This window comes from Haemaphysalis longicornis, unplaced genomic scaffold, assembly GCF_048455015.1.
Source record: "Haemaphysalis longicornis isolate Haplotype H1 unplaced genomic scaffold, Haemaphysalis longicornis Haplotype H1 scaffold_2, whole genome shotgun sequence".
In the NCBI taxonomy this organism is placed as follows: Eukaryota; Metazoa; Arthropoda; class Arachnida; order Ixodida; family Ixodidae; genus Haemaphysalis; species Haemaphysalis longicornis.
Genome location: NW_027526295.1, coordinates 252,561,930 through 252,704,726, shown reverse-complemented (window position 1 = coordinate 252,704,726; position 142,797 = coordinate 252,561,930). Strand labels below are relative to the sequence as shown.

At 45.5% G+C, this 142,797-nt stretch overlaps 6 protein-coding genes across 11 annotated transcripts; 4 read left to right on the top strand and 2 right to left on the bottom strand.

Moving 5' to 3' along the window:
• Positions 1-15,298: 15,298 nt before the first annotated feature.
• Positions 15,299-22,520, top strand: LOC144167740 (domesticated amidase effector 2-like). 2 transcript variants are annotated; one of them, XM_077696918.1, is made up of 4 exons: positions 15,299-15,573; positions 18,719-18,803; positions 20,621-20,883; positions 21,481-22,520. In XM_077696918.1, exons 1-4 carry the CDS (start codon positions 15,505-15,507, stop codon positions 21,595-21,597), a joined length of 534 nt encoding a protein of 177 aa, XP_077553044.1. In that variant the 5' UTR covers positions 15,299-15,504; the 3' UTR covers positions 21,598-22,520. The 2 variants fall into 2 exon arrangements, with proteins under 2 accessions (XP_077553044.1, XP_077553045.1); XM_077696919.1 differs by lacking the exons at positions 15,299-15,573; positions 18,719-18,803 and adding an exon at positions 18,837-19,163.
• Positions 22,521-28,191: 5,671 nt separating this feature from the next.
• On the top strand, positions 28,192-31,880 carry Nd-b8 (NADH dehydrogenase (ubiquinone) B8 subunit). Its single transcript, XM_077700184.1, has 3 exons — positions 28,192-28,366; positions 28,730-28,836; positions 31,652-31,880. Exons 1-3 carry the CDS (start codon positions 28,272-28,274, stop codon positions 31,741-31,743), a joined length of 294 nt encoding a protein of 97 aa, XP_077556310.1. The 5' UTR covers positions 28,192-28,271; the 3' UTR covers positions 31,744-31,880.
• Positions 31,881-39,731: 7,851 nt separating this feature from the next.
• Positions 39,732-60,302, bottom strand: LOC144170399 (protein PRRC1-like). 5 transcript variants are annotated; one of them, XM_077700179.1, is made up of 8 exons: positions 60,143-60,302; positions 59,669-59,776; positions 56,120-56,522; positions 53,780-53,815; positions 50,274-50,424; positions 49,270-49,324; positions 47,897-48,170; positions 39,732-42,632 (listed from the first exon to the last, which is right to left on the bottom strand). In XM_077700179.1, exons 2-8 carry the CDS (start codon positions 59,769-59,771, stop codon positions 42,332-42,334), a joined length of 1,323 nt encoding a protein of 440 aa, XP_077556305.1. In that variant the 5' UTR covers positions 59,772-59,776; positions 60,143-60,302; the 3' UTR covers positions 39,732-42,331. The 5 variants fall into 5 exon arrangements, with proteins under 5 accessions (XP_077556305.1, XP_077556306.1, XP_077556308.1 ...); XM_077700180.1 differs by having other exon boundaries at positions 59,669-59,826; positions 60,143-60,297; XM_077700182.1 differs by lacking the exon at positions 60,143-60,302 and adding an exon at positions 59,933-60,068.
• A 187-nt stretch (positions 60,303-60,489) lies between these two features.
• On the top strand, positions 60,490-61,277 carry Mrps7 (mitochondrial ribosomal protein S7). The gene has a single exon (XM_077700178.1). The coding sequence runs from the start codon at positions 60,499-60,501 to the stop codon at positions 61,195-61,197; it is 699 nt and encodes a 232-aa protein (XP_077556304.1). The 5' UTR covers positions 60,490-60,498; the 3' UTR covers positions 61,198-61,277.
• A 690-nt stretch (positions 61,278-61,967) lies between these two features.
• LOC144170397 (long-chain-fatty-acid--CoA ligase 5-like) lies at positions 61,968-119,484 on the top strand. The gene is made up of 21 exons (XM_077700177.1): positions 61,968-62,507; positions 71,469-71,565; positions 80,189-80,256; positions 81,911-82,009; positions 84,272-84,371; positions 87,565-87,737; positions 89,776-89,808; positions 91,035-91,086; positions 92,615-92,688; positions 93,357-93,431; positions 97,323-97,457; positions 97,846-97,928; positions 99,823-99,973; positions 100,606-100,675; positions 101,118-101,206; positions 107,805-107,921; positions 110,414-110,467; positions 111,227-111,316; positions 111,661-111,768; positions 113,912-113,983; positions 118,074-119,484. Exons 1-21 carry the CDS (start codon positions 62,346-62,348, stop codon positions 118,221-118,223), a joined length of 2,052 nt encoding a protein of 683 aa, XP_077556303.1. The 5' UTR covers positions 61,968-62,345; the 3' UTR covers positions 118,224-119,484.
• Positions 119,485-122,401: 2,917 nt separating this feature from the next.
• Positions 122,402-124,639, bottom strand: Rps15 (ribosomal protein S15). The gene is made up of 4 exons (XM_077700176.1): positions 124,499-124,639; positions 124,142-124,233; positions 123,625-123,859; positions 122,402-122,537 (listed from the first exon to the last, which is right to left on the bottom strand). Exons 1-4 carry the CDS (start codon positions 124,505-124,507, stop codon positions 122,424-122,426), a joined length of 450 nt encoding a protein of 149 aa, XP_077556302.1. The 5' UTR covers positions 124,508-124,639; the 3' UTR covers positions 122,402-122,423.
• Positions 124,640-142,797: the final 18,158 nt, after the last annotated feature.

Sequence of the window (142,797 nt, the reverse complement as noted above, 5' to 3'; positions counted from 1 at the left end):
TAATGTCACACCTATCATCTTCCGTTCCTTTGCTCGCTGAGTCGTCCTCAATTTAAGTTAAACCCTTTTAGTGAGCCTCCAAGTTTCTGCCCCGTAGGTGAGTACTGGTAGGATGCAAAATTATATAAGTTAACAAAAGAAAAATGTGGAGCCTGTCAACAAACTGATTCTAGTGATGACTTTACGGCATTATTGTGCACGCGCCGCTTTCGACGTTATCTGCACAATGTCCGAAATAAAGACATCCTCCCTACTTTCTACAAAATGTCGATCCGATTTCGAGCGACGTCATCAAAGGGGGGCACTCGAGCGATAGTGCGGCGTAAAAACCACGACTTTTCATTCTTATCAGAGGGCGTTCGAGAGTGTTTTAACTCTCCAGAAAACCCGCACGTGGCCCACTCGGTCACGGACATTCTGGTATCGGTAAAGAAGAGTACGAAGAATCTGAGAAAGGAATGCCTCTGAGATAGACGTGCGTGCAGCGGTAACTGATATCCAAGAGATTTCCGTGAACCGAAAGGCGTTGACCCCATCCCCGGGGAAAGGGACATTTCGGCAGCCATCAATGACGCAGCCATGTCAAAAGCAGAAGCAGTGAGTCGAAGTTGCCAAATAGCCCCAAGAATAGGTACGCGTTTTTTTCTGCGCAACAACAATCAGCGATAGAAAGACTGCCCAACAAAAAGAAAATGATCTGACCCGAAGTTTGTTCTTACTGCCGGAAGATATAGGCCGCCCGCCCCATTGGTTGCTAATGAGATGCGGCAAAAGAAAAATAATTGGTACGTGCTTGCAGTGGTAAAGACGGACACTGTTGCAGTGTAGGACTTCGACTATCATTGTGCCGTGTCAGGAGCGGCGGGAACATGATGCTCCCTTTTACTGCGAAGGACACGGATCTGAAGGGGGTCATGATCTTCCTCTTGGGGGACAATTAGCGCGTCTGGAAACTAATTAAAGAGTCGTGTGCTCGTGTGTGTATTAATGCTCTCACCACCTGTCGCATTCTTTCTTCGTTGTATTAGGAAGAGGAGCTCGCCTTTGCCTATTCCGTACAGTGGCGCACCTAAGTCCGTCGACCCAACCCCGCTCCCCCTCTTCCGCCGAACAGACAATCGAAATTGACCTAGCGAAGTTTGTAGTCTCGGAAGCTTCTATAGTTTGACATCCTTAGTTAAACCTCGAAAAAGAATATCAATTGTTTTTTGGTACTAAAAAGTAAAAGAAAACAGGAGCACGAGCAAGACTTAGTGCTTTTAAGACTGTGCAGACCAACTTGCTATTAACTTGAAGCAGTTTAAGAAAAAAAAGAGAAAATTTTTGAGTGACAGAAAAAATGTCTGTGGGTATGAAATTTCTGCATTCGGAAGACTCTCTGGTGGTTTAAATTAATTCATAGCCCTCTCACTCAACCCCCTAATGGCGTGTCTCATAGCCCACGTTAATAAACCGCAACTACAATTATCGTAGTGTAATGGTAAAAAGGTTTCCCGTGTCTTTTTTTGTTGTTATGTAAAGGTGAGTCCATTATTATATTCCTGCTTCAGGCTAATTTTATATGCCATGGCGGATGCTTTGGCGCTTAACTTTTTCATGTGAAAAATAAGAAGAGCTCGACAACTACTCTTTTATATTCTTTATATATTTTTATTCTTTATGTTTGTTTATTTATTTACATTTGTTTAAAATGTTTATTTACGTTTACATTTGTTACATTATTTTTACATTTATATTCAATCTTTTATATTTTATTTATATCCTATATTACATTTTATATTTGTTGTCAAAATTTCAGCCCCCTCCCCTCCAAGACTTAGGTGCGCTAATGATTCCGCGGCACTGCACGGCAACTAAGCACGAAGCACTAGACTTGGGCAAGTAAACAGCTGTGAGACGTCGCCTTTGTTTCTCGTTGGCCTCTGTCAGGGCCCGATGCGACGCAAAATGTGGACCGACCAGCACAGGGACAGCAAGACGTGTCGTTGGAGTGTTAACGCTGCTGTGTTTACTAAGCCGCGCGGATCGGCCGAAAACGCGGCCCGCCGTCGTGTCTTATTTAATCCTCCGATATCCACTGTGTGCATATCCCCGAAGTGGTTTCCGCCTCCCCGATTAATTACAGGACGCAAAAATAGCGGGTTAGTCAGAAATTATCCCATAGAAAACAGTGTGAGTCAAGATCAGTCACTAATCCTAGCTGCGCGCCAGGATTTACCGCATCAAGTGGGAAGCGTTACACCTGGAGTTACTCTATATAGCTCGCGCGCAGGGAGCTGTATAGAGGGACTCCAGTTACACCGACAGAAAGCGAGAGGCTGTGTTCCCGGAAGTGACCCCCAGGAGGCTTCGAAAGGGCCGAGCGTACCCACGTATCTCTCTTATTTTGCCCCCAAGGAAACTAGCACCACTGCAGTCGCACGTGCCACTGATGTTCTGCAGCGCACACTGGCAACATGGCCTGATTCCGGAACTCTAACTTCCGGTAACGTCATGATCTCCCACATTAGTGGAGCGCTATTCATGGCCAATTTTGTAGGAATGAGTGCATTCAGGACTTGGTTTCTTCACATTTACTTCGGCGGCGCTGGCTTCCGGCACGCTAGCAGCTTGGAAAGGAAGGGAGCGTAATCTGGTTTCGTGTCGGAAATCAGCTCAACACCAGGAACAGAATGGGAGGTAAAAGCGAAATTTATCAAGCCGAGAAGAGAAAAATATGGATCACACCACGTAAAGATAGAAGGCATCATGGCTTCTTCGCTCATGTATAGCAGTTCGCCGGCGGAAAGATTTTTTTGTTGTTGTTGTTTACGGCAGCTGACAGATAGATGTCTATATAAACTATCCTGCTTATGCTTCTGAAGAGACGGAAAGCACAAAAAAGTATAACTAAGAACTGGGGAAGTTTGCACTAAGTCTCGCAATGTTTGAACCGTCGCGAAGCTGTAGGATTTCTTTCTACGTGAGCGTTGAAGGACACTGCGCGAGCCGGGGACGCTGGGCGGTCGCCGCGAGGCACGCGCTCACGAGCGCTCGGCATTTTATGGGTATTTTTAACGCGTTACGCGCCCCACATTACGGCCAGCTACAACAGCTCCGCTGTTGAAAGCTACCCGTAACACCTTCTAATATACCCTTTGACAACATTGTTGGGTCCCTATGTACATTTTATGTGTATATTTTCTTGGTTTAAATAAATAAATAAACTTCAAGCTTCAAACACCCCTACTGAAACAACCTGGGTCATTCTCCCTGAAGTGCACGGTTGTATTTCTCAAAAGGCTTCAGAGCAAGCCCCCCCCCCGATTTTTTGTTCTTTTTAAAGACGCGCGCACACACACGCAGTAAGTAACAAGTCAAACGTGACCAAGTAAATGCGGACCTGAACTCACCAATTAATGTACGTTTCAAATAACGGCGCACTTCAGTTATAGTAACGGAAAGCAATTAGCATGCGTCGTACCTGCCAAATATACGACCGGCTCATGGGATTCTTTCAACTCACGCTAGCCAAATTCTTTGCAACGTGTCAGCCAGCTCTTAGTGTTTTAACAGCGGAGCTGTTGTACGTCGATCTTTTTCATCCATCTGCTGAGGGTTGTGCGTCAGGCAGGGGTAGAGGCAGGTTCCTAGGCGCACCGACAGAGGGCGCAGTGGTCTCGCAGGGGCGGGTCCTTCTCCCTCCCTAGCGGAAGGGAGAGGGAACCTCCCGTCGCTGACCTTTAGCCAGGGCTGCCAACTCTAGGGAAATTTCCCTAGATATATGGGTTTGGGTTGTCTTTAGGGAAAAAGAGAAATTTGTCAAAATCTAGGGAAATTTTTGTATCCACATGGACTTATGCCTTCAGTCCTTTGTGTTTAACATTTATTATTTTTTTGTGTACCTATGCATTTCAGTTTCTCGATGAAGCGCAGATATCTACTTCCCATAAATGTGCATCGAGTGAAGCTATCGCTCCTACGTTTGACACTGCTGGTTTAAATAGCAAAAGAACATGATTGATGAAGTTCATAAACTTGCTCGCTCGAATATCTCATGCACTGCGCATCGTCTGTGCTCGTTCCTATTATCCTTCTTTCATATATACATAGATGCTATTACAAGTGCTCTGTGTCGTAGTACAAGATTTTTGTGTTTTGCATTGAACTGTGTTGATTATGTTATTTTTTGATTATTTCTTGATTATGTTATTTCTTGATTATGTTATTTTTATAATTTAACACGTCCTCGGCTTATATACAAGGCTCTGTAACACGCAGTGCTTCTTTAAATGTCGTATCGTTGTGTGTGCGCTGAGCTATTGCTTTTACTTTCTAGGTAATTTTTATATGTATTATTCACTATTACATGTCCCCCCCACGTAAGGACCCTCTATGGCTATTGTGGTTTGATGAAATAAAATATTAAAGCATTGCAAATTGTGCTCCAACATTTTTTTTTCTTTCAGATTCATCTCCGTTACTTCAAAAATGGTTTCAAACTAATTCATAATTTGCCTTAAAAGTAAATTCGGCAGTCATATCGCATAACACGAACCCAATATCGAGAGAAAACATCTGATGACCGCATTCAGCAAAAATCTAGGGAAATCTAGGGAATTTTTTCATCTGAGCTAGAGGAAAAGTGGCTTCGCAGGTTGGCAGCTCTGGGTTTAGCTGCCGATTCCCTTGCGGCGCTTGCGCGAACCGTGGAACTTGCGCGGGGACAGAGCCGCCGTCCTCGGGCGAGCGCCCGTTGACGTTCGAGCGCTGTGCCTGCGGCATCCGATCAAAGACGAGCCACGACTCAACCTACACTGCCCGAATCTCGCACACTTCCAATCGAAGAAACCTCGTATTCGGGTGAGGAGGCCGCGCTCGTTCCAACTGTGCATACCACGCACCTGCCTGTTGCTGCCGCCAGCACGATGCCCCGAGAAAAGAGCTTCGGGTCGCACTCCAGCGTCTCGGGCTGCCCAGCCACATCCTGATGGACCTGCTTTTCCCGACGGGCCCCAACTCCATCCGGCGGGAAGCCTTCCGGCTTGTCCTTGCCTTCCTCGAGGAGTCCGACCTCATCAAACGGCTGTAGCCCAATGCTTGCCGGCCAGCCTTGCACACTCATTATCTCTTTCTTTCTCTCCATCTTTCCCTGTCCCCATTTCTTCTCACCTATCCCCTTTCGTTCCCCCTCTCCCCTTCCCCCGGACTCGGATGCTGGTGAACTCCCAAATTAGTTCAAAATATCTCCAGTCCACTTCTTTTCCACTTTTTATTTCAGTAAATCACTCACTCAATCACTCACTCACCTGTTTCGGGCACCGCGGGCAAGCAAGCGCAACAATACACGTCACCTCAATCTAGCGCTTGAGCGCTTGGCTTCGGCACGCCTTCTCACTGCGGCCGCCGCGTGCAACTTCGCGCAACACCGCGCGTCATCCACTTAGCCGCTTCCGTGTCGCGTGAGACGCGCGCCGCCCGTGCTTGCCTTTATCTCGCACTAAGGGCCGAAACACGGTACGCAAAAGAGGCCCTCTACGCACGCGAAACCGCTGCCCCATTGCGTGCCTGGGCACGCAATAATGACGATGTTGACGGGAACACCCTACCCCTACATAGTTCAGTTTTTTTTACGATTAATTTCTTCCTCACTTCTCCGCAATCTTCGCCGGAACCCAGGAAATAACGCATGTCTGTGCCACTGCACCGGTGCAATGCAGCCTGAAGTTGCATTGCCGGAGTTACTTCACTGCATAGAAACCAGCCGACCTGTGACTGGAGCAGATAAAGGATCACCGGAAACTTGGAGACGTCCCTCACCTGTATTCCAGTTGTGCGCTGGTCGCTGTGAAAAGAGTATTCAAGATGCACAGCACCCGAAAAACGTTCCATGAGTGCCGCATGTATACCCTGGCTCGGCAACACAGTTGCACATCCAACGTGTTGTATTTGCTGGAATCTCCATGAAAAAAAAAGTCCGGGGTTACGTCCGTTGCGCTAGAACTAATCAAGCTTTGGTGGTGAGGGAGGTGAAGTAATATTAAAAAGAATTTTAATGCGCATAAAAACACCTTATCTAGTGAGTGTGGTGTTTGCGTGATCCATGCCGACGTTACGACGTTAAATTGAGATTTTCTTGTTGGCTCACTTTCGCGCACTATGTTTGAAGGGTTGCATCCTTGGCCTATTTATAACAATATAACATAATGTATTTTTACTATAAAGCTGTATCCGTGCTATTTCGTTCTAAATTATGTGAGTTCGGTCACAAAAGGTGACGCCATGCTGGACGATTTGCGCAGAAATCATAGCCGTGACGGTGGTGTTGGCGTTGTTAGCTCCATGAACAAGAAAGCCTGCACCCAGCCACTTGCATTCACTCAATTCCTTTATGACCTTTCTGTGCGCAATTTCGCTTACTACGATGGGTCAGCAAAGCTCTTGTGCTGGACAAATGCCGTAGTGCATCCATAACTGTACAGGCCACCGCCCTGCAGAGCTGCTCAAGAGACTATCAACCTCGCGCCTGGCTCGCAACGCTACGATCTACAGCCTGAATGACAGTGTCATTTCTTCAGATTAAGCGAAGTGAGAGAAAAAAATGAATAAGACTTGAAGGTAGCGAAGTTGGACGCAACAGTAGCGTGTTTCCTCATTTTCGCCTCACGGCGTTGTTTCGCCGCTGTACGAGCGACCACAGGTGGATGTTTGTCCTATTTCATCGCCACGGCTCTGCGCTGCGCGCACGTCGCCTTCCTTCGTCGCGCGGCGGCGTCCTCGCCTTCCTCCGCCAGATGGCGGCACGGGTCCCGCGCGCTTCTCTGGTCCCTCCTCGCCTATCTCTCCCCCCATTGGGCGCTGCTCCAATCCGGGCGCATGCGGAAGAGGGTGTGGTTTGACCTCTAGCTCTCAAGGTCAAAACTGGTCACCCCGCGAAGACTTCCCGAGGTAGCGTACTGTAGCTTTCGCGACAAACAATTGGGCCCGTATCTGCTCGCTTCGCTGCAAATGTCGTCGACAGACGATAGTCTTCTGCCGCCTCTGCCATGTAAATGCATCTCTTCTCTCCACCCCCCCCCCCCTTCATGCTCTCCCCCGCCCTTACAATCCTCCCACATTAAACATGGAGGAGGTGTGATAAAGACCATTCAATTTTTCCGGTTTCTTGCGCTCGCGCCATCTACGGGAACCTTTTGTTACTCTTCAACTTGGGACACGGCCGGGCTAGAGAGGGAGCGGCGCGCGCCGCTCCCTCTCTAGCCCGGCCGTGCTTGGGACACTGCCACGAGGTCCAGTCTCGCGCGAGCTGTTTTTGTATTTCGGGTCAAAACATTGTTCTCAACGCGTATTATTTGCACACATTTATTTTACATTAAAAGAACACTGCCAGTACCAGTTCGGCATTGATGCTTTGCGTCAAAAATCCCTAACGGTTTCTTTTTTCTCAACAATGTTGACAAGCATGAAGTATGTCTTCTGATGTAGTGCTTGGAAAAGCTTTGCGTATAAGCGTCTCGTTCCAGTAGATTTTTAACTTTGGCCGTAAGATGGAATTGATGGACGGACGGACGGATGGACGGACGGAGGGGCAGACGGACAGACAGACAAACAGACCAAAATTTTCTGGTTCAAGAAGCCGAAGAAAGGCTACCGTGATGGCAAGTTGGGGAGTGGTACGGGTTAATAAAAAAAAACAGCGCAAGAAAGAACAGGACGAGGAAGGCTCCAAACACAGCGCTGCACTCACAACTGAATTTTTCATTGGAAAAGCGAACATATATACACAAAACACCTCGCATGTCAAAACAGTTCAATTCAAGAAGGGATCAGTACGCAAGTCTGCAACTTGTCAAGTCGCACGTTCTCCAAAATAACAGACTTCGCTTTCTGAAAGGTCACAGAAGGTTGGCTTACGCAAGTTTCACAATTTTAAGATATGTAAAAAGCCTCTGACTTTGTATGCTGATTAGTGCGTTTGCAGCAGAAGAGGCTTCTGGAGTGCAACGGCTTGTCTCTTGATAACCGGGATACTAATTATCTACGCCAGGGTGCTGATTCTTGCGTTCTTTGAATTTGACAAAAGACGGCGGTGACGAGAACTTGACGTACTACGCAGCTAATTACGCCTCCGGCAACACTGATGTTGCCGGAGGCGTAATTTGAGCTGCTCGTCGGGAGGCAAACTTCAGTGCAGGCGGGCCTTACACAATCACGACAGCGCGCAACAATTTCGATAGCGATCACTGGGATTCATGCGAGAGTAATACGCTAGCATTAGTTTTTCCCCCTTTTGCCTCGCCCTTTCGTTCTCATTTTACGCAGAATGATGAAAGGGACCCTGACAAAAGGTTGAAACGATACTTTGTGAAAATAAGGATTTGGATAAAAGAAGTATTCACAGCCCTTACCCGTGTATAGTGGAAAGTCCATCGAAGCTGGCGCTATTTTTGAGATTTTTAAAGTTGGGTTTTAGCTATATTGGGGAGTTGCTATGTTGAATTACAAGGACAGTGGCGCGATTCCTACGTCACAGACTAAGGACACAGACGATTGGTGGGTAATGACATTGACGTTTTATTATAGCGCGTCTACGCCAATTACTGCTCAGGCATCACATGAGAGAGAGAGAGAGAGAGAGAGAGAGAGAGAGAGAGAGAGAGAGAGAGAGAGAGAGAGAGAGAGAGAGAGAGAGAGAGAGAGAGAGAGAGTTGCTTTATTACAAGAGAAACGAAAGTGGACTCAACCGATAACTGCCTCTCGGGTTGAGGGCACCTCAATCAAGACTGAGTCTAGGAGGGGGATAGACAGGAAAGTTGGTAGACAGAAAAAAAGATAGAAAGGGAGAATTAGATAACGGTTCACAAGCCGCGCAGTATGGACAGTACTGGCGGCATCATAGCCGGCTGGATCTTATCCATGGACCGCTTCGTTGTAAAATTGACCAGCCATTCAACGCCGTGGTGGAGGATGGACAGCAAAGCTGTATAAAAAACACCGCAAACAATTGACTCTTAATTACTTCAGAGATGTTATAACTTATAACAATGTCACTTCAGGAAGGTTAGAACAATGCCGCCTACTGTGGGGATGTACGTGGTGTACAGACTAAAAAAAACGGCATCTTAATGTTCACCGTATGCACATTCCCAAACGCGAGCAGAGCTTACATCGAGGTCTCTGTGCCCGCACACTTTGCCAGGGTGAAATGTTATCAACACGGTGATAGCCGTCGGTGACTCCAGTGTGGATGTCTTGAAACCAGACAAGAAAAAAAATCCCGGGTCATCTGGAAACGTGAAACCTAGGGAGGGGCGAAGCCTACCTTGTATAAGTGTATTCTCGGCGTCTTGGCGTTTTTCTCAACGGATATGAAACCGTTGAGGCGGGGGATAGGTGCACAGCTTTGCTGTAAAAGTCTGTCTTTGAAGCACGGAGCTCTCTAGCGCGAGGCGTAAACGTCTGTCCCGGTGTTTTAGTATCGTGACTAGATGAGACGACTATTACGACGACGATGACAGGACACACCAACCGTCCCAACCCCTGAGGGGTTTTGCCCCTAAAACTCATCCAGTTTATGTTGGAAAAGTTAGGCTAGAGGAGGCTGGCACTCCTAGCATAGTGCGACGAGCTTTCGTTAATTTCTGGCTAATCCCCAACAAAGGTATGCGCAATAAGTGGGTATTTTGAGTATTCCTGGTAATGTTATGACCATCCTGAATACCGATTCGTACTGTCGAGGTGCTTTAACGCGCTGTCGTGATCAAAACGAAGAAGGGTCCTTTCTCAGCATTTAAAACTGTGGAAGTCACTCACGACTGTCTGTCCACTATTTTTACGGAATGGATGCATTTGCCGCACTCAGCGCCGTTCTTTATAACTCGGAATATGGCACAGCCACACAGGTAACAAAAAAAAGTTACCGAGGACATCTAAATGTAGGCCTTAAGACTTGATACGCGACGGCGTTACTTCGCCGTCGACGCAGCGTTTCGGAACGGTGGTGCTGCGTTCACCATCCATGCTCTCGAAGCTCTGAAGGTCGGCTGAGAGAGCGAGACTAGCAGCAACTGTTTTATAGGCGCCTTAGGCCGCTGAGAGCTCACCACTTTGCCAGTCAAATCTACCTGTAATGCACACTAGGTCTCCGATAAATGAAGGGCAATTTCTCGTCGAGTTATGACCGAGCGCTTAACACGCCATACCAACGTTTTGAGGGGCCCAGTGCGACCGTGATGAAGTGCACAACCATAATGGGTAAAACGGAGCTGCTTCTAGGGCGGCAAACATTAGTGCTGCACACGACAACAATGACTGATCGGTGCGAGTACCAACGGCGGATCGAGAACTAACTTTACTGCGCAGGCGCGGCGCTGGCCGAAGTCACGCATGATTTTGTTCTCGTATACCGAAACGCCTCCTCCTCTCCCTACTCCGCGGAGCAACTTCGTATTCACCCCGAGCAAGACTGTTCAGAACCCGCTGATTCAGATGCGGAGGCCGACATCGATACAGAGGACGGTGCTGCTTTGGCGAAGGCCGAGCGGAAGGCCGTTCTTCGAAACAAAATTCCGGAAGACCCCAACCCGTTGCCCCCCGGATTCAGCCGATGGGCAACAGTGCGGCTAAGGCGTATCAGAACGGGCACGGCCCTTACGCCTAGCACAGCTCACTATTTCTTCGGGCGTGGAAACCCGTACAGCTCTCCGAACTGCCAAAAATGTGGTACCGGTGCCCTGCGCAGTGCGCGACACCTCCTGTGGGAATGTTCAGCACTCAGTGTTCCTAGAGAACGCTGCCTAGAGACCCTTGGCCCGCTACGACCGGCAGACTACGAACTTTGGGTCCATCCACTTGGAGCCCCACCTCACAGGAAGCACCTGCTAGACACTCTGCTAATTTTCATCAGAGAAGCCGGCATTGAGGACTGCTTCTAGCTGCCTTTCTTTCCACGCTCTCCCCACTCCTTACTTCCCATCCCTTTTCCGACTCTTGCCCGAGGCCTCCGGTCATGTCAAGGGGACTTCTTTCCCTCTTTTTTTTCCAATAAACGTGTGTTCTCTCTCTCCGTTTGTCACTCGCTGCGCTCGACCCGAGCTTTAGGCGCGAGTTGGCTTCTGGCCGTTACTTTTTGCATGGCTCGGTTTCCACATATAGAATTTTTTCACACCCAAAAAAATCAAAATCAAATCAAATCTTTTTATTCTTAAAATGAATTCTGGACGGTTCCCTGACTAAAAGCTGTGAATCAGCTTGAAGGAGGACAGGGAACCGCATAGCAGCCAGCGTAAACACACCAGTGTACAGTGCTTGATACCAGGCCGGCAGCACAGAGGAAAGAAAACAAAAAGAAAGAAGGTAAGAATTTGTAATAAAAAAAATAAAGAAAATCACAGAGTAAACGTAGGTTAAACATGCGTTAATATATATATATATATATATATATATATATATATATATATATATATATATATATATATATATATATATATATATATATATATATATATATATATATATGCGCGATTGTTATGGCATATTAGCAATACACAGCGTTATTCGCAATAGCAACACAGCTTAACACAATGCCATAGAAAATACACAACGAGATGTAATCATATCTATACTGTTTCGTGATTCCTTGTGTGAACATTTGGCCGGTGTTTCGTACCGCCCACTTTGAAGGGCTTCTGGAGCGTCACTTTGATTGGTGTGACGTCTAAGCACGCGCGCTTCGCCATTAGCCCTTTTTGCGTGCACGGGTTGGAGGAAGGGGTGGAGGAGGGTGGCGTGGACGCGCTCACTGATGACATGCTTGTGATGATGGGAGAATTCAGCGTGGTCGTCGTACGGCCCGACTCGACCTGACTGCGGTCCTCTGTGGCCCAGCAGTTTAATTGGCTTGGTGCGTTACACAGACAGTGAGACGCCTACGACGCGGGCGGGAAACTGACAGCTCCGTGTTTGTCCCCTTGAGTAAACTGTAGTCATTCCAAGTTTCATTTAGCTAATTAGGTAGGTATAGTATGCTCAATCGCAAATTGCAAACGAACGTGTTTGCTTTTGTGCACACCTTGGACTTAGACCATGGCCAGCGAAGCTGCAGGTTCGCTGGCCATCTTTCTTCACAGAGTGGAGGGACACTATTTTACTATTCGTTTCCTGTTGCTTTCCTGTTGTTTGTTTGTTGTGTTTGTGCCGTGCCAATAAGATGGATGGCAATTTTTTTTGTCGCTCTCAATGGGGTCTATTCTTGTCCGTAGTGGCCCACAGTTGCATATCATCCCCTTTTATCCAGATTTGCCGTCCATTACATTATACAGTAAAAGCTAGTTAATTCGAACTCGAAGGGGACCATAAAATTGTTCTAATTAAGCGGAGTTCGAATTAGCGGGAGGATGCTAGAATGAATGGACACCGAGCCACACTGCGGGGGCAGCGAGAGCACAAGAAGCTACCTCTGGACTCGTTATCGCGAATTAGGCGCTAATGCACGTTTGTGGCTGGTGATTTCGTAGATAATATTCATGGAGCTCGAACAGCGAACGAAATTAATTGATCAGTCAGCTATACGCCAGAAACAGGCACCGACATGCATTCATGTGAGCAGCGAGCCGTAATGTCGAAATAATGACGATGTTTATGCTGGAAAACGTACGTTTATTTACATGGTAGGGTAGATTCAATCAAAATTAAAAGTAATCGGTCGATTACGTCTAATTTGGGCCGACGTCTGAACCTACTTCTTCTGCGAGGAGCGGTGGAAACCAGTGGATCCCAGTTCGAATGAACCGTTCTGGGTACCGACGCGTTCGAATTATCGGGAGTTTTCACCATTGAAATATACATGGCTGTGCCGGGGCATGGGCGTCTGTTCGAATTAACTGAAAGTTCGAATTAACCGAGTTCGAATTAACGAGCTTTTACTGTATTTCCGATTTCAACGCGCTGAGCGTTTTGTAGCCTACATTTCTTCAACGAACAGCGCAGCAACCCATCATGCGCTTGCAATCGACAGAAAGCAGCGAAAATAGAAGAGCTTCATAAAGGCGTCGCGAGTCATGTGGGAAAGAAAAACTTAGGAAATACTCCTATAGCTATTCCAGCGTATTGCATTAAAGGGGCCCTGAAAGGCGTTTTGAGCACACTAAATTGACTAGCGCAATCGTTAGATTGGGTCGTCAACGTCATCTGTGCCAAGTATTACTATTTTACGCGCAGCGGAAAGCTCACACTTTTGTTGCAAAGTTTGTCGCTTTTTTCTCACCCTTTCCTTCGTGTTTTTGGACGCCGCCATCTTCACATGTCTACATCATCGATTCCCAGATGTTCGTCATGGGCTAGACATCCTGCTATTGGGCGGCTTTTTCACGCACTTCCGGCAAAAAGATGAGTCGTCTGCTCAGCGTCGGCTCGCCGGCTGATCTGCCAGCGGAGTGCCGGAGTGCTTGGACATTTTACGACAAACGAAACAAGTGTAAACAAACGCTTAACCGTTTGTATTGAATGCAACAGGGCCATAACACGACATGAATATTCTCTTACTTGAGTACGTTCCATAAAGAAAGCGTTGAAGCCCCGTGGCACTTCTTTCTTGCAATCGCAGAGAACGCCCTGAGCCGAATGCCCGGGTTGGACGCATACATTTTATTCAACTTCCAAACAATCCAGAGATGCGTTTCGAACGAACACAACGTCACAACATGCGTTGCAAGTCCGAACCGCGATTGACAGACAATGGGTTGCCTCCTCCTGCCCCTCGTAAATTCGGCACTCACCTCGCGCGCGGTTTGCGGGAACGAACAGCAAGTCACTTAACTCTGGCGCACAAGCCGAGATGGCTTTTAGCCACGCACACTGCACATACCCCATGCGAGGTTGAGTCGTACGCCGCTTGAGAAAGATACTCCAGACCATGGGAAGCACTATCCACCCGCAGAAGCACAACGCATTTCATCGCGAAACAAAGGCGTCCACAACACACACACCATCGCCTCCTGTAATGCCAAACGCATCTCGCACTTCGAAATGGGAGTGAGTAGTATGCCTGCAGTGCCCATATGCCGCGAGGTGGGGCCCCAAGCTGAACCGGGATCACGCAACCGTAACTGACTTCTAGAGCGGGTTGTGCCTTGTTGCCAGGGCAACCGATGTTTGATATTGTCAAAGAAATGGTGCTCGCTCCAGCGCTAGAAAGCTCAGAGCCGCGGCGGAGCATGTTTTGCCAACGTTGCCGCTCTCCACCACGCGTCGCCCCAAGCTGAACTGGTGTTTTGTGCACGGGTCCTGTATCGGTTTAAAATGTCTTTTTCACATGCCGCCGGCAGGAATTACCACCGCCACAAAGTAAGACCCGGCACCAGCGGGGCCACATCTGATACGGCGCTTTTTGGATAAACAGTGCGCTGTGCATCCAAGGGAGCGAGCGGACGATCCTCCCCGTGCGGCTGCGAGTTCGCCGCCGATAAAAAGTCGCGTGCCGCCGATAGCGATAGCAAAGTTCTGTAGCAACGTACACCGCGAAAGGGCAAGGCCAGGCCGCCGCACACATGGGGCCAGACTTTTCGTTCGCTTTTCCAGCCTTGAGCGGAGTGCGAGATTCATGGTGTCAACAGAGCTTGCCCGTAGCAGACGGCTGTGTGAGCACCGCAATAGCGGAAGCACGTCACCGCCGAGGAGCGCAGCATCATGGGAGGGAAGGCTCGCTCGCCGTCAACAGCGGAGAGTCCGTTGAAAGGAGGAGGAAACGCGGCGCGACGATAATGCGCGGTTTTTGATTTACGATTTCTCAGCTAATACTCATCGCTTCAACAAAATTCTTGCGGGAGGAGACTGCTAATACATTGCTTTATTTGGTTACATGCACATCCAGGCATCCGCGGAAGGTATTTCAGGACCCCTTTAAACGCAGCGCCGCGATTTTACACGGTTAGCACTGGGCCATGACAACAGCGTTCGAGTAACGGCGCTCGTGGATGAGCTGAAATTCGGAGTCTTGTCCGTTTTTGAGTGGCGGGTGCTACAGCACGAAACGGATAGCGTAAGGTACAACCGGGTAACCTCACTGCTTATGTCACAACTGCACAGAACGACAAACAAAACGCAGAATTCCTCTCCTGGCCTTCGAGGTAGGTTGACAGGAGCGGACGACAGGAAAGGCGGAGATTAGGTACAGTGACTAGATACTGAAGTGTGAACAGCGCACATTTTGGCAAAAGACAAAGCAGAGAAGCGCACAACACAAACGCTTGTTTTGTCTACTTATTTGCTTCGTCCTTCGTCAATATGTGCTCTGTCCGCACTTCAGAAGAGGCGAGTAACGGCAAAGGAGGTGTCGAGGTTCCGGCGTCACACAACGGGTCGTTATCGGACTTGGCCTACGCTTTTCTTTTCTCGATGCGGTGAGCACATACGGCGTAAGTGTGACCAACCTCAGGAATTTCCTGGCTGTGGAGGGGCAACGCAAAAGAGCGGACGCCTCTTTTACCAGTCAACTATAGAGTGTCAAGGGCTTCAACGAGAACGGGCATGCATGTTTCCAGGACCGTCCCGGCGATAAGCTCCGGCGCTGTTGGAGGTTACTCCCCGGAGTTACAGGTAAGGAAACGAAAAGTCAATGGCATATTACAGCTTATCTCGAAACTTAGGTGAGTACCCTTCAAAGCACTCGCGATTGCCGACTGTAGTCTTCTTCACAGGTGGGTCAAACAAGGAAGTTTCGGGCAAAATCGAACAAGTGGAAATTCATAAAAGCTTTTACTAGACGAGCTTGAAGAAAATGCCACCAGCTCTCCGTTCCAGCCATTTCGTGTTTTCAGTAAATGAGTGACACACCTTGTCGAAGAAACTTAGAAGGATTTAAGTTTTAAAAATTAGGAGTGACTGCCTCCAAAGTTACTCAAACTGAGATGTGAAGCTTTCTTAAACGTGTCGGATATTCGCTTTGAGTGATCGCTAATTTTCTTCTTTGAAAAGTAGGCGAGGTTTCTTGGTATAACTAGCAGACGCGACTAGCAGCATCACGTCCAGCAGTATGGTATCCATAGCGGCAAACTCACATGCGGACGTGCTGCTGCAGCAGCACGTCCGTGTGTGCATTCGCCGCCATGCATGCTCGTCTCAAGCGAAACGACATAATTCTTACGTAAAGTATTTTATGCGTAGCATTCTTTGCCGAGTACCCCCAAAGTCAGGAGCGTGTAACGCCCTGCATTTCCACAAAAATGCATATTTCGCAAAAGTTATAAATGTATTCGTTAGAATAACGTAAATGGAGGGAATTGGTCGAACGAAATTTTGAAAAACTAAAAAGTAACAAAAATACAAAATAATTACGGAAAATTTCAAGACGTATACCGCATGGCATCTCCACAATAATGCTGATTTCGTGAAAGTCGGAGCAGCTTACGAGAGAGAGAGAGAGAGAGAGAGAGAGAGAGAGAGAGAGAGAGAGAGAGAGAGAGAGAGAGAGAGAGAGAGAGAGAGATAACTTTCATTCACATAAAGGGTTAGGGCGCGGTGGGCACGACCCGGAGGGTCGCGACGACTTCAGCCGCTCGAGTCACGAGCTCTTTCCTTATGGAGCTGGGGGTCCGAGCGGCCCAACGCCTCCATCCACTGGTCAGGAGAATTAATTGGAGGGAATGGGTCCCCTGCACAAGCCCACATTTGGTGCTGGACCGTGGCTTTTTCACCGCAGCGGGGGTAGAGCGAGGATGGGTAGAGGGAGGGGTGGACATGATGAAGGACGGCTCTGCACGGTAGAGATTTCGTTTGGAGTTGGCGCCAGAGGCGTTCCTCCTCCAGAGTGAGGGATGAGTGAGCGGGGGGAAGCTTGCGACGGGAGAGGTGGTAATGCTGTGTGACCTCCCGGAATGTGAGGAGACTGTCCCTGGTCGATCTGGCTCCATGGAGGGAAGAGTCCACATCGTACGCCCGGGTGACAAGTGCTCGGGCTGCCGTGTGGGCCGTCTCTATCCCTCCAATGCCCGTGTGAGCCGAGAACCATTGGAGTTCGACCGTGTCGGATGGCGAATTTAGATCGAGAATTTTCTGTGCCGGGGTGAAAATGATCCCTTTGGCAAAGTTTTGAACGGCCGTTTTCGAATCCGAAAATGCAATTTCAGGGGTGGGCCTTTGGGTTAATGCTAGTGCATTTGCCGCCTCTTCCGCGACATGCGGGTGACGGGCGTGAATGGTGAAGGTTGCAAGATGGTGAGATGACGTGGAGTGAATTACAGCAATGGTGAATGCATCTTTATGCCGATATTCTGCGGCATCGACATAGAGCGTCGCTCGCCGAGAAGGGGGAAATTTTTTATCTAGTGTCGTGGATCGATGAATCCGCCCGTCAAGATGAAATTTTGGGTGCATGTTTTTGGGAATCGGTCGAACGAAGCTTACGAAGTTGAGGACCAACTAGGAACTGCCCGCCCTTTCGGGCACGAACCACTACGCAGGCACGTTAGCTCCGCTCAACGTATCTCTGCTCGCGCTGTTCTGGCGTTCTCCTGGAGCCTCCCCACGCGCTTTGTACTCGGAGCACTCATATGCCTCGGTCGTTGCGAGTACAACGCTGCAGAGCCACGTATGCACGCCAATGAGACATGGCACGCACTCAAGCGCCACTTGCTCTTACCTCAACAGTGCAGGAGATGGGTAACTTTCACAGCATAGGCTGCCAAATGTCGTGGGCCTCACGTGACCGGCCAGCGCCAAATTGAAACTGGTGTGCGTGTGTCGTGCCAACTCAACTGAAGCCGCTCTGTATCTGCAGTCGTGTTGGTGGGGTCAAATCACGGCGCTACAAATAAACAATTCGCGCCGCCTCGTGGCACCATCGCTGCGAACGTGTACGCTCCTCCGCGGAAAATGCGGATGTCCGAAACAGACGAAGGGTTGGAGTGCGGAAGAATCGTGCCTGTGATCGAGCTGCGGTAACCCCGCACCCAGTGAAAGGCACAACGGACTGATGAGGTTGCACAGCCCAAATCGTGGTCATAATTATACGACTATCTGTGACGCAACCGCATGGGAAAATCAAATGACTGATAAAAAACAATGTCGGTTCACATGTAATAATTTGAAGAAGCACTATGCAGCTCATTCTGAGCATGCGCCATGGCGCGTGATTGCATGGAAATTTATTAACGCTATGCGATGAAATTTAGAATAAAGCCGCGTTCGGACCGTGGCTACTGTATAGTTTCTTAAATTCTGATTGATTGATTGATTGATTGATTGATTGATTGATTGATTGATTGATTGATTGATTGATTGATTGATTGATTGATTGATTGATTGATTGATTGATTGATTGATTGATTGATTGATTGATTGATTGATTGTAGGGTTTAACGCGCCGACGCAGCGCAGGCAATGAGGCACGCCGTAGTGGAGGGCTTCAGATTAATTTTGACCACTTGGGGATTTTTAAGGTGCGCCGAAATCTCTTACACACGGGCGCTTTTTCTTTTCGCCATGGCGGCCGGGAATTGAGCCCGCGTCCTCGTGCTCAGCAGCCGAGCGCCTTAGCCACTGAGCCACCGCGGCGGGTGTCCTAACTTTTCCGTTGCTGAGCTCACCATTCGTACACATAGAAAGAAAGCAGACGGCACTGCGGCGTTTTACGTCAGTGCCACAATTTTTTACTTGAGCCCTTCTTTACTTGGGTTTGTAAGAAAGTGAGCTTAGTGAAAAAAGAGGTCAGCTTCGACAAGTCCGCCGTTTGGCTATCATGCAGGTATTGCATCGGTCTCTGCAAGCCGTGAAGCTGGAGAGAAAGGTTCAAACCGGCGCCGACGAGGGTCAATTGTTACGGTCACCTGGTGAGTAATTCACGGGTTCTTCGTAAAGCCTGACGTAGAGATAGATTACGGGATCGAGTGCAAGGGCAGCGCTTTTATCGCTCTATTGTACTCGCGGCATTTATCGATACAGCTGTGGAAGAGGGTGACAGGCGGAAGCTAATCGTTCATGGTGCGTAAGAATCTCTATACTACGACACACGTCGCGCAACGTGGGAAACCCCAAAATATAGACGCTGGGCCATATAAATACTTCAGAATGCGTCCGATGGAATGGCTTTCCCGCAAACGTTGGAGACCAAGCCACTGCGGAAGACGGCGGCGAAATGAAGGCTGTCGGCGTGTGCAGTAGTGCTCTTCTGGTTCTCGTTGTGGTCACTGGTAAGCATAAGGATTTTTTTACGTTACCTTTGAAATGATTGCTACAGGATAACCGACAAGGGGCAGGTTGTAACGTATAGTTAAAAATCCCACTGTTACGAATAATACGGAAGCTTAGCCAGGCTGTGCTGACCTGGGACGGTGACCATGCCCGATATTTAGCTCGTAACAAATTATTGCTTTCTTTGGCGGAATGTCATAGTTTCTTCAAAGACGAGTCGTATGAAGCCTGCGGGAAATGCCACGTTCCATATTAGACCAATACACTGCTGTTCAAGCTCATATCATGACTTCGGGGCTTTCGGTTCGTATATATTCGGTTGTGACACAAGGCCGAAACTACAGGCTGGCTTTAATATTAATTCATAACATGTGCTTACCATACGTAAAACCTGCCTTCACAATTGCGAATATGTATGAAAAATATAGTTAACAATGAGAACATAGTGAAAGAAGTGCGAAAACAACTATAAGGTCCCGGAATAAGAGCCGACGACTAAGGTTACACTCTCAGCTGAGGATTCAAGGGGGAAAGAATATTTTCGAAGTGAAACGCCCATTGTGGCGGGTGTGAGAAAGTGACCGGATAATGTCACAGTGAATACCAACGCGACTAAGAGGCTTCGCAGCTGCGACCTAGAAACGAGGTGATAGCGGCGCCTGATGGACAATATGGTAGCGGCTACATTGGTTTCGTGGCCACGCCAAGTTCCGGCGGCCCGGCGGAAGGCCGATGGCGACGTCCGCGCAGTTTCTCCTTCCTCTACCAGATTCCGCCAGCTTAAAGTGCTCCAAAGGCTTGGGACGTTATTTGGCCGCTCCCGGAATCGAAGCCTCCGGAAGCGGCCAAATTTACTTTTTACCACCTGCTGTTAAATTATTTATGTGCGTGTAGTCATCCATAAAAAAACATCTTTTGTCCTGTCAATTAGTCTTTGCTTCACTTTTTTGCTGATTTATTCCTGATGGAAATTAGATACGCCAATCTTGTTTTGTTTTGTAAATTGTGAACCTTTTCCTTTTCCTATTTTGATGGGTTAGTTAAAATGAAATCACCCTTTTTATTTTTTTTTTGAGCATGCTATATGGTTGTACTGTTGCTGCCAATATTTTTTTTGTAATTATTACCTCTGTAATAACTCATCGAGGGTCCTAGTACAGTCACAGACTTTGGGACCCTTGTCTGTAGTCCATTAACTTATGTTCTTTTCTTACGCACTTAAATAAACTTCTTCTTCTTCGGCCACGCGAGCAGCGGCGGCGCGCGGCCTCCTGAACTGAGGATGCCACCCACCGTTCTTTTTTTTTTTCAATAAACGTTTTGCCTCCTCCTCCTCCTCCTCTTCTTCTTCTTCTTCTTCTTCTTCTTCTTCTTCTTCTTGTTTCTTACTTCGTAACCCAGGATGATCGTACAATGTATTCCATCTTGCTCTTCCCCCGTTCAATGCGTTCCGCAGTGAGCGAGGCCATCGAGTGCGTGGACCCGCGGCCCCTTGTGGACGGCTGGGTGACCAGCATGGACGGAACGGACAGCGCGGCCCTGGTGCGGGAGAAGTGTACGCACATGCGCGACCACTCGGTGCTCAGCTGGAGGCCCGGCAAGCACGTGCGCACCAACTGCGCCAGCATCCCGCGCTGGACGGCCATCGCGAGCTTCGTGGACGGAGAGTACCGCGGCAGGGCGGCCATCTTCGAGTCGTGCGACTTCCTCGGCATCTGGGTGAGCCAGCCACTCGCACTCGCCCGGAGACACACACGAGCGGGCGAGCTGGGAAAGGAACAGGGACCAGCGCAACTATGAACTAGTTGGTGCATCCGTCATGTCCCCTGCTAATTAAGTTCTACAAACCAGGCACTAAGGGAAAAAGGGCTGACAACGACGGAGGCAAGCGAGCTGTCGTTGGCTCAAGCGATGACGCAATCGGGATTGAGGCGGTACGTGGCACAAGTATACAATGAAGTATAGCGTGACAGCTGAGTGTGAAAATGTGTCTGTCATAGTATTAAAGACGGCGTCCGCAATTTTTTTATTTAAGTTCGTAGCCTCCGTCATCATTCTTAGAAGCCGTGGACACTATATTTCGCGTTAAAGGTAAACGATTCGAGCTGAAAACTCGTTGTGCCCGTTCTGTCGAATTAAAACCAAAATGTTATTTCTTCAAATTAAGGGCAGCAACCAGGGTAGATAGTTCGAAATAGTTTCATTATTTGGTCAGATTTAAGCACCGCTGACGTTCATGGCATTTGTGTTCAAATGCCAAACCAAATTTGGTTTGAATATATACGGGCTTAACAATGCACGTTCTCCTCTTCGCAGGCGTACTACCAAACAAGCGACAATCCCGTGGACCTCCGGCTGATCCGCCACAGGCGATGCACACCTCATAACAACGCCGAGAACTTCTATGTGGTCGAGCTTTGGCCATCCTCTTGAGCGTAGCCATTTAATGCTACGCTAACGAGTTGACGAAGCGAACCATCGCGCGACAACACAGGTGCCGAAACGTGCGATACCACACCACAGTGATTGCACTTCGCTTTTACGTGCAAGCGTAAGCGCGAGCCATCTGCGAAATCGACGAGACGAAGTGGGAGGCCGCTTAGATAGGAGAGGGAAACGAGCAAAGCAGGAGGAATGCGCCTGGAGGTGGCGGAAGTGAAACAGCCGCTCCGTGCGCCGCTCAAGGTCAAAGCGGACGTGCAAGCACAACGAAAAGCACAGCAATGCGCCCCATCTCTTCCTTTCTGATATAAGCCCATGTGAATTACTGAAGACTGCAGATTGAATGTTATGTCGTGTGCACGTGAACAGCCAGCTGCCGACTAATAGCACAGCGAGTTACCATGAACCAGCGGGCCCATACTTCCACGTCAGGCATATATGTTGTGTGTGTATCCTGCGTCAAGCCCAACAGACCTGAGATCACTCAATCCCCTCTACAAAGCGTTCGTCACCGTCACAGTCATCGTCATCAGACACAGTGTGGTACAAGGGACACTGCTGACATACTTCCCCAGCATCGCTGGCCGGGCGCAAGCCAACATTAAATGCGGTCAGCCTGGTGGGGGTTCTCTGAATCGGTAATCGCCGCGTTGGAAAACGCTACCAAATGTGAGCTCAGTGCTACTCGGACTGTTGGAGGACTGTGATCTCCCGACGTTTCGTCATTTAACGTCCTTTCGCGTATCGACGAGTTGTGCGATGCATGAACCACGTGCTCTCGTGTTCAGTGGACGACTTGCGCCTGGTTTCTAATGCGACAGTTTAGCTCAATATATGTTGCATTAATTATTGTTTTTCATTTGTTCAATGGTTCTACATCATTCTTCTCGATGAATAAAGTATTTAACACTGAATGTGCTTTTTGGGCCTGGTTCAGTCAAGTTTAGGTGTGTGAAGTCATGTAACGATCTCCTGCTATTAAATGATAAACGGTTTGGCTACGCCAACCATACAATGTAGCGCCAAAGCAGTATACGTTCTTACTGATCAAGCGTTGTTTATAGGGTACACTCGATTGAAAGAAACCTCGGACGCGAATCCTCTTGCCACGAAAAGGGAAAGAAAGCTTCTGTAGAAACAACACAAGCTGGTGTTATCTGATAACACCAGCTGCTAACACAGATAACACCAGCTGGGACCAGCTGGTTTGAGCTGGGAATTTAACCATAAACCAGCTGGGACCAGGTATACATTTTCTGCTGCAGGCACGTAACTAAATATGTAATCTTTCATTCCAGGAGAAAAAAAAAATCACTGTTCTGCGTTGAATTTGTTTGTGCATGATAGACCAGCCCAGAATGGATTCTCTTCGATTCCCTTCTGTCTTTACCCTCATCTCTGACATCAAAATGTGTTAGTGCACGTGGTGTCGACCCCACAACAAAGGCATTTTACCATAACCACCACCTAACAAAGCAAATTCGTAATGTGTGTAAAAAACTTGTGTCTAGTTTGGTCGCATTTCCAATGCAGTCCTTGCATTGCACTTTAATTCAGTGCCACATTCTTTCTTTTTTTACTTTAGGGAGTATGGTGGCTATCTTACGTATTTTATTTCACACCGTTGCATTAATAACAAAGTCGAGCACTGAGAATTGGAATTTTTAATGCGAAAGCATTGGTTAACTCAGTGGGTCCGAAATTCGGCGTCCCTAGCTGGCACTCAGACAGCAAACAATATGGGCGGCGATCGCGTTAGCCATAGCAAAGACTCAAGCCAATACCATCATCCCCAACTATCAAGTGTTGTGTAGATGAATAATATCCAAAACAGCAATGTATGTTCGCCCAGAATCCCCCAAAATAAATATAGCACTAATTTGCATGCCTGCCCATTCGTTACTCCGCGGCAATCAAGCAGCCTTTGGGTCTTGCAAAACGGTCACCATTGTAGGATGATGACCTGGCGGAACACCCTCTCACTACTTTCAGCGACAAACACGTTCCCACACAAACACATTCCCACACCCCCCGAGACGCGCCATCCACTCACACTCTATACCTCCTAGTGCAAACATTGTAACCAACGCGCTCTCTATCCCATGGTCTGGGAGTGCCAAAATAACCCAGACTTGAATCCAATTCCCAGTTGTACCTACGAGCAGTGGTAGAGAGAACTTGTCATCTCTGCCCCAAATAGACAGCTGTGGCTGACCGAAAGAGCGAAGACGGCGGGTGGAACTAACTAAGGACTCTGCCCACCCACCACTTGAATAAGGTCTTTCTCCTCAGCCTCTGAAGGGGATACGGCCCGTTCGTCACATGGTGTTTCGTCATAGGCCGGTTCGTAGTAGGCCGTTTGGTTACATAGGATCATTCGTCATAGGCCGGTTCGTAATAGGCCGTTTGGTTACATAGGATCATTCGTCATAGGCCGGTTTGTCACTTCGGAAAGTTGGTCACAGGTGCGCAAAATAATGTCCACTGTGTTGTTGTTTTTTTTCGAAAAAGAGAAACGAGGCACAGGTTTAGTTAGTTTTTTTTTTTTTGTACTTTGGGCCGTACATCTAGCAAAGCTCAACAAAGAATGCAAGCCAGAGTGGGCAAGTAGGGGGACGTATTCGGACAAGAATATAGATACGAGTTCAACAACCCAAGATAGAAAAGTGAGACAGGGACGTAGCCCAACAAAATTCTTGGAAGACGGGCCAGACGTCCGGTTCTAGATTTGATACCGCGCCGACGCAACGCAGGCGATGAGGCGCGCCGTAGTGGAGGGCTCCGGATTAATTTTGACCACCTGGGGATCTTTAACGTGCGCCGAAATCTCGTGCACACGGGTGTTTTTGCTTTCCGCCTCCATCAGAAAGCGACCGCCGCGGCCGGGAATCGAACCCGCGACCTCGTGCTCAGCAGCGCAACGCCTTAGCCACTGAGCCACCGCGGCGGGTGCCAGCAGTCTTCTAACTGGCTGTTTAAGCTTACTTTATTGTGACTGGTATGTCTGCCTCTGCCAGGTGCAGAACACGCTGTGGTTAGCTGTGGTTAGTAGAACACGCTGTGGTCCGGTTCTAAGTGGTCCCGTAATAGGGAAAGTGGTAGCACCGACCTTCTCGTTCTTGGAAATTTCACATGGGCCATTTCGTGTCACTTATTAGCGGTTTAATACAAGTGGTGCAACTAATTATTTAATGGACCTTTCTCCGCCATCTGCGCATGCGCGGGGCGCCGGTCCGCCATTCTTGGCAGTAGCTCTCGGGCAAAATAAACAAAAGGGCGCCCCCTCAGCTAGCTGCTTGGGGAGCGGTTTTTATATGCTCATTTCGGACAGTTCGAGTGAGTTCTTATGTGCACACAAAAAAAGACTTTCCAAGGAATGGGGCAAAAATGACCACCCTGTGAGCACTTTTTTACCAGTGAGGGAGCAACGAAAATGAAAAAAATTGAAGAAAAAGGAGTGCTACGGCCACTGCAAATTAGTCACACGAGCGCGCGCCTGCTACCGTGACATTCATGTGAAAGGCAAGGAGGACGGGTGGGAGCGGTATGGACTAGTTTTTTTTTTTTTTTTTTTTTGGCGTGCCCTACTGCCAGTTTAGGATCGCCGTGGCGGCCGCTAAGAGGACCGGTACTGCGAAAAGGTGTTCAAAGTAGTTATAGTCATGCCTCATCACCACTTACGTCTAAAAAAAGCCACGAATTTTGTTTTTGCGTTCCTGTGACGAAGTTTCTTAAGTGACAAACTGGCCTATGACGAATGATCCTATATGACCAAACGGCCTATTACGAACCGGCCTATGACGAAACGCCATGTGACGAACGGGCCTACACCCCCTCTGAAGCGCACAAAATGGCGGACGGTTTAAAGGATTTAAAAAAAGTTAAAAAAATTGGCGCAGCTTGCACTAGTGGTGCAAGGATGGAGAAGTAACATAGCTGTGGGTCGACCTACACTGCGGATCCCAGGAGAGAAGGAGAAACCAAACTCCCCCCCCAGCAGTGTGCAAATCCGTTTTGGACGGCACTATAAAGCAAAGGCCATTAAGGTGTGTACAGCGTTTTATTCAGTAGCAGTCATCGTCATACCTTTCGTCGTCGTCTTCCGACGTTACGCTGCTGTGCCGTCTTCTTGTAGCGCGTCCTCGCCTTTGTAGACCTCCACTTCTTCAGTTCTACAAGTGTGGATTGTGAAGGGATCGCTCGACAGATTCGTCATCATCGTCTTCGGCGCGGCGGCACGATCGCTACACGACGACGGCGACGAAGGCGGGAGCTCCTCACGTGGCGTAAGGCCCCGCGCAAGCCTGGACGACGCGGGCGGTCGCCGCGAGGCACGCGCTCCCGTGCGCTCGGGGTGTTCTGTCTCCGACGGACGGATTTGTGTCGGTTTATACAGCTGTGCTGTTAAGAATGCTCTGATTGGCGCCGAAATTCTCAGCGAAGTTCCTGTAAACAAATTTAAGTTCTTGGGTGTGAAAGCGAACGGGTATATTAGGATCTGAGTGAGTTTTGTACCAGGACACTCCTGAAGGCGAGGTGGACGCTCTGTGGATTTTGACCCAAAAGCGTATGTTAGATACATGTGCTGAGGGACATGAGCAATTTTAGCAAGTGGCAATTAGGCTAGCAGCTAAAGCACATTCCCTCTAAATGTCCGCTTAGCGTGCGATGCGAACTCGTATGTGCCGAGTCATAGTAACTGAGTAAAGGAAAGGATGCAACGGAAAAGAATAATGAGAAACGCGCCCGGAACAGCGCCCCCCCCTCGCCTCCTCTCTCACTTTTGAGCGTCAGCCATCGCTAAATAAACATGTATTCCCTCCTTCCCCAGGTTCCTGTGTGTTTAAGTGGCACGAGTTGAGATAAAATCTTTAGTGCTGATGGGTATTCCCCCCACCCCCACCCCCCTCACCCTCACCCAATGCTTCGCCATACTGCCAGGTCATCATCCTACAATGATGACCGGTTTGCAAGACCCCAGGGCTGCTTGATTGTCGTGGAGTAACGAATGGGCAGGCGTGCAAATTAGTGATAGATTTATTTTGGGGGATCCCGAGCTAGAACCCACAGTATACTGTTTTGCATATTCTTCCCGCCGTCTGCACAACTAGGTCACCCTAACACAACTCTTGACAGTTGATGATGGCACTGGCTTGCCAGGGACGCCGAATTTCGCACCCACTGAGTTGACCGATGCTTTCGCATTAAAAATTCCAATTCTCAGTGGTCAACTTTGTTATTATTGCAACGGTGTGAAATAAATTGCGTTAGGTAACCACCAGATTCCCTAAAGTAAAAAAAAAGAATGTGGCACTGAATAAAGTGGAATGCAAGGACTGCATTGGAAATGTGACGATGCTTTGGTTAACGTGAAGCAACTAAACATATGCAAGTTTCTGACACACATGAATTTGCTTTGTTGGTGGTAATAGTAAAATGCATTTATTGTGAGGTCGAAACCACGCGTGCACCGGTACATTTTGGTGTCAGGGATGAGGTTAAAGACAGAAATGAATAGAAGAGAAATCATAAGTATACGGGTCACATTCTGAACTGGTCTATCATGCATAAACAAATTAAACGCAGAACAGTAACAGCTACTTGCAATGTTTGGTGGTATATCGAGTTTTATGAACAAACATTTAGACTGAATGACCCCACATAGCAATACAAAGAACTGTAAACATAACAGAACAATGCAATGTGAGTTCCCTGGTGAAGCCCACGTATAAAGCTATTCTAGTTCACTGTAAGCGCACGGTTGAAGTGTGATGCCGTTGTTTCTAAAGCATTGTTTTACCATGAGGCTAGCTTGTACATGGTGCGTTGCATTATGTCCGTGCTAGTGGACGTGGGGTCATTTAAAGGAAAAGCCGACAGCCAGTGTCTATTATCTGCGGCTAGGTGCTTCATGGCAACCAACCATTTTAGCGCTGCTGAGGATAAGAGCGGCAGATATCCGACATGGCAGCTATAGTGACGTCAGTGCAAGCTATTTGGTAATCGGCGATGAGTTGCGGTCGCCTCTCGAAAACGAAAGAAGACAGAGGCCCTGAACGTAACCAATGTTGGAGGTTTTAGGGATAATCCCAATGGGGAAGTCTGAAGGTTATGCCCCCGTCGGGAGCTACGCTTTAGGGGGTGGATGTCCTGACTGTAACCTATATATGTTAGAGGTTTTAGAGATGATCCCAATGTGGAAGTCTGTCCGCTTCCACATTGTAAAAAGCGTACAGAAGTAGGAGGTACGCTTTAGGAGATGGGATGAGCACTTTTTTTGGGACATCCCTGGGACGTGGTGCGTTGTCACTTCCCCCGAGCTGCGTTGTATGCTGGTGAACTCCCAAAGGAGTTCAAAATATCTCCGGTCCACTTCTTTTCCACTTTCTATTTCAATAAATGACTCCCTCAATAACTCACATGAAATAAACGAAGGGAATTGGAGGGAATATGTAAGGAAGCAACGGCCCCCACTTCCTGCTAATAAAAAGCTTACCGCAAAACGCTGTTAAATTGTCAGTTGATAACGTCCAAAACTTCGCGAGGTGATAATAACTTAGAAGTTAGAGGCGGCTTAATTTGGCCTGATTAATAAATTTTGAGATGTTTTGAAGCATCCATCATCCGTCCGATTGCAGCCAATCCAATCCAAGCAGTGCGCAAAAATGGCTGGCGCAAGAGCTGCTGCAAAGTTCGGTAGCCACCTAAAAGAACTGAGGCTGCACCTTTGCCAGAAATCCCCTGAAAGTGCCGGTGTTAGGTAAGGCTGGAATCTTTTATCACCTGTCTTTTGGGTGCCATTTTGGGTATTCCGCTTGGCGTCATAAACTGACAGCAAGAGTAGCAGCACAGCATGGTTCTCCTCGTCGATCGTTATTTGATCTCTTGCTCAGTCTTATTACGTGCCCCAAAGATGATAAGTTGGTTGATTTAATTCTGTTTTGGTCTTGCTTAGCTACATATTTGTACATTTTAGGAAAGCTTTAAAGGATGCCAAGGGCAGTCAAGGGCAGTGCGGTGAAGAGTAGATTCTCGATACGTTATTGTGGACATTGTGCTTGTATTAAGTTTCGGAAGTCTTTTTACGGCGCAAATGGGGTTCATCCTACTGTTTTACGTGCAGGGAGTTTGTGATGAAGCACTACCGCGGCGTAAAAAACAGCAACCCAACCTTGCCTGTCCTGATTCGGGAATGTAGCGGTGTGCAACCCAAGGTTTACGCCCGTTATGGTAAGAGCCGTGTTCCACCAAGTTCAGAAACGTGTTTTTTCGCCTGTGCATGTCTTTGTATCTGCTGATGTGGCTACATGAAGCTGTGTAGCGTTATTAAATTCTGTTGTTACTTTAAATGTCAGAACTAAAAACAGCTATTGACGCGAAATAAGCACGTCTGTATTCGAAATGCACTGACCGAAAAGTGAACCCAGGACCTCTCGTTGCTAGAAAAACAGCTTTAGGAAGGTCAGATGTAGTGATAACTCAGCATGCAGCGGGGTCTCAGCCTAGGTCACTTTAAAAACTGTCGCTAGATAAGTGGTGGTGGAGAAAAACACTCTTGATCACTCCACCAAACACTCATAAATTTTCGAACCAAATCACAGCTGTGATGAAACGGTAACATATATATGATGGTGATTGTGGCAGGATGCCCCTAGGGATTGGACAACCAAAGAATCCATCACGAGATAGCATATTTTAACATAACTCTGCAATGGCATCTGACAAGATCCATTTTGCTTTCGCACTACCTTTGCCGTGTGGCTTTTTGTAATTGATTAGAGCTGCGCATGCATGCTGCCATGCTGATGCACGTGTTCAAAAGCTAGGTGTAAAGCTAAGCTGTCCCAGCCAGTTCCGACTTTGTAATACCGCCTTTTCCACTTTAGGTGCGTAATGGGTCTGTAATACTATAACATTACAGACCCATAGTTCTGGGAACACAATGAATACGATACATTAAAGCGGTGTAAAGTTAACGCCATGCTATACTCAGTGTGGTTCCCTAAGTTCACAGATGGGTCATGCATGCATCCCATTAGCAAATGGTGTTGCTGTTTTCTAATCCTTTCTTACTCTGTTGTTAGGTGAATGCCAAAAAAGGTTCTATCAGTTGCCTGACAATGCTACTGTCTGCATTACAAAGAAGCATGAACATGTGGTGCTGTCTGGCTGCCAAGTTTGAAATCTTTGAGCATTCACTTATCATTCAGGGGTGGAACTGGTTACAGGGGTTTGGGAGCAGTCCTGGGAGCAGCCAAAAGTGCCTTTTGTAGCAGGCTTGGAGCAGCCAGAAAGGGCTTTTAGAGCAGTTTTGGAGCTGCCAGAAATGCCATTTGAAGCCGATGTAACACCATGTCACAGCATTATGGTGCCTCCCTAACCTACCTATAGGCCGCTGTGCCAGCTGACTGCCAATTATGTTTCATCTACAGCAGCAGGCATTCTGCCATGCACTAGAACCTACTCCAAACCAGTAATGCAGTTTTTGCACTATATCTGGAGGTTTACAACATGCGCAGTTATCTACCTTCAGCCCCATCGAGCATGTCGTGTTATCACTGCTCAAGGGTAAAACCTCACTCGCAGAGTCTAACAGGATAGGATAAGCCTTAATTCGTGTCTGGTAAACGGCGGCGTTCCGTAAAACAAGGTGCTTGCTTGCATTTTTTGTATTGAACAGCGGTTTCGGTGCTTGCGAAGCTGGACATACCTTTGTCTTCGCTGGACACGGTTGCAAGTGTTGACAAACTTACGCTGTAGACTACATGACTAGAGCATGCTAGAAGGCATGGTTTATGTTGGCTGGGGTCCAGCAGGCATGCAGCTTAATTAAGAAAGTTGCGGGCAACAAAGCTAAGATCGTCAAAAATGGGTGACAAAAGTAATGTTCACCTCCAATAAGCTACTAAATTTCATGCATATATTATTCTGTTTGTGATGAGGCAAAAACATTTTAGTTTTGGTCATTTTCCATTGATTGTGGTGCAGCGGCTGGCACCGGCAAACAAAACCGTGCAAATGCTTGCCTGAACTGACCCGCTGCTTCTGTGATGTTGGCTATGGATGACACTATTGCGAGTCCAAAGGGCTAAACTTAGCAAAATGCTGTTATGTTGGCCTTGTGTCACGTGGTTGTGAATAAATGAAAAGTTTGTATTGACCATAAAATGGGTGGAAATTAGAAGGCTCAGAGACCAAGAAAACATGTTTCAAATGTCATTAGGACAGCTGATGTGTTGACTGTTAATGGTGTGCGGTATTTTCTCTTTGACTACGAACCACAGGTAAACTACGAACCACTTTGACTACGAACCACAGGTTGTATTGACCATAAAATGGGTGGAAATTAGAAGGCTCAGAGACCAAGAAAACATGTTTCAAATGTCATTAGGACAGCTGATGTGTTGACTGTTAATGGTGTGCGGTATTTTCTCTTTGACTACAAACCACAGGTAAACTAAGGCTCTGTGTTAAATGGTCAAATAATGCATTGTGCGGGTTAAATTACACAACACAACCATAAATAACTTGTTGCTGATACTACTATTATTATAACTACTACTATAATAACTTGCCAATACTATTTATTTACAACACATATCTTTGATTTGTCAATTTTATGTGCAAACAGTGTTCCACTTCAGCTGTGATACTCCGGTTAGCATGCTCGTTCTAGCAAAGCATTGTGTTGTCAGGCTTTTTTGCACAGCTGTTTGGAAAAGACTAACAAAAAGTGCAACAGAGCCAACTTTTATTGTTTTCATAATTGTAAATGTCAAGTGTTCGCTCAAACACATATCTTTGATTTGTCAATTTTATGTGCAAACAGTGTTCCACTTCAGCTGTGATACTCCGGTTAGCATGCTCGTTCTAGCAAAGCATTATGTTGTCAGGCTTTTTTGCACAGCTGTTTGGAAAAGACTAACAAAAAGTGCGGCAGAGCCAACTTTTATTGTTTTCATAATTGTAAATATCAAGTGTTCGCTCACATGATGCAGCTGTTGTCGATTATTTGCAATCTAAGATCGTGCTTGTTGCACTGCAGCATTTGGAAAAGAGAGCCATGCTTCACTTGCTGGGCTGTCAGCTGATCAAGTCTTGGCCACCATAGAGCAGATGGCGCAGAAAGCTGTATGAGCAAGCAAGCCGACCACCGCAGAAGCTTGTAGAAATGTCAATCTTTTGTGTTTGTTGGTTTCGCGAGTGGAGGGTTGAGAGATGCACTGCCTTAGAAAATTGTCTATTTGAGAAATAAAGGTATCCGAAAGTCCACAGTCATTTGTCTTCATGGTGGTATCTTACACGGTCATGTAGACGCATGGTGTGTGTGAACGAAGAATAATGCTGCTATTACACCCATTCTTTGTTTTCCTGATGACTGGAAAGTGAACTGAAGATAGTGGTAGCACAAAAATACTGAATTTTACAAAACACAAACCAGTCAATGTTTATTAACACTTGACTGATTTGGGTGGCATGAATTTGTCAGAACAGTGGGGGTCCGATACAGGAAAGCTTGATTATTTGCTCTAGTCATGCCGTATGTTTGTTGTGCACCATTTATGTCGGGGGGAAAAAGCCTTGGGTGTCTCGTCAAATGTAAAAAGTGACTGTGTTCATAGTCATCGTCAGCTCGAACGGTACGAAAAGGCTGCCACTGAGAAGAAAAAATAAATTGACTTCGTGTGGGATTTGACCCAGATCGCCAAAGCAGCAGCCAGGTACCCTAACCACAGCGCGAACCTGGCACCGACTGTGGGGGAGGTTTCAACATGGAGATGCGGCCACTGTGCCTGTTGGAATGATTCGTGTTGAAAGACGAAAGAGACACAAACACCATGTAGCAGTAAAAACGTCTGATAATCTCTAGGCTTTCAACTTCAAAGCAAGTTAGCAAATTTAAGTTCCCGAGGGATTTTTTCCCTGAGGAGGAGCTATACGGTAAAAGTTCTGCAAGCTACTGTTTGCTTGAAGCAGTAAACACTTCTGTTTGTACAACTGCTCATTCGGTTTTAGAAAATTTCTGTGCCTCACAAAAATGCCACGACGACACCATGATGCTCCCAGTGTTTACCTACCCTTAATCACATTGCGCACCAGCAACCAGATGCTCCACAGCACCACCTTTATGACAGAAATGCAGAAACTGGTCACCTTGTGACCTCTGGGGCCATAGCACAGCTGTTCCGTCTAAGAACTGGTTCATTTCACCTTGTGCAAACCTCCTACACAGCCAGTCGGGCACCAGTTGTGATGCGGCTTACCACACCCGTTTGGCTGTTATACGCCATGGTGATTTTGTGCACTACATTGTGAATGGTTCAGTGGAGCAGGATGAAATATTCCGGGTGGTCTCTAGCCCTCCGCTGTGGCATGCATCTTAACCCTGGAAATAGCCGCAATTTCGATCAAATTTCTTGAAATCAGCACGATGTGGTAATGACTGGCATATGCTGAAATAAAATGCTGCTAGGAGAAGAGTGAAGTATGGTTCCTCAACTTGCATCACTGTAACAGCTAAAGCATCCAAAAAAGCTAAATCTTTCAACTTCAGGTAGGGATATCTTTATAACATGTAATCTCAAAATCTCATGCAAGCTCATCCTACCTGCCGTGACTTAACTGTTGCACTGCTGAGCACGAGGGCATGGTTTCCATCCCCGCTGTGATGGCTGCTTTTCAGATGAAGGCAAAAAGTGAAAATGTATTTGTGGCAAGATTTCCACATTAAAGATTTCCTGGGGGCAAAATTAGACTGGAGCCCCCCCCTCCACTACAACACGCCTCATAGCACAGATGTTGACTCCAAGCTCACTGTAACATGCAACCTGAAAACAGTGTGGTGGTCAAATGGTGTACAGCAAAAACAGACTGCACTTCTGACCAAGGAAAGATGTTCACGTTGACTGTGCCTTGGCTTCACGTATGCCTTGGACGTGCTGGCGCACTTAATCACAGATGCGTACTGTTGTGTCAATGGCTTTACAGCGCTGCAGGGTGCGTCCAGGCGCAGTGTTCAGTTTTAGAAAAACCTTTGCTACTCTAAAACCTTAACATTTCTAAGCCTGAACAAAACAGACAAGTAGTGTAAATCTAATTCAATCGGTATGCACGATTTTGCGACATCAAAAGCCGTTTGCAAAAGAGAAGCCAATTAGCTAACTACTTGCCACTGTAAAACTTTGTTACAAGAGACACTGTTATATGAGACACTTGTAGGGTTGCCACCTGACCGGTTTTTGAGACAGCGGGCCGGTTGCCGGTCTGTACCTAAAACCGGCCGACATTGGCCGGTTTTATGGCCATCGTGCCGCGGGTATTTCTTTTTGGCCTTTTGTAAGCGTAAATACATGTACTACGACAACCAATATGTCGACAAGCTGTGCAAAGAAACGCGAGCAGAGGAAATGCGCGGCCGAGCACAATTCCCGAGATGAAACGGGACCAAAGGGACCAAATGCCGCCGGCGCGATCAGCAAGTGCGGTTACTCTTCAGTGCAACTTCTCTGGCGCTCTTTGCCCTCGTCGGCCTTGCGCCATTAAACACCAACCATCATCATACTCTTCAGTGCAGCACATTCAGAGCAACAGCTGAAACCTCAATCGCCTTCAGTGCAAACGTTATGTTGCTTTCTCTGTAGGGAAAAGCTGCAAGAAATGGCATTGCATGTCAATAGAAACAAATGTGGCGTCTTTTTTTTAACACAAATTCAACCTTCTACTCCCCCTCCTCCCCCCCCCCCCCCCCCCCCCCCCCTATTTGAATTGCTGGTTTTTTATTTGGGAAAAGGTGGCAACCCTAGACACTTGGTTATGAGAGCTCCGAATGAAAGCGGTTTGGTTTGTTTTTTTGTGTTCATGTTAGCAACATCGCAACCAAGAGACCTTAGTTACAAGAGACACGTTTACCGGGTCCCTGGAGTGTCTCTTGTTACAAGGTTTGACGGTATACACAAATGAGCATAGATAGTTGTAGTTATTGTTTTCTGCATCTTATTCCATCAGTTGTGATGCTTTGACACTTCTAGCAGCTCAGACATGCTTCAATTTGCATGCATTAATGCTGATTCGCAATCAGCATGCTAACTGGTTGTAGCCAGTGCCAATAAACCACATGCAACACAAGCGATGAAGCACATGTAAGTAAAAACAAAACCATCCATTTTCAAGAAAGATGGAGAAAACTCTAAAAGGCCAACAGTCCCAGTGCCATTGATTCCTCTAGGAAGGGCTAGGGGAGGCAGGTCAGCAGGGAATTTGTCATCACTGAACTGGTGCTACAACAAACAAACCTACAGCCAGGTGAGCCACTGCAAAGGGAAGGATTCCAGGCTGAGGTTCCACTCTCACTATCAAGGCTCAACAAGATGCTTTCTCCCTCCCCCTCCCATAGTAGTGCGTAGATGTAGCTGGAAAATCCCTCGTCCACTCCAATTCTCAAAATTTGATACATTTCAAATGCCCGGAATTTTTACTTGGTCGTATGTAGCTCAATTTCCCGCTGCATTCTAACGTTGCAACTTAACAAAGTCAGAAATACAGCGGGATTCACATGTGTAGCACTGACGCAGTGAACACTAGAAAAGTGAATGCCCTACTGCATGCATATGTGTTTTTGTATGTGGAAGCGCTGATTGCTAGAGTTGTTAGAAGTACGCAGGTAGCATTCCCTAGTGGTGGGCATAAGCAGCAGTGTGATGCCAAAGGGCAGTGGGCAGTGCTGTGGTCAGTGCTATTGTTCGGGGAGTTCCTTTACACACTCAGCCACCTGAACCAAAATTGAACCTTTTTTTTTTCCCAGTTAAAAACCACATTATTAGCACTACTGTGTTGCTAAACACTTTAAAACATTCTATGCTGAATTATCGATTCTGACAGCAAATCTAGACTTCCAAGTCCCACTATAGCTGGCAGGCCTTGTTTCACTTCTCACAAAGCAAAATGTGCTCAGAAAAAAATTAGCACTTAAATCAGCCACACGCACTAACTTCACACCACAAAAGTTGGTAAAGTTTGCTATGTGCAGAAACTTGACCGAACTAGTTTAACTCATTGATTGGAGGGTTTAATACACCAATGCAACGCAGGCGATGAGGCATGCCGTAGTTGAAGGCTACGGATTAATTCTGACTACCTGGTGTTCTTTAACGCGCGCCGAAATCTCGTACACACAGGCGTTTTTGCTTTCCGCCTCCATCAGAAAAGCGGCCGCCGCTGCCAAGAATCGAACCCGCGTCCTCGTGCTCAGCAGCACAACACCGCAGCCACTGAGCCACCACAGCGGGTACTTAGAGAAAAAAAATTACACTATCTTTCCATAGGGGAACCCTGAGTAGTATGCGAAGCAGCCATGGGGTCGACTGAAGTTACCATTAGTTTTCAGTTTGTTGTTTCCGTTGACGTTCAGCTTCATGTGCCTTCATTGTACCATCCCGTCTCGGTTTGTAGCGCAGTGGGAAGAGCGCCACGTACCTCCCGTTGCGGCCAGAGAGTCGTGGGATCAAAACCGAGCGCCGCCTAACTATTTCTTTTTATAGTTTACTGCGCTGACGTCAGCCCAAACGCTGACGGGGCTGATGCGCAGTAGAGTGCGGACAGCGGACAAAGGAGGGAGGGACACGGCCCCGAGCATGAGATGCTCCACATGTAAAAAAAGACTCGCCACTCAAGCCTGGTGAAAATGGATGCACAGCAAAGTTGTCGCAGAAGCACTACACTTGCTGATGGGGGTATAGGGACCGGGCGGCCGTTGTATGGCACCACCGTTGTTTCAGCGAACAGCGCCGCCCATGGCGAACTGCTGGTCAGTGGAGTGCCGGTGGCGGTCAGCGCAGCGTAGTTGTGCATGGCTTTCTGTCGTTTTTCTGTGGTGCGGCTTGCAAAGCGTACGTGACCCCACGTGCATTTTTCAGATCGGTAAATCTTGAGCGTGGATGTGACGTTTACGAGGCATGCCATGTGTGTTATTTACGCCCATACTCAGTATTTACAAATAGCAGACGACGCTCAATGCGCCAAGCTGTATGTCAAGCTGGAAGTGAAAGTTCGTTGCTTCATGCAATTTTTTCATGTCTGCATGCAATTTCGCGAATCGAGGAGTATATTGCTGCTAAATGCTCCCACAAAGCCGGTGTGTGCAACCGATCTAGGAATGTTGCGGCGCTGGCCTTTGGCAGTAGATCGAAACGGCGTCCACGTCATGCACAAGCGAAAGACAAAGTTGGTGGGTGTCTTCGAAGATTTACCTCAAAACAGAAATTGTGACGGACGACGCTTCCGTAACTTCTTACCTACGGCTGAAATGTGTTTAATTTCACAGAAGTGCTCTCTACAGCCATCGGGAATCGTTGATAGAATAAATACCGCATGATAGTAGAACGTTACTGCTTGTCGTGGAGTGGCATTGCTTTACAAGAATAGCAATGGTTGCTGGCTAGTTGGTAAATGGTTTTTCAAAAACCAATTCCTGCATGGCTGAAGGACACAAGACAGGAGGGTGCCCGAAACCTGTACTCAGCTTCACAACTGAATGCTGCGGTCGGTTTACAAGCTGCAACCTACGCTTGAAAAATCATGCACACCTCAGTCTAACGACGATGATGGTTTATCGCAAAGCTCTATCGTATGGGTTTCCTTGGTTGCCTTCTGGATTTAAACTTTGACTAGTTAAGCGTCGAATTTGACCAGCACGCAGTTTGGTCTTTTTATCGCAGCGTCTTTGACTTTGACCATTTCCCATTCGATTTCACGCGAAGAAAGCTTGTGTTCAACCATCATAATCATTAGACGAAGGGCTAGATGATTTTGCTGTTTAATTTTGAACTTCCATGCCCCCTCTCCAAATCTAAACTTTTTCCAGCGTGTCGGAAATGTGTCTGTGGTGGAGGACTCGGGCTCATGCACCCATATTTGAGGCAACTAATCGCGCATTTTTGGTGTCTTCACAAGGCATTACACGATTTTTTAGGTACTCTGTAAAGAACACTTAAGCATTAAAAAACACCGGCTGACGTTAACACTGCCACACTTTTTAACTATCGGTGCCAGCCTTTATTCTACGCTGGTGGTAAAACGGGAAGGGGAGGAGGGATGGTTTGTAGCTTGGGCTGTTGAGTTGGTGAATAACTTTGGCTTTTGATAAAATGACCACCACAAACGTGGGATTTCCAGTTCGGCTTTCGGGCTCCCATGCTGTCACAGTGTCGCTCACCAAAACCGAAGGTACAAAGCTCACGGTTACAGACAGTGTAAACTACCGCAACATTTCTACGGCTACACGGTAATCCATCTGGTATGCAGGTGCCTTTCTATTTAAAGCACACGTATCGAGGTATCCCAGCGCTAAGGCTGGCGTGGAAACCGTAGTCATTGAAACCAGTGAAGATAATTTAAACTGGTAGAAATGAATTCTAATATTGCTAATAGTTTTATTCCTACTGAGATCGCGCGGAGCCAGGCGCAGAGCGCTGCAAAAAGGGCTCGTGTCAATGTAGCCCTTCCCCAACCTTACAAGCACCCAATAAGCTTGCATAGCCGTTAGTGCATTTAAGAAGAAAATAATACTAATAATAGTAGTTTTATTCGTACTCAGAACGGGTGGAGCCAAGCGCAGATCGCTGCAAAAAGCGCTTATGCCATTGCAGCCGATACCCAACTTTAGACGCGTCCGACAAGTTTACGTAGTCATTACTGCATCTAAGAACCCAACACATCTGTCTAGACTTCGTTTCATCTCAATGTCTGCTCACAACGCCACCAAAACATACAAAGCACTGAAGCAAACACGACAAAAACAACGGGAGGCTGTGTAGTCCAATGCACCGGCTCATTCCACTGACGAGGGGAGTGCCGAGTGGTGGCGCCACTTGTCCAGCTGCCCGGTCCCTATACGCTGCTTTGTTGCTTAGCCAGCATCTTGTGCATCTCACTGTTTTCACACTCTAATGCTTGCATCCCAGTTTTACGTATACCATGTGTGATGTCGCACTATGTGGACAAAACAACACCTGCGGTCATTACACTTTTAACGCATCTCCGACGCGTGACATCATGACCACAGAAGCGCAGGCCACGTGTACAGGCCAGTACCACAGTGCCAGCATTGCCAGATTGGAAGGAGGCTTCAACACCAGCCCCTCGTCGAAATCACACCAGATTTCACTAGAACTGAAATACTCCTGCTATAATGTATTTACCAGTCCTGTATCATTTCCGGGCGTGGAGTTTGCCTAACCATAGCCTTTACATTTTTGCTGCTTATAGCAAATCATTACATCACGGAGGGGTGACTTGATTACCTCTGTCTTTCAATTCGCAAAATAGGTTTGAGAGAAGTGAAATTACTATTACTATTCACATCTGTCACAATGCCCGCTTATGGAGCATTTACTCCATTTTCTATTCACATGCTTGAAGAGAAAGTGGCTGCACTCGCTGCGCTTTTCGCTTTTGCTTATATTCAAAGGAGATCTGATGCGACATATATTTCTCTACAGTTAATATGTGACCACATAACACTTCGCTGGTTATTGTACAATCAAAGTGTCATACAAAGTAATAGTAGCTGTCAAAAATTAGTGAGAAATTATGAGAAAGAATGGTAGTGTGACATCCTGCATAAAACATTTCCAAGGATGTTATTCACTGTGGCTTGCTTGAAATAAAAGACGTCACATTGGAATTTGCATTACTTTCAAGCAGTCGTGACAATTAAAAATGCTTATCGAGCACCCTACAATAGGCATGCAGTCCAATATTGTGAGTGGCTTGGGGTGCAGGAATGGAAAAAGCTTCCATTCAAGGGAAGAAAAGGACGGTATGAAGCAGTCACACAATTTTTCACCACTTTTCACCAGATATTATCTGGTGTAGCTGTACTGGTGCTTCAACACCAGTGACCCGAAAATTTTACGGGATTTTTACAATCTGGTGCCCTATTTCACCACCTGGCAAGTCTGCGCCACGCTCTTTCCCCCTCTCCCCCGTCTGCAGCCATCATTCTTGCCTACACATCCATGTTCCTGATGCAGGCATATGCCATTCAGCACACCCCACAGGGAACGCATACAGGGGCTAGAAGTAAACAGGGTGAACAGTTTCACTGCAAACAAGACAGGAGAGAGTAATTTTGGGCCTGAGCTCAGGCTTTTCTGCCCCAGTTTATTTGGAATGACAGAGCAAGTACACAACCTTGAACCGGCTTTCCAGCTAGCAATCAGACTTTTTTTGTAGCTGTTTCAGATCTGTCAACAAGATGGACAATTTTCTGTTTTGTTTTCTTATATGGCACTTTACTCTGCCTTCACCTCAACCATAATATTACAGTAACATACCTCCAGACTATTGACAAACATCTTAAATTGCACAGTTGTTCACACCAAAAGGCAGGTTTCCTGCAAACTTCCTTTCCACACACCTGCCTTTAGAAAAAAAAAAAAAAAAAGAAGCAGAATTTTACCTTAACACTTTCATGACCGCGCCTATTCCCATCGATAGTATAATATCGATCAACACAAATTCAAATTTTGGTGCTCTCCGAGTGCTTCTGGACAGCTAATGCCATCTGAAGGGTAAAAGAGAAATTATCTCATCAGTTCGCTTCCGATTTCCTTTCTCTAACGCAGGGGAGGGATTTTTAAAGCTTTTCTTTTTCTTTTTGTTACTTTTTTGTTTTAATATTTTCTTATTATATTCACAATAAATCTGTTTGAAATTAATACTGTTGGAAAGCCCTATCCTTCCTCTATCATTTCATACGTTACACTTTAGCATCAATCATTTTCTGTGGCAAAAAAAAAAAATATATTTCTTGGACTACCCAAAAACCGATTTTCGCAACGTCACAAAAGTGCTAAGCTCAACGTTCATCGTGTCAATTAAAACTAAAACAAATGTGCAAAAAAAAAAAAAGGCCATCCCTGATGTTGCTTGTGCCAGCATAGCGTATCTTCGAACCTCTCGTTCCACTACTTGCAACAAAATGTGAATGTGCCCTCAGGTTCATGGGTCTGCACTCATTTGACAGTGTCGCTTCTCGTAGCAAAACCCACATGCCGTGCACAGAGAAAAGAAGAGCGGAAAAAAATGGGGAAGGCGCCTCATGCACAGCTCTTAACAAAGTGTCTTATGTGCAGCACAATGGAACGAAATTTTAAAAAGCTTGCCCGATCAGGCCCACAAGACATCAAAGTTTTGTGCTAAACCTAATCTAGAGACCTAAATCATGATACCCTAGGTTTGTTAGAATTCACTCACACACCGCATAGCACTGACTGCTTTGCTGATGAAATGCTTTGCACTGGAGAAGAGAGAGATGAAAAAGAACACAGCATGGCTAACATAAAGAACAAAAACATATCAAGTTGAGGAAGGCATTGAAGCTACTTTGTCAAACCAGGTGTGTATTTCTAACTGCAGGCACCATTTCTACAAAAAGAAGAAGCCTCAAATTTGCACAAAGTTAGTGGTTTAGCTTGACTGACCATATTGCCCCCTCTGGTTAACACGTTATATTAATTTACAGTAGACACAAAGCCTTTTTACTGAGACTGGTAATTTCAAAAAAGTTCACAAATCTCAAGTTTTATGAGTCTATTAGAGAGTGAACATAGAAGAGAAAGTTCTAAAAACATGGAACACAGACCTTACAGCTTATTGTCGCAACAAAAGCAGTTATAAGAGTCTTGAAATACTCATCAATCTGGAGCAGCTAGGAAAATATTGTAATTGTAGTCCATCAGACCATTTAATGCACTACTCTGCTGCTTCATATTGAAAACTCTGGAAGAACAGCAGCTTTACATACAAAATAGTAACCGTTTACACTATGTGCTTGACAGGGTGATGTATTCAGAGTTTCAACAGCCCCTTTTTGGCAAAACCATGTTTAAATATTCTTTTCTGATATTTTCGTCCCAATACTTGTTTCTTCTGTTTCAATATCCATCCTTTACAAATCAGAACTATTAAAACATGTTAATCACCGAACTTCTTTTCAATTAAACATTTTTTTTTTGCCTGGTTCAGCACGTACTGTGACTGCTTTTGCACTTTTATTGCAACGCAATGCTTTTGCTGCTAAGCTGTTGCACCAGCCTTATATGGGTCATGGGCAGTTTCGTGCACCTAAGTTCACAGTTTCCCTAAGTGCCACGGTTTCACAGGAGGGGCCTTACAAGGTAGTACCAGAAATGAGTGAAAAAAAAATGAGACATTTCAGATATGCTACAGAATGACCAATTCATCCACCGATCATGATTACATCACAATTGTTAGTAAAGAAACAGTGCCTAACATCTCAAAACACATATACGTATTCAAATAAAAGAAGCATGCACACACACAAAGCTATAATACTTGCTTGCACGTATGATGTATTCCCTTCCAGTAATCCCCCCTCCCAGTAAAGCATGCAAATATACAACGCACCGTCGGGTTTAAAAGAGCAAAACACAACATCTTTTCTTTTTTTGGCAAGCAATGCCAGCTCTCTCACTTCACTGTCCTTGACTGGCTTGCTTCCATGACACACTGCTCACTGGCAAGTGACAACAATTTTTGCTCGAAACCGACTGCCAGTTGATGTAAAGACTTCCCCTGCGGACCAGCCAGCATTGGCAGCCAGCTGAGCGTCACAGCACACTGCAAATGAGGAGGAGCAATGCGAGTACTTTGTACAAATCAACACACACACGCGTGCAAAGCGCAGAGCACTCCGCGGTCGGGGTCACCGGCGCAGGGCCCTCCTGTACATGGACGCGAGGGCGCACGCGGCCGAGCTGATCAGCTGGGTGTCCGACACGCCCCCCAGGACAGCCCGCCACTCGCACTGGGGCACCAGCAGGCGTGGCCCGGCCACCTCCCCGACCGTCACGGCGAGGCCGCACCAGCGCAGCGGGTAGTCGGCCGGCGTGCGGTCCTGGATCTCGGCGATGAACTCGGCGGGCACAGGCGTGGCCTGGCCAAACGTGTGCAGGGACAGCCCGTTGGCGTCGTCCTTCAGGACCAGGCAGTGCACGTCGAACCAGCTGCGTGCGAGGGGAATCAGTTGCAGCACTATTCAGGGGGGCTATCGCGCTGAGAAACCATGAAGTGCACAGCTGAACCTGGATATGCTATATCCAACTTGGAAACTTCAAACTACTGCTCATGGTTCACTTCCCCTAACACTTCCAACTTTACCATGGGAACATTTTACACACTCCATGCTTTTGGCATGTTGGCTTACCAGCGATACAGTCAGTCAAACTCCGCTGCAATGAACTCTGCTTCAACGAAATTTCCACTAAAACGAAAAATTCCCAGTCTCATCAGTTTCCCACAGAAGATAATGCTTAAAAAATAAAGTTTTTGTGAAGAAAAAATTAGAACTTTTTGTATATTGGGTAACAAAACACTCAAAATCATGCTTTTGTGCTACTGCATGTCTCACCGACCCTCCGACAGTCAGTCGGCCCAGCGTTTAGTCTAGTCTGCTGGCCGCCAACAGATCGTCGCAATTCGTTCACTCAGTTGAAACTAAGCGATGACACGTTTGTAGATGGAAGATTGCGCCTTTAGTTCGTTAGTTTGTACACTTTATCAAGCTCTAAGACTAGGTCCATCCACACATGCGCTGCACAACTGCACATGCAACGCTACGCTGACTGGTATGCTACAGTCAAATCTCGATATAACGAATCATGCGGAACCACCGAAAATCGTTCGTTATTTTGAAATTCTGTTGTAATGAAAAACCAGCGGTTACAAGCCAGCACTCAAACCTAGAAATGAAAATGACGCACATTAGCAGTAGACGCGTAAGCAGACAGGCAAACTCTCAAATAAAATTGTTGCACCTATTTTAAAGTTACTTTAGTTGAAATAAATCAGCTATTTTCTTATCACGTGTGCAGCATGCATGACTGATTAGGAATGCCTCTACATATCCCACCTTGCACAATACCCCATCAGATACGTGAAAGTGTGGAATTTGTTCATGTCCATTAAAACATCAGTGTTCGACACGATCTCATGTTTTTCTATGTTCGGTGAACCACAGTCATCTTCTTTCGCATCGTCATTGTCACTACAGAAGACGACTGCTCTTGCTCCTTCTTTGCTTTGTCACTAGCTGCATTCATCTTTAGATCTCGCATGAACTTCGCAGCAAAATCACCCGCAACAAAGAAATACCTGCACACACGCGATTAGCATGAAGAATGACTGACCGGCCACCATCACCCGACACAACGATGGATAAAAGAGGTAAACGTGGCTAGGCCTGTCAGGCTACTGCACATTAAACCACAGCTTTGTGGTGGCGCTAGCTGTTGGCACTCGACATGGTGATGATGATTGCCACTGCTCTCACGGAATACACGGAGAAACGGTGGCTTCTGTTTCAAGTGAGAGTTGCGACGCTGTTACTTTTAGCCAAATTCGTAATTACTGATGTTCCTCGATTACAATGGGGAAAATAAATAACGTGTGCTATTCAGAAATACGCACTACATCGAAATTCGTAGTCCTGAAATATTTTTATGTTGAAAATAGAGGCAATCTGGTGGGGATTCTTAAAAGATTCGTAAATTTGAGAAATTCGTTAATGTGGGGTTCGTAGTAATGAAATTTGACTGTAGTAGGAAAATCTAAGGCCAATTGAAGGCGGCAGAAGAGTTAGCGAAGTAAATATAGGTACTAAAGAATTAAAATCAACCGCAACTTTTATCATACCCCGTAAAGCCAAGGTTCGGTAAGCACTTTTTTTGGGGGCTGGGTGTACTATCACAGTGGTCAGCAGCACGACCATACATCTGCGAAGGCTTTTCCGTTTAAGGAATGCAGTCGGTAAACACGGGATATTGTGGGAATTTGGGGGACGCTTACTGCACGAGCGCTATACAAGAAACAGTCGTCTAAGCTTCTTCAAATGCGAAACTTCTGTCCTTTTACTGCGGGACCAATAAAAGTTTTTCCAATCCAATCTGTCTCTAGCATCGCTGGCTTGTGGCCGTGTGGTCTCTAGCTACAGGTCTACTGTTTTGCATGTCGCAAGTTCAAATCCCTGATAGTGCTTTTTTTTTTTTCATTTGGTCTATTTGTTTTTGGGCAATGTTTTCTATACTGAATTCACAATTTTTGCGCTGCAACGTTCATTGCTCCACGAGCGAGTACGCAGAATGCGTGCAGACTGACACTGACAAACTGGCAAGTTCTTGTTGGCATGGTGTTGCCATAAGCACCGACTGCTTGCGGGCACAGTCCCGAATTGGCCGACCCTTGGCCTCGTGCGAACACACCTCTTATGATACAGGCGCGAGCTAGGCAAGCACCAAAGGTGGGGGGAAAGCGAATCGCATATGAGCATCTTCGGTGACGTGGAGGGTGTTCATCGGATGCACTGCGTAAGCCTCGGAAAGTGATTGTTTCGATGCGAAACCGTGTTGGTTGGCTTATCTGACGCATGTTACAGCCGACAACATGACAGAAGCGCGGTATGGCGATTACTGAGATACCGAGAATTTCCATCCAACGATATCGTAGGATGCCAAGCATGTTGTTTCGCAGAACCGAAACCGAAACTTGCTTGAATGCTAATCTTGGACATCGTCCAATCACGTAGCACCTTTGCCTGACGTCACTGCGGTTAGTTGGTGCAGCCGCCGCAAACCACGCATGGTAGTTTTTTTTCTTTGAGGCTTCATAAAATAAATACCGCCTTATCACCCAGATATACGATGAAAAGTGTGTTTATTTGAGCCAGTCTACACAGTACAAGCAAAAACAGGAGCTCAACAAATTGACTTCACTGTACCTTTAATGAATTTTTTCGCACGGCCTCTGAATTTCGTTGTTTGATATATGTGGATAAAACAGCACATGCTCCATAATTAAAAGCACCAAGATGCCTGTTTCAACCATTAATGACATTATCGGCCACGGCCCTCATTCATATTTTAGTACTATGAATTCACCAAACAAGATCAGCTTTTGGAAACTGGATTTCATAATCAAAAGCCTCATTTCACAAGTTGATTCATTTGATTGATTGTGGGTTTTAATGCATCGACGCAATGCACGCGATGAGGCACGCCATAGTGGAGGGCTCCTGGGAGGGCTTTGACCACCTGGGGATCCTTAACATGCGCCAAAATCTCAAACAGATAGGCGTTCTTGCTTTTTGTCTCCATCAGAAAAGCGGCTGCCGCGGCCAGGAATCGAAACCGTGTCCTCGTGCTCAGCAGCACAATGCCTTAGCCACTAAGCTACCGCCGCAGGTCATTTCACAAGTTCCTGAAGTTTAAAAATCTGCAACTTCTAGCTCATCACATTATTACCTTCCAGTGGTCAACACGACAAAAAACACAATTGCCTTCAATGCATGCGCTTGCGATTGTAAAAAAAGAAAGAAAAAAAAATTTAAGCAAAACACTTTATTTGCAAATAGAAGGGTGAATGTTTATTATACAGGAAGTAATGATCAGCCTGAGCTTTCAGTTGGCCACGTGCCCTGCCTACCTGTTGTTCAAAAGGGTCGAGGTTAGGGAGTATTTCCTGATGCATGAATGGGACTAAAAGAGCTCAACAAAAGACAAGGAGGAAATGAGAGAAGACGCCACAAGACTATAAAAATGAAAATGCTCGTGGTGTCTTCTTTTGTTTTCACCCTGGTCTTTTGTTAAGCGCTTTTAATCCCATTCATGCCTACCTTTGCAAGTGCATGTAGGAAATCTGAGAGTTTATTTCTGGCATTGTGACTGCCTAGACATTAAGACGCCATCCCCGCCATTCCCTTTTCTTTTGGAAATACTGTGCCATGAGGGCACGAGTTTTAAAATGGACTGGTAGAATAACATAACCCACAGAGAGACTCTGAACACCTAGGTGCTAATAAAAGGCTTAATTTTTGTTCAACATGGTTGTCTTATACCATCCCTGCAAGGTTCAAAGCACTGCTTAGGCTTGTCAGAGGGCATAAAATCCCAATAAACAGCCCAAAAAAGTAACTTCCGAACATTTAATGTAAAAAAAAAAGGATGACTGTTCTTCGCCCTAGTGACTGCCTTGCCTTGGTTCCCTTGCGAAAATTCTAGTTTCGCCTTATCCATTTCTGCCTTACTTCTCCACTGTGTAGTCCCGTCCTTCAATTTATCACAGTTTTTACTGATGTATGTACAGAGAAAGCTCGTTAATTCAAACTCCAATATGTAATTCAAATTTATGGATAATTTGAACTGTATGATTTGGTCTGGCCAAGTCTCTACAGAGGTCCACGTATTGAAAAGCCTGCTAATCCAAACGCGAGAGACCTCCACTACACGTAATTTGAACTTTCCGCCACCACACTGGCAGCTTGGGGCCATGGCCACAGGAACGGCCACATAAACGGCCCTGCTGCCTACTCGTGACGCTGCGTCGCCCCCGGAAATAAGAGAAAAACAGAGACAGAAGTTAAGTCGGGTAAAAACAATCTAGAATTCCCACAGAGGACGTTTTGGAATGAGTTTTCCTTGCAGACTATGTCGATGTGGACACCAGTTCAGGGTGTGGGGCGTGGTGGCAGACGAACCCGCTGCGGTGGCTCAGTGGCTATGGCGTTGTGCTGCTGAGCATGAGGTCGCGGGTTCGATTCCCGGCCGCCGCGGCTGCTTTTCTGATGGAGGCGAAAAGCAAGAACGCCCGTGTGTACGATATTTCGCCACATTTTAAAGATCCCCAGGTGGTCGAAATTGATCCGGAGCCCTCCGCTACGGTGCACCTCACCGCCTGCGCTGCGTCGGCGTGTTAAACCTACAATCAATCAATCAATCAGTAATGGCAGACAAAGCACCAGGCCGGCCATCACTCAGAAGTAATAGACCGGATGGAATGCTACTTGTCTCTTCTTCAAGTTTTGGAGTACGCGAAAAGGAGGCCTTCAGCTTCATTCGCTGGTTGCATTCAATTGCTGACATGCTCTACCGCTCTACAATCTCTTCACTTTCGTTAGTTCGAACTTTCATTCATTTGAACTGAGGTGGCGTCCACTTGGAGTTTTAATAAATGAGGTTTTAATGGATATAGTACTCCTTAGAGTTTCTGTGTATCCCTTGTACAGATAGTTATTTCATTCCGTTGCCTTTGTTTTCCTTCTTTTAAAGATACCAGTTGCATTTGATGTTGCTGTAATGCTTTGCAACAGTGTTTGGGGGTGTGCAGCTCTGTCAAGCTGTCGATTTGTGAAAGCTTTTAGTGCTCGCCCCCAGTGCCGTGTAATATGTGCAAGATGCAAATAAAGACACACACATGCAAATAAATTGGACGTGCGCACCTGTCAGGTGTCAGCTCCACAATGAAGCTTTCCACGGCTATGGTGGGCTGGGAAACAGACACGCGCCCTGTCTGCTGCAATGAGGTGATCTTGTCCTCGGCCGCCTTCAGGCCGGCCGCAAACCCTACGGGCTGGGGAGCCATGTTGGAGGGCAGCATCGTAATGCCCGTCACGGTGGCCCTCCCGAACACCTTCTGGAATGACTCACGGATGGGGCCAATCACACGGACATCGTCATCAGAGGCCACCAGCACGTCAATGTCTCCGCCTGAGTCTGCAACGGGCGACCAATGGCACAGCAGAAAAAAATCAGGAAAAGGTCAGCCAGAGCAGAGAACACACACCAGCACATTGAAGTAAAACTTGCATCGGGCACTAGCTTAACTCATGCACAACACACGGGACTCCCCTCCGTGGAGTTAATGCAAATAACTGAGTTGAAACGCTGCAGTACCGCTTTATATTTCGTTGCTGTAACTTGAGCAATGTGAGTTAGTGATCTTATGTGCAAGCCACACAGAATTTTCCATTAGGCATTTATTACAGTGACGTTCAATAACAACGCCTACAAGAAATGTACGCACGGCAACTTGCAAAATTTTACTGCAACCTCAGCACTGGGTGCTCCCCGACAGCACTAGCTTTTGTAAAGCCTTCCTTTACTGCTCCTGTATAGCAGGAATAGTGGTGAATGTACTATTGCCCAGACAGATAAAAGGACTGCCAAAAGTGCCAACCGACCCTGATGGCGCTGCCTATACCTTGTTTCTATGCTTTCAACAAAAAACATTTGCAATGCCAAAGAAACAGTGCAGAGTGATTTTATAATAGCTTGGTGCAAAACAAATTCCAAATCAGTTTTTTCCTTTCCTATCACGGATACATCCTTTGAATTTCTGGGTTCCTACCTGCAAAACATATTGTCTATTTTCACTTATTATGAGTGAGTGCTGGAATACAAACACCAGAAGCAAAGCTGTCAGGTTCAAGCTATTTGATGCCATGCGTCACCTGCAATATAGTTAAAAATGGAGACTTGCCACCTTCTTATTATACGTCATCTATCTTGGGCATTATGCAACCCCCATTGCACACACGCAAGATCATTCCTTGCAAGCACAGGGACAACCTTACATTAGTAATGCAGGAAGAAAGGAAGCAGTGGCATGTAGTACACCTCTCAAGTTAAACAGCAAACCACAAAGCTTCTACTAATGAGTATAGTAAGCACCCCTATTATAGCACACACATTACTGTTCAAGAGTTATGCACAGATATCCACATAAGCACAACCTAGCTATTCTAAAGCACGCATGTCCACCAAACAAACTGTCACCAAACATAAACAAGAGAAATTCTACATCAGCACTTACAGATAAATTCCTTCATTCCTGGGTCCAACGTTGTGATCATCGAGTCCACCGAGTTCTGAAATGCACATTGCCTTCAACCACAACACCTCTCAAAGAATGCAGCATTTATGCAACATGTTTCTCATCACATTAAATGAAGAGGAAGTCCAACCTTACATGGAACACCGCAAATATGGTTTGTAGCCACACGTTCATGTATTTTACACAAAACATTGTGGTAGTTGAGTCGAGTACCTACTACTAATCCCAACATGCACATGCACGCAGCAAAAAGTAATTAAATGTAACTAGCCACATTGCATTAAAGTAAAAGCAGACAACCGATTTTTATGGACTTTATGTTGTCTAGCTCTTATGAAAGCCAGCATTTTATGTACTGGGGTAACCACATGGAATTTATAAATAAACAGGCAGAAATAACTTTAATTTCGCCCCAAAATTCCCTGTCTGAAAGGTGACAACACGTAGTGTCTAATTTGTGACAACCTTACGTGTCCAAACAACTCCGTCGATTTCAACGTGTGATTCAAAAACCGCATGAAGGAACAAGAAAGGTTGCAAATTATTGTTGTTTTAGCCGGGCACAAGTTTTAAATACCTCTTTTAATCTCATGTGCAATTAATTGAAAGTGTTTTGACGCATGGCTCACTGTCATGATTTCCAGCATTCCTTCTGGTGAGACACGTATAAATGGTAGATATAAAAATTCCAATTTAAGAAGTTTTAGGGCGTTATCAGTGAAAGCGTTTCAGGTTAAGGTGTTTTAAGTGATGCCCTTTCATTTGGGATAAAGAAAATGTGCTCGACAAAAATCGGTTGTCTGTCCCTTTAAGGATTTCTCTTTAGTCATGTTCACTGAGTTTGGTTGTAACCTATACCTATATTTGAATGCCCAATTTTCAAGGTAAAGAAGTGTGCATTAGAATTGTACAAATACGGCAGCAACTATTAACATTTATAGGAACTGTTGGCCCACACAGTAGTCGAAGTGATGATGGCTTACCTTAGCCTTTTCTGCAACCTTGCTGAGAAAATCGTTGCCCTTCAACCAGCCCCAGACACCATCGTTGCCAGATGTTGATGATGGCCGCATCATGGTGGCGCTGTCATAGTCTGTCGGCAGTGAAACAGCAAATGACTGGTCCCCTGAGCCACTGAAAAAAAAAAAAAAAAAAAAACTTATTTTGCCAGCGCCCTGATACACCCCTGGATCACCCGCCCATCCCAGTCGATGAATACCTTTCATTCTCATTGAACTTAGCATGAATTATTCATTCACGTTGACAGCTTGCTGCTGGTCTTGCTTCAATGCAGAAGCAGCCGTAAGTAACCCCACCAGGACCTGTTTGCATGGGGCATTAGGGTTGTGAGCCGCAAATTTTAAACACTGCATTTCAGTTACTAGTATTCTTATAAATGCACAAGCATTACTTCACTCAATCGGTCGAAAGTACGGCACCTCGGGCACCCAGATGGCATGCAGAACAGCCGAGGAATAGCACATAAAATGGCCATAGAAGCTTAAGTCTGGGTGCAGTTGGAATCAGGGGCCTCCAAGTTATAAGATAACAATACTTTAACAATACTTTATTTCAACTCGGGAAGGCCGGGGTGTGCTGGAAAGGCCAGCCTACAACCTAATAAGCCTAGCTTGAGTAAATGTCGACTTAGAAACGCGCATTGGAGTCGTGCTAAGGTCAACACGAGTAGTCTGAGCACGCTAATTACAAAGTAGCAATTAGACATAGTAATAAAGAAAAGAAGATGACACAAAACGATATAGGTCATGGTCTAAAAAGAGGCAATGTTTAGCAATTGGACACTGATTCTTTTGCAATCACTACATCTTAAGGAGTGCTTAAGGGGGGAGACTGCTCTTAAAACAGGTCCTTTTAATTTCTAAGTAAACTCTGTAAAACTTGCCAGACTTGCTGCTTTTTCCCCACTGATTTCAAATGTGCCATTATTTTTTCAGTCAGTCAATTAGTTTCCAAGATCATTAGAGATAATTAGCCACTTTTGGAGGAACAATAGACACAACAGTGTCAGTCATAAAGCAATAATTTTATATTTTCCAATATTATGAACCCTGGTGAGTGCAATAAGACAGCCGGTTTTTTTATTCACTGCTTGGAACTAATTTTACAGCTCATTAAACTTCAGTGTTTGAAATGGGCATTCGAAATGGTTCCTTGCCACTGGTGCCACCAAAGTTTAATGAGCTGTAAAATTGGTTCCAAGTGGTGCATCAAAACACCGAATCTCTTATTGCACTCACCAGGGTTCATAATATTGTAAAATATAAATATTACAGTTTTATGACTGACACTTATGTCTACTGTTCCTCTAAAAATGGCCAATTATCTCCAATGATCTTGGAAACTAATTGACAGATTCAAAAAATAATGGCATATGTGAAATCAGTGGAAAACAAGCAGCAAGACTGGCAAGCTTAACAGAGGGTGACGTAGACATTAAAAGAAGCTGTTTTAAGAGCGGTGTCCTCCCTTATGTGTCCTTGTAATTTTTTCAGTTATCAGGACATCACTTGGTGTATCCCTCTCAAAGTTACTTGTGATTACTTGAAAGAGCAGTACAGGAAACTTTAACCTTCTTCTGTCTACACCTTAAAACACCCTTTCGAGTCTGCATTTCATTTTTTGGTAACGTGCAGACCTCAGTGAACATCCTGAAGGAAGTCTCTATGCTATCATGAAATGTGATGTATGCCCAATCCTAGCAAAAATTTGTTAGTGCATATGTCCATACATATTTATGTAACATGCAATTCTTCTGGAATTCTGGAGTGCAATTCTTCTGGACAAACATATGCACGAACTTGATACGCCCCTGGACTCTAGACTTCTTGATATGCCCCCGGGGTAATGTACAGCAGCTAATGTGAAAGAGCACTGAAAAAACTGTTGGGCAGTTATTCTACTGCACGCATTTTTTTACGAATATTTCTAATGCTGCTGGATTGTACATTGCCAAGAGGGGTTGCCAGCCGAGAGAAGCACGCATGCTGAAATCATTTGCGACTAGTAAGAAGTGAGCATGACGTCGTTTAAGTTTGTAGGTGACAAACAGCAACCAGGTGCCCTTCATAGAAGATGCCGGCTAATGCGTTAAGCAGGGTCCTACCCCTTGTCATAAAAATGAGTCCCCCAATATAGAAGCAGGATGATTAGCCTGTTACTTGTGTCACCCACCAAAACACTAACCCAGTCTTTAAAGTAAGCGAGATGCTGAATCACCAATGGCATTATGGGATAACATAAAATTTAAAAGAGTTACTTAGGCCAAGTTGTGACCCCGGATCTCAACCATGAGGCAGAGATAATTAGAAGGATAAGAATGGGGTGGAGTGCATATGGCAGACATTCTCTGATAATGAATGGCAGCCTACCATTGTCCCTGAAGAATAAAGTGTATGACAGCTGCATCTCACCAGTACTCACCTACGGGGCAGAAACTTGGAGGCTCACTAAGAGGGTTCAACTTAAATTGAGAACGACTCAGCGGGCAATGGAGCGGAAGATGATGGGTGTAACATTAAGGGACCAGAAGAGAGCGGAGTGGGCCAGGGAACAAACGCGTGTTAAGGACATATTAGTAGAAATTAAGAAGAAGAAATGGACGTGGGCAGGGCATGTAATGCGAAGGCAAGATTAAGGTCATTAAGGGTAACAGAGTGGATCCCAGAGAAGGCAAGCGGGGCAGAGGACGGCAGAAAGTTAGATAGGCAGATGAGATCAAGAAGTTTGCGGGGATAAATTGGTCGCAGTTAGCGCAGGACCCGGGTAATTGGAAATTAATGGGAGAGGCCTTTGCCCTGCAGTGGGCGTAGATAGGCTGGTGGTGATGATGATGATGACAAGCTGCATGGAGCAGGATCAGTACCCCAATCATCAAGTAAAACAGCAGCCGTCCAAAGTATACCTAAATTCACTAAATAGGTCAAACGAGAAGTGGGACATTGGGCTTAGATCACAATCTTGCTCACTGAAGCATTGGTGGGTTCTTTAGTTTCTCGTCACCTTGAGCAATGGAACGGGGGGTAGTGCATTTTTTTCACTTCTGGTGTAAGACTGCAGTGGGTCAACCTGCTCCTCACCACAAATATCTGCATCATAACGCACCTCCCTTATGTCAAAACAGGACCTGTTAGCCAGACATCCTCCCGCATTGCACAACAGGCAATGCCATACACACAGGCGGACACCTAACATTTTTTCGCCAGCGCAATGTTTCCATTTATAAAACGACCCATTTATACTCTGTGGCCGGCCCCAATCCTAACAAAGGATGAACACTTTTTCTGATAATAATTCTCATTTCCAAACGACCCATTTATACTCTGTGGCCGGCCCCAATCCTAACAAAGGATGAACACTTTTTCTGATAATAATTCTCATTTACAAGATGAAATCAGCAGGTAACACCAAAAAGGTCAAAAGGCAAATTTCTTTGAAAGTCTGGCGTTATTTTGGCAGAATATGCACTTACGAGTATGATGAATAGCTAGGTTGGCTTGTATAGTACCTGAAACAGGAGGCATGCATGCTTGTAGCGCCAACACAAGGAAAACAATAACATGCACGTGCATGGAAAGCATTACCAGGCAGGGCAGAATAAGGGCATCTTTTATTCAGTCATGTTACACATATGCCCTTATGAGTGTGCATTTGTGATGCAAGCTCGCTACAGGCCATGCATTTAAGGCAATTGTCTGCAGCGCTTACCAAAAGTTTGCAAAAAAAGAGAAAAATGTTAGGCTGGCAGCAAAGTGTAGTACATTATTGGGGATTGTATAAACATTGCAATGATAATTTCAGAAACAAATATACAACTTAAGCTCAGCCATTAAATTCCACCTAACCTTGATTAACTACTCAGGGAAGCACATCATCCGGGTTATTGGCACTAAAAAAACAAGAAAACGAAGCAAGAATGCATAAAAATCGTATACGAGTAATTTAGATGGTTGGAGCATTGCATTTTGCAAATAGCAATGATGAAACTTGCACAATAGGGCTTGTAAGCTAATAAATCAATTTGTTCAGGACGCATGCATGATCTAGTGCTGTGGAACCTAGAACATACATCCCTTGTTTATGCAATTGCCCGCATTTTATGACGATATGGCACACAGCCCTGTGAAAATCCCAATGGAAGCCATTGATCGAGTTCAAATTATACGGTGTTTAACTGTCGGTATTCCACTTCATGCAATAGCTGACAAATGACACAGGCCGCCGACTGATGCCGCATACTTATGAAACAGTGGTGGCAAGCAGCACAATAAGTGGCATTACCTCCATTTCCCCCCAGTTCCCAGCCTCGCTCCTCTATTTCGTAATTCGTTATCATCGTGTATTACTAGCTTTATTTCTAACTTTATGTTATTGCTTGCATTACACAGCGACCCAATTATGCAAAACTTATGCGCAGTCCCAAGAAAGTCGTATAGCCGAGGTTCACAGTACTATATAACGTGCCAGTTAATACTCTACCAGGCAAACTGCTTCCCAAAAATGGCAGCTGACACTGCCCTGAGAAAGCCATCGAGCATGAACGGCTGAAATGAACCTCCTGACTGAGCTTGTAAGCAAACAAGCCAGCATTCCTAGCACAGGACATGCAGCTTTCAATTGTTTTTGGCCAATTCCCTATGCGGGTTGACACCCAATGGCATTTTGTTGACACCACATGCATCCTAGATCTCTGTCAGCAACTGAATGGCCTTTGCATCCTCAGTCGGCTGCCCGCAGAGATGTGCAATATGCTCTTATTAGCACGAGGTAGTTTTTCCTTGACACCGTTTAACCTTCAAGATTGTTAAATGGCAATGGCTGCACTCATAGTGCCATTGCTGGCGCCAGTTGAGGTGGATTCTGCTAACCACAATAAATTATTATTCCACATCCTGTACCTCACAGCAGCACATAAAGCTTGTGGATAAAATCAAAATTATGCTAAAGTAATGTCAAAACAGCTGTGAGTGAGTGACTATGATCTCAGCTTCAGAATCTACGAGGGTTTGGTTCAATCTGCGGTACTGCTGGCAAGTACATATTCCTCCAAATGCATGCTTCCATGCATTGCTGAATTCACATATGCACATGCACAAAGTTCGAAGATGGCTTGGGTACTGCCAGAAGCATGCTATACCTAAAATCTGGCCTCACAATAGCGCACCTTTTAGCAAGTTGGTAGCGAGTGGCTCAAATTTTAGGCACTTCAATTTTGCTACCACCCTTGTTTTGGAATTACCAGCGATGCAAAAGGAAAAGGAGGTGCATGCTGTATTTTATCTCGATTATTTTGAGCCTTGACATGGCATGCTAAACAGGAGCTGGCCAAGAAGCCAACCTCTCTTTCCTCCATGTTTAAAGTGCTAATGAGTACTCGCACCCTAACAAAGGGTGGAGATAGTACCGCACTTTTGGACACTAGCATGCGCAACTGCCCGTGGTGTAGGTGAGGGTGTCGCTTGAGACGCTCAGCCACCCGTGTTTCAGACTGCCCACCAGAGCATAAAAAAAGTGTGGCTTCGCCAACACACAGAGCACAACTCTCCCTTCCCACAAGGGCCACTTTCAATTGATGGGAGAACATGCCAACTGTCTGGACAGTCTAAACTGAAGCGGCCGTCAGAGGTAAAATGTGGAGATCAGAAGGTGAACCTGTGATTCGTGTACGTCACCACACACTCATGTAATGCCACCACAGCCAAGCTGTGCCTCTTGGCTCTCCTTCAGCCGTTTTGAGTCTAGACAGTGCGACACCATTCGTGGCAGAATCAAGAGCCCTTGCTGTTATATCTTATGATGGACGGCAGCTTACTGCTGGGGAGGCGGAGGTCCCATTGGGTGCTGTGCTCCGGCTCCTTGCGGAGGCGGCGGTGGCTGGTAGCTGGGCTGCGACGGGGGCTGGTACGGAGGCACGTACCGTGCTGACAAGGGCGTCCCCCCCCTGGTGGCTGCTGCTGACGTGGCCGTTGGAGGAGGAGGAGGGCCAGGCATGGGGCCAGAGGAGGCGTAGCTGGGGGATGGGCCCGGCTGGAAGGAGGGCGCCATCGGCTGGAAAGAGGGCGCCACTGGCCGCAAGGGGGCCTGGCTCTGCGTCACCGTCTGCGGGGGCATGGCAGGCTGGAATGTGGCCGGCACGGTCGTCACAACTGGCGGGGACGATGGGGAGCTCGGCTGCGGTGGCTGCGTCCTCTCTGCGCTCGCCACGTTGCTCTCATCTGGGCAGTCACAAAAATGCCATTCTCTCAACTCAGTCACAGACTTCATGACAAAGAACATGTAACTGCGTAACTACTGTTCTCTGAGCTAAGTCACATTCCACGAGAAAGAAGCCGGCAAACAAAACACGGTCCAGAATGTGTACGAGTCACACTTCCAATGCGATTGCAAAATCATTGGCATGAGCCAACATTCCGCAGAAGCAGCTGCCACCAATCAAAGTACAAATAATAAAATCAAAATTCAGTGTATGCTTATTGCTGAATTGGTTTCTACACAACCGTGCAGTGTGCACGAGACCCCACTGAGGTTTCTTTCTCATGAACAAGTATTTTGAGCAAATTCCTTTGATTATTTGCACTGTCCAAGGCTGGTGACTGAAAAACCCCATTGCGATGCTTTTTGTTTTGTTTTTTTCAGCTCAATGCTCCCATATTTTCCTGGAATTTGGAAATGTTCATAAGACATTACCATAGCTTTTTTTTTTTAACGCTCTATGAACTGCACTGCTATAAGGATGCATGTAAACTGCACATCATTTACCCTTATTTTCTGTTTTTTTCTGCGTGCTGTGTTCCATCTATACCTGGTGCCCTGCAGGACAGAGGCCAGCCCCAGGTAAGCAGCTAGAGTAGGTTGAGGCACTTCTGTGGCAGCACTCAATGATTTCAATAAACAATTTCAATTGCAGTGTTCCAAGAGCTGATCTGCTGTTTTTTCTACAACTCTAGGCCCACGCAGGCTGTGCCACGGTGCTAAACGGTCAAACATGGGTCGTGTACTGGCACAGGCCACGTGCAAAACAAAGAAGCTGCCCTCCATACCACTGATGAGCCAGCCTTACAGGAAATTGCTTGAAGGAGTTAACAGCACTGTAGACAAGGATGCTCAAGAAAGGAAAGGCAGGAGAAGGTGCTGAACTAAAAGTGATTTTTATTCAGACAAGAATGACATATAAACCCTGACACAATCCGTGCTGGTGCCAAGGATTGGCCTCTCTTTCAGATCGCTTGCTTCCACAATAAAACTGCAATGTTAGTCACCACTGTGCCTGTGTTGCGTCTTTGCCTCAGTCTGTTGTTTCACGCAGCAGTAGAATGAACCAGTACCAACTAGCCCAGTCCACAGTTTCTTTAACATATTTGTCAATGTGACGATTCGTCAGCTCGATGAACTGCCCTATTACGAATTGCCCCATGCGATGAACTGCCCTACTAGGAATAGCCTTTTGACGAATTGCTTGTATTCACTGGCGAGGCACGTATGCAGGCAATCGTGTGAGTGCGCCGTCACTGGTTACGCCGGGCTCCGCGGGATGGCGGCACTTGTCAGTGCTAAGCACGACTGTTGGACGTTAACTCAACCTCATCGAACGCAAAGTATTGCCTCGAGTCCAATGTGGGTGCGATTATTAACATCTCTGTCGACAACACCATTGAGAATTGGGTTGAAACGGAGTAGACGACACAGGCCGGCATTTTTTTTCTTTGCCGTGCGGACGCAGTGGCCCAAGCCACACCATGTCCGTGGCGCATTGGCCGTGCCTGTGGCCGTTTCCAGTGTTGCCAAGCGAAGAAATTGGAAGCTAATCTTTTCAACAAATACCACCTACAGTCCCAGAGCCGTCCTGTCTTAGCGCTGTTCATTTCATGCAACAAACCAACTGTCCCTGCACAACCATAACCTTAGATTCATTACACTGAAATTTTTTGAAGAAAAAGTTAACTCAAGGTGCAATGCCGCATCTCTTAAACACCGCAAAATGTAAAATAAACATACCGAACAACTATTCCTGAACACTCCTTAAAGCAGACATCACCATTTCAACACTACAAACAGGCTGCTTAAAAATACCACAAGTGGTTCGCCATGGTTTGTTCTGATTTTGATATTGTTTTTTGGTGTCGTGTACAATTGCAGCCAAAATATTTGTAGTAGTAAACAAGTGAGCTACCATCCCTTGATACTGTCAGTAATATCAACGACAGCCACCTGTTGATAAACAGCAAGTGCATGGACATCTTGTCGCCTGTAACAGTCCACGTATAATTAACATGCAATGGCACCACTGCCAAGCTGCCTAAATTGCAGTATATGAGATATATCAGTCACAGTCCCAATACAGCCAGCCGGTACCACTGTGAAGTTACTGCTCACGTGCACGCAGTGATTGCGCATCGAGGCTAGCTTTCCCCGGTACGCATTGCATCATTATAGCGCTTGTCCGTTGTCTGCTCTGCTATGTGTTATCTGCTGCGTACCATTTTAGGGGCATGCTTTTTTAGCCTTTTAATGCATGTGCACTAAAAAAAATTTACTTTCTGCGTTCCAAGGCAATTACGAAGCTGACAAGTGTTGAATCCTCATTTCAGGCATTGAACACATTGACTTTCACTCATTTTGCTTCATCCTAGAGTGAATTTTTGTTTTCGTTACAATAACTGAGTCACTAAATGAAAACTTTTTTTTTTTTGCAGCAAGAAAATGCAGTGTCAGCGCTGATTGTTACTTTATGATTTAGCAAAGCCAACTATTAGTACGACCTTTGCTTTGATCTCAAACAACATCGTGGAACCTTTGCAAGTGCAAGCAAAATGTTGATAGCATATGACGCACAACACAACACATGACAAACGAACACTTTGATAATGTTGCACATGCTATGACACGCCAACCTCGCTCCACAAGCACTTTATGGCAACAACTTGTGGTAGCGTCTGTACCGAACAATGCAATGTCCCGTGTTCACCCTGACTGTGAACAATGTAGTACTGTTCGAGAAAATGTGGTGGGAAAGGTTAGGTTCAATAACCCATTTGTGAACAAACAAAGCATCGTTTGGCGTGGACCGAGGCCAACAACGCTGTGACAGACCTGAGCTTTTAAGACGAAGCTGTCACGCCCGAACGGAATTCGCTGTCCCCGTACAAAAACTGCTTTTTTTTTCAGCGCCGTACTTTGTTTCCACCGCGTATACCTATGACCGTTTAATTTATTCGAAAGATAAGAACACATCGCAAAAGCACCGCGAGGTCACAGACACAGACTATTCTTGGCGCTTAAAGGTTAATTAAACCAATAAAATTCCTGCGACCTGTGCTCTAAAAACAACCACTGGAAAGACGTTTGCACATAATCACCATACCTGGCTTCCCCTCCGGAGTATCGGAGTGCATTGCAGCGTCTTTGACGGCAACGAACTCAAACGTGGAGTCCCCGTTTGTATCGTCTGCCGCTTCCTCCATCATGGTGACTGCAACGTATCAGGTGCAAATTCAGTGTCCCCTTGCCAACAGCTGGGATCTAAGATGAAACAACCTACTTCGCAGTTACAACCACACCTTCAATAGCATATGTCACGTCCAACAACAAAACACACCTTTTTTATGAACTACGCCACAAAACACACCTTTTTTATGAACTACGCCAAGAATGAAGGTATCATATTCTTTTTCCGGTTTTAAGAAACCAAGTTAGCCAAAAAAGCGAAAGCAAACAAAATAGTTTCACCACCGCGGATGTGTTTGTGAGCGATCACGAGATACGCGCACGGTCGGTGCAGACAGACGCAATCACTAGCGCACTAAGCAGCGCTACGTCAGGCAAAAGTACAACTTACATATGGCTGAGCTTGTAGCTTTAAGAATTTGCAAGGTTTGTACAGACGATAGCTTTTTACCAAGAAGAAACAAAACGCACGGTATTCACGGACATTGAAAACGAAATCAGCAGCCACGTCTAAACCAGTGTTGTTACCTGCCCCATATTTGCGAAAGGTAACAGTAAAACGAGTACATAACTGGTATAAAATTTAAGTTAAAACAAGTTGCGCCTTATTTTGCTTACAAATAATTAAATTTAACGTTTATTACTTTACAAAAATATTTGTTTTGGCTTTTGAACAGTCGCTTGAGGCGCTAGCTCGCTAACCAAGCGTGTGGCAGCGGGCAACACTGGGAGTGGGATGTTTTCAAAATGGCTGCTTCCATGTCGGGCGGTATGTTCCGCTCTGGGAGTGTTGTTTCTCGCAAGTTGCGCCCAGTTCACACTGCCCTTGTGCGAACGTCCGTGTACGACAAAAACCACATAGACCCCGTCGCCGATAAGAAGCGAATAGAAGAGCTGGAAGCGGCGGGCGAAACCGAAAGCCTGAGGTTTGTCCCTGTCAAGGCCACGCCGAGCGACGTTACAACGTCCGTATTTTACGACGCCACGCTCCACAAATTCATAAACATGTTGATGCGCGAGGGCAAGAAAGCCCTCGCGAGGGAAAACATTGAACTGGGGCTGTTCAATGTGAAACGGATTCAGCTGGCGAAGTACAACCGCGCAGCGGATGAAGAAGCCAAGCGGAAGATTGAGTGCAACCCTGTGACCATACTGCACACAGCGTTGGAGAACTGCCGCCCTGTTGTGGAACTGAGTCCGATAAAGCGAGGCGGAATCACCTACCAAGTGCCCGTGCCCATGACCGAAAACAGGTCTCGGTTTCTTTCGATGAAGTGGATGATCGACGCCGTCAATGACAAAGACCAGAAAGTCCGGTTCTCCGACCAGCTCGCCAAAGAACTGCTCGATGCTTACAACAATCAAGGTCGAGTCGTCAAGAAGAAGCACGAACTGCACAAGCAGTGCGAAGCCAACAAAGCCTATGCCCATTACAGGTGGTCGTAGTGCCCGAATTCGCTCGCCTGTCCCACGGTGCGCTGCCCTTTCCATTAGTTGTATAGGAAATAAATTCGTTTTGACCTCTTCGCGCGCCTTTATTTTGGCCTCGATTAGGGTGTCTAGATGCCACCCTACCATATCGCGGTTTTGAGCGAAAACGTAACACCATGGTGGATGTCTCGCCTTGTCATTTTGAGCTACCCACAAGCTGATTGACAAGAAGCTTTTATTTTTGTCACGCGGACTGCGACGGACGTAGAGGCTCACCAGGGTAGGCCAGGGTCGTGAACTCAATGCTTATCCACACCACAAACTGGTATTCTGGGCTTGCAATTCAAGGAGGCCCATACTCTTGTCATTTTGGACTGTTCCAAAGCAGCCCCGTCCTTCCCTTTTTGCAGCTCTGTACAGCCCAGAAACCGTTTTGGACTGGCGAATGTTTCTGCACAGCGGCCGCATCAGAGGGGAGCAAGGCGGGGTCGCGCTGGGTAGCAAAGCATCCCGCGGGACACTTCACTGCTCAACAATATCCCCTCCTGCCGTGTCTCAAAAAAATAATATTAATAATAAAAATGAAGGCCCCGTTGAAATGGCGAATCGACTTTACCACATGCGTCACCGGGCTGGTGGCCATGTGAGGTAAGAACTGGGAAAGATACAACAGCCGCACGTGCCCCGCAAAAGAAGCTGAGAACGCCAGCGGCCTAGAAAGAGGGCACCGGCATGCGCGTTTTCCGGGTGCATCTTTGCTCCAGTTTGCAGCTTCGGTCCGCTGTAAACAACGACGTGATAAGCATGGCCCCGTTTACTCCCGTCCGCTCAATTGGGCGCTTTCACACGTTGTGTCCCGTGACTACGGATCGGCCCAAAAGAAACAGCTACACGTGCCGCGATGGCAGCTGCCGCCTCGGATGAACCGATTAGGTGAAGGAGTCGCCGCCGGCGAGCGAGCCCCTCTCCTCTCCCCAATTTCACTGTCGTCGCCACTTGTTGAGCGGCGCAAGCGGCGGCCGGCGGCGACAACGCGGCGCATTGTGACTGGCTTCGTGTGCCGCGCGGACTACGACGGTCATAGAGACAGGCTGCTCAGTCGGGCCGTGGACGCGCTGCTTTGGCGGTGGGAGTGGCAGGAGTAGGGAACAAAAAATCGCGCAATGCTCAAGCTCCTCGGCTGCCGGTTGACCAGCGCGTGGGCCCGCTGGGGAAGCCAAAATGCTTTGCGGGCTTCTCCGCTGAAGGAGCACTGCCGTTCTTGGATGAGCGCCGCAACCGCCAAAGACCGAAACCTCATCCGCTGTCAGTCAACGGTGCTGCCGGTGAGTACTGCGTGCATATCCGTGGCACGTGCGTGCAGGCTGCGCGGGAATTCACAAATCGATACGTGTTTGCAGAACTTGCGGTTCGTCGCATGCGGTACCTCTGCCGGAGTGGTTTACGTACAAATCTTTTAGTGACTGTGCTGGAGGGAAACAGTGCCATGGGTCTTGACGGTGAAGTGGTTAAAGCTGTGTAAGCGGTGTTCTCAGCCGCTCAGCCAATGCGCCCGTGAACCTGTGAATCCGTCGTGGCGGGTTCAATGAGCCGCCAAACGAAAAGCTCGCGGAAAACGTGCTATCCCGCCGCTACGCTCGGTTTTCCGTGTAGTACAATCTCTCACGGTACTACCCGGCCGGATGACTGTCTGGCGTCTCCGGCGGAATCACACTCGGTACTTCTTGGTATTTAAGTCTGCTAACGCAGCGGTAGCCAAATGCAACACGGAACTCTGAAATCCACAGAACAGGGAGGATTTTGTGAAATGGTTCGTTTATTTGCCCGTGCAGAGCAGTTGTGAGCAATTCGTGCACAGTCCAACACTGCTCTCGCAATAGAAATTTTATGGTAAAGAAAAGCTCAAAATAAGTAAAAAAAAAAACACTGAAGCTAGAAAACATTAGGAACTTGAGTTTTTGGGAAAGAACTCACTTTTGCGCAGCTTTTTTGTGGTAAAAATTGTTCCAATTGAGGATTTTGTACATTGAAGATTCAGCTGTGCTGTAGTGGAGGACTGCGGGTTAATTTGGACCCTTGATTTAAACCTCCTGGATTTCCTCTAAATGTATTGAAACCTCGTACACAGACGTTTTCCTCAAACAGGTAGATGGTGGCAGTGCAAGGAAGTACTGAGATTACGGATACAGCACGTGGACTAAAATATTGCAAATAAGAACAGTTTCCCAGCGCACAAAACATGCTATAAAAATGTGAATCGTTTGTGGTTTAGCAACCAGCGCTTGGAACTGATGCCGCAAGGTACAAATGGCGACTTGTGCTAGAAAAAGGGGCAGACTCACTGTAACCTGTCCGAAAAACAACGTTGCGACCAGCTCCCTAATGAAGACATGTTGTGGATACCTGTTATAAAGCATTTCCTAGCATAAATGTGCTAGTTCGTAATGAATAGAAAAATAGCAAACGTTGAATTAGTCAAATAACATTCCCTACAAGATTTTCAAGTTCTTAAATTGCAAGCAGTAGCTATGGAGCGGGTGCCTGATTAGAGTGAATATTAAATTCAACTTGTCTGTGGGCAACCTGCCAACTGCTACCAGTGATAGCAGAAATATGCAACCCAGCCTTCTCTACGCACCTATTCATGCACTTGTAGTTGCTCTTCATGCTGTAACAAGGTTATGGTCGGGAATTCTCCAGCTACCTGGGCGTAAAAATTGTTATGGCTACAGCTTAACACCTACAAAAGGAAGCGGTCATTTGCATCATATATTTAAGGACACAATTCTGCCATTGCACATTGCAACATCATAAAATCCAAGCCATTACTGACTTTTCAAAATGAAATGCTTGAATGGCTGTCAATACCTGTAATGATTACGTTATAAATGAGTGATAGAAATTGTAGAATCTCGCAAACGTCTGAGCGTAATTTTTCAAAGTTTCGGGGTATACTGAAGCTTCAGCAAGCTGTCGAGGCATTTTTCATACACATGCTGACGTGTTTGTGCTGTATCAATCGGGAACATGTTAATGTGACACATGCAGTTCCGGAAATCATTCATAGTGCAGTTACCTTGTGTGTACAGCTGGCCACTTCATTAATATCGCAGGAGCAATGACCGGCAAGCGGGCTAATGCATTATCGTGATTGGAAATGGTGAAATGAGCTTGTAGTTGCATGTGCGGAATGGCAGTACAAGCGTTGTCTGCTAGGCTGTTCCTCCAAGCCTGACAAATGCCCTTCTGTGGTAAATCAGCCAGCGCTATTGATTTTTAGATGGGAAAAGCAACGATGTGCACTAAAGCTCATACGTGGAATTGGCAGTTCACGTACTTTCCCCCATTTTTTTCCTTTCACTATGTGCTCTCATGAGGACACACACGGGTGCAATAAAGATGAGCGAACAAATTTTCTCTTTTACTTTTATTCTCATAGTGTGTGCTCATACACGTGTTACGACGATAAAAAAAGAGAAGGGAACAATGCGCACATGTAATCACTGTCACCGACTGGCGATGAACGAAGCCTGCTGATGAACAGCAAAACGGTATGTTTTGTGCTTGGAGGAATAGCCCAGCAGGTGACGTTCTCACTGTTGTGACCATTCTGTCCGCGCGGCCGCTCTCGCTCATTTCGCCCCTTTCCACCGTGATGAAATGCTGGCTAGCCCGCCTGTCAGTGTTACTGTTGCATATATCAGTAGATCTCTTTTCTTGGCATAAGTGTTCGACCAGGTTTTGCGTCAGAACTGTAATAACTAAAGCCTGCTACGACTGCTGGGAATGACTCGTCTCCCAACTAGAGGAATGACAGCAGCTGATCATGTTTGACAGCAGCTGGTCATGTTGGAAAATTTTCTATCCCCGCCTCCCCAAGGTTTTGGTTCTGTCGTTTCCGATTGCTGCTGACGCATGCATGTTTTGAACCACCAGGAAAAAAATCTTGCAGAACATTTTGTGAGTCAGTGTTCCTTATGAATCCCTTCTTAGTATGGATCCCCATGAATCCCCATGAAAGGCACATCGTTGGCATACATGCTGTAGAACTAGGTATGAATGTCTTTCTTTTTCAAGGCCTATTATTGTTTGCGAGGAGTTCATTCCTCTTGTGATGTCATGCCATTAATTTTCCCAACTGCTGAAATGCATCGCTGTCCTGATGGGACACTAGGTAGTGTTTTTGTATTTTACGCCTTGTGCTTTTGCCAAAATTAAAATAGCACCCACAGGCTGTAATGCTGTCTGAAAGCAGTATGTGCTGACACTTTTTTGTCTTAAAACTTTAGATAAAGTAGACTATTTTTGTCATATTGTGGACAGGAAAAAAAAAAAAAGCAAGTCTACTGGGCATTCTGATAACTTCTAAATGTATTCATAAGTTGCCAGCTGCATGTGATGCCGTATTGCAAAAGCAAGGCACATGCTTTATTTTGTTTTAAACACGTCGTGCATTACCTACCTTCAGCAGCTTCAAAAAAAAAATAGTTCATTTTACAGGGCACGATTTACGAGATTCCATCTCTGCCCACTTTTGCTGACAAAAATGTTATTTACTTGTGTAGCTGCAGAGATGTTGCCAGTTAGACCATTGCTAAACTATGTACTAAGTACCGATGATTCCAATGTTGGCACAAAGCTGTTTCACAAACTCGTAGAGGAACTAGTGAATGGTCTTGGTACGTTTTGGTACGTCTTGGCACGTTTTAGAATATTAGTGGTATCTGTAGTTATTCCTCTGTTACGTGTGCTGCGATACCATAGCAAGCTTGTGGCCCTTTGTCATAAATGGGGAACTGAACGCTCCAGGAGTGTTCTCCCTTGTCATCTTCCATCATTTATCGGTGACAAGATCATCGAAACTCGCTGGCGTTGGTGGATGTAAAGAGCTCCTTTTGTGGCAAAAGGATTCTTTCTCCTTGGGTTTCTTTTTATTTCTTCAACTGAGACTCGGGCTCTTGCTGGATGTTGTGGGAAGTGCTTCGGAGCATATTAGATTCCCTTTGTCTGCTGTGCAATTTCCGCTAATGCAGTGCGAAATTTTGCTATTTCTGTCAACACTGGATCTGGTGGGTGTGCATAGGCTGCACAGATACGTGAGACTTCTGGCTGCTTCCATCTGTAATGATGGAAGCAGCCTTGCCATGACACAGTGAACTCTCATTTAAGCGGCATGGCCTGTGGTGTTGGCATACCAAGACAAAGAGATGACGAATGCAGGGGAACAGAAAGTACGGGCAGTGGCCCTCATTTACGGACGCAGAGAGCGGCACAACTTATGGGATGTCCTAGATTTGCTGCTCCGATGTCATTAACCACAGGAAAGAGATGTCTGAGCATGCATGGTGCAGTACAGGTTTTCCCCCTTGTCAGGCACAACTGAGGTACCTTTGCAAGCATTCAAGATGATTCGCACTTCACTTTATTTAAATGCACATGTTTCAAACACAAAACACTGTCCTTCCTTTTTTTTTATGACAACTCAACTGCTACATGGAGCACATTACGTGCTTGAACAATGTTTTTTTTTTCTGCAATGGGCAACGAATGCACGTAATTTGAAAAACATTGCATTCTAATCCATTTATAATTTGCCTACAAAGACCTTTATTCCTGAATTTGACAATTAACATGTAGTTACTTTATTTTACTTTACCTTGTAGAGGCAATCAGGCATCCGGTCTTATCGCTTACCCTGCTACATCTCGATGAACAGATTGACCACGGCTATTTATTTGCAGCGAAACTTCACGCATGCTGCGATGTTGACCTGGGACCATTGTGTCCGATTTTCCGCTTGAAGCAGTTTTGTCTAGGGCCACTTTGTCAGGTGCCGTATTGGAGCGATCATCCCTATACTAAGGGCCGGACGTGAGCGAACACTTGTGACAGTCGCGTTGCACTTGCTCAATGTACGTTTTGGGCATGTGATTGCCCTTCGGTTATTGCCTAACATGAAAGAGAAGGCCAGCTCGTGTGTCGATGCCTCTTGTTTTGGAGCCATCTCACATAGCTCTGAAAGTGAGCTTCACACTTTTTTTTAGTCACATGCCTGTAACAGTTTGTTGTTTTTACGGGTTTTAAGGGAGAATGGGTTCTCGTTATAGCCTGCAGTATTTTTTGTTCTACGTACATTAGTTTTTGTTGCATGCTTCTCCATATGAACTGCACGTGCACCGTTTACGTACGTAGCAACTGCGTGCATCGATGTGTTTGATGGGTGAATGCCCAGCCACACATTTTCTACGTGTGTCACAGCTGTTACAAGTGATGTGGCATTTTCGTTGCAGCTGGCAGGATGCTCAGTCAGGTTCAAAGTGCGTGCATAACAAAAGTTTCAGAGATGTAGGTCGCATTCTGTGTCCCCTCTTTGGGTGCTGCAAAATGGCATAGCCTCCTTTTTTAACGACTACAATCTTTCTTGGGCTACTTAAACACAGAAATTTTGGTCTGTCTGTCTGTCAGTGACTCGATTCAGCCACCCGGCCAAAGTGAAAAAAGCTGCGCAGTAGTCTTATGTACTCACTGCCAAATCTAAGCGTTTAAGTCTGGAGTTAATGTTCATACTTTTGTCAACATTGTTGAACAAGAACAAAACATTACGCAAATATTAAGCAGAAAACCAATACATGAGTGATATCTGCAGTGTTCTTTTATTAAACAATTTACGGATGCTTGTTTTTTGCGATAGCAAATAAAATACTATATCAAGTGCAGAAAACCGTCACCTGCTGTTGCCCGCGCTACCTGGCGGCATTTAAAAAAATCAAACTGCAACACCAACGAGAGGTTCCACTAGATAGGTTCCACGTTCCACTTGGAATGCTCGTGGAGTAGGGCAACGTGGTCCTATAAACGTTGTACAGTCGAATCCACTTATAACGATACCGCTTATAACGATATATCGGATATAACGATGGACAACGATTGCACCGTCCAATTTTGTATGCTTTCTATGGTAAAATAACCCGCTTATTACGATGCTCCCGAGCCGCGATATCGGATATAGCGATTGAATCCGCTTACCGCGCGCGCCGAAAATGCGAGCTGCCGCCGGCGCTGGCGCCGGCTTTTCGGCGCCGACAGCACGCGACGCGCCTTGCATCCCGTCCACCCCTCAGAAAACGAGTCGACTGCGCCAAGCGAGAGGAGGAGCAGCTTTTCTTCCCGATTCCCCTCCCGGAGCCGCTGCTTTGGCCTCATCCGCGCGTCCGGCCGAACCAACGTTCGGCTGGTTCGGCCAGTTCGGCTTGCACTGCTCGCAGCTCGGAAGTTTCCCTCGCCTTTTCTGCGCGCCGAACTGAGTGCTTTTTTTTCTCCGCATCTGCCTTCGTTCAACGTTTCACCAGTTTCACTGCGGAGTCGGACTGAACGTTCGGACGCCATGGCCAATTCACCTGCGGCGCTTCCTTCGCAAAGTTGCGCGCCGTCGCAGCAGAAAAGAAAGCACACAGCAATCACTCTAGAAGTGAAGAAGATAATTTTGAAAGACCACGCAAATGGCCAAAAAGTGTCCGCCCTCGTGGCCAAGTACGGGCTCTCACAATCAACCGTCTCCACAATCATCCGTTTTCGAGAGCAATTAGATGCTCTCGAAGAAGATGTGCGTCAGCTTCGCGTGAGTCAGTCAAAGCTGACTGACTATGGCTTTTCTGCAAACGAGTAGTTGCACTACCTCACTTGCATGCTAATAAAATGTTTTGATCTCTCTTGTGGCTTTTTTTTTCTCGACCCGCTTATAACGATTATCGGTTATAACGATGGGATTTTCTTGGCACTTGGATATCGTTATAAGTGGACTAGACTGTATTAGGGTGCCTCGATTCCCGCGCGTCTCAGCCATACGGCAGCGCTGGCATCAAGGCACCAGACTTAGAGCAGTGGAACGTGGTAAATTTAAATTGACTTGAGCAAACCTCTAGCGTGTTATCTTGGGATGAATGAGACGAGGAATAGCATAAGAGGTGAGCGGGAAAGAGAAGGGAGGCATTTACTTGCCAGGGGCGCCAGTTGACTATCGTCTCCCGTTGACATTTGCAATGAAAGAAGCAGATACGCAGCCAATTTTTTTAGTTGCTATACACGGGTCCTTGGTAACATGGAGATTTCTTAGGGCCACAATGATGGTGAATGTTTGAGAATCTCTAAAGACAGGACGAGGGGCAGAGTGCTGAACATGATCAAAAATGAGATGGATGCTTCCAAAATCGTTATGTTGATGTACCAGGAACAGGAAAGTACAGAAAATGTTTTTATGTGCTTATGTGGCATTAAAATGTTAATTCTGCACATTGAACTTTTTTTTTCTTTTTTTTCATAAAAGGGGAAGGGGTCAGAGGTGTGGGGATTGTTGTGTAAACATAAATTCTCTAAAAATGTGTGGGAGGATTAGGCATGTTAAAGTGCCTGGGAAATGAAATGTGCATTTTAGTTATTCTGGTTGTTCAAGGGGTATTTTGAAAGAGTATTGAAATAGTCTGATTTGTTGATGGGGTTTGATGGTTACATGCCTATCTGGTTTGCTCGGTGGAAACAAAAAACGTAGACTAACAAGATACCTGGGTGTGCTGGTTGTAGATGTACACTGTGTGGAAAATGCAAAGAAACTACACAGACGAGTATTGTTTCTGTGCAACTTCTTTGCGTTGTTGTAAATTGCTGTTTTTACGGTATCTATAAAGAGACCCATAGGTCTGAGGTTTTCTGCACCCAAGAAAGAAACATCCGAAGATTCAACTAGACCTCCATTATGATGCCCGAATAAGCCCAGCAGCTGTAAAGGAAAATTTCAATTTTAATATTCGATAGGATGTTTATACACTAGGCATATAATAACTCAAGACAGTGCTTCTTTTTTTAAGTTGGCAAACTTCAGTAGTTAACATACCACTCATTTTCCTAAATTTGCATGCCAAGTTTATGCTTTCAATGGTTTTGCATTTAATGGCAAATATTTGACATCTTCAAGCAAGCAGTTTAGGGCTGCTCAAATTTATAAATGTGCCTCTTTGGTGAGAAACAAAAACAGTTGAGTTCATGAAATATTTTTTAATTTTCACATTTCACGCATGCCCCTTGAAAAAACAAAGGCCTTGTTTTGCAGTCGCATCGAAGTTTGAGAAAGCCTTAAACAATGGGCTCAGGCACTGGGGGTATTGCATAAGTAAAACTACAGGCTTGATATATTGTTATAAATTTGAATAATCGATGCCTCTGTTCCGCCTCACTTTAGGAGTCCACCTGCCGAAACACATTGAAGACAGTGCATGCAGTACTAGAAAGGAGGCCTTTGAGAAATTATAGTTTACCTTGGGCTCACATCATCTGCCCTGATAAAAAAAGTTAATTTTAATTTTTTTATGAATTTATACTGTTAGTTATATAGTTTGGTTGTTTGCCACTGTCTTCAAGTTTAATCTATTTTTCCGCAGAGTTCTGTATGTTTACCTGTGGCCGAATACGATGTGTGCTTAACTGGTTAATTAAGCTTATTGCTTCCAGAATACCATATATTTTTATATCCTGACAGGGCCCATTTCCAACAAAAATAAGTGCTAGAAAGAAAGTGTGTACCTGTTTTACCCTAACTTTTTCCCAAACCTCCAAATTTCTTCTTACTTTAGAACACTGGGTAAAAAGGGCCTCAGGTCATCACAAATATGGTATTCGTGTGGCCCAAGTTAAATTTTTCCCGTTTAGAAGAGTACGAAAGATCAGATCCTAAAAAGCACTTCTTGATAGGTGCACTTATTTACAGTTTTATTATACTTTGTTATTTTAAGTGTGCTTTATCTCAGTGGTGCAAATTACTTTCCTCATGCTTCAAGCACTGCTGTCTGCAATGAATGCAAACTAACTGCCGGCAGTTGTGCAGTGTTCAGAATTTCCCCTAAATCTGGTCAATTAGTGTTCAGAATAGCACCTTTACACCCATCACATTGTGACGAAAAATTCTCGGATTTCGAATTGGCAGATTTTGAATTACCACCGTTTCACTGATTATACCTGGCCTGGTTCGTTCTGGAGTAGCTCGCTTTGAAGAAGTATGACAGCTTTGGATGTACAAGCATTCAAAGGAGGCAAAGCCAAGACATATTATGTTGTTGCCCATTGAAGCATGTCTAGGGAAAATGGAATGCACTAGACGTGCCTCCTCCCCCCCCCCTTTTTTCCCTGCTGTCCTGCCCCTTGCATAGGTTTTTCCACCTGCATGTCTGAGTTGGTGGCATTTATTACCGGTGCCGTATTGTGAGTGCATTTTGTTTTGTCTTGTCTCTGGGCTCCAGGGTCCAGAAAAGGTGAGAGTGGGCAATGGCAGTGCTGTGCCGGATAACGGAATAACGACGGTGTACGAAGCCCTCCTAAATGGACAGCGGATGAACGGCAAGTACCTACGCAGCCGCTACACTTTAAGTTAACAAAAGTGACGCTTGAAATAAATATATATAAAAGCGAAGCCCTTGCGCCCCTCACACGAGCAGCAGCAGGTCTGCTGTGCAGCTGTTTGCGACCACAGAGCTGCGTTTTTCTAACTGCCGTGGATTGTTGTATGCAGTATAAATGCTTAGTGTGCTTATTTGTCTGACGGGTTTCCTGCAGTCTGTCGGATGAAAAGTGGACTCGGGTCAGGGCGTGCAATTAGTGGGCCTGCTCTTTCGTTCTACCACTAAAATTTATTCGTGTATTGACCGAATCCACCTTACAAATTAATACGGGTTGCTCATTTCAATGCTCAATTTTTTTTTTTTTTTTTTTCCCTTTCTTTCCACCTTTTTCTTCAATGAGGAATCCGTCAGGCTTACACAGCCTGCACTGCTTTAGTACAGTGATTGCAAATGTGCCTATAGCAAGTTCGTTGTGATCTTTTAATTTTTTGCACCAGCTGCATCTTTCAAAATTGTCCTGCTACAAAAAAGCAGCATTGCATCTCTTTAGCTTCTACTTTGATATGTGCAGTTAGTTTTCTTTTTTTTTTTATCATTTGAAAACTTGTGTGAGGAGGATTTGCGTGCCTTTAGTTCAGAACTTGGAAACAGAATGTCGACCTTTGGGGCAATCCTCAGAGTAGGGTTTTCTAACGTGGTGTACAGAGCTGGGTATGGATGGCTACTGTCGCCACTGCGAGTAGATGAACATTGCATGTGCTCCTTGCATACATGCACCTCTTGTAAAGTGGCAATGCAAATTCAGTGGTAAGCGTACGAACACAGGCCTTCTCCCTCACTTCCGGCCAGCTTCCCAAATCAGCTAGCAAGGAAGCAACTGTGTTGTTCTGACGGGTAAACAAGCGGCAGAAATTGTGGGCGACAACTGGCAACGGACGCGTGGGGTAGACATTGAAATACACTGCGTAGAATGGCGGCCTAAAGCATTAACTTGAGCAAGCTCCTAGAAAATAAATATTATATACTTTTGTTTATGTTGGCTGAGGGTGCACAAAGTAGGTGACAAAAACAGTGTTAAAGGAACGTATAGTGATGTGTGGTGAGAGTACTTTCTTTCACCCTGTGGTTATGCTGGTTTTTTCGCCAGAGTGTAAACCAACTGACTGAAATTGCTGCCTTTACTGAAGTCTTCTTTAGGTGCCCTTAAATTGGCTCGAATAGCGGTCGCAGATGCGGATGACATGGCTACTTGGGGGTGATGGTGGTGGTACCAGAAAGATGGCTCATCCCCACTCAGGGGGATGGGCCAGGAAATGGGTGCTTTACCCAAAGAAATTATGTAGGTTTTGGGGGAAAAGAAAGATGTTTAAATATTAGAATGGATTAGCAGTGGATGACTACAGAAATAAAAGTTAGGAGATTATAGACAGAAGTGAAAAACGTAAAAAAAAAACATGAAAATTAAGAAGTAAGTATAACTTTTTCTTTCTGCTGCCATTGACTTGGGCTTTGTCTTCTTAACTCCGGTAAAATGGCGGTCGGTCTGTGCACAAGTGGCGCTATCTGCACCCTACTTGAGGTGCACTTCAGGCACCTGGCTGAAGTGTCGTGCTGTCTGCTTGCGGCACTTTGCTATCAGCAAGGGGTAAATGTTATGATTGGGGAGAAGTAAATATGACAGTACATCCAAGACAGTCAACAAGGATGAAGCTTAAGGTTCTTCTAACTTGAGACATTCAGTTGAAAGGAGACATATAAATGGAGGAAAGACTGCCGCGTGAACAAGTTAAGCCTGGTGTGTTGCACGTATTCTTCCGCGTGTATTGTGTAAAATTGCGTGCTCGTCATTCAGTGTTCAGTAGTGCATTTCACACGTGTAGAGTGTCAAATAGGCCAGACACGCATTTGCTGGCAGGCTGAGTTGGGGAGTGACTCTCCTTATTTTAGTTACATCTTGGTTCTGTGATACACACACACTATGCTATTACGTTAATGCAGTCCTATGGGGGTACACGTTTAAGTAGTAAGATAGCCCCAGAAAGAAAAAAAAAATAAGAAGCATTACATTCATGAGGAGCTGTAGTATTGAGATATTCTTGTAACCTTTTTAAATGTTTAAACAACTTTATTTGGTCAAGCAGGCAATAGAAGACTGTGCAGTCTTGTGCAGAGTTGTCATAAAGGTGAGAAGGCAGATTTTGTCCATTTATTAATCAAGCAAGCTTCATTTTTTTTTTTCCATTCCATTTACTAATGCAGTTATCCAGGTGACTGTTTTCCCCCCTTTCCGTTTTGTAATATCATTATTCAGCTGCGATTACAAATGGGGAAGTTACATCAAAGTCAAGTTTAGTATGTATGCGCAACAAAGGAGGGCTGAACTGCAAATCACATCAAAAGCGTAACAGCCAACTTTTTTTAGGGGTAAAAAAGGTTGGGAAAGAGAGAAGGGACCGGTGGCCGCTAATCGTTCCGTCCGCTGCTACTTCTTCTTCCTCTATTTCTGCTTCAGCCTCTTTTTCTTTATCCCCCCCCTCTTTCCGAAAATTTGCTGGTCCAATCCCCACAATCTTTTTCTGCAGTAGGTACATTCCCCTCCGTGAACGTACCTTGCTTCAACTACCATAGGAGGAGGCTTAATTCGCATTATTAGACACCGCAAGTTTCTGAGATCTATTTTGGGGGGCAAAAATTAGTGTTACCCCAAGATCTCTTTAAACCTTGCGACAGTTGCTTTCACCATCCAGCCCCATTTGGCTGCTGCAAATGAACCGTCAGTCAGCTAAAAAATAAGAAATTAAGTACTGGGGAAAGACTTGTTAGCTTAGCATGTTCTATGCGTTAAATTTTTTTTTTTTTTTTTAGTGTGCATTCTGAAGTACTGGGCTCCAATCTGTGCTAAACCTTGGGGTCAGTTCTGACTTGCCGTTCTTCCGAGTTACGGTAACAACAGTGATAAACACGTAGCAAAAAAAGCGTTTGATTCTGTGCCAATCTTTTTCTTCCACAATTTCGCTTCTCCAGTTTGCACGCACCTTGCTGTTCTCTGGAGCAAGGGTCAGAACGAAATCGAGATATTCAAATACAGGCACTTGAGACGGCTTATCTGCTGTACAGGGGAGAAAAAAATGCTCCAGATCAGTAAAGAGAGAACCCTAGGGTGTGAGCATTATTCTGCGATATCTTCGTGGCAGTAAAGTCAGTAGAGCGCCTTTGCTCAGGGCAGAAAATGCTGCCACTTGATGCTTGACAGTGATTAATTCCAGGACATGTGGCGCGTCACTCATGCTTATCTCAGAGATAGCAGAGCACTTCAACTTTTCACGCTCTTATCATTTATTTCCGGATTTCATATCATGCTGCACCCGCTTCGAGTTACGTAAAGCCTTGCGTTTTAAAAGTTGGTAATGCTTACACTGTGTCAGGAGAGATGAGGTTGAAAAAACAAGTAAAGGACGATTCTCAGAGCGGCAAAGATTTTGTCGGGGTGGATCTTGCATAACTGGGGCTGCTTTGAATGAACCCATCTCACAAAAATAGCTCCACACCCTCTTTTGACTTTGAATGAGAAAAAAAGACAACGTTCCTGTATTGAGCGTAATTTTGTTCTGAAATGCAATGCAAGTCTTGTCGATTTTCAACTAGTCAAATTTAGCCTAGCTTGCTTTTAACTTGAGCTACAATTTTTGAAACTATACAGCAAGGCAGGTGTTTCTTTTGACACATTAAAAAAAAATAAAGGAAATTAAGGCGTGGAACCACACTTCTAGTCTATTTGGCAAAATGTTATTAAACAGTAAACACACACAAAAAGAAGTTTTGGACAGAGCTTGAACATAAAACAATGTATCCCAAAATACGCTTTCAAACACTGGGACTCTGATTATCAATCTTGGACTCGCCACAAATAGTTTACGGGTAGCCCTAGGGCTCTGCTACCCATTGAAATGTGGGGAAAAAAATTTTGGAGAGTTCAAGACTGGTGATAAAAGCATCCCACTTATCTTTTCTCAATTTTGATAGTGTTCTGTCGGCCACTGCCAGCCTTTTCACACTAGCCGCCTTTGTGGTTTTGCCTTGTATTCTCCTCCTGTGTGGTTTTTACACTGGAGCCCATTGTCACCTAGGTTCAAAGTTGCTAGAAAGCACAGGACATCCGGAAGCTCCTTAAACCAGATATGAGACTTTCTCTTTTGTTTCTGACAAAGACCTATGTATACGCCGTAGTATTATCTCGTATCCGGGTGTGTCTTATCTGTTAACATTGGGCAGCAGCGGGTAGCGATGCCCGGCCCTAGGTTCATACGGGTGCAACTCATTTGCACTTGCAAATCTCCATTGTTGGCTTTCTTGGCGTGCCATATCTCGGGGCTACTGTGATTCAAATCTGTTGAACAGCAAGTGGTGTCAGCTCAGGACAGTCCATTCATTGCAGCGTGTGCGCTCTATGAAGATCAAATTAAAACAAAAACAGGAGGTCAGCATCAGCAAATTTTTGTCGCACAAAAGGAATGTGGGGAGCTTTGATTGCCACATCAGGCATCGCACGCTTCGGTGGCAAGGATAGTCATGACAGGCACTTTTCTGCCAAGGGAGAATGTAGAAGCAGCCGTATATGTGAACTTTTTGGGGCTGCCCTGGTGAAAAGTCGGCAAAGAACATGAGTGTGCACATGCATGGCTCCAACATGACATTTAGGCTTACCTGAATCGATTGTTCAACGCTATAAGGGATTTTCCTCGGAAGTTTATGGTAGACCTGGTTGGCAGTTCACTGTGAGGCAGAGCTGCACCAACATTCGAAAGCTTTCTATGCTGTGACTTTTGCCTGTTTCTGCAACACATCGCGGTCATTTTCATAAATTTGGTTTTTAATGGATTATGGAATTTTGTGGATTCCAATCTTTAGACTTAGCAAAAACATCCAAATTGTCACAATGCTGACATGTTGATTGCCAAACAAATAAGGCGCGCTTGTTGAGAATTGTCAACTATTCAGGAACATAAAATTTTGAGTGAATGAAAATTCAAACCGTTTAGGTTTTACCACAATACGATATGAAATTTTTGGTATTTTTGAGCAAAATTGGGAGGCTGTTCTTTTCAGCTCTACACTGGAGCCACAACTCACAGCAGTCCAGATGGCTGAAGCTGTCACTAGGATCCAAGGAATCCTGGGTGATGGCTGAGTGGGAAGACAGTCCAGAACGCCTACCTTTCAGACTCGTTTGAAGCCGCCGCCGCCCCCCCCCCCCCCCCCCCTCCCTCCTCTCTCTCTCTCTCTCTCTCTCTCTCTCTCTCTCTCTCTCTCTCTCTCTCTCTCTCTCTCTCTCTCTCTCTCTCTCTCTCTCTCTCTCTCTCTCTCTCTCTCTCTCTCTCTCTCTCTCTCTCTCTCTCTCTCTCTCTCTCTCCTGTTTCTAATTCCTATTAATTTTCTTCACTACAACTGGGGCAAACACATTATTGAAAAGCATAATTACAACGGAGAGTCCAAGGCCATGTCATCGCAACTTTTATTTTGTCATAGTCTACATTGCAGCAAAACAGTGCAATTGGTCTCGTGTCTATAACAAATAGGAAATCACGCAGTCTCTAACATGTTCAGTTCAGTGTGATGCATTCTTGTGTCGTAACTTAAAAAGATTGAGAGCTTTGAAAAGAAAAAAAAAAAGCTTGCACAGTGAATGTGTTAAAGCAGAGCTCTGTTCTTAGTACAGGGCTGAGCAGCTGTGAGTGATAATGAGTAGGAAAATGTCATACTCGTCGCATGCCACAATGAAATGGAAAGCTGCACTAGTTGGTGTAAACTCATGGCAGAAAAATTGCACGCATGAGGCTAGGACACGGAAGTGGGTATGTGCGCTGGTCCATGTGTGCGCAGCTTTTCAGCCTTGGAGCTGCATACTGCCGTCGATGCCACGTACGTAAAAAAGAGCAGGCAGCACATGCCCAATGCTAGCTGATGTGTTTTTAAGGGCTTTATTATTGAAACAGACATCATAGGAAGGGGTTGAAGTTTTTAGGTGATCTAGTGATGAGAAAATACCTGCACCACTGATGATTATTTTGGTGCACTTATATCTCAAACAGAAATTAACTTTAAGGGGGCAGTTGGGTCTTTGGGGCCGAAAAACGGTCAAAAAAAGCGTTTTCTGAAAAATGGCATTTTCGAGCCTCCACAGCCATTTTTCTATCAGTCTGTAAATTTCCTCATAAAAAGGCACGATATTTTGTTGTTATTATATTATAATAGCATTTTAAAGTGCACTATACAGCTCAGTTAGCGCAGAATTCGATGGTGAAACGACACTTTTCTTGCAATGCAAAGCTAGCATTTCGTCCTCGGATATCTTGGCACCCAGAGCAGGTACAACTGTAATTCTTTTTGCTTCTGATACTGAAATGTGTGGAGAATACAATGTTGGAAACAAATTTTTGAAATGGAGGCTTTGGAAAATTATTATTGTGTTCAATTGGCTGCACCTGCGAGCCATTTCTGGCAGTGCGCTGGAGAAGCGGTGGTCATTGTATTGTAAAACAACCAAAAATAGCTGAATCAAAAAAGTTCTTCCTATGTTGTATTCTTTAGTCATTTGTCTGCCTAGCCACGTGGTAATAGTCATTCTGTATGGAGTGGTTATTTAGTAACTGACCCAAAATAATGGCAATTAATCATTAACTCAAAATATAATCAACTTACAAGACATCTAATGGCAGATTTGAAACCAGCACAAAAAAACGCTATAATGCCGTGTAGTTTTACTAAAATTGGTTGGTAAATAAAAAAAATAGCTCTAAGACCAGTCTTCTCCCTTAAATCATGGCAGGGTGTCCTCACAAATGAACATTAATATAGATGTATCAGCTAAAACTTGTGGGTATCCTGACAGAGGGATGATGTCATTATCGCTGTCTGTAAGGACGACAGTCGAATGACTGGTAGAATAACGCGACAAAATTTCCTAGAGTTATTTATTACCAGGGTTCTCCCCAGAAAATTTTTAGCAGACATTTTGAGAGGGGGGAAGTGGGGAGGGCGACAATTACAAATTCCACTTTTCGAAGTGTGGAAGTGGGTGGTCTACAAAAAGCAGTGGGCGGTGAAGTAAAGGAGCAGGCGGCATGTCCACCTCCTCCCACCATGGGGAGAATCCTGTTTATTACCATAGACAGTACGGGGTGCAAACACGTCTTGAACAAAAAATGACGCTGAATTGATGTGAGCAGTCACTGGTATTCCCTATCACAAATTCTATAATGTCATTGGAAATGTGAAAGGTTGTTTTAATTAGCTTGGCAACAAAAGCATTTCTTTGTGTTATGAAGCCTTCAAAAGCGCTGGTTATGCCAAAGAACGGTGGTTTTGGTTACAATAACGATGAGAGGAATAAACTTAGTGAAACGTGCAATTTTAAGTGTGACCCAATTATTATCGATTAAGCATTACACGTACCCTTGCAAAAAATTATTTAGGTGTCCGTAGCATGGTAATAATGGTAGAGTAATCAAGTCCGGTTATACTCGTCTCATAATTGGATAATTCCTGTCAGGATTGCCAAGACAAGGTCAAGTCCAGAATAATTTATGCTGTCGGGCTAGTTGGTGCATATTGCTTCAAGAAAAAGAGCACTACAAACCACGAATGGAAAGCGAAGAACGACGAGTCTTTTTTTTAAGTCTAGAATATTTGCTGACGTGGCTGAGCACAGCGCGTGTTGTGTAAAAGTTAAGGGAAGACTGAGGCGGGGCTGTCCATCCAGGACCAGTTCTGTTTACCAGCAGACGTGGCTAAAATTTAAATTAGCGAAATTGATTAAAAGGGAAGTGGGAAAACGTGAACATGCCAGGGCCCATGCTCGAGCACATTTAGTTGAGAAAGCAATGTTTGCTCCAGGAAGATGGTAAAAAAATTCATATAGTTATGTCACAGCCCCCACTCTTCTCTGCAGCACATGCATGTTGTAGAAAAAAAAAAAGACAGCAAAACACGTTCTTCTCTCTCATAAGAATTTTCCTGTCACAACAGGATAACTTGAGATCAGTACGAACTATAAAAGTGCCCCTGTCTGAGATGTAACGGTTTAGTCACGTTTCAGTTAATGCAGTGGTTGATGGTGTTAAAAGATCGACAAGGGGAAAAGAGCACGATGCCTTTTGACTCAACACTTGTAATGTTTGTGTATACTAATGTTTGTTTTCTTTTCATAGAGCACTCACCTTCTTTTTTGAAGCATGAAGCATGGTTCGTGGACACACCATACCTTGTTTTGATAAACTTTTAAGTTCGCTCGTGCCAATTGTGTGTCAGCGGTTCGGAAAATGGTGTGGCACTTATGGAAGAACGTGCTGATTGTCTTCTCCAATTGCGCAACCCCAGTGTGCAGCACTTCCTGCTCTCACGTGCTTGAGACCCCCTCCTCTCCACCCCAGAACAGCAGTCGAGGAAAAAGGTGTAAGCTTCTCAGAGGGTCAACAATGTATATGCATTGCCAGACAGTTGCTAAGGAAGGTGGTATCGTAAATAATCCCCCCTCCCCTTCTCCCCCCCACCTGACCTTTTCTTCTTCTTTTTTTTTTATTATTGATGTGGAAACACGGCTTTATTTACCGTTGCTTTTACAGAAAACAAGAGGGCATGTGGCTACTGGAGCAAAGATTTGAAGCAGCTTCACTGGATAAGCTATGAAGAGGTCTGTGAAAACCTCATTTCGTCACTTGTTCCCGCTAAAGCATGCAAAAAAAAAACCTTTCTGCATAATATAGGCTTTTAAAAATACTCATTGCTTATTGCACTGCAAAAAAGCATGCTTTGTTTCCCTCATGTCTGCAAGCATCCCTGATGCGACTTAAATTTTGGCAGTGCACTAAGAAGGAAGCAGAAGTCACCAACAAAGTGAGAAAAAAACTTTCTATAGCAGCCAAGTGCACCAGAAGGCCTTAAAGGAGCCATGAAGACAAAACACGTTTGGTTCATTCAAAAGATTGCCTTGTTAGAATCGTACTGACACCACTTTTAATGTAAACTTCGCTCAAATACACTGCATAATTAGGAAAAAAGGGAAAGGCCATGCGACCCACTCGCTCATTTCCTGCAACAGAACCTATGATGTCATACCAGCCAGCTCTGCGATTGGCAGAGGCCGGCAAAACCAAACGCAAATTAGACAGAGCTTATAGGCTTGCCGAACGGGCTATTTGCGTTTAAATTTAGGCCACATTCCTTTTAGAGCAGTAAGAATGGTGGGACCAACAGTGGAAGTTACGAAAGCACACGTAAACTAGAAGTACCGATGCGTACTGCTATTGGTACTGCGCGAACTATGCTTGGTTTAGCTGCACAGGACTGCGGGGCTTTGGGGTAGTTTTAGACGACACTTGCCGATTGACGCAAGCAACGGTGTATTACGTCACCATATTTGTCGAGCAAGCACTCTGTTTCATGAAACGATTATTTTCTCCCTGAACAAAAACAAGCCAGGTTCAAATACGGTCAAAAACAAACCAGGGGCAAAAAACGGCTTGCCACGGTATGATGGCGCCATCTAGGTTCACTAACGGTAAACAAGGCTTTCTTTCCAATCGGCTGCAGAGCGGTCGGTACCTGTGATGTCATTACAGACCACGAAACTACACAATTTAGCGGGAAAATCAAAATTTTAATGTAAATTGATCAATTTCTCAGTGAATAAAACATCGTTTGCATCTGGACAAGCGCTGGGGACACTATAAAACACGAAATCTTTCGAATAAAACAAACTTGCATTTTGTCTTCATGGCTCCTTAAACCACCAAGTTCTTGAAATGTGGTGGATTTCATGACTGTGCACCATTGGCTAAATCTTAGTTCACATTGGGCTGAGCTAGCATATGTAGCCAATGGGCATTGCTGAACACAACCTAGTTCACTCTGCGGTGTATTCATCTTTGGTGTTCGGGTTCATTAAATGTCTCTGAGGATTTACTTTTCTGAACGCAAGCCCAGGGAATGTTCTCCGAATTCACGTTCTCATGTATACGCCTCATTTGTGAAGCTGCACACACTGGATGGCGGAAAATTCGAGTTTATTTCGTGTAGACTAGAAGCTCAGTGTGGTGACAAGCGCAGAAAAAAAAAGTGCTTTTGAGGGAAGCGGGATTGTGCTAAGGAAATATTCAGAAATTTGTAAGTAAACTAATTGCAAATAGTAGCTTTGCATACTGTTACAAAGATTAAATCATATATTCTTCTCGGCTTCAATTCGGGACTCGTTAATGGTTAGTACAATCCAGCACACTTGAGCCTGCAAAGATAGTACACAAACACAGCGTTTTTTTTTTTTTGTTTGTTTTGTTCTTCTACAACAGCTTCTGGAGAAATGCCGCTGGTTTGGCTCTGGCCTGTTGTCTATGGGACAGGTTCCTGGCAAGAGTATTGTCATGATCAACTGCAAAACGAGCCTTGAGGTGAGGCTGCCGTGACTGGGACTAGCATCCCAATCCCTCAGGGCCATTGTGGTGTGACTGATTGCTATTCTCTTGACCCTGGCAGGATCACTAAAATCTGCACCCTGCTTGCCGCAAAATCTAATTAAGCTGGTAGAAATGCAAGACTGTGCACCTCTAACGGGGCTGTAAATATAGTGAAGTTAAGTTACAGAACATGAACTAACCGAGGTTGAACTCTAGCTAGAGCTAGTGTTAACTGCTAGAAATGCCTTGCCTGTTTTTCATCAAGACGTTTAAAAGTTAATTCAGCTGGTGGACCGGATGGCATACCGAATTATGTTTTGCATGCTTGTTCTGAAATCATTGCCCACTTTCTGGTTACCTTGTTCACCATAACGCTGGCTACCAGTAAACTGATTTATGACTGGAAAACCGCTAATGTGGTCCCCGTTCACAAAAGCAGTTCCAAAAGCAACCCCGAAAATTATAGGCCCATTTCCCTTACAAGCGTGTGCGGAAAAATTCTTGAGCACATAATTTATAATGCAGTTATTAAGCATTTGGAAAGCAATAATTACTTCACAAATTGTCAACATGATTTCCGGGCTGGCTTTTCCTGTACGACTCAATTGGTTGAATTTAGTCATGACATTTTCTCCTCATTTGACCAAAACGAACACAGATTGTATATTTTTAGATTTTAAGAAGGTCTTCGATTGTGTTCCTCACGCCTTGCCTTTACACAAACTATCTTTTCTTTTCTTACACTGCAATGTAATACAGTGGATAAGGGTTTATTTAAAAAATAGCACTCAGCGTGTTTTTTTGCATGGATGCCAATCTGATGCAGTGAGTGCCTCTTCCGGTGTTCCGCAGGGGTCTGTTCTGGGGCCTCTGCTTTTTCTTGTGTTTATCAACAACATTGTAGCTGATCTTAACTGCAAAGTGCGTCTGTATGCTGACGACTGTGTCATTTATCACTGTATAACTAGCCCGCATGATACATGCCATCTTCAAAACGATCTACATTCAATTCAACGCTGATGTAAAAGATGGAAAATGACGTTGAATGCAATGAAATATCAGCACATTACTTTTTCGCGCATTCATAAACCCATTTTGTCGAAATATTTCCTTGACAATGTGCCCCTTAACACAGTTACAGATTTTAAGTACCACGGCATTTACTTCTCATCCAACCTCTCCTGGAAAAGACAGGTTGAACATGTTTGTTCTTCTGTCTCCCGTACGCTTAACTTTCGTCGGCGCAATTTCAGGGCTGCCGCTCCTAAACTGAAAGAACTTCTTTATTTCACCCACATAAGGTCCATCATGGAGTACGCCTGCGGCGCTTGGGACCCGCAACTTGCCTACTTATGTGAAATGTTAGAACGTGTACAAAACCGTGCCACACGTTTTGCCGCGGGTGATTACAATTTTCGATCTAGTATTACATTACTTAAAAACCAGCTTAACTGGGAACCCCTAAAAGAATGCAGGCAGCATGTCAAACTTAATTTGCTTTATCGTATCTATTAAAAAAAAAAAACTGGCATTAATCCTGACATCTTTCTGTTTACCCCATATTTTGTATCTAGACGGCGTGAGTTGGAAAATTCGTGAAATACGTTGCCGTACAAATGTTTTCAAAGATTCATTCTTTTCTCACACCATTAGTTTGGGGAATAAGTTGCCAAGTGCTATAGTTGATTGTACCACTGACGCGCTTTTTAGTAAGTATCTGTTAGACTTGTAGTTCTGGTTTTGTTGGTGTATTTGGGATGATGTTCAGCGGTGTTTTAGCCTGCCTGCCACATGTATATGACCACATGTTCAATTTTCCCCCTGCTATAATGCCATCTTGGCACTGCAGGAAACTAAATAAAAAAACATAAATAAAGACTGAGTGTTAAAAGTAAACATTGCTAGTCCATCACAAATGTAGTTTATCTGCCGTGTGACTAAGGATTGATTAAGCCTGTTTCTCACTGAAATTACATTACAAAAAAAAAAAAAAGTCTCACACGCCCTCCGTTTCTAACGTTTGTGGCAATCTCTTGTTTCATGATGGCTGTGTTGAAAAATATGAAGCTGCGTCAAAAAACTTGACAAAGTCGGTGGCAAGAGAAACTTGAGAAATTGGTAACGGGCAACTCATTCATGAAGCTTACTTAATTAGTACTTAGAATTTTTTTTTTTTTGTTCTATAAAAAGTGGTGCCGCACAACAGGTGCGTGTAGTGATTGACAGGATGTGTCCCCCCTCTTTGTTGCTGTGCAGTACGCCATATCTCACTATTGCACGTCGCATTACTCCCTGGTGTCCTGTCCCGTCACTGCCAACGCAGATATGGAGGCCACCATTTTTGTTCTCCAGCAAGGTCGGTTGCTGTGCCTATTCTTTCAGAGTGCTTGTCAGGTACGCCTACTCAATTCACCCTTTGACAGCCAGAACCTAGCCAAGCCAAGTCTGTCTGGATTCATCACAGGCTTCTCTTTCTTAACTTTGGTAATGTGCCTAGGGTTGCCACCTGCCCGGTTTTTGACCAGCCCGACCGGTTTTTTAGGCGGCAGCCGGTTGCCGGTCCATACCTAAAACTGGCCGGCTTTGGCCGTTTTTTGACCGTCGTGCCAAGATTTTTTTTTTTTTTTTTGCATTTCATAAGCGTCAATTCAGCAACTACGACGATAAATATGTCTCGACAAGCTGCACAAAGACACGGGAGTGGAAATGCTCCCCGAGATGGAGGGGGACCAAGGAGAGGAACAACGCAACGAAATGCCGCCGTGGCCAGGTGGTGCCATGTGTTCAAAATATGATCTCTATGCTTTGAAACGCCACTGCACGATTTTGGCTTTTCAATCCACCAAACATTCATTTTGTGGATTCAGATGCAAAGAGATTTTAATGGGCAAACTATGTGCGGTTAATTTTCAGTGCAGTGCATTCAGACCAGAATCTCAGCCACTCTTAAAGGGCTGGTGAAGAGCTTTTCAAAAAAAATTTGTTGGGGGCATTACTTTATGGTTTTATTGACGCTGAATTCGAAAAACGTGTTTATATTATGTGTAAATACACCCAAACCATCTTTTTTCGTCAAAATAAACGACGCCTGCCCGGCGGCGCGGTCAGAGCGCTGGCTGCCTTTCAGGATTGGCCGGCTGCAGATGACGTCATATTCGGAAATGCCGGCGCTGCCGTGACTGCTCGGCCTGAAGATCTCATCGATCTCATTCTGTTCCCGTTCAGATACGGGCCCGAAGGACCTCTGGTGAATGGAGGGTTCACACAATCTTTCCTTAGAATATGAGAGTCTGAGGGAAGTATAAGCGCAACAAGTTCGCTCGCGGCGAGCTTGAGAAAGAGGTTCTCCCCCGACGACTCATGGCCGACTTATGCTTCTCGGGTGCAGGGAAGTTGTGCAGATATTGGTTCGCCGCTTTTACCACCAGCGCTAGTCACAACTCCTGGCACATTTTTTCGACACACCATCATCCCCTTCTTCGCATGTGCGACTTTGTTTTTGCATTCGGGCAGGCGGTACAACAAGCTGTGTGCAGCGGCCTGCGATGCGTACAAGCAGCAGCTAGCGAGCGGCCGGTCGCTGCGTCGCGCGGAGGTGCTGGTGCCGGGTCGCTGCGCGGCCGGTCAGCGGAACGTGTCAGTGCTGCACAAACGCAGTTTTAGAATAGGAGAACCGAACTGTTGTGGTCACCCGAAAGGTAGCGGAACCAAAACGCAGCACACTTGTCGCCGACGAACTTTAGAAAAACACCTTCCCGAACAGCTCCAGCCAGCTTCGGTTGCACGGATCGCCTCGAAGTTTGGGAACTTTATGCTTAGCACCGAGACCGATATTTGGTCACTGCTACTTCTACAATCGCGAATGACTATCCTTAAAACAGTTTTTCACCGCACTATCATCCCATTTCTCGCGTGCGAACCTTATTTTCACGTTGATAGTCATTCTAGCCATCGGTGCTATGTACATTCTTGCGCGCAGGTAACGCCATCCGTCGGCCTCTCGCCGCATCTCGTGCTCGGGCAGGTTGCTGCCGACGACGCGCTGCGCGACCGGTCGGCGCTCCGCATCGCGATACAAATTCGATCACCTCTTTCAAAATCACCTTGGATGACAATCCCTAGCACAATTTTTCACCACACTATTCATCCACTCTCTCGCACGTTCACTTGCTTTTGGCGACGGCCTTGATTCTGGCCGGCAGCGAAGAGCGGTCGCTGCCGCGGCATGCGTGGTGCGTGCGAGCCGTTTCGTGCGCCGTACGGGAATGCACGACCGGCGAGTGTGCGGAGCGCTTCCGCGCGCAGAAAACGCTTCATGCTTTCAGCTTGCTTGATTTCTTCTTAAAATCTAGCTATTCAGCCCAGTTTCCGTCACAGCCAACAACGTCGATCGGCAAAACGAGCAAGAAGTTCGCGAAGCCCTGAGCGCTGCGGTCCCACGAATTTTTTAATCCCCTTATAATAATAGGTCAGGAACTGTGCCTGCATATTTGTTCGAGCCAGTCTCTTCGCGTATGAAGCACAGAGCACCCGACGACACGGCCGGCCCTGCGACTACTCGTGAAGGCAATGTAGTAGCCACGGGCGCTCGCGGTAGGAAATCTCTGGTATCTAGGAGTCGCTTTAGGAAAGCACACAGCAGCATTACGGTTGAAAATCGACGCGGTAGCAACTCTACACAATTGAGATTAATAAAGGGCACATTGCACGTCTGCTTAATTCGCAACTTCGCTGAGAAAACTGGGACACAGCGAAGCGGCGGCGCACGCCGCTGGCCGTCTTCTGAATATGACGCTACTTCCGGTCGCTGCCTCTCGGTTTCTCGCTCTTCCGGCGGCACAGCCGCGAGTGGTGGGCGGGGCGTCGGGTCAACTTTATCGACGAATATCTCAGTCCCCAAGCGAGATATGAAGAAAATTTTTTTACAGTCATAAACTATGCAACATACTAATTGTAAAAAACAAACATTTACCCACTTTCAAAACCACTTCACCAGCCCTTTAAGTACAAAGGTTATGTTGATTTCTCTCTAAAAAAACTCTACATTGAATGGCAATGCATGTTGAAAAAAACATAACATCTTTTTTCAATGCAAATTCTACCTTCTCTATACCACTCTCCCCCCTGGAGGGCCTTTTTTTATTTTATTTTATTTTTATTTTATTTATTTTTTTCGGGAAAGGTGGCAACCCTAACAGTGCTAGCTTCTCACTCCTAATTTTCTGCCATCAGCTAGTGGATATGATTACCAAGCACTTTTAAGGAAAGTAAGATTTGAGACTAAAAAGGCCACGAGCTTGCCATACCACAAGCTTGGTGACCTTTTCGCAGTTTTTTTTTTTTTCCTTTTTGGTGTAACTCTTGGTAGACGCTGTAATACGATGCCACCTGGTGTAAATCAATCTGGAGGGTTCCACCACAGCATACTCCATGGTTTACATGTTTCTTTTGTGTGTTGAGCCCAAAGTTTGCAATCTTGCTGGCGGCCTGAACATGGGAATTCGGCCATGTTGTCCTCACTACTTTGCACGTTACGGTTGCATTTGCAGTGGAAAGCTCTGTGCTTGTGTGCGACTCTGTGGACAAGGTGAACCATTTTCTCAGCAAGAAAGACGTGCTTCCCGCCCTCAAGACCATCGTGTGCGTCGATGAAGTGTCACAGGAGCTCACCAGCGCGTGTCGCAACAAGGGGGTCGAGCTGGTGCCATTTGAGGAGTGTCTGGTGAGGCCATGTTAGGAAGCCCATAACAGTTAACGCAGCCAAATGGGATAGTACAGAGAAACAGCTCAGCAGACAGGCTAGGCAGTGAGAGGTGCAGATAAATGGGCTGTGTCTTAAAGAGCATTTTGGTTTAATGGGGTCGTGAAGACAAAATGCCAGTTTGGTTCATTCGAAAGAGTGCCCCACTAAAATAACACTGACACCACTTTTGATGTGAACTTTTATAAAATAAGCTATATAATTAGGAAAAAAAGTGAATGACCATGCGACCCACTAGCTCATTTCCGGCAACAGAACCTATGATGTATTATGGGAAGCTGTGCGATTGGCTGAGGCCGGCAAAAGCAAATCCAAGTTAGGCAGGGTTTATAAGCTTGCAGAACGAGTTATTTGCACTTAAATTTAACACACATTTCTTTATAGCAGTGAGCATGGTGGGATAAGCAACGGAAGTTACAAATGCACACGTAAACATAGAAGCACCAGTGTGTACTGTGCGCATTATGCCAATTATGCTGCACAGCCGTCTGGCACGTTGAGCTTACACTGGCCAACTGGCATCAGGGACGTTGTATTCTGTCATTCTGTGTATTGAGCATGCCCAATGTTTCACGAAACAGTTATTATCTACCGTAACAAAAATTGGGCACGTACAAATGCGGTCAAAAACAAAGTGAGTGCGGACAGTGGTCCTGAGCAGTATTGTAGTGCCGTCTAGGAGGACTAATGGTATATAAGGTGTTTCGCTGCTTGCTGCAGCCCTAGTCAGCATACTAACTAAAGTAAAGTACCTGCCGTGGCAGATGTCACGAGACACACAATTTAACGGGAGAATCAAAATTTTGGCTTACATCGCTTAATTTCTCAGTGAATAAGGCATCGTTTGCTGCCTAGCAAGCACTGGGAGCACTATAAAACACCAAATCATTTGAATAAAACAAACTTTTATTTTGTCTTCATAACCCCTTAAATAAATAGGGATGCAAAATACAGCATTACAATTTAGTTTCCCTGCTTAAAAAGAAAGAAAAAAAAGAAAACAGGTCACTTTTGTAATCACTTGTGTTATTCTCACACTTCTTTTTTATAGCAAAATGCTTCATTAAGTTTGTGTTGCAGTCTCAGAAGGAAGTAGCATTCGCTCATTGTATTGAAAACTTGCCGGCACCCAAACTCTCTGCAGTAGAGAGAGCGCAAGCGTCTGGCAAAGGAAAGAAAACGTAGCTGCTTCAAGGAAGAGCTAACTTCTTCCCTTTTTTTTTTGTTTTGTTTCCGTGAGCCCATCGTTCCACACAATTACAGAACACCACAAAGAAATGTATCACAATACAGACAATGCCCCATTGTCCCACACGTCCACTTGGGGAGGAGGGTCATCTTGCAGGGTTCTGGCATTGTGAGTGCAGGAAAAGCAAGCCATAACATGGTAATTGACAGGCCTTTGTCGGTGCGGAAGCAGTGGCGGCTTTTATATTCCTAATTCTATGGCTTCTCTCTGTCTGTTGTTTTGTCTACAAAACATGCAAGATGTGTATCTCTGGGGGGAAGTTTGTTTGCTATTAAAAAAAATGCCAGTTTCAAATATTGGAAGCCACATCTCTGTGTTTGTTGGTAATTTGCCTTATTCTTTTCCTTAAATTTACTTGGGTAGAACAACTTCTGTGTTGTGTTTGGAGCTGTACAGAGGAGGAGGGCCCTAGCATCTCACTGCAGCTGCTCAGTGGCTAACTCTTCTGCTGCCGATTAGCAGTATGAGGTTGAGGGTTCTATTACCAACCACAGTGGCTTCATTTCTGATGGAGGCAAGAAAACAGACATCAGTAAGGTTTTGGTGCGGGGAAAAAAACTGAGCCAAATTAAATAGCAGCTTCCACTGCACCACACCTTGTAGGTCAGATGTTTCTTTTGCACAGGAAACTTTGTTTCAATTCATTTTAGAACAATATTGAGGGGTTTATAATTTTTGAAAAGTATAATAAAGCAACAGTTACGCATCACATTATTGTGTCTTATGTTTGTTTTTGTGTTTTTCCTGCAGAAACAAGGCTCAAGATCAGTTCAAGAGCCAATCGTAAGTACTCCTTCCTTTTGTGCATACATCTTGAAAGCCATTCATAGATATACAGCAAAAACTGGTTAATTCAAACTTCGATAATTTGGATTTATGGATACTTTAGCTGGCCCAGCTCCATAGAAGTCTATGTATAAAAATTGAAGCTGTTCCACTCAATGTGAACGCTGTTGGAAGTGCAGAGCAGTGATTCGCCATAATGGGCAGTGATTCGCCATAATAACATAACACAGGAGCACTTGCTTGACTTAGTCCCGCATCAAAAAATTTTGCCAGCATTTTCCAGCTATGGGGGCTACCCAGTTGTCATGAGACTGCCCAAAGTTTTTCAAATATCCTTGTAACTGAAAGATGGGAAAACCAAACACCAGTCCAAAAAGTGAGCCCGTGCAACACGAACACTTATAATCGGGCGCTCATGTCGTCTGACACTGACAGTTGATATACACATGTTGCATTCATTTCTTCGGTTTGATACCAGCGTTGCAATCTGAATTAGTGCCACCAGCAGGAGGGGACGGCTGAGGGCAAATCATTGCCCTAGCATCCTAGGTATTGCTTGTTGGGTATCCGAAATACAAACTATACCTTACTCCCATGGACATGTTACCTTACACGTGTACCTTTTTTGAGCAATGGACTATTTCTTGGCAGGTGCACGTTTTTGCCAAGCTCAAATGGGAAGGGTTGTGTCTGCCAGTACACATTAAAAATCACAAATTTCGGGACCTGTTTGACGCGACAGTAAATATTGAGTGTACTAAGGCTTGGTGCCAGTCTGGACACAGACGAAAAGGAACATCTGCTCTCTTCACACTTAATTTAATTAAGCAAGTGTAATTTGATAGCAGCTTAGTCAGTTCACGCGAGTTTGTCAGCCCCATTTTCATTTTATCTTTGCATTTCTTCGAGCTAGGAAAGATGCTTAGGTTTTCACAATTTTTTGCAGCACAGGCTTTCGGAAAATCTGGCTAACCACTTCACTTCCACTTTTTTTGCTGGCAAACACGTAGGCTGTGTCATAGAATGAAATATTTAACAAGTTGCCGTTTCGAATGCATAACTTACAGGATGGAACTGAGTTTGCGACAAGCATTGCTTTTATGAGTGAGGCTGCTGAAGTCTTTGTCGAGCACACGGCCCAGTAGTGTGACTTCATACGGTCTGATGAAATTTTTTGGTCTACTGTACTAACTTGCTTTTTCTTTTAACCCTACTTCAACTAGCCACCGACTCCAGACATGTTGTATGGACTTCTATATACCAGTGGGACTACAGGTTGGTGTTGCTGAAAATGTTTACCTTTTCCCAACATACGTATACAGTCGAAACTCGATCTGACGAAACCCGATCTTGCAAATTCCTCCATCTAATGAACAAATTCAAGTTCCCCCGCAGTTGCCTATATGGCTCAATGCTTTTATTAACTCGAACTAACGAAATGGACTCAGCGCCATTTCCGATTTCACAAAGTATTTCGAGAAACAGATGCATTTAAAAAGGAGCAATTTTGAATGTTTCATCAGAATGCCACGAATGTTACTGCACTATGCCAGAAAAAAAAGGGGGCATCTACCGTATTTTCCGGTGTATAAGTCGCGGGTTTTTTTTTTTTCTGAAATTTTCGTTGGTGCATCTTATCCACCGGTGCGACTTATGTATGGAATAAATTTGGTGCGTGGCAGCCGTGTGTGGTCCGCGCTCGGAAAGCTGCCTCTGTGCTGCGTGATGTCAGTGCATGTGAAGAGACACAGCTCTATGGTCTAAGTGAATAAATTATTTGCTAGCGAGTCGGAGGAAGAAGTCTTCGGTGGTTTTGCCTAAATGCCCTCTGTAAGTACATGACATATGTGTATCAATAAACCAATTTTGAGAAGTTAGGTCTGTCTAGACTTCGTATGGTAGATGCGCGTGTCTAGCACTGCTTACCGGGGGATGCGTTCAGAAGCTTTTGCAGCACGATCTAACAAACTGATCCTCTATGAGTTTACCTGATTAACAAGTTTGTTTTGTACACTGGTGCGTCTTGTACACCTTATAAGACTTATATAGGTTTTTTTTTTCGGAAAAACTGTCGTTTCAAAAGGGGTGCGACTTATACAAAAGTGTGACTTATAGACCGGAAAATACGGTAGTTTCTTTTTTATTGAGCTCTGACAGTTAAAAACTTGGCAGTCCTGTGGCCACAGACTTGCTCAGCTTCCTCGCGAGGAATTAGTTTGCTGTCGTCGGAGTTTGGACTTCGACTCTCTCCCTGTTTGCACTGTGATCGTTGACACTTCGACTTCAGTTGCTGTGACTCTGAATTTGGCACTTCGCCATTTGATTTTTGCGTGCAAGAAAACTTCACGTTTCAACTACTGTCATGGTTAGACAGGAGATTTGAATTTTCCCTTTGAATGTTAGATTGGAATTTCTTTTCACTAGCTCTAATCAGCGATAGGGAGGACAATGTTATACGCCAAAGGCTATCACTCCTTCCCTACCAAACCACTGTTCAATGCTTCCAGAAATACTTGGCTGTGTTGCTAGAGAGCATAGTTTCCCCTAATGTAAACTCTTGGCATTGCTCAGCCAACTGTCGTTAATTCAGCCTTGGCAGGGCCATAAGAATTTTGTTGACAAAATTCTTATGGCCCTGTTTTGCCACAAAAAGTGGCAAGACTAAAATGACCGAGGTTGAATTAAGCAAATGCATTTTAAATGTTATGAGGATATTGTAAGTGATAGGTTCTTTGTTTCCTCGTATGAAAAATGTTTCCGCAGGGAAATTTAAACACAGTTTGTCTTGTTTCACTTCCCCCAGGCATGCCAAAAGGTGTTCCTGTGACCCATCGCAGACTCGTCGCAACAGCCAATGCAATCAACCACATGGCAGAGGTGAGTCACAGTGCTTCAGGCGCAATGAGAGCAGAATAGAGATAGAGCTGGTGCAGCATTCATTATGGCAACCAGCACAAACTAATCAATGAGGCAAGGAATCGAAACACGAGGGACCAGCCCTCGCCCTGTTTGTATTCCTTCCTAGTGTCTTCGTTTTAGTTTGCACTGGTTACATTGTGACTGGACTAAAACAGGAACCAGAGAACACGTACTATTATCGCACTTCATTCTGCATGTGTTTGCGTGCGCATCTGCATGCATACATTTGTAAATCGTGAATATGAATCTGAAATTTTTTGTGCTGATGTTTATTTTTTGATGTGCCAGTGCATACGTAAACATATTTTTCACATGTTGTTTATAGCTGACTGCGCTCTGGCCAAAACCGAGGGGAAGCACAGCAAAAATTATGTGAATAGTGTTGAGGTCATGCATTATATTATGTTCCTATGGAGAGGATTGACACTTGTGCTTGCTGTACTTCGGCAGCAAGGCTGAATTTGTTAAGTGCACATGCGACTTAAAGAATGGCGTGCTTTTCTTCTTCTTGTGTGTGAATCATTTGTACATGAGCAGCGTTTATCTGCGTCCAAAGTGATTTTGTTATGTGTTGTGCTTATAAAACCACTGAACAAGCCTTGCATGTGTTTCTCTGTACCCGGCAGTCAATGAGAGCTGAGCCTGGGCAGTGCGGTTTCTGCTATTTGCCAACTGGCCATATTTATGAACACATATACGAGGTAAGTACAGAGCACTTTCGGGACTCTTGTGAAGCGTTAAAGGGGGATGGGGCACAGCGAGGCGACGCTGCCGTCAAAGATTGCCTGCATCGTAATTGCACAAACCTGCTAAGAGTTGTATAGCAAGTAGCAGCAAAGCTTGAAACAGCACGATATGATATGAGGTGTAGGCACGTGTACAAGGTGTATACAGTCAAGCCCACTTATAACGGCCGCGGTTGTAACGAATGATTTTAGTCATGGATGTAAGAAAGCTGGAGCAGCTGAATTAGCCCGGCTTGAGTGTCCGCACTCTCCGTTCCTGCTCACTTGTGCGTACTTCTCCAGCATGGCCTAAGGGGAAGGCAGGATAGGAAAGAGAAAAAGTCTGAACTTGTGCAAAAAGCCAAAATGAAGCGTGACGTGTTACGTGCTTTTTGGTTATCGCTGCGCTCTTTTCTCAGTCGGCACGACTTGCACCAATGTTGGCAGTTTTGAAGCGTTTGCACCACCATCGTAGCTAATATTTGATGGCATCTTTTAGAAGCAGTGCAAATGACGATTCATAGCACAATTTTCACCCACATTATGAGCCATTATCTCACACGTGGGAAATTTGTTTGGCCCACTATAGTTTCATTCTGGCGGGCGCACGGTACACTTCACTGAGGAGCTTCAAAGCTGCAGCCAACGCTGCGCTAGTGACATCCGCGGCTGTGTTAGTGCACCTGCCGTATGCACACCCCGTTTTCCCATGCAGAAAAGGCTTATTACACTTATTACGAACTGCGGAAATAAGAAACGAATTCAGTGTGACAATCAAGTTCATTATACGTGGACTCGACTGCAGTCATTAATGTTTAGAGGGACGGACCACCGATTTTTGTCACGTACATGTTCTCTAGCTCATGTAAAAGCCAGCGTTTTTTTATAGGCTTGGTTACAACGAGCAATTTATAAACAAATTGTTGAAAATAATTTTAATTTGGCACTAAACTTTCTGAAATTGGAAGGGTGGCGGTTCATAGTGTAGAAACTTGACAGTACAATCCTTAATCACAGCGCAAAGGACGGGACAGACAGAAGACTAACAACTGGACAGGGCGCTGTCTTGTTAGTCAGTTGTTAGACTTCTGTCTGTCCCGTCCTTCGCGCTGTGACTAAGTATGAACACGTACCAACTCGCCCAACTTGCAATTGACACTACAATGTGTGTCCCGGTCACTTGACCTGCAAACCTAGCAGCTACTGTAACTGCTGAAACGTTTATTCACTTATGAAAAACCTTCTAACACAAATATTTGTATAAGTTTAAATTGTATATGTATTTTTAAACATTATTTTGAAAATTTTTAACACACGTCGCCCGCCACCGCTGGGTTGCTCTCAGTGTGGCTAACAGAGCCTCCATGCCCAGAATCAACGGCAGCATTCAGTAAACAGACCCAGTGAAGGAGCTTTGACGATTCCTCCTGAGTCAGGGGCATTTCTTCTGTCAAAATATGCGATTTCAGTTTCCAAATACACCAACGGCAGCTTACAAGAAAAAAAGGGGGGGGACTCTCCCGGGGAGAATCGAACTGCCGACCTCCACAACGTGAAGCCAGATTCTACCTATCGTCTATCCCAACAGATGGTGCCTTTGTGCAAAATAGACTAGTGAATTAATAAAACACAAAGGAATAAGAAAGTTTGCGATTCATACTTTTTTTTAGCTAGCTGGGGCAAGTTTTTGAATATCCATTTCATCTCACATACAGACAAAAGTATGTTGCCGCGCTACTGTATGTCATGGTTGCCAGCATTATTTTTGGGACGACACACACGGCTTGTAGATCTAAACATTTCTAGTTAAGAAGTCCTAGGGTGTTATCAGCAAAACCGTTTTCTCGTCAAGGTGCTTTAAGTGATGCCCTTTCATTTGGGATAGAGAGCACATACGTGACAAGAATCTGTTGTCTGTCCCTTTAACCTCTTATCTAGTTCATAAGAAAGCAGATGTTATATAAAGTTTTCGAATTCGCAGGAACATAAAAAGGAGATTATACAAGTGTTGCTGCAGAGCCAGGTGTATTTTTTCTTTTAAGGGACACCACAGTGTAAAAGCAAGTTGGCCTTATCAGTAAATTAAAGTATTGAGAATGCAAGCTTATCACTTGTGTGCGGCAGCAGTTGTTTATGAATGCAGACAATGCCAAAACCTTGAAAACCTATGTCACCGTCGCATGCATTTCTCCGCACTACGGCTTGTGACAGCACAAATTATGAAAGGCGAAATAGAATTGGTGTAGCTTGGAACCATATTTCCACGCATATAACATGTACTCGTAGTTGAAAAATCCGCAGAGTGAAATTGCGGAGCGGGTAAAACTAAGGGGATTTTTTTCCTAGTGTACAGCTTCATTGCTGTGCACGCTGTGCCGTAATGCCACCATCATCACGACCTTCATTGCTGTCCCTCCCCTCTTCGTACTTGCCGGCATATGAGTACTTTTACCATGGGGTCCTGGACTTTATCTTGTCTTTATCACAACTGCTCTTGCCTTTCCAAGGCAAGGCACCGCCGTGTAGAAGTGAAAGGGCCCAACACGTCCAGACATTACTGGGGAGGTTAAAAAAAATCATTTCATTGTTCGTTATGTGGTTGTAAATGGTGCTTTAAGTGTGAGTTGTGAATTAAAGATGAGGAAATATTTTGTTCTCTTTGAATGCCAGATCTTGAGGGCAAGGGGATTAAGCTGGAGCAGGTTGTATGTGAAAGTGTTAAAAAAAAAAAACGTAAATGAAAAATAAATGTGTCTAGCAACTTTTGCTGAAAACACGTAAATTTTTATAAACTTCGAAAGAATCTCCTCCAATCCAAGTGATTTGTGACCTCGCGAACCTTCACAAACCGCATAAACTTGAACTGTGGTATCTCTTCGGTCATCCTCTTCCCCTGTGTCCCTCTCCTTCCCTACCAAGGCATTCATGCCCCCTCGGGCAATAAAGGGGTGACCACAATCAGCAGCGGCGATGAGCGAAGCAATAAACACAACTGAATTGGTACAGCAAACAGGTAGTGTGGGCGACAGCGACATGCGAAAAAAATTTATACACAGGCTGCTGAGAGCGGCGACAGCAGCAGCGATGAGCTGTCGCTGGCACACGCTTTTTGCCGTCCAGAGGCAGCCAGCCCACAAGCGAGCGGCAGTGACAAGCGGCAACGACTGAGGGCATTTGCGGCAGTCCATTAATTTTTTTTGCTTGTTGCTGTCGCCCGCACTATTTGTTTGTTAAACCCATTTTCGTGTCGCTGGTCACCGTCGCTGCATGTGGTTACCCTTTAGAGCTATTCTCCCTTTTTCAAGCATGCAAACTTCATCTAGTAGACATTACCAAACAGGAGGCCTCGCAACTGCAGGCTGTAACTGTTCCCATTTTGATCGGTCAGTGTTTGGCCATAGGGTCTTTTCGATTTAGCTTGCACCTCCTGAACTAGTTCACAGCAATTCAGTGCCATTTCTGCCATCCTGCATGAGCAGCAAGATGAGACCCGCACATTTTTGTCATCTTGTGCGCACCTCCTCAACTAGGAGTGCAGGCAGAGCTGTGAACTTGTGCTTTTGTCTGCCCCACTGGTGAACTGAACGGCACAGCTCAGGTGCCGCGAGCTGCACCAGTGGAACGAATGGCGAAGCGCTGCACCATCTGAACTGCTTCACATGGTGCAGGCGGCTCAAACTGACCCTCGGTGTATAAGTGCCGTCAAAAGATTTCCGCAGGTGAATGCGACAGCTGTGGTCTCGTTTCACTTCAAGCACGTCGTATGCAAAGTCCTAACCATTGCTTCCAACAAAACCAGAAGAGTATAGGAAATTTGCAGGGTGTTTGGCACTTTCGTGCTTTGACTAACCCCTGGTTTCCGCACAGGTGACCATGCTGTCGCGGGGTGCTACCCTGAGCTTCTACAGGGGGAATGTGCAACTCCTTTTGGATGACATGAAAGCTCTCAAGCCTAGAAACTTGCCCATGGTGCCCCGCCTCCTTAACCGCATCTACTACAAGGTCAGCACCTCTGCTATACTGACTGTCCTTTTCTCTGTAAACTCTTATTACTTCTCGTCACGCTGCTAATTCTGATCTTCCTTGAAGCTGAAGTCTCGTCCAAACTTCTAAACACCATTGAGGCTAGTGAGAATGCATCAGTGATAAAGTGATTGTGGGGAGGGAAAGCACAGAGAATCTAATTGTACACAGTACAATAGACACTGTGTACAAATGATACTGTACAATACGAACTGTGTACGGTACGATACAAATCGCTAAGAATCTGGCCTGTATCACTGCGTACAGTGTGAAAACCTTCGACAGCCTTTGTTGTATAAATGCTCACCTGGCCTCAAGCAGTATTTATATTCTGCCGGCTCTTTCCCTTCCCTGTCTGCTGCTTTAGGTCCACTCGGAAATTCACAAGAGTGCCATCAAGACAGCAATATTCAACCTGGCTATGAAGCAGAAACGGAAGCTTCTGAAAAAGTAAGCACACCTCTGCATCACATTGTTTGTATAGCTTGTGGGAGTACAGATTTTTTTATATACAGTCGAACACAGATATATAAACACGGATACATTGAATTATTGTCTATATTGAACAGTGTGAACATCCTTTTGGTGATCCCATTCAAAAGTATAGCACTGTTGTACGCATGTATCAAACTCCCACATTCGATATATCGAACGCTGCGCCGCAGGTGCCCCTGCAAGTGTGCTTCTCCTGATGAGGTGAATGCGATGATGGTGGCGAGTTCTCACGGGCGCCATGCTCAGTGAGGGGGTGGCGGCATTGTGTCGCTTCCCTTTGATGGACAGCAATGGCTGCTGCTCGCACGCTAGCAGAAGAGGGGAACAGGGGAAAGGGGAGTGTTGTTGCATGGCAATGAGAACGTGGGCAGTGATTGGATGCGAAAGGCAATAAAGGAAAAAGGGAAACCAACCACAAGCGCTCGATTTCTAACATTTTTCCTGTGTGCTTGTCTGCTTGAGTGGTTACCAGTGGTAGCTCGTGCAGGGGGACCGACGTGGCATGGCGCGGGTTTTTGTCCGCGGCACATGCTTCAGAGCCATGGTCACGAAAAAACGGAAGAATTTGGATTTCGCAATGAAAGCAGACATTATCCGATGGACGGGTACAGGCCAGTGAAAAGATGTCATCTGCAGAGATACTCGAAATTTCTCGCATCGTTTTCAAGTGCAGTACTGCGCATTAAACCCGACCAAGGATAAGGCGAAGGCACGGCCCGGCCGATCTGGTGCATGTGCTGGGCAAAACGGCTTTGTAGCGTGGCTCCACACGAGACGAGAGGTGTTCTGGCGACAGAGACGACGGCTCTGAGTGCCTCAAGAATGAATTTAAAGAGTCCTTAGCATTCCCATGCATAATTCCGAAATGGCACAACGGCACTGACGACAATGTGCAGGCTGTGGCGGACCTCACCGATGCCCTGCTAGCAGCCCTGACAACGTTCCCAACCGCCTACTGCAGACAGGCTTGCATCAGTGTTCAGATTCTTGCCTGCTGTGGCACAGTGTACAATGCTGGATTTTCTTATTTGGAGGGCGTTCGTAAGCTTGAAGACAGTGTGGTGAACTTTACGACGCAGAAGAATAAGCAAGCGAATTTCAGACATTTTAATGCTAATAAGTGTGGTGGTCGTTGCGCTGTGGTTCGAATTTTCCGTGCTGTGAAAACCAAATCTGTCAGCTACCGCGTGTCATAGTCTCGGAAGGCTTCGAGATGTTCAGAGTTGTCAGGTAATCTTCATGCAGGCATATTTTGTATTTCGAATTATCGACATATCAAATTATTTTGGGATCCCCTTGGAGTTCAATATGTATATCCATGTTCGACTGTATAATAAATGTTATCAGTTTTACTATTCCAAATTTTATTAAATGACCACCTCGTAATGATGGTGCTAAAATTTTCCCATGATGCAGTATGGTGTACTTTATGTACATCGTGCTGTACAGTGAGCTGTCTTTAATTTCACTTTATTTAATTATGTTACTTTGATCCAATTTGGGGGCCATGTTGGGATACAAAGCTACGTATTTTGCGTTCAATCAATCAAGTTTTTCTCCTAATCCAACCAGATTTCCGTATTCCCACCAGGGTCGATTTAGCAAGCAAACTGTATCGCGGCACCTAAAAAAAGTCACTATTTAGGGCTGAGCTTGGTGTCGCCATATGAACTTCTTTTTCGGCGTCACACCAATTGTAAAATTTGGCTCTTTTTTTAAGCAAACCATCTCGCTTTGGACCTTGCTTCATGTTGGCATTCAATAGTGTCTTCCAGGGTGGACATTGCCTAGAGCAGCAGTTCCACTCTATAAAATTCTCACTTGTGGCGTACCGTCTGACCGTGCCTAGGGGCATCCTGACAACTGACACAATATGGGACAAGCTTGTCTTCAAGAAGATTCGAGAGGAGCTTGGAGGAAACTTCCGGTATGGCCTGACGACCTCAGCGCCCGCCAAAGCGGAAGTTCTGGAATTTTTCAGATGCGTCTTTGGATGCAACGTGAGTCTGTGGTTCCACTGCTTTGGGGGACAAGCGTGAGCAGCCCTCGGGAGCTGTGCTGGCCTTTATTGAAGAATCGTAGGCATGAAGTTTACGTTCTGCTTCTAGATTGGTGCAGGCAGCGGAGGGTCCCCTAAAAGCGCTAAAATACTAAACACACCAGAAGTGTAAACAAGATTGTAAATCAAAAAGCTGCTACGTAATAATACTGTTATGCCTCTAGAGGAAGCCAACCGCAGAGAGAAGGCCCACCCTAGTATCAGATTTTTTTTATTATTATTATTATTGTTGGAAGGCAGGTTTTTATCAGAAATTTGTGACTGTAGGTAGGGAAGGTGACTACACAAGCTTGGAAAAAAAAGTGTGTAAAGGTCGCAGATCGTAAAATGGAAAAAGCCTGGTGCTTGTGCAAGGTTAATTTCCATCTTTCTTTCTTAGTGAATGTTTTTTTTTTTTTGCCTGTTCTTTAGATGTGGAAAACCAATGTGAAATTGCAATATGATTTCTGCGGCCCTTTATTTTTTAATCGACTCATTAATCCCTGTTGCCTGTTTTTATGTGCTTGTGTGTTGTCTTATCCAAATTGAAAGTGGGTAATTGTGCCGTGACCTCTACTTGTTTGTACATCTCAGCTCGTGGAAGTCTATGGCAGCACAGAGGTCAGCGTAGTCTCCAGCACCCTGCCATTCGACTTGGAAGGAGGTAAGCAGTGGAGAGACAGCGTTTTTATACGTAGATTTTTTTTTTTTTTTTTTGAGACTGTGACATTTAACTTTGCCCCCTCCCCGTTTTTTTTTTTTTTTTTTTTCTTTTATAATGCCTTTAAAAATACCAGAGAGCAGCACCAATGTGTTGTAACACTTATGCCTTTTGCTGATGTTTACTCTTGCAAAACTTTTTGAGTGCACTTATTTTCAAACACAATTGGTTTTTGGCTGGTCAAATACAATTAATAAATGCACGAATTAGGCAGACGATGAGTGCATTCCCATATTAAGAAGTTGTGCCATTGTGGCGGGATCAATTTCTGTTTCTCTGGCACAATGGTTTTTGATAAGGTGTTTCGAACCACAACTAGATCCTCCGATTTGTTTCCCATGGAGTATGTCGACGCTTATCGATGACTGTTACGATTACTTGGCAGATGGCGTTGGCTGTCTCTTCCCTGGAGTTGAGGCAAAGCTTGTGGACGTGCCGGAGATGAACTACTTCGCAAAGGATGACAGGGGCGAGGTCGGTTAGCCACTTGTTTCATCTTCCAGTTCATTGTGTTCTCGCTTGTTATGCTTTTGGCACTCTGCGGTGGTCTGAGGGTATCAATGGTTGCCATTCTGCTTTTGTGCTGCAGCCTGGTTCGTATTTGTGCGTGCAGTGTAAAGCAGTCCGGAGTTCGTGTACATGTGCATGCCTGTGTGTGCTCGTACATGCAGATTGTGGTTATTGCAGACCACTGATGTAGCTTTATGTATGACCATCTTTCAGTTAGCATGGAATTGCCCTACCATGGAATTAGTAGTTAAATATCTGACTTCCAAGAATCTTGAAGTAGGTGGAGCACTTTCTGGCTGTAACCACAACTCCCACTGCGGATAGCTGAGGGATAGTTGCCATGAATTCTAGTCCAAGGTGTATAGTTTGGATGAGAGTGAAGAGGCGATAAATAAGTTTTCTTTTATATATGACTAGCGGTAGTACCCGGCGGTGCCCGGGTGGGCCATTATATTAAGGACAGCAATTGGTATTTGTTAGTCGCCATATTAGGCTACTTCATTGGGAAGTGGCACACACTCGGGAGCGCCTGCCTGCTGTCAGTACATAGGCTCCTACTTCAGGCGCGTCGTGGTAATTTGAAACGACTGTTACTCGTGTTTTACTCCTACTCTCGCTAAACAAATTGCACCAAGATGGCGCGTTTGAGCGAATGAGTCAGTGAGTGAAAAAGGTTTTATTGAGCCGGCGAAGTGGGAGTGGTTCCCAATTTCAGAAAGCCATGTGATGAGTGGGCAGCCTTCACTCTGGAGGAAGTATTGTCTGGACATCCAGATCGCTGTAAGTCACCAGGTTCTCCCACAGCTCATGGTTTGGAAAAGTGGATGGAAGAAGGAGGAGCTTGGTTTGGAACACATGATGGAGGCTGGCTGGGTGAGGGGTATTCTTCCTCGTAGGAAGTGCTATCTCAGAAGATATGAATGATGCTCATCGGGACAGTTTTATCATAAGTAACATGGGCTCCCTACGGGAGGTGCGAGGTTGCAGGAAGTCCCAGCAGATGCCGAGGGCTAACCTTTGCGCTTTTTACTGGTACATCTTCTCATTTACATTTATGATATATGACACCTGCTCCTACGGGAGACGCGCAGTTGCCGAAGGTGTCGACAGATGGTGACCGCTAAGCGAACGCGGGAAAACTCAACTGAATTTTACGTCCAAAAGGATGCAGAATAAAAAATCTGGCTGGCCTTCTAATCCGCATCTTAGGACAAAATCGTAAAAGTGGTTTTCAGGCAATTAAATGGGCAGCATTTTCAAGAAAAAAACGAATGGGAGATATCAACTGGCTGGGTGGTTATTTGCGAAAGTGTAAAAACAGTGTTTTCCCAAAATCCCGCTTGGCTCTATTGGGAGGGTGTGATTGAAAAATATTGTATAACAGTGTTGAGATAAGTGAGTAAGTTGCCTATCTCAAGGAAAACCAGTTCAATATCTCCGATGGCGGGCGGTAAAAAAATTATGTGAAGAACAATTTTACCGCTTTTCACTCTCTCCATGGTGGAATTTTTAAAATTTTAAGAAATATTGACTTCCAACACCGTAATCAGAAGGTGCCCTTGCAATCTGTAGCCGTTTGAAAGAGCAGTTTGGCTAGATGTGCACATAACCTGTCGGGCCTTCTTGGCTCATCAGCCGTGTCATTTGTAAAAAACAATTTGACCCTTTTAGCGGCGTCGCAGAGTGAAATCCTTAAAAACGGTTCTGTGCATTCGTATGAGTAACATATTCTAGTGAAAATCAGTTGGATTACTGAATCGGTGAAAGATTTATTTGAGAATCTTTAGGAACACCGTTTTAGTTCCGGAATGCGGAACCACCTCGCTGGTGTAAGTTAGGGCGAAATCCAAAAACGACTTTTTAGGTATTCTTAAGGGCTAGTTATGTCAGCAAAAACCGCTTCGATATGTAAATGGGTGACCGAGAAAATCACGAATACGCGAAACCACAATTTCGCCCTTTTCTTCGGTTCGGAGGGCAATTTCTGGAAAACCCGCCTTAGTGAGCACCTGCTCAATGACGCAAATAAACTCGTGAAATTTCAAGTCTCTAGGTCAAACAGTTTTGGCTGGGCGTTGATGAGTCAGTCAGTCAGTCAGTTGGGCACTTCTTTTTATAGGTATAGATAGCATCACTGCAGTGACAGTCTGACACCTAAACCTCCATGGTTTTTATTCATCCTGTGTGGAGAATGAAGTGGCGAGCTGCCGAAAGCCGCCAACAAAAACGCCATGTTTTTTTCTTCTTTCTTTCTTTCTTTCTTTCTTTCTTTCTTTCTTTCTTTCTTTCTTTCTTTCTCGGGAGGGAACCATTGCGAAGCCAGCGGTGACAGTCGCAAGCAAAAATATCCAAAAATGTAAAAAAAAAAGTGCTCTTTGTTTCATATATTCTGGCGAGCAATTTATATTATCACTGCAAGTTTAAAACATAAGAACTAAATATTCTTGAATTGCTGAGGTTACCGCGAGCCAATTATTTGTGTTGAACTACTTCCAGGTGCGCAGTGAAAAGGCGTGGTCTGGCTTCGTAGCCTTGACTGCATTGCCACAGAAAGTTGTCCCCGAGTATAGAAGAGCGCTTGCACCATAACCATACTGTAGAGTACTGCTAAGTATATTCTAAGTGCTATAGTACCACGCGCACTGCACATTGGAACGCTGCCGGTATGTTGTTTATAACGTACAAAGGCCGGCCACGAGACGCGCTGCGTACCATACCAAAAGAAGGCGAGGAAAAAGGTCCCCTTCACAAGTAAAGGAGTTTGGGGCTTTTTGCTATAAGAACCAGGAGTACCGTATTTTCCGGTGTATAAGTCGCAGTTTTTTTGTGAAGTTTTCATTGGTGCGTCTTATCTACGGGTGCGACTTATGTATGGAATTAATTTGGTGCGCGGCGGCTGCACGTGGTCCGCGCTCGAAAGGTGCCTGTGCACTGCGTGATGTCATCGCATGTTAAGAGACACAGCTCTATGGTTTAAATGAATGAATTATCTGTTAGCAAGTTGGAGGAAGAAGGTTTCGATGGTTTTGCCTAAATGCCATCTGTAAGTACGTGCCATCTGTGTGTATCAATAAACCATTTTTGGAAAGTTCTGTCTAGACTTTGGACAGTATATGCAAATGTCTAGCACTGCTTACCGGGGGATGCGATCAAATGCGGTGGCTGCCGCAACCATGAACTTTCGCTAAACTTTCTAACGAACTGATCCTCTACGGGTTCACTTGATTAACAAGCGTGTTTTGTACACACGGATACACCAATGTGACATATATGTTTTTTGGAAAAACTGCCGTTTTGAGGGTGCGACTTATATACCGGAAAATACGGTAGTTTTTTTATGATGCAAAAACAAAGCAACTTAAAATAAGCACCCTTGCCCCTTTCTGATGCCAGTCTCAGTAATTCCGTAATACTAAACTAACTACCCCCTTGCCCCCGCCCCTCCCCCCTCCCCCTCCCGATGCGGTCAGCCGAATTTTCATGCTGCTAGGTTGGCAGGTATGCAATGGTGTAGTTCAGGTCGTGGGCTTCTCTGGCGGCCGCATTGAGACAATGTTGCCCGTTATGCAAGAATGGCTTGGTAGCCACTGAAGGCAAATTTCTTGTCCTTCAAGCACCACACTTGTGTATATATCATTCAATTCCCAGACAGATTGGTTGCGGCAATCAGGCGACTTATTCAGAACTTGCAAGGCTGGCCAGGAATGGGAAAGAATTACCCACCGCCAAACAGGACTTTCGCTTATGCAGGGGTGAGACAGCTGCGCATATTGTGCAGTTTTGATACAAATTTGTTTTCCTGCACCAGGCTGCTCCGAAAGCTTAAAAATTTTGAAAATTGCGCCAAACTACTCCAAAACGGTCTGAGAGCCAAGGATTTTAATGCTCCCGTCAGTTTCTGAGGGGAAAAATTCTTTCTGGGGGTATACTCTTCCATCACCTTCAAGGTGATGCTGTTTGTAAAGTTGTAATGGATGAATCAGTTAATAAAAAAACGCGCATAAAATTGTCCCCGATATAGTTTTTTCGATAGTCGCAATGTCGGGTTGCACATGTTATATTCTGTGAGTTCTCCCATCGAAAATCATTGCAAAGTCCTGTAGAAAAAATACTTCTGTGTACTGAGGCGGAAAACTATCTGTGCAAGGTGATGAAAAAAACTGCAATTTTAGGAGCGCCGCATCTCCGGAACGACATTACTGGGCGCCGTCTTCTTGCTGTGGTGAAGATTGGAAAACATGGCCGCCAGGCGAAGCAGTTGCTCGTGCTTCAGGCAGGGTGCTCTTCGGCGACTTCTGCTGTGGTTTTAGTTCTTGGGGTGGCTGGGTTTACATTTATTCGTTTGATCTGTTGCGGGGAGTTGCGAGACTAGAAAGACAGGAGTTCATCAAAAACAACGTGGTGCCCGCGAATTCACCGGGTTTCAGCCTTCAGAGTGAGGCGCGGTGCGCTCTTGAAGTGAAATTTCGCGCTCATTGCGGTATTATAAAACTCCGCTAGTTATTTCTGCCTTTGACAGCGAGCTTGCTAGCGGCGGGAATGGGACGATCGACACTGCATAAGTGGCGGCGCAGGCTGCATCGCCGGAAAATGTTCTAGCAGTGTCCGATAGTGGGACGGGCTATTATTGCACGCTATTAATAATGGTTCTTCTATTTGAAGTGATGTTTAATGCCAAAAAGGAGGTGGCTAAACATACCAACGTTACTCAAATTACGATCGTAGTGAACGTGCACCTTGAGTATTTAAGTGGGAGGGCTAGTGGGGTGCGACGACTGTCACTTAGTTTTGCGCAACTTTTGCCGTGGCGAATCTACACTTGTGCATAAAGCCGAGTCTGGGATTACAAAAATTTCAGAATTCACATAATAAAAGTGCCTTACGAGTGCTTAGTTTTTCAGTTCGATATTTTCAACGGACCTCCACTCTATCAATGCATAGAGGCTAAGAATTTAAAAGTGGTTTGTAAAAAGATAGTGAAGGTCATACCTTGTGATAGTCTGGTAGAAAAAAAACTTTATTGAAAGCTGTTTTAGTGTTATGTACGTTCAGAGCCAATTAACAAGTGCACTCTCCCCCCCCCGAGTTGCCAAAAATTTGTTTTTTGAGCCTCTTAAGGTGACATAATAAACGTCGTTCTTCTGCTCCAAATCAAGCTTCTTCTGCTCCAAAATCAAGATTTTGCGGCTCCAAAAACTGCTCCCAAATCTGATTCAGCTGTCTCACCCCTGCTTATGTTAGCTCAGTGGCGGTGGAGGATGTTTTGTGGCTGCGCTTCTCTTTAATGGGTTATCCCGCTGACAGAATCCATACATCAATTGCCAGAGGCAGAAGTCAGAGATCCATCCACATACACTTGGATGTGGTCCGGATAATGGGTGTGCGCATTTCACGTTTTGTATCAAACAGGATGCTACTTTGCTTGCTAAAGCTCAAAGTTAAAACTGCCCGCGTGAAAAAGAACAAGACATTGTTAGGCACGTGAGTAATTTTAGCACAGCGCTGGGACTGCTGGTGCCTTCTCTTGTTGACAGCACGCGGACTAAGACCCACCGGAAATACCTTTTTGTACATATATTGCACAGGAATACATGCGAACGGGCTTCAGCCCTTCAGCTGTCACAGCTTCACGCTTTACTAGCTCTTTCTCGTGGAGTATTTTTCCCCTATGCTCCCTCCTGTTTTATGAACTGGATTAGAAGCGGTCTTAGATGCTTGTGGGTTGCGTGAACACGACTGCTGATATACTATGAACATAAATCCTGCAAAGTGCCTAGAGAACTTTTTAAAAGAAAACAAAGGAATAAATGGTGCGAGGTCCAGTTTACTGACATTATTTTTCTTGTTTACTCCATGGCTCCTAAAATTCCCTCCATCTATTGAAGATTTCCTTTTTCCCTTTGGCCAAAATTGCTGTCGAAAATTCTCTGAAAAAGGGAAAATTCCCCATTCAGAATTCATTGTAGAAGAGGTTTGTGCACAGCGCCGACGATGGTGGTTCGTCACAGGAAATGTAAGAAATAAACCGTGAGTTCGACTAGCGACAGCCAATAGGACAGGCACCGCAGAAATTACGTAGTTTCGGGGGTGCCAGTGGTCCATAATGAGGGAAATTGAAGAGACCATGGTTGGTTTTCCGCATCTTTCAGTGATTTGCGTGCTCAATGCTTCACGTACACGGGTAATATTTGGCTCAGGTATTCCTGACAGTGTAATCTAAACGTCGCGCAGGTTTATTTGCACTGCTCAAAGTGTTGCAGGGATTTTTTAAGTTTACAAAAAAAAAATTGAGAAAAAATATGTACACTTGTCATGTCGCAATGCTTGGTGAAGCATGCTTCAGCGCTCGTCAGTCTCGGCATGCATAGGGTTTGCTTTATTTCCACAGTCACAGTTGGCAGTCTCAGACAAGAATGCGCCATGTGTGCGCATTCATTGTCCGTGTTCTCTGTCCCTTCTCCTCCCTTGTTTGTTATTCACGGTGCTGGCTGTGCACAACACTGCATAGCCTTCGAAGGATGGCCCCAAAACTAACTTGCTGCCTTCTTGCACCTTTTCACAGATCTGCGTCCGCAGTCCTTTGACATTCCAGGGGTATTACAAGAACCCAGAGGAAAGTGCAAAGACTGTGCTCGAAGGAGGCTGGGTTCTGACCGGAGACATTGGAATGTGGACAAAGGTAAGGCACCGCTATGGGCCCCGTGCACTGCAGTTTCAAGTAAATATGTGGCGCCACCTGGTAGCAGCTCCGGCGTTCTTTCTAAAAAAGAAAATAAACGTATACAGCAGTTCGCTACAGAGCTCAATTAGAACAACCGGGAAATTAGTATACAACACATCACGGCATTTTGTTACGTTCACAGTTGTTATATCTATAAAATATTTCGCTTACAAGTTGTGCGGGAATACACGATGAAAAATTTTAGACAGCGCTACTTCTCAAATAAAAGCCAACGACAGTACATGGATCAGCTGCGCGCCACGCCGACGTGCACAAAGCTTGTAGTGCCCAAGAAGAAATAAAAAGAACAGAACCATAGGTGCATTTGCGTATCTGCAAGCTAATTGGCGTGAGACCGCTGCGCTCAGTGGCTAAGGCGTTGCGCTGCTGAGCATTGAGGTCGCGGGTTCGATTCCCGGCCGCGGTGGTCGCTTTTCTGATGGAGGCGAAAAGCAAAAATGCCCGTGTGTACGAGATTTTGGCGCACGTTAAAGATCCCCAGGCGGTCAAAATTAATCCGGAGCCCTCCACTACGGCGCGCCTCATCGCCTGCGTTGCGTCGGCGCGTTAAACTCTAAATCAATCAATCAATCAATCAATCAATCAGTGAGACCGCTGTGAAAATATGCTTTGATGGAATGAAACGGAACAGGTGTTTTTGTCTGATTGTTTTGTCTGATCAAACAAACAAGTGTTTGTTTGTTTGATCAGAAAATACATGGAGCCTCCCTTGTTAATGCATGCTTCCATTGTACGTACCTAGTCATGCCGGCAATATATAAGGAAAGCTTTAAATCGAAAACATAAGGAACAAATGTTTACGCTACACAGTGACCCAACAATACACAGATGGACACACACCAGCCACAATTCGGAGGCTCGCATCTACAGTTTTATTGAAATGACTCAAATACCTCAAACATGGTCCTGTACAACTTGTAGTTTGTGTTCCTGCCACAGTAGGTACAAGGAAACGAGTTCAAGTGGGCGCCTCGCAGAACACGAGTTTTTTCATTGGTGGAGCAATCATGCCTTCTCACGCACACATGTGCACTCCTGCACACCTCTCTCTCTTTTCGTAAGTGGGCTCAGTGGTTTTCAGCTTTTTATTTTTCTTTCATTAGGGTGACGCCGCTGGTGTTCCGTGGAAGCGTTACAAAATGGCAGCGTGTTCATGCGGCGCGAAAACAGTCCCGCGCTTGCATACAACCGATTTTATTGTGATGAATATCTTTCCTGTCGCCCTTGCTAAACCTTTTCACTTTATTAAAGTACCGTTTGGCTGTTTGTATCGCATTGCAACAGAATAGCGGCCTTCTTTCTTTCTCGTGCTGATATTCGTACTGTGCCAAATGAGACGCTACAAAACATTGCCTGCTCGTGCAACAAAGAGATTATGTTTTCGTTGTCTGCAAGATGGTGCTGAACACAGCACATCAGTGGCGCCACCATAGCAGCGTACGAGGCCCATACCACAGGGTGCTGGCAGTGTGCAGGCAGCTGAATCAATCCATTCGTTACGAACCCACTGTGGGTACAGGTACCATCGTGATAAATTAAAATATGAACAAGGGAGCGCGTGGCTTTCAGTACATGCCACACATCCTTGCGACGGGCCACATATGCGCAGTGGAAACAAGTTACGAGAGTTCGCGACCAACCTTGATATGGAAAGACCGTCGTATTTCCATCGTCCGTTGGGTGCTCAGCACAAAATATGACGCGTACAGCATTTTCACACATCGCAGCAACAAAGTTAAATAATGCTTGCGTGAGCGGGTGCCGAATGCCGTGAGAAGGCAAACCAAAACGCTCATGCGCAGAACGACGGTGTTGTCATATCAGCACTGGACACAAACTCTCGTAACTTGTTCGCACTGTGCATACGTGGGCCGTCGCCAAGATGCGCAGCATGCACTGAAAGCCATGCGCTCCCTTGTTCGTATTTCAATTTATCACAATAGTGCGAGCTCTTGCTTTGGTTCTGGTTCTGTAGGTTTTCTTTTTTTTTTTTTTTTTCTACTTGCTTTTTTTATTCTTGGTGGCGAAAATAATTTCAGCACAAGCAGTCACACAGCACATCAACACATCTATTATTGATCATTTGTTTTTGCTGTTTTGTTTTGTTGCATCTCTCTCTCTCGTTGTGGTGCTGGGTGAGTCAAATTGGAAATTATCACACCCTGGAATTTTAAACCCAGGATTTATATGTAGGGAATGAAGGTTAAGAAAGCAAGGACACACCAAAACATTTACCTGCTCCCAAGCCCGGCCCCTTGATAGCACCTTGCGTGGAAATTCTGTAAATGTGTAACACTTTCTGTAAAAACAGAAGTGCTGCATTTTTGTAGTTCTTGGGGTTTTCTTTTGTGTGGGTGCGTGGGTGCCTTGGGCATCTTTTACACATAGTAACTGGCCTCTACTGGCTTTGCCCTTCATCATTGTTTCAGGGAGGTGCACTCAAAGTGATCGACAGGAAAAAAGACATTTTCAAGCTTTCCCAGGTGAGTGATTGCCCAAACTAAATCCCACTCCCATTGCACAAGATTTGCCATGCGTACCCAACTCTTTTTTTAATTGGTTTGGTTAATGTTAAGCAGAAAAGGCAATAACTGTAATGCTACGCAACTCTTGGAGCCTACAAAGCACATAAGGTGACAGCACATAACGCATTACATGTGACAAAAAAAAAATAAAACAGGTGCTCCCTGGAGTTCACATATGAACCAGTATAAAATAATTATTCTCACAGTTTTGGTGGTAGTTGCATTTGAATTGCCTGATGGTGTTAGACAGGGAAGCAAAAAAGCAGTATAATGGCCCCATTTCAGGCATGTGCATGTTCGTCTGTCCATCCTCATCCCGCGGCCATTCAGCATTTGTGAGTACACAAACTGCAGTTATTCCACCTCCCTGTCCACACGTGCCGCAAGTAGGCAGGTGCTCACATTAAATGTAAACGTGCTGTGCAGCACGTCTTGTCATGCTTGCAATTTTGATTCATCTAAACGCAGTTTCTAGTTTGCATGAATAAAATCAAGTAGGCGATGGAGGGAAGAAAAGAATGAAATTTTATTGAAGTAAACAAAAGTATGAACTGGCAAAAAGGTGGATTTAACAAGACACTGCAGTGCTGTTTGGTGCGTGCGAGACAATAACGTGCTTCATGCGATTGGGCTTTAATGAAGCCTGAATTTGTTGATAAAAAAAAAAACCAAAAAAGTGAACTTTTTTGCTTGTGTGTGTGATATCTTCTTTTCTAGGGCGAGTTTCTATCACCTGAGCGAATTGAAAGCGTCTACAGCATGATGGACTATGTTGCAACGGTGTTCGTCACAGGCTGCCCAACCCAGGTGTGCACACAGTCTGTAGTTGGTAGCAGCACTCCTAAGGGAGCCCACTGGAAAGTGCTGGTTGCAGGCGTTGGTGATGGAGTGTTGTCTTCTAAACAGGAGCACATCTAGTTTAGTCTTCAAAGAAATTCAGGAAGAAGTTTTTTGAGGGTGACTAATGCAGCCCAGTTATAAACTAACTGAAGCTCAGCTGGGAAATTAGCGAGCTTTTTATGTAGGTGTATTGAGTATAACTTATGTGCAACTGTGGCAAGCAGCTTTCCCAGAAGAGTTGCAGTATTCACTGCGCTTTTTAGGCTTCGTGTTAAAAATTGAGTGCATTTCTTTACTCTGCCAAAATGCAGTCTTTCTGCGTTGCCATCGTAATCCCCCATGAAGATCCCCTGCGGGAGCTGGCCTCCTCCTGCGGTATCGACAAGAAAACACCGCTCGCTGAAATCTGCAAAAGTATGGTAAGAAGCAGGCATCTCGGCGTGTTTTACGTTATTGTTGAGTATAGTGCAGTTTGCCTCGTTCTAAGTGAACATTTTCTCAATTGTATGTGCATTGTAGCATCTCCATTGTAATTACTAGAGACCGGAACTTTAGGCAAAATGCCTATTTTTTGTTTAAGTCCGTATCAAGCCTATTTACCACGTCAGTACAAATTAAAGAAAAGAAGCATTTTTTTAAGCAATACTTTATTGTGCGTATAATGCCTGTTTTGAGGTTCAGGGCTATATGGGCTTTTCAGAGCCTAAAAATGCCCCCCCTTTTTCTTTTGTCTTCCTTTTTGGGGTTTTTCGCATCCATGTTCTACTAAAACTGTTCTTGCTTCAGGAGCCCACTACTCAGCGTTTGTCGCACGCCGTTTGCAAACAGAATTAGCGCGCTGTGCTAAACACGCGGATATGCAGAAGCCCGTGCTCAAGCAGCCACTACTTCTCGTGAGTTTACCCCGAGCAACTAAACCAGTGCGTCAGTGGCCCAAACGCATCAACACCGCAGCCAATGTGGCTGCCGGGTGTCGGCATGAGCTTTTTGCTCTGTTATCTGCCGCGCTGTGTTCGGGTGTCAGTGGCGAAAACTTTTGCCAACATGCTGTGTCTATTGCTAATGCAATAAAAAAGAAGCAACGGAGGGAATGAAAGCTACACAACCGTGCATGTGCTGCTCGAAATCAAAGATGCCGATCAAGGAAAACCATCTGAACATCTGACACACGAAAGTTTCAAGGTGACCCCACAAACACGTGCACAACCACCAGCCGATCACAGGGACATCGCCAGCTGTCAAGACGCAGCACGTGTTGCGTGAAGAAAGAACTAAAGACGGAGAGGTACTAGAACGAGCATCTCACCCCTGCTTCAGTCTGGCAGCAACAACCGTTATCTGCTGTGTCGGATAATTAAAATCTAGCTCTAACGCTTGGCTGGAAATAATCTGGCCTGTTTATTGCTGTTAATCGGTATAAAGAGCATAGCTACCGAGTGGTGATGTTCCCAGCAGCTTTGGTTGGCATCTAATTGTGCAGGACAGGATGACTCAATTTTTTATCCAGAGTTATTGCACTTAACTGCGCTATCCATGGGATTCATCGGTGTTGCGGGGTTGTACCCTTGGGACCCATCGGTGTTGTCGTCAAGGAGCAATTACCGATTGTGCCTCTTGTTGTTACCCCCTGGGAACGCGGCTAAGGGTAGAAGACTTTTACAACAGACACTTCTGGGTTATTCACAGCTTTGCAGCAAACAAGAGCGTCACAGCCCAGGCTATCCTACACCACGCTACATTTGAGAGTAGCTTGGCATGTCCATGGGCTTATTTAGCATTCTGAGCAGATAGCATTCAGCAGTGAAATCGGAAGGCTGAGCTCATTTTGAAGATACAAGACACATCCACCACCATCCCCGAAGGTCCGGTTGCTGGCAGAGCCAATCCGAATCTTAAATCTGTCTCGGAGATATCACATAAAGCTCCTGAATATTTGTGCTTTGTGCTAAAAGAACTTCCAAAGGTTCTGAGAGGCAGACATTGATATTCCAGATAGAATTAGATGACGAAGCGTTCTAAAGTACAAGTATGCACCGTCAACTTCCGTGGACGTTGAGCGCTCATATTTCGAACACAAATATTGGCTAAAAAAGGTACAACTTTATGCCGTAAGACATTGTCACAGCTGTTTGTCGTGGCTTTTTAAGCTGTACTTTGCGTGCTGAATCACCCAAATTTCACGTAAATCTGCTAGAAAGGAAACTTTTGTATGGCGCATGTTCACGGAGAAACTAAAATTGCTTTCCAGTAGCACGAGATTTGCCCGCCTGCTAGTGAAGAATTTGTCCTAAAATGCGCCACTGATGTAAATATGAATTGGGCCTATGTGTACCTAAACTAGGGTTTGTGACATCTATATGTGCCTAAATGACACTTTTCAGTGCCTATTATAGGTGCCTAAAACCTTGAGTCTTCGGGCCGAAAGTTCCAGTCTCTCGTAATTACTATAATTAATATCTCAGAGTTTTTCAAACCGTCTTCTTTATAATCTCGCAAATGCAGTTGGCAACTCCCGCACCGCTTGATTTTCACCGAAGATACCGTTTTTTGTGAACCCCACAGGTTGTCCGCAAAGCACTGCTAAAGGAAATGCAGACACTCGGCACACAAAGTGGTCTGAACTCTCTCCACCAGGTGAGGAAAAATGAGGGGTGAGCGCGAACTCAGCCTGCTACGATTGCCCTGCTAGTCCAAAGAGACTGAGCTCGTTTCCCTTTGTTGCTCGGCATGGGTTAGGCCCAAAAATAGCTTGTTCGTGTGAGCTTATAATTTTTTCAAGGTTCATCTAAGGGTGCACTGAATGTGAGATGCCATTACCAGCTGCGTTGGCCTTGTTTCATTGCAGGAGCAGATGCAGAAATACCTGTGTAGCTCTAATGCATAAATATGTAAAAAAAAACTCTGCAGAAATTCAGAGAATTGTGTACTAATGCATAGCGTTCTCATGCCACTTGTCTAGAGTGCGAGTTCTTTAAAGCAAATTTTTTGGTTTTCAAAATTTTTGTTTGACCAAGTATTTCCATTTACGATATTATAACGATTACAGGTCAAAGTTCCGCCAACTCTGCATTTTTGTAGAAATACAGGGCGTTGCACGGTCCTGGCTGTCGGGGTGGTCTGCAAAGAATGCTACGTGAAATCCTCAGTGCACTTACAACTGCTTACGTGGTTTGAATGCGAAAGCTATGTAATTACCCCTGTGGATACTTATTGGACGTCTTTACCGCTACGTCGTGTTTGCATCTCATTCTTCGCGTTCGTTTCTTCAGTTTTTGGCAGATTACCTTGACAGGCAGAGTGGTACCGCAGCCCTCCCAGAATCAGTTTTTCATGGCTGGTGTGCGCCTGTGCTGCTCATGTGTTGTCACGCAACAGACAGTTCTAGTTGAGCGTACGCAGACAGTTGCGCACGCACGTAGCGGCAGCGCAGCGCGCGCAGAAAAGTTCTCTCGAAGAACCAGTTTTAGTTGACCACACGCAGAAGTTGATGCGTGGATAAATCCGTAGTGCTGAAATGCACGCTTTGTGTGTCATGCAGCGCCACTGAACGCCAGATTGGCGAATGAAACATGTGGTTGTTCACCAGCGCCAGATGTAAACCTAGCCTGAAGAAGCTGTAAAGCAGTTTGTGGGGAGACGCCGTTCCTTTGTTCCCTCCGTTCACGGGTGGGAGAGGCCTCGCGCAGGGCCCGCAAAACCCGCAACGCAAGAATCCCAAACTTGCGGGCGCACGCAAAGCGCGAATCCCGCTTACGTACTGCGCATGCGCTCTCGCGCCTCCGCAAGTTCCTTGCGTGCACAGAGCTACTGCGTGCGCTCAAGTAAATCTGTCTAATATGTCAGCTCTGCATGCAGTAGGCGAACTTGTTCTGCCGCAGGGATTGTGCTGAGGTAGCACTGCTGTAACGTACTTTGCTCCTTCTCTGGATACCCCTCTTCAAATTCCATACGAACGCAAAGGTGTTTTTAATTTGCTTTTTACAGTGGTGGCCATTTTCTGGACTAAAATACACCTCCTTTTCTCACAATGGGGCACTTAAAGGGGCCATGCAGACAAAACACAGGTTTAGTTCATTCAAAAGATTGCCTCGTTGGAATCACACTGACGCCACTTTTAACGTAAACTTCGCTCAGATAAGCTATACAATTAGAAAAAAAGGGAATGGCCATGTGACCCACTAGCTCATTTCCTACAACAGAACCTATGTCATACCAGCCAGCTCTGCTATTGGCGGAGGCCGGTAACAGCAAGCGCAAATTAGGCAGGGCTTATAAGCTTGCCGAACGAGCTATTTGCGCTTAAATTTAGGGCACATTCTTTTTAAAGCAGTAAGAATGGTGAGACAAACAGTGGAAGTTACGAAAGCACACGTAAACATAGAAGTACCGATGCGTACTGCTGTTGGCACTGCACGCACAATGCTTGGTTTAGCTGCAGAGGACTGCGGGGCTTTGGCGTAGTCTCAGACGACACTGGCCGTTTGAAGCAAGCAACGCTGTCTTACGTGATCATATTTGCCAAACGAGCAATATGTTTCACAAAACGATTATTTTCTCCCTGAACAAAAAAAAGCCAGGTTCAAATACAGTCAAACAAACCAAAAGCACAAAACGGCTTGCCATGGTACAGTGGTGCCATCTAGGTTCACTAACGGTAAACAAGGCTTCGCTATCGGCTGCAGAGCAGTCGGTTCCTGTGATGTCATTGCAGACCACGAAAACACACGATTGAGTGCGAAAATCAAACTTTTAACCTAAATTGATTAATTTCTGAAACATCGTTTGTATCCGGACAAGCGCTGGGGGCACTATAAAATACGAAATCTTTCGAATAAAACAAACTTGGCCCTTTGAGGCTTGTAGCCTCAAAGTAGCCTTGAGGCTTGTAGCCATAAAGGGCAGACTGGTCTTAGAGCTTTTTTTCTTTTATTTACTAACCATTTTTAATGAAACTGCACAACATTATGGCGTTTTTTGTGCTGATTTCAAATTTGTGATTAGATTTCTGGCAAGTTGATTATTTTTCGAGGTAATGAATGACTAATTGACATTGTTTGAAGTCGCAATTACAAAATGAGCACTTCATACAGAATGGCGGTTTCCACATGGCTAGGTGGACAAATGACTATGGAATGTATATCGTTGAAAGAAATTTTTTTATGTAGCTATTTTTGGTCGCTCTACAACTCGCTGAACTTCACTCCTCCCGCGCTCTGCCAGAAATGGCTCACAGGTGGTGTCAATTGAATGCAATAATAATTTTCCAAACCCTCCACTTGAAAATCTGTTTGCAACATTGTATTCTCCGCATACTTATGTACCAGAAGCAAAAAACATGCAGCCGTACCTGCTCTATGTCCCGAGGTAGTATCCGTGGGCAAAACGCTACCTTCGCGTTGCAAGAAAAGTGCCGTTTCACCATCGAATTCTTTGCAAACTGAGCTGTAGAGTGCACTTTAAAATGCTATTTACAGTAAAATACGTTGCCTTTCGAAGATAAAATTTGCAGACTGACAGAAAAATGGCCGTGGGCATCGAAAATGGTATTTTTCAAAGAATGATTTCCTGACCGTTTTTCGGCCCCAAAGACCCATCGGCCCCCTTAAGTGCCCCATGGCGAGGGGTGGGCTACGTCATGGCAAGGGACGGGCGATCGATCAATTAACCTTACAATGCTTTATTCCCAATTAATTTTTTAATCGTGGTTAATTGGTTTTCATGAAATCACGTGAGCAAAACGAACCAAGACTGCCATGTTGAAATTCTGCACAAGCATGTGGAGGTTCATACTTGTGTTCAAATTCCCGCCTTACGGCACAAGGGGAAATGATGCAAGTGAGCTCACTGACCTAGTGATAAAAACTGAAAACTGATCACCGGTAGAGATGGCAAAGTGGGTGTTCTAATACAAATATATACAGCATCAAAATCGGCAAGCAGGCACTCGCACCGTTTTTTCCTTGTATTGACTAACTCTGGTGTAAGTAAGCTGCGATTAATAGGCTCCCCTTGCAATTATGGTGAGTGCCGACGTTCCTGATTCTAGAAATAGTGGGAATGACAGAAGTGGTGATGAGTGCCCCAGCCTCGTCAGCGCAACGGCGATGAGCTAGTTACCACGTCTTTAAACACGCCACGGTGGCTCAGTGGCTAAGGCATTGGGCTGCTGAGCATGAGGGCGCAAATTCGATTCCCGGCCGCGGCAGCCACTTTTCTGATGGAGGCGAAAAGCGAAAACACCCGTGTGTACGAGATTTCGGCGCACGTTAAAGATCCCCAGGTGGTCAAAATTAATCCGGAGCCCTCCACTGTGGCGTGCCTCATCGCCTGCGTTGCGTCGGTGCGTTAAACTCTACAATCAGTCAAACCTCATCTTTGATGTCTGTGGGCAGGCCAAAGTGCACTTTTGTCGTCATGTTAATGTTATAATTAAACTAGTACTCCTGTGTCATTTTTGTAAAACCAGTAGAACTGGTAAATTGATCAATTAACTGATTCAAGCCTGCCATTTAATCGTGTTAAAACGTTTAACTGACGCCCAGCCCTAATCATGGCCAATGTGGCCAGTGGTCCGTCTGCGTGCATTCATCGTGCCTGCAAGTTCAGGATACCCTTGATGGCGGGAGCACGCAAGGTGCCCCCACAGTCAAATGCAAATCCTCTTACATTGAGCTGAATTTGAGACTTCCATAGATGATAAACATTTTTTGTGCTTCTTCTCCAGGTGCACAACCTGCACCTGCACATGGAGAACGACCTGCTGGCCTCGGGGCTGGTGACAAACACGCTGAAGCTGAAGCGCAACGTGGCGCGACAGGTCTTCGCCGACGCCATCGCGAATCTCTACGAGGAAGGCCGCCTCCTTAGTACGTGACACCGGGGATGCGGCATATTGTGTATTCGTGCTGCTGGAATGCTTGCACCGTCTCGTCTGGGACTGCAAGGCGACTCGCATCTATTGGGAGAATGGGCATGAGATTCCGTTATTTTTTTACAACTCGCTGCCGCAGAAGAACACATCAAGGATTGAAGCCAGTGAGGAAGATGCTTGGTGTCCTCCGCAATTTTTTAATGCCTGTTGAGAGTGTATATTTTGGCTGGCCATAGGTGGTGTTCGTATTGTCTGTTACTTTACAAACAGGCAAGCAGCAGAAAAGCCTTTTTTGGACTTAACGGTATTTACTACGCGCACGTGGCATACTCCTATGGCAGCACCCGAAATTTTTAACGACTTTTGAGGCCGTTTTGTGTGCGCTCCGGCAAGCTTTTACTGTTCTTGCGCTGATGCACACTGATGCTCACTGTTTGTTGTATTTTGCTTTGTGATGCCCGGTGAACCAGTTGGATGCTTCTAGGCATTAACTTTTTGTATTGTTACTACATTGTAGTGAGAAAAAAATGGTGAGGCTTAGCAGCTCCAGTCTGGCTAGGTCTCTGGTCTAGCTGAAATGCTAGGCTTAGCATTTCAGCTAGAAGGCTCCAGGCAAGATGAGTGAGTGGACGTCGTCGGACTTGCTGAGCGGAGCTTATTGCTTTTTTTTTAATTCATCTACCATTCCTATTTTTGTTTTTACACTTTATTTTCATGCATGTATTGTGGGGAACCACGTTGCTTGACTTTTGAGCAATCCTTTTAGTATCAAAAAGGTGGCCTGTTTGTGCATACTTCGTTGAAAAATACCTGTATCTTTTGTTATTTCATGTGCACCTCGAAAAAATCAAAAAGGAACTAATTTCCTAACTTAGGCAGTCTTTTCAGTGTAAATAAAATAATGCAGGGTGTAGTACAGCAACACTTTCTCACTACACTTCGGGGCCATGCTGTGCAGAATAAAAGATTAATTAGGCAGCCAGCCATTGTTAGACTATTGCAGCAGTACACGCAGCTTGTTGCCATTGCGTTTAAAGGTGTTTTTTTTTTTTTTTTTTTCGCGGTTTTTTTTTTGTCCCCCTGTTACTACTGCATGGTTGCTTTTTGCAAACATTGGCTGCTTGCGGGACTTCACTGTTACTTCATACAAGGCACTTTCAGAAGTCTACCCCCGGTGAACTGCTTTTCCATAGGAGTCCTGTGATCTGTATATAAGACTCCTGGAACCATCCTTGTAATAAAACGTGCTTTTTTTGTGAGAGAATGAGTCTCCTGTCTAAATGTGACACACATTTCCCATGAAGGCATACGAATGCTCAATATCAAGCTGCTGTTTATTGGCCCACGACCATCCATAGCTCAGTTCATAATCAGTTGTATTATACACATCATGATGTGAATCACACAGCATTGTGAGCAACAGATGGTCCAAAAATTCAGAGCGCCTTCGACTAAAGAAAAAAAAATGTGCCAGGACAGGGAGTCAAACCCCAAAACATTCAGTAAAAAAAACCTACTACTATACACCTCTTCCCCCACCCCCTAAAGCAACCAAGGTGGAAAGTTGAGAGTTGGTACGGATTCATAATGAAAAAACAACCAGCTCAAGAAAGAAGAGGACAAGGAATGCTACAAACACGGTGTGCACTTGCAACTAAACACAAAACTAAAAATTTTTTAGTTGTGAGTGCAGCACTGTATTTGTAGCCTTCCTCGTCTTCGTCTTTCTTGCGCTGGTTGTTTTTTCATTATGAACCCCTAAAGCAAATGTTACTCGACTGACACCAGCGACAGACTCGATGAAACGGGGCTTTCGAGGTGTCTGCTTGCGTACCTTGCATGTGAAAGCATTATGGGTATCCTTGGCGATGCTTCACTGTTGGATCACTTGTGTCATGCTAGGTTCATAGAGCTATTATAATACATTTGTGGCTTTGCAGTACGGAGTTCCAAACAGTCCGACTGGTCAAATGCCCTCTAAAAGGGATCAGCCAATAATGACGCTGCCAGAAGCACACAGCTGATTCACCCATTCCGATAATGTTCTGGCTTTCGAAGCGTGTACACAGACTTCTGTGCCCTTGGTAATTTTTGCTTCAGTAACTAGTGGTTGATATTTTTTTTAGGACAGTATTTTTTATCCACGAAAACTTTCCACCAGTATGACAACTTCATTCAAAATTCGTTTCAAAATTATGTAACAGGTGGATTTATGCACACCGATTTAAAAGGAGCACAGCTGTAAATGTGCAAACAATTTTATGATCTAAGCAGCACAGCATAGACATGTGTTTGCTTTCAGCTTTGAGCATCAGGAGTGCCACCTAAAGGTTGTTTGCAGCTATTCTACTCCGCCAACAAGTTCCCCGAGCGTCTCGCAGGATGAACTACAGGAAGGGCAATATCGACATATTTGTGAGAAGCTCCAAGCCCAGTGGAAATTTGTGTTTGGCTAAGACCAATCCACACACAACATACCTAAGGGTGGAATAACAAGTCTGGAATGGAAGTCCATGGATCATTTCTTAAACCCGTAGCTTTTCTTTTATTAGCCATCCTAACCCACTTGCATAAACGTGTTGCAAAATTAATAAGACAAAGGAAGGCCTTTTCAGTTTTTTGGCCAACTTTTAATCAAATTGTGAGAACTTGAAGTCTCCATGGCAAATGCAAGGCATCCAAAAGAAAAACCTACGGCGCAAATTTTATGCTGTGTTTTTAAAGCGAAAGCTCAGTTACTGGGACCGATGGCGCCCTGTCAAAAAACTAATGCATTTCCCCATAGACCAGTTGGTTGACCAAAAAGCTCCGATAAGATTTCTGGACACACGGCACATGCGTGAAACACCGAAAAACTTCGCAGTGTGAGGCAAGAAGTCCACGAACAGGTGTGGGGAGTGTGCCCTTCAAAAAAAAAAAGTGGTTATGGAGGTCTTGGCAATCAAACCCAGGACCTTTACACCATGAAAACCGGCAACCTAATCACTGGGCCACACCAAAGGACCGAGGGATACGGGGTTAGCAGCGGCAGGGAACAATAAGTGCAGCCAATTGGAAAGCAAAAAACGCTTCCCATGGTCGGAATCCAACCTCTGTCCCTCGCGTTATAAAACCGGCATCTATCCAAATGAGCTATCATCACATCCCGGGCACACTGCATTTCCTTCGGGTTTGTAGTGCGGGCGCTGGCTTTGGACTTGGCCGCAGGTTCTAGCCTGTGCCAACATGGTCCAGTTTGGTAGATTTGAAAGCCTGCGATGTAACGGTCTGGGCCTGCCAGTCATGGAGAACTTTCAGCGGCAAGCTCCAAAATAAATGCGATGCGCAGCAGCCGGGTCTCCAACAAAGGGAGAGGGGCCGCCAGCTCTGCTGTTTCTCCAGCCTTGCACCACTAGTGCAAGCTGCACCAATTTTTTGTTAAGCTTTATTTTTTGGTTGTTTGTTTATTCCTCTTCTCTTCACCATATTTACTGCTACCCAGTTTCTTTTCGTGCAGACCACTCAACCCCCCACGCCACCTATGGGTCCATTCGATTTACCCTGCATGTCTTAAACCAGTTCAAAGCTGGTTCTGCCATACTGTACAATCAGCGCAACATAACTTGCACTTTAGTCTTGTTCTGCACCTCCTTGGCTGGGAGTGCAAGCAAAGACATGCAAGTAAGTGTACTGCACCTAACAGTACCACCAGTGAATTGAAGGGCAAAGTGCTGCACCGCTTTAACCAGTGAATCAAATGGACCCTACATCCTGTGCACGCCACTTCACCACTGCTCATTAAGCATGCAATAAACCTACACGAATTTTGCACCGTGAAAGCCAATTTTCATATCAGTCTAGGCAGCATGTTTTCCAGTGTCTGAGAAGGAACCTAGTGAAATGGATCCTGCATAGCCACGCCAGAATTTAACATCATGATACTTTTGTAGCTTGCATTTATTTGAAAACTTCAGCGAATTAGTACAGTTCTTGCAACCTACACTGACAAAACAGGTACGAACTTGCACCATAAAACAGGGTTCCGTAGCCACCCTACACAGATGCAACTGCTGCAAGCCCAGCCACCTGGATTACTATTTGACCACCTGCATGATAATGGCGAGTCCTTTTTCACTGCAGCACACCAAAATCCTCATGCACCTAATAAGGAAGCTGCAGAAGGAAATCGGTCTGAAACACAGTAGATGGTACACATTTATTGTCCTACTTCAGGGGGATAAAGCGAGACGAGTGGGTGGCACCAATACCCGGTCGACCGTGCTTCACAGGCTTGTAGGTGATGCTAAACTCGCCCAAGTAGTGGCCAATCATCTCGGGCTGCATAAAAGAGAAAAAGGGCAGTCCATCAGTGCCACATGCCAGACGGGAGTGAGCTCTGGCAGCACAGACATTCCAGTGGTTCCGTCAGATATGAACAAGTCTCCTCACGTTCTTGTCAGTAGACCATCGTGAGAAAAGAATCATCACGAAACCTCAGTGATGAAGTAGCGCACTTTTGCAACAACTGGCTCCCGAAAATCACCTGCACGTTCAGCTACAGAGCCCCAATGCATGCCTTGAATTGTGATGAACAGCAGCCTCTGCCAGCCAACGCTTTACCTCGTGATCACGCTAGCAGCCTTTTTGTGTAAAACAAATGAAAGCTGAATAAAATTATGTCTGAAAGAGCACAGTGCCCATGCAGGTATTACAAGTTATCACCGCACAACTTGAAAGACTACACTCTACCACGAAATTTTTACACTAGGATATGCAACAGTACACAAATGTGGCCTGGCATACCATTAGACAGCAGAGCTACTGGTGCCGCACCACAGTCACTGTTGCGCATAACAGCCCTTTCAACATAGCAGTCCACCTATAGATGCACACCTTACAAATAACCACTTTAGAGATGTCAAACCATGACAGCCGAGTCTCTTCGAGTAATGCAAGAGGCATGAAACATTCGGACCCTTGCTCCATCACATACAAATGCGGAACGAAAATTTGGCAGTTGCGAGTCGCGGCATTCACGACTGTAAATGGGGCTCAAGAACTGAACCGGCATCACCCACAAGTCCACCACGTTTTAGGAAAACTCTATTGAGGCTTCTCAGGCCGTATTGCAGCAGAATCATATCCGTGAAAATTCCAAACAGCTTACTCCAGGATTTGTGCTCACAGCGAAGCTTACGCCCACGTGGCAAGAATTGTCGGGCAGATCGCACGTTTGCCTTTCTCACCAAGCGCACATTTCCACTCGTTCAGACCAAAATTCACGCACTGGGGTCACACGCCCACAAATACTGCTACCATGCACTTGTAGCTAATGAAAGCCAAGATGTCAGCACTGGTTTGATGAAGGCCCAGGCTAAAACTGCGGGGAATTTCTTATTTTTCACAGCAGCTAACTTCAACGCACCTTGATTTCGACCTGGTTGAACGCCTTGCCGTTGTAAACGCCGACAATGGAGCCAACCATCTCAGGGACGACCAACATGTCCCGCAAGTGAGTCTTGACTACTTCTGGCTTCTCAAGCGGTCCGCACTCCTTCTTGGCGCGCCGAAGCTTCTTGATGAGAGCCAGCGGCTTGCGCTTCAAACCACGGGCGTAGCGCCGCCGCGCCCGGCAGTGCATCAGCTCCATCAGCTGTGTGCTGAAACGAAAAAGAGAAGCGGAGGGTCAAAGATTTAAATGACATGTTCTGCCCGGCTCAAACAACACTAACGAAGACGACTACACGATTCGTGAGATCTGGATGCGGCAACGCACGCATTCCGGACGTTGTGTTAGTATCCGCGTCGTTGCAGCAAGTGCAGACGCATTCTCAAGGAGATAGCAACCCGCAATATGTATTACTAAACACCCTCAACCACAATATTTATGCGAAGCCGCGGAGCTTCATATTTCATTGTACGAAGAAAACATTAAATCTTACCTCGACATGTCAAGCAGTTGGTCCAGGTCAACTCCCCGGTAAGTGTACTTGCGGAAAGTACGCTTCTTCTTGGCCAATTCCTGCTGGTTTTCCTGGTGAAGAAATGTAATCCAACGTCAAAACTGCGCCTAATAAACGCTGACCCGAGGCAGGCGTCAATAAGGCATTTTTTCAGCAGTCGAACTCGTTTGCATGTACTGACCCATGATTACTGTAGTGAAATCGGAGTGTAAAGGCGGCACAAAAAATAAAAATAACAACATTTCGTGCGACGCGTTAGCTGTATTTCGACTTAAGAGTGGCAACTTTTGCTGTAAATACCCCAGTCTGCATGATTTAAAAAGATTTTGGACTTACGTCTTCCATGTTGGCGGTCCGCTGGAAGAAAAAGAAAGGCCTAATCGCGGCGGAAGCGGAACTTGTATGCGAACAGCGATAGTAGCCCACTCTGACGGGATTCTCAGTCAGAGTTGCTGCCAAAAGTTCTGCATCTTAGCAACTGCATAAATATTTGTATTCTGTGCTTATTCGTCCGTTTGTCGCACTGTATGTCAGACATTATGCATTATGTTTATTATTTATTAAAATATTTGTACATAATGCGTACGATGTTAAAAAATAGCAAAGAACTTGTACTGAAACCGAAACTAGCCTCACCTGGCAACGCAATGATCTGGAAAACGCGCGAAGTTTTAAACAAGTACATATCCAAAGTACATACTCATAAATATCAGTTGTAAGTATGTGACAGCAGGACTGCTTAAACTACCATATATATATATATATATATATATATATATATATATATATATATATATATATATATATATATATATATATATATATATATATATATATATATATATATTGTAGAGCAGAGACGTACGGGACGAGGGATTCCGTAAGGACACATATCAAAGTTGCAGTCCTTATTGCCAGTGCTGTTCGGTGTTTTAACAGTGTTTTATAGTGCCGAATGAGGTATGATTGCCTTTTTTTTTAATGCAGGAATAAATAATAGAAAATTCAAGTCGAGAAAAAATGCGCCGTTTTTTCCGGAAGTGTTTTCCGTCCGGCGTTTTTTCCCGCTTCCGGAAAAAACGGCGCATTTTTATATATATATATATATATATATATATATATATATTGAGGAAGAAAATATTTGTTTAGTTCTGATGGAGGCGAAAAGCAAGAACGCCCGTGTGTTCGAGATTTCGGCGCACGTTAAAGATCCCCAGGTGGTCAAAATAATCCGGAGCCATCCACTGCGGTGCTACGGCGCGCCTCATCGCCTGCGCTGCGTCGGCGCGTTAAACCCGACAATCAATCAAAACATTTATTTAGTACATTTCTTTAAACGAACCCAATCAAATTACACGTCTTAACGTGACAACGCCTCATTACCACTGACACGCCAGCTATTCCTCCGGCCAGTTTAAACTCAGCGCGTCTCTTTGTTCTCAGGAACTGTAAAATATGCGTATAATGCTTTCGAGAGCGTCTAATCACACTAGCAGCTTCAGTATGCGAACTCATTTAGAACGCAACGCCGAGACGAAATTTGCACCGCTGAAAGTTACACGAATCGACGGGGCAGCGTCAAAACAGCACACGACGAAAGGGCACGCGACAGAAGAGCACCGACATAACAGCACGACGTCAAAAGGGCACGCGACAAAACAGCACGCGACAGAAGAGCACGGCGTCAAAAGCGCACGGGAAGAGCACAGCGACAAAACAACATAGCGTCAAAACAGCAGAGCGACACAAGGGCACGATTTTACGGAATGCCTAACTGGGCAATTGTTTAGATTTTAACACGTATACAAATATTATAGAGGACGCAAAATGCTCTCTATGAGTTTGTCTTCCCGTTCCGTTACTCTTTCTCGAAAAACACTTCCCGGCTTTAATTATTGTACTGTGTAGGATGTGTGAAATGAAAGCGGCAAAAGCCAGGGCCGTTATTTTGCAAAACTATTTAGACATCGAGAAACTATTAGGTATATTGCCTGACGCTGGCCATCAAAATAAGGTTGTCCGAGCCTTCAATGCATTCTTTAACTCAACAGGTATCCCTTCAAAATAAAAACGGACAGTGTAAGCAGTGTAAGCCTTTCAACGCGAATTCCTGAATACGAACCCAGAAGGACCACCTAGACCTTGGGAGCCTTGTCGACTTTGTCGTGCACTTGGGATTTCTTTAATCGGGTCTATGGCACTTCGTTCAGTGAAATGGAGTAGCCGGGGTTTACTGGCTTCCAACCCTTCCTCCGAATAAACCATTTAACCGAGCTACCTACCTATTTCCTAAAAGACCTAGATGGGTTCCTAGGCAAAAAGCTTTAAACATACATCTTGACTCAGGCCGGATCCAATACACGGCATGGCTTACACTGCATAAACCTACAGTGTCGAAATATTTACAACATAGTTTATGAACAATACGATGTTTCCTAGAATGTGTACATTGTAAAAAATTGGAATTCGAATTCACTAGATACAAGGACAAAGAAGTTATAGCAACCAACACACTAAGTTTGAACATGATAGCGAACAGTGGTGAAACCTGGGGAGGGGCGAAGCATGCAGTGTATAACAGTATTCTTGGCGCCTTGGTGTTTTTGGCCACGGAAATGAATCTTGGCGGGTAGAGGTATACAGCTTTGCTGAAAAAGTCTCGTGTCTTTGAAGCACGAAGCGTTCTATAGCGCAAGGCGTTGGAAAACGAGTGTCACGATGTTTTAGTACTGTGAGTACGACAACGATGCCAGGAGACGAAGAAAGCACGAGCCCCTAAAAAAACAAAAAAAAAACACAAGCAACTACACATAACCTAGTATGATGAAGTAGTGACTGATGATGGGCTTAACATACAGGACCGCGATTGCGAGTAAAACAGAATCAGATCATTAGTTCCAACCTACCATAAATGACATTCAGTGTAGCAGGTTGCAAACTAAACAGTATATTCGCGGACACTGCGGGAAACAATGTAGTTCTTCAATGCAACGCAAATTATTCTTGCGCAGCTGATATTCAAGGCGAAACCCTTCCACCATGCATATGAAACTATGGCGGTGGTTTTAAATAGGTAAGCCCAGCTACAATCAGTTCACGCGCCGAAATAAACCGCCACCGCGTAAATTCGAATTCCAATTTTTTACAATGTACACATTCTAGGAAACATCGTATTGTTCATAAACTATGTTGTAAATATTTCGACACTGTAGGTTTATGCAGTGTAAGCCATGCCGTGTATTGGTTCGTCAAGACGTTTCGTTGAATTAAATAGTAAGCGTCTTTTGCGTGGATGTACAAAAAATAAGCGAGGTTTTTGTATTGGCGCTACTTACGTATATCTCCAGGCTTACTGCCTTTAAAGATGGTATTTCGACAGAAATCTTGTGTTCTTATTTTATTGTACACTGTAGCTACCCATGCCGCCCATTTATTTCTTTCAAAACAAATTTATACCTATGAAGGGCGTAGCTCTGCGCTTCTGCGGGATAGTTGAATGCCTTTTCTTAGCGTGGCAAAAATGTGTGCCTTGTTTCAATTGCTGCCTTTCAAATGTTTTATGCAAACACGGCTCAAAAAAAAAAATATATCAAAGCCCCTGTCATCTAACGAGGAAGATGGCTGAAACAAGAAGCTTTCTCTGGTTGAAATGAAGAAAGCGGGCGCTTGCGATTCATTTCTTTTAATTCAATTTATTTAGATGTTAGAGTGGCTTGGAGTATTATTAGATGGAGCAAGCCAGGGGGGTAAAGCGAGCTCCGAGACCATACGAATCGTGGGCGCTGACATGATACAATTTCCATGGTTGCCAGATCAATTGTATTCAGCCTTCTAAAAACTTCTGCCATAAATATTTAACTAAAACAAAGAACTGAAGCAAAATAGTTACAAATAATTGCCTCAGTAATTAAAACTAGCTTCATAAAAACTTTTAGTGCAATTAAGCTCTAATTAGTGGAGAAAGAGTAAGTTCGTACTTCAGTTTTGGTTTCGATTTTTTGAAGTGTGCTAGGAGGTGGCGAGGCCCTGGCGCCTGACTTGCGCAGTGTGTGTGTGCAGTCTGCGGCTCAGATCTGCGTGCGTGCAAAACGTATACAAGTTATACAACTCGGATGCACGCGCTGAGCAACTGCCTCCCCGGGCGCTTGCGAAGCCGTCATTCGTTTCTTCACGTTAAGCAGCTTATCTATTGGCCCTGAACTGACGCCGGAACAGCGATTCCGATTTGACCTTGACTACCGCAAGTTCACTACAGGCTACGGAGTGGCAGCCAGCGATCGTTCCCGTTGGAAGAGAAATAAAAAGAGCTTTTATAATCGCTCGGTTCCAGTTTTATTAATGGAACTTCTTACAGCTCTTCGTGCTTCGAACTTTCGCGCAATCGTTCGTTAAGGTAGAACAAAAAAATAGGTAACAAAATGCGGTTTCTTTTTTAATCAGTCACAATAAATCAATAAGTCTGTGTGTGTTGTCTTCTCACGCGCTCTGTGCGGTAAATTACTGCCCATTCAATACTCGCATTCAGTCCCGCAAGCTTTCCCTTTGAAGTGGTGGAAAGCAGCTAGAACTTGACGAATACAGACAGAAAGGAAAACGGGACACGCCGCGGACTGTATTTCGCATACTCCCTTGGCATGCATTCTTCCACTCTGTTGGCCTGCGATCGACCGCGCTCTTTCGATCCTGTGCTTCGCCGCGACTCACCGGCAATATCAGCGTTGGCCCATGCGATGTTTTTTTTTGTGTGTGTGTAAATAAAGGTTTTACATTGAGCTAAAGCCACAGTTCACTTCACTTTGTTTGAAAAGCATTGAGCGACTCGCAAAATGTCACAGAATGGCAGAAAAAGCGGCACAGCGCAAACAAGCACGGAGATCATACGGAGACTCATTTTTCTGTGCGCCCAGTACGGATCAGCTGACTCCTTGGCGTCCTCGCGCATGCGATCAGTCGCATTCGAGCTTGCGCGCAAGTGTTGTTTGAGCGTTGCCACATCTTGCTCAAATAGTCTCAGTACATATGAGTCACACGTACGCTAAACCGAAAACACGTCGGTTACCTACCCACAGGAGATAAACTACGCAATGCTGTCGACGCCGCCTACACAAAACCCGCCTGGCCAGCGGTCCGCCATGTTACAATTAATCCCGGCATGCTTCGCTAGCCGGACGCGGAAACGCCACAGTAGCACGTTGCCAGATTACAACCCATCGCTTTCGCCGTTCTTAGTAAGCAAAAGCTCAGCTGGCAACCTTCAAATCGTTGTATCATGTCTGCCACCGTGTGTCGTACGGTTCCAATGCATTGGCTCAGCGGCGCGCTTTCCCTCTAGAGTATATTATCTCTATGGAGCAAGCACGCAATAGACCCTATGCAAAATGCGCCCCGCCATCTCACGTCGACTCCGGTAACTAGGTCCGCCATTTTGGTACGGTCGTTTGAAACCGAAACCAAGTAGCAAAACATAGAAGGCGGGCATTGACCGCTCTTGGTGATGGACTACAATGCCGGAGCATTGCTGCATGCCGCAGTGCACGCAACGAGGAAATGCCGGTCCAGATAGAGAAAAGGCACGTGAAGTTCCACGCTCTTGAACGAACTTTCTGACGCGAACTATGCCGGCGCGAGCAACCTTTGTGACACGCTGAGCGCGGTGCGCTGGGAGCGAATATTTGTCATTGGTTCGCTAAGCTCGGGATTTCGTAGTCGCTGTCCGGATGAAAAATACAGCTGCGTTGAAGTTCCGTGGTTCAGCCTTTGTATTATAAATGAAGCCTGAGCGTGCGTCACCTATTTATGACTGACAGCGGCGCTCGAGCGGGGAAACAGTACCACACGTTGTCAAAATTAGGCTTTATTTCTTCACTCGTCCCTGTGGCTCTACGCCCGCTTCATTTCATTGTTAAATGGTACCGCTTAGCCCCTACACGAGCCTTTATCTTACCTAGGGCTGTAAACTTTTCTTGCCGCACTACGCCGTCACGGTGCGGTTGAAAATTTCCTCTGTGGCGGGCGCGCACGGTATCGGAGTACGAGTTTCTTTTCGGTGCATTTAGCCGCGTGTAGTTGCGGAAGTGGCGTACACTGTTTTATGATGATCTGACGTTGGAAAATTCGAGTTTCTGCACTTGGTTCCCGGTTTGCCGGGTTGACAGTTTTGTTTACGTCAAGTTAACTTGTTGCCCATTGTGATTTCAGCCGCGATGTATTTACTGTCGAATATTTTGCGACTAAAATACACACTCACTCCTCTAGTTTGTCACATGCTGCATGCATGCCTCCGACGTAATGATAGTAGCCATTGATGTAGGTAGCTGAGGCAATTTTCAAGTTTTCATAAAAAAAAACAAAAAAAAACGGCCAGAGTTGCATCAGTCCGCCGCGCATCAGCTTGAGTGCTTTGCTTTTTTTGTATCCACAGTGAAAATCCAAGTAAATTAAAATACTTCGCTGATTTATAGCGCGTGCAGTATAGCAAACTGTGGATATAAATGGAACAAAAACAAAGGGAAGCATTCGCGCACCCCGGCATGCAGCGGTCTAGTAAACACGACGTTGCCCAGCCTCTGCGTGCTCGCGGGATGACCACGGCGTGATGTGGCTTGAATGCTTGCTGGTAGCTCATAGGTGACCCTCCAGGTGCCATGCCAGTCCTTGTTTCTGTTACTGTGGGGGGGGGGGGGGGGGGGGGTGAGGCCAGCAAAACTGAGGCAAAAAACCCATTCCAAAGGCTACCAAGTTTTCTCCCAAGCGCTTGCACGGCACTTTATTGCTGCTCGCATTGCTCCTGCACTCGACGTGCGCCGAACAGACGCATTGGCAAGGGAAGGGAGGGGCTATTTTCTTGCGGGCTTCTCCAGTCAATGTCTTGGACACTCGCTGGCTTGATGCCCTGCTGCCTCAGACGTCCCCACTGTTGTGGCAGTTGTGCACGCAAGCTCCGGTTGCGCCTCTTTAAAACCTTGGGCTTGCAAGAGGACGAGTAGGTGCACAGCTGCCAGGATGTGACTGCATGCTCCACTGCAACCCGCCGGGTACTCGCACGCTGCCTCCACAATCTCCCCATGTCCGTCTCAGAGGTGAGGCACACAACATAGGGCCGGCCAATTTTTCTCTGGGAGCGGAAGCAGCTGCTGACCACATGGATGAGGCCCAACCTGCAAGAACAGAGAGAGTAACAGTAAATAGCACTCAGGGAAGAACAGGACTAGTCCGCTACAGTTTATGCTAAAGGGACAGAGCAGAAAGCAGTGGCCGCAATGAACAGTCTCAAAATGACCAGATTTTGTGTCTTGCTTAACACTGTTGCAAGGGCAATAATCTACACCTCAAACAGCAATGATGTCAAAATTGTTTTTCAAGTTCGAGCGTGCAAGTATCGCTGCATGCTTTGTTAATGTACTTTCAAGAGAACCTCACCGTGGGTAATGATACCAGTACCCGCATATTCGTGTTCGTCATAACTTAAGCAAGCAATATTATGATTATCTGGAACTCACTTCCAAAACCTTTCGAGATAAACAGGTAAACATTCTGGCTATACCGATGATCCATCGAATTTTAAAAAAAAATTAGTTCAGTGAGTTCGAGCTAACGAGGTTTTACGGTATTATCTGTTCGGGCACTCAAAACATGCGCTTTAGAAGCTACCACAACCAGCCCACTGCCAAAAAAGAACAAGCCAGACGCACAAACAGATTTTCGCGGCAGGACATGCGCAATAAATAATGAAAACACACACAAAAAAGAAAATTCAAGGCGCATGTGCACTTTTGTAGTTGACTTCGCCGCAAAGCACGAATGCTTTGCGGCAAACGCGCGGGCGGACGACCGTCCCGGAAAACGGCCGCAACCTTTCCGTAAACATCTTCGCCAAAAATCGTCCCGTAAATTCGATGTACAGCATTTGAAAATACCTAATCCACCCACTAGCGGTACGGTCTGGCGATTGTCACTTTCCTCTTTCAGGGTTACTGCAACAGGGTCCCCGCTACGCATTTACATGGTAAACAACGGTGAACAAAGGGCTATACAAATGCTCATACCGGTTAACTCGCGTCAAGGAAAAAACAAACATTTACTTACTGCGAGTCGCACGTGTTTGTCCGCACCGATGAAGGCGAGCAATGCGGCTCGGTGGCTAGGCGGCATGCCCTGCTCCGCTGTCGCTCGGATGGGTCTTTGGCGCGGCACCACGAGTGGTATATGAGCCCTCTGACACAGTCGGCAGCGCAGACGAGTTCTTCGTCCACAATCCGTGGTCGGGACCCGGAAAACGCAGTCCAGTTTGAGCCATACCGCGTTACCGTCACCTACTCTTCCACAGTAAACAATACGAGACTTCGCGATCGTCGCCCGTACCAATATGGCGGACGGTCTTGTTTACATCAGTGTTGCTAGATCACCAAGCAATTTCGCATAGGGTCTATTCATAACTATTTATTAGAGATGTTCGCAATTCTGCGTTATTTTAGGCTAGCGGATGGTTATGCGGCCTTGCCAAAAAATGTATATAAATTTATTTGTGGAATATGAGCCGAAATATTTGAAGCTTTCAGTTAATCTGATTGTTCTTTATTTCTTTTTTTTTTCAGCGGGCTTAAATTGTAGAACAAATCAGCGACAGTATCATCCTTTTTTTTTCACTCGTTTCTTGTAACGACTTATTACCGTAATTTTTTGAGGAACACTTCGAGGAACCTGAGAGAGAGATAGAGAGAGAAAGAGAGAATGCTCTTTAATGTGAACTGGTGAGGTCAGCCCTGCTAGGGACAAGGCTTGCTACACCAGATGGGGGGTGACTACGTTGATGAGTGGTGCATATCAGACATCAGGGTTACAGCAGGAAGAAGACAAACATGAAGCGTTAAAAAAAAGAAAAAAGAAAAGAAGAACAAGAAAAACAAAAGGATGCTGCAACAGAGTCCGGACATAAAAATGCAATTGAAAAGGAAATCGTTAATGGAAACGCTTAAACAAAATGAAAAGTAAACGACGGGAAAAAAGTAACAACACCAACCCAAGAAAAATAAATAGGTGAACGCCACAGTGGGAAAGAGAAGATATCGTGACACACTTGCTCTGTCTCTGATCTAGAGAGATTTGTCCAGTTCAGTCTCTCGTAGGAACTGGAGCAGTACTTTTGTACCTAAGGTACTGTCAGCACTATTGGCCCAAGGCCCAAGAAAATGAAAAAGTTCGAGGCTGCCTCCATGACGTACACGAGAGAGGGAGCTCGCTGCAGTTTTTCGCGCAGCAGCGTTTCGAGGGCAGACGCACAGCAAGTGATTTACAGTCTCGCGCACACCGCAAGCCCGCCACAGGGGGGAATCTTCCCAACCAATCTTAAACTGACAACAGCTGAGTAATATAGCACCACGGCATGCGTAATTGAAGTGAGTTCGTGTTGAAAAGTCGTTTAAAAGACAGGTTAATCAATGAAAAAGGATCGACGAGCGATCCTCATTAGATAATCTCAGAAATGGTTTCAAAAAACACGCGCAATTACAATTTCACTATTTTCCAATGTTGTTTTCCTGGCTTTTCTATTTCAGTCTTTGTTAATTTTAGCATATGTATAACATGCACACTTTTTATTTGGCTAATCTTTGGACCAACTGCCTCCATTTAGATACTGTTATAAAGATTAAATGTGTCAGCTCCACCAATTATGCATTTGGTTTGCCTTAGTTGCGCTTATATGCTTTCGCGGTACCTGCGAAGGTCTCCGTAGGTTTCTCGTGCCAGGAACGCCGATGAGAGGAGTGGGGGGCAGTGTAGGTGGCGGTCGAAGTGCGCGAGGGAAATAATTGAGACGCTTTTGCACAGGACACTTTAGAATCGCACAACTTCTCGTGCTGGCCTCGGCTAGCAGGGGAATGGTCGAGGAACCCAAATTATAAGGAAGGAGTTCGGCACACAACCGCGGGCCACTGACGGTCGTCATTGCATTGGCGTGGGTCATCATTACTTGTTTTTTTGGAGGGGAAAAACCTGATGCGGTGCGAAAATGGGAGTGTAGACGAAGACATTGACCAGAGACCGGCGTGAGCCGATAGCTGGCAGGTTGCCCGAGAGTAGTTAACGTCGACTGCATACGTTTTCGCCTTGAAATATACGCAAACGAAGTTGTAATAAACGAATGATAGCACAAGCAGTCATGATATAATGAGCCGGAGAGTGCCATCTCGTCTGAATCGTCGGTGAAGCCGCAACGAGTCCCAAAGTCCCTCACGGGTGGTCACGGAATCCGCATAAAATAAGAACGTGAATGATATGATGCGAGTAGATCAACACAGCCGCTGCTTGAGCTGGCGAACATTGGTATTTCGTGCCCGCTAATTAACGTGATGAAAATGACGGGGGAAAAATCAAGAAGGGGGCCCTCCAGCTGGTATCTGGGCATTTCGGTGTAGGACATTTCGGTGCAGGACATTTCAGTGCGGACATTTGGGTGCACGGAGATTGTGCTGGGTGGACCACGAAACAACCCGAACGCCCTTTGCCTGTCTCAGAATCCCACTCTCACAACAACCGCGCTATTTCCACTCGTGTCCAAAATCCCTCGAAATCCGCCGTTTTGCTCCTAGGAGTGCGCGCCACGTGACCCCTACGTCACGGTTTCTCTCCGGCGCACCGCTCCGATCGGAGGTCGGAGCTTCTGCTCGCGAGCTACAAACGATGAGGCGGCGGGATTTCGTCCACTCGTCGGGCAGCTGTCCGCGACTCAAGTTCTAGAGCGGTTGCAGGCACTCTATTTTTATTGCCTTTTATTACACTGGGCACGAAAATGCGCCGCGCAAACGACAGGCGCACTGAAAGAGCGAGCGGCGGCCGCGGAGTGGCGCAGGCCGCCACCGGTAGCTCGAGCGATAGCTTGTTATCGCTCTCCAATGCGCAAACAAAGCTGCACATACGAGAAATGTGGTAACGATGTAATGGCAAATTGCATTAAAAATCGTCATCTGCGCCGCTTGCGAGAGCGGCAATCGAATATTCGCCGCAGTGTTAAGCCTAAAATCTGTATGCGGGCCCAACGTTTTGTAGGCGGACCGGCTGGCTGATCCCAGCACGCGGTCGCTGCTGGGACCGCGTGCTGAAATCAGCCGGCAAAGGGGTATTACTGGGCATGCGTGGGGACGTACAATGCGTGCACGTGCTTTCAAAAAGGTCCGTTCTTCCTCAGCGACAATATCCCAGACTTGTCAGGGGAAGAAAGGTAGCCACAACAGTGTTTGCAAATTGAGTTTATCGTGACAGCGCAGCCTACATAAAACTTTTCATCAGGGTTTCTGCATTTCTGGGGGCAACTGAATGTTTGTAAAGCTGCTTTCTTTTTAAAGTGAGAGTCCCGTTTATTTTGAGCGAATTTCATTAAGAATGCATTATACCGTAGTAAACACCGGCTGATTGTCTTAGCTGATTTGCTTGCCTTATAAAAGAGCGAATACAAATGGCCGACTTCTTCTAAATTAAAAAAAAAACATGTGCATTCAATCAGTTGGCTGCATAACCGGCGTTCCTTGAACGAAGTATAAAACAAAAAATATACAAATGCTCAATTTATAAAAATAACTGGCAAAAATCAAACATGGCATCAGTCTAAAACGGCAATCGCTTCGCTATAGATTGTTGTTCATAACTCACGTTCTGCGGAAATAAAAATATAACGGCTGTTTCAAACAAACAAGTACCCGATAATTCGGTCGCCGAACAACTTGTACACGGAAATGTTCGTGCACCGAAATGTCAGTACACCGATGTGTCTGTATGGGGTACTGCCCGTTCGTCACATGGCGTTTCGTCATGTGCACGGACTATTCCCAGCCGCGTCTGGCTGCGGCAGTGCGGTGTAGTACCAGCGCCGTGTACCCGCGCCGGCGCACCTATGGTAAGAGAAAATCAACACGGCCGCTGTTTGAGCCGGCGCGCGTGCCTGTCATACCAGTGAATTGGTGTTGAAAAAAAAAAAAATTGGCCGCGTATCTGCTCCTTTCGTTGAAAATGTCGTCAAAAGACGATAGTCTTTGTAGACATTTTCCAAGGAAATGCCCCCTTTTGCTTTCCCGCTCACCTCTCATGCTTTTCCTGTACCGTCGCGCTCATCCCAAGGTAAACACACTAAACGTTTGCGCAAGGCGATTTGAATTTACCGCGTTCCACTGCTACAGGCGGGATTCCTCGATGCCAGTGCTGCAGTACGGCGGAGACGCACGTGAATGGAGGCGGCTGACTCCAAGGTTTATAGAACCGCATGGCCGTGCTCCACGTGCGTTCCAAGGAGAACGTGGAACCTAGCTAGTGGAACCTTTCGTTGCTGTTGCCGCGTGATTTTTCATACCCCGCCAGGAGGCGGCGGTTTTCTGCAGCAGATGTAGAATATCATTTGTTATCGAAAAACCAAGCATCCTTGAATTTTTTTAATAAAGGAACACTGTAAATATCCCTTGTGTACTAATTTCCTGTCTTATATTTGCGTAATGTCTTGTTCTTCTTCAACAAAGTTGACAAGTAGGAACATATAAACTGGGCTTAGATGTTAACATTTGGCTGTGAGTATATAAGACTATTGCGCAATATCAATTTTACTTTGGCTGGGTGGGTGAATCGAGTTACAGACAGACAGACGGACAGACAGACAGACATACAGACAGACCAAAATTTCTGGGTTTAAGTAGCCCAAGAAAGACTATCGTCTTTAAAAAAGCTAATTAAGCGAACGCAGGCCTAAACGCCCGCGTGATTCGCGCGTCGAGTGGGAGAGGGCAGTAATCGTTATATGATAGACTAGAGCACTGCAGGGGCGGAATTGCTATAGGCCCGGCCCGACCCCGCCTGGTAGAGACACGGTCCGGCCAGGGCCCGATCCCGACAAAACATTAAGATAAAAGCCCGAGCCCGGCCAGAGCCCGACACAGTTTTAAAATATGATCCTGACCCCGAACCGAGCCCGACAGCATTTAATAAAATAGACCCGAGCACGCACACTGTTTTTTTAAAGATTTTTTTGAGATCAACCCGAGTCCGCCAGATTCCAAACACGAGCCCTAAAAGTTTGGTCTTTTTAACCTAAAATAAGCATAGAGTAAGTATACTTAATTTACATTTGTTTAATACTTCGACCTATATTTGTGCAACATAAATATCCCGACTTAAATAATGTATGTTTACAGAAAATTTCGGTAAAATAAGCACTGTATTTGCGGCAGTCTTCGAACTTGAGGCACACTGAGGAAAGTGGATTTTTTTTATTTACGCATTTCTTGGACAGATGGACAGATATTCCAACTTTCGTTATTTCATTCAATTCGTTTCCAAAGAACTCTCTTTCCTACTTGTTTTTGACACTATAGCACACTCTTCCGAGAGCTAGTTTAAGTTTACTTCTCTCAGTTTAATTCGCTAAGGTTTCATGTCGATTTGCACTTGGTGTCTATCCAAGTAGAGCCAAGTTCCTCCCATGCTCACAAAGTTTTCTACTAAAAAAGTCGCGTTTATTGGCAAAAAGGAATGTTTATAAAAGCTGTAAGAAAAACCTAAGGGTACTTTAGCTTATCTTTAATGGTATGGTCTGCACAAAGTGCAAAGTCCAGGTCACATTGGTTCTTTTTTTTTCAGTTTGAAAAACAAAGGAAATAGACAATCATGTACTCTGCTACCAGAGTGCTCTCGTTTTCTGACCCGTTCTCTCCCACTATGCTGATGGAGCCCATACGTTTTCTTTGGTTGGCTTGAAGGCTTTCTAAGTGCAATACGTCATTTTGTTAATTTTTAAACAGCGCCACGGTGACAGCACTTCGCTTTTTTGTTTTTATTTCCCCTAAACGATCAATGAGCCGAATTTTCGTTATCACCATTCTAAATTTGCGGCATACGACTGCCGGGACTCAGGGTCTGCCCGGACCGGCTCGGCCCGAAAAAAGTTTTTGTTCAAGCCCGAGCCCGAAAAAATGCGTGACCTGGCCCGAGCCCAGCCCGCGGGCCGGGCTCGGGCCAGGTACAATACATATCCCCACTAGATATGTATTGTAACTCCCCACTAAGCTTTTCTCACCGTGCATCGCAACAGCAACTCCCAACATCACCATCGATTTGATCATTGTTAGCCTCATACACTTATACTCTTCAAATTGGAAGGAAGGAAGGAATACGTTTTTTCGTCCATCGGGATCAGGTATTGGGGGTGGAGGAGGCCCACAGCGCCGCCGCGACCGCCAGGGCCCGGGAGGTGGTCAGGACTTGGCCTGACTCCCCCGGGTCACGCAACATCTGCTCCCAGTGGTGAGGGGAGGGAACGGGGGGGTACGGGTCTGCGGGGAATTCGCAGAGGGAATGGTGGTGAGTGTCGAGTGCGCCGCAGGCTGGACAGGTAGGGTCTCCTCACCACACCACCACACCACAGAGCTCACGACGACACGAGAACAGCCGACCATTGACAATCATCTCCTCGCACTATGGGACCGGCGGCTTAGCCTGAGAAAAAAAAAAAAAAACTGCACAGAAACAAGCACAACAAAAAACTACGCCGACAACTTCAGGAACTCTCCAACGAAATTCAGAAATATTCGCAACAGCTCATCAATGACAAATGGGTGCCATTGTGCGATAGTATGAATGGTCGCCTCCATACAAGCAAAGTTTGGCGCATCCTTAACAGCCTACTAGGCAATAAGAAAACAAGCCACACCATTCAAAAGCTCAAGCTCCACACAAAAATGACTAACGATGACCTAGCTGAGCTTTTGCAGGTTCATTTCCCCCCCACACCACTACAGTGTCTACAAACAAGTACCCGAAGACTCCATCAACTACGGACATTGATCAGCCATTCACAATTCATGAACTGCAAAACGCCCTACAAAGCATCCGAAGAAATGCAGCTCCCTGGACTAGACCAAATTACGTATAAAATGCTGCAGAACCTACCATACAACCACTTAGAAGCCCTCCTAGGTTATATAAACCAAGCCTGGGAAAGTGGTCAAATCCCTATGGCGTGGAAAACGGCACATGTAGTTGCTATTCCTAAACACGGTAAATCACCTGATGACATTAAGAATTTTCGCCCTATTTCTTCTACCTCCTGCATAGGCAAACTCATGGAAAAGATGGTTCAGGCCCGCATTGAATGAGCTCTAGAAGAAAACCAGGCTCTTTGTTATACGATGACCGGTTTTCGACGACATGTCTCTGTCCAAGACACCATATACTCCGCATTCATAGAGACATAGTGGAAGTGAAGAGCACTGCACAAACTCGTACCATAGTCGGGATCGATATAAAGAAAGCTTTCGACACCGTCGCTCACGAGCCAATACTCGAAAAAGCAAAACGCAACAAATTAGGACCCAGAACTATCCAGTATCTTAGAGATTTCCTCACTAACCGGCTCGTCAAAATCAAAGTAGAAGACCACATCAGTAATGCACGCAAACTTACAGCAGGAGTGCCCCAAGGAGCCATACTTTCTCCAACTCTGTTTAACCTGGCCATGAGTGATCTTCCACCCTTTCTGAGTGATATCACGGGACTAAAACATTCCATCTATGCCGATGATATTACCCTTTGGTGTCACACGGGCTCTCCTGGCACTCAAGAAGAGACGCTGCAGCGAGGCATAGACGTAGTCACTCAATACACGGCCTCTATTGGACTGGTGTGCTCTCCTGAGAAGACAGAGTACGCGGTTGTCAACAACTCCCGCCAGGCTCACGCGAACGATACCCGGGGACCATCAGGCTACACCTAAACGACAAAGAAATTCAGCGAAAACACTCCATACGGATCCTCGGCTTTCACATAGATCAGGACGGCACAGGTACAACCTGGCTGAAAACCATCACTACTCAAGCGAACCAGATCCTCCACATGATAAATATGGTGTCCCACAGCAATTATGGTTTAAACTTTAAAGGAACATGAAGGTCGCAAGGTGGTGGAAGCTCTCCTTATCTCACGGATCATGTACGGCCTTCCTTACTACTAACTGACAAAAATTCAGCACACAAAACTCGAAGTAGTTCTCCGCAACGCCACCCGTATCATAACAGGCACCCCAAGATTCACCCAATATGACCTATTATATGCCACAGGCGCGCTGAATACACTCAGTGAGAAGATTGACACGCACCACTTCGCCCAAACCCAAAGACTACAAACGTCGCCTCAAGGTCGTCTCATCCTCCTTGATCTGGGCCATAACATCTCGCAGCTCCAGCATATTCCACCACAGCCGCCACCATGGTCATGTCCAGCCAACGAAAGCTTGAAGCCCATACCCAAAAATATGGGTCCAGACAAGGCAAGTCGCCGCGCTGACAGGGCAAACCGCTACAACAGGAAGACATTTTCCCCAGGAACTACGGTCATTTACACCGACGCTGCGTACAACAAAGACACCAAAATCGGAACGACAGATTTTAATAGCGACGTCCTCTCCGCAGTAGCCAAGTATGCCCCCGCACCGTCGTCGACATCTCTGGAGCTTCAGGCTATTGTAAACGCCATAGAAGCACACCAAGATCAAACAAAACTGGTCATCATCACGGACAGAAAATCAGCAATTCGCAATCTACGGGAGAATCACATGTACCCCCACATGCGCTACACACTCGCCAGCATCACACATAACCACCCCAAGCTTCACCTGTGTTATGGGTCCCTGGACACGCAGGTGTAAAGGGGAATGAGAAGGCCCATGCCTTAGCCCGAGCTGCTCTCTTTGATCCCGGCACCCCGATACCCTGGCCTCGCTTCTATGACCCAAAAGAGCACCGCCGAGAAATGCATCAGACTCGTAGAAAGTACTTACGGGACGTCAGAGATCAGAGAACCACCCTCCCCTACCTCAGAAAATTCGCCCGCCCTGACGCTGTTCTTATTCGACGTGCACAAACGGGCACGCTACCAACACAACACATACAACACTACATAGACGGGCTTCCAGGCACACCAAAATGCTCACACTGCGACCAATATTACCCCAACAATGAACACACCCTCTGGACATGCCCAAACATACAAAGCACCCTGAGATCTTCCCTGCAACCAATTCCTGCCACAAAGCGCCATCCTTGCTGGGAGGCATGGGTCACACCCCCTAAGGAGCTTGAAGAGCTCTATTGGACCACGCTTGTGAACAACACGCCAGGACTATAGCTAGGACTATAGATAGCCAGGACTATATAGTCCCTGTAACCTAACCAAGAAGCCGAGCAGTCCTTTGGACACACGTTTCAAAATAAAGTTTCTCTCTCTCTCTCTCTCTCTCTCTCTCTCTCTCTCTCTCTCTCTCTCTCTCTCTCTCTCTCTCTCTCTCTCTCTCTCTCTCTCTCTCTCTCTCTCTCTCTCGGAGCTGGCGACGGTCATTTGCTCAATGGATATTTCGAATCACCTATTTTTTACAATCATTTTATACATGGCGCTTAGTTTTCCGGCAAATATTCGAGCCTTTGCAAGACTGAAGCCTGAACCAAAGATGCAAAGACACGCTGCTCACTATGTGGGCCTTCACCAAGAAGGCACACGTACCAGGAAGAGCTTAAAAAAATAAAAATGTGGACCACCTTTTCTTTCTTTCGTCATTCCTCTCCCCTTAGTCCATAGCGCCATCCTTAACTATTAGATAAATTTATTCGTTCATTTATTTTTCTCGCGGAGCAGGCAGATCACTTTTTATATTTATTTTCTTTTTCACTTGGCGTTCTGACTTGGTCGATGCGTTGTCCGTGCCTGCATGCAATTTCTGTGAATACCCGAGCTTCCCGGCGCTCGGCGAAGACTGGCAAACTTGGGGAACGATCCATTACTCCGTCGCCGCCGTCGTCTTGTTTGAACAGGATAAAACGGAGTGCAGACCGATCACCCATATATGCGCGAGGCCCGCTTTCGGCTGCGCACACAATAAGCAGTGCATATGGCATGACGGATATCGCAATGAGTACGCATACACACCAGAGCGTGCATGCCATCTTTTAAGGGCCTGGGACCAGATTGTCATAAAACTTCTCGAGTATTCTGCCTGCGATAAAACCTTTCACACATACCCTCGTGACTCTGTGTCCTTCTGTTTGGCCGAACTTGTGCTGCAACGTATTATCTCTATATTTCAGTTAACTGATTTCATGCCGAGAGTTTTGTTTGCTGAAAAGCCTCTATCGTGAAGACCAACCAACTCCGTTTGCACGGTTTATATTCAAGCCACGTGGCCCCTTGTAATTTATTTACCTTTGTAGAAAGGAAAGCCAGCAGTTACGGACGCCAGGGAAGGCAACAAAGAAGTGGTTGGGCTATCTTGAACGGAAAAAAAAAATCCGGACTGTTAGAAATGTTAGAGATAACCCTTCGGAACAAATTCGCGCTTTTAAACGGTGAGAACAAGGGCAGTGCTGACACCCCAGTGCTGACACCCAACCTAGCAGCAGCAATCACAGATTCAGCAGCGGCTAAAACAGCATGTAGGAAGCAAACTGGCAAACTCACTCAGCAAAACGAAGGAACTTATTGCGAAGCGTAAGAAGAGAAATTGTCGAGTACGGTGGATCAAAGTGAATTAGAATTGACGAACAGAAGTAAAACAAATGACATTTGTACATAAAATATGGCAGTCATCGAAGAAACGTTGGAAATAGGGTGAA

What these genes read in the sequence shown, in the direction of transcription:
- LOC144167740 (XM_077696918.1), top strand. Translation starts at nt 15,505, where the DNA reads ATGCATGTTTCCAGGACCGTCCCGGCGATAAGCTCCGGCGCTGTTGGA. An exon ending in TCAATTGTTACGGTCACCTG is followed by an intron (nt 18,804 to 20,620) that starts GTGAGTAATTCA and finishes TGCGTTCCGCAG; the next exon opens with TGAGCGAGGCCATCGAGTGC. An exon ending in GCGACTTCCTCGGCATCTGG is followed by an intron (nt 20,884 to 21,480) that starts GTGAGCCAGCCA and finishes TCCTCTTCGCAG; the next exon opens with GCGTACTACCAAACAAGCGA.
- Nd-b8 (XM_077700184.1), top strand. Translation starts at nt 28,272, where the DNA reads ATGGCTGGCGCAAGAGCTGCTGCAAAGTTCGGTAGCCACCTAAAAGAA. An exon ending in CCTGAAAGTGCCGGTGTTAG is followed by an intron (nt 28,367 to 28,729) that starts GTAAGGCTGGAA and finishes TTTTACGTGCAG; the next exon opens with GGAGTTTGTGATGAAGCACT. An exon ending in CAAGGTTTACGCCCGTTATG is followed by an intron (nt 28,837 to 31,651) that starts GTAAGAGCCGTG and finishes GTTGCACTGCAG; the next exon opens with CATTTGGAAAAGAGAGCCAT.
- LOC144170399 (XM_077700179.1), bottom strand. Translation starts at nt 59,771, where the DNA reads ATGATGGAGGAAGCGGCAGACGATACAAACGGGGACTCCACGTTTGAG. An exon ending in TACTCCGGAGGGGAAGCCAG is followed by an intron (nt 56,523 to 59,668) that starts GTATGGTGATTA and finishes GTGACTGCCCAG; the next exon opens with ATGAGAGCAACGTGGCGAGC. An exon ending in AGGTTGCAGAAAAGGCTAAG is followed by an intron (nt 49,325 to 50,273) that starts GTAAGCCATCAT and finishes TGTGCATTTCAG; the next exon opens with AACTCGGTGGACTCGATGAT.
- Mrps7 (XM_077700178.1), top strand. Translation starts at nt 60,499, where the DNA reads ATGGCTGCTTCCATGTCGGGCGGTATGTTCCGCTCTGGGAGTGTTGTT.
- LOC144170397 (XM_077700177.1), top strand. Translation starts at nt 62,346, where the DNA reads ATGCTCAAGCTCCTCGGCTGCCGGTTGACCAGCGCGTGGGCCCGCTGG. An exon ending in ACTGCAAAACGAGCCTTGAG is followed by an intron (nt 82,010 to 84,271) that starts GTGAGGCTGCCG and finishes GTTGCTGTGCAG; the next exon opens with TACGCCATATCTCACTATTG. An exon ending in GTCTGAACTCTCTCCACCAG is followed by an intron (nt 113,984 to 118,073) that starts GTGAGGAAAAAT and finishes CTTCTTCTCCAG; the next exon opens with GTGCACAACCTGCACCTGCA.
- Rps15 (XM_077700176.1), bottom strand. An exon ending in CAACTGCTTGACATGTCGAG is followed by an intron (nt 123,860 to 124,141) that starts GTAAGATTTAAT and finishes TTTTCGTTTCAG; the next exon opens with CACACAGCTGATGGAGCTGA. An exon ending in TCAACCAGGTCGAAATCAAG is followed by an intron (nt 122,538 to 123,624) that starts GTGCGTTGAAGT and finishes TCTTTTATGCAG; the next exon opens with CCCGAGATGATTGGCCACTA.